The 144,179-nt window shown below is 34.0% G+C and overlaps 1 protein-coding gene and 1 long non-coding RNA gene across 5 annotated transcripts; one reads left to right on the top strand and one right to left on the bottom strand.

Annotated features, from left to right (window-relative positions):
- Positions 1-24,852: 24,852 nt before the first annotated feature.
- Positions 24,853-139,334, top strand: LOC149079955 (WD repeat, SAM and U-box domain-containing protein 1-like). Of its 4 annotated transcripts, XM_089238863.1 has the most exons (11): positions 117,465-117,648; positions 121,679-121,965; positions 122,137-122,291; positions 124,297-124,487; positions 127,525-127,702; positions 130,795-130,828; positions 133,598-133,641; positions 135,325-135,605; positions 136,096-136,251; positions 137,556-137,728; positions 137,872-139,334. In XM_089238863.1, exons 2-10 carry the CDS (start codon positions 121,690-121,692, stop codon positions 137,699-137,701), a joined length of 1,461 nt encoding a protein of 486 aa, XP_089094989.1. In that variant the 5' UTR covers positions 117,465-117,648; positions 121,679-121,689; the 3' UTR covers positions 137,702-137,728; positions 137,872-139,334. The 4 variants fall into 4 exon arrangements, with proteins under 4 accessions (XP_089094990.1, XP_089094989.1, XP_089094986.1 ...); XM_089238864.1 differs by lacking the exon at positions 117,465-117,648 and adding an exon at positions 24,853-24,973 and having other exon boundaries at positions 137,556-139,334; XM_089238860.1 differs by having other exon boundaries at positions 137,556-139,334.
- Positions 97,496-100,924, bottom strand: LOC149079956 (uncharacterized). The gene is made up of 3 exons (XR_016193518.1): positions 100,511-100,924; positions 99,244-99,320; positions 97,496-97,670 (listed from the first exon to the last, which is right to left on the bottom strand). It is a non-coding gene; the product is annotated as an uncharacterized LOC149079956 (long non-coding RNA).
- Positions 139,335-144,179: the final 4,845 nt, after the last annotated feature.

Here is a 144,179-nt window from a genome sequence, read left to right as displayed (position 1 = left end):
TTTCTGTCTTAACGACCAACTTCCCCTACCATGCAAGATAAGACTCCTTCCACTAATTAAACTGATTTCTGAGTAAATTTATAGTGAACAGAAATTTTATGAAAAGGGTCGGTATCCGGACCTCGGGCTAGAATCTTATCAGCTTCCCTTTTGGGATGATTCTGTTCGACTCTAAAAATAGCCGTATTGTTTTTCCCCACCATAATTTCATTATGCTTCATTTCTTCACACTATATTTTTTTTTCACAGCTCTCTACAGGACTCTCTCAATCACCCAGCTCCACTTGATTTTCACTGGTGAGCCCTTTGAATATCTCATGGCTGTAATGAGGCCCCCAGGTTTGACCACTTTCCTGATGGGTTTTTAATTTTTTTTCTGCACAGAAGATGTCAGTTTTTTATTTTTTCATTCTATTCATATGTCTATGACTAGGAATAGCAGACAAGTACAGGGAATAGTGTTAAATTTTTCAATTCAAAAATCTTAAAAATTTGACTCGCATATTACCTTTTTTTCTTTAAATTAATTTATTTTTTTCAAAAGCTCTTATTTGAGTTTTTTGCATGGAATACAAATATAATCTAGTTTTTAGATAGATTATCTAACTGAACTAGATTATGTCTATGTAATTAGATTACAAGATTATATGTATCTATATATTATTATATTTCTGTTGCATGACGCCATAGGGTTTGTGCAGATTTATTTAAATGTTTACGTTTCGTTAACGCCCTCTAGGGGCAAAGATTACTGGGGGCACGGGCAAGTCAGGCAAGTGGTTAAAACAGTGCACCGGCCACGAACCGGTATGGGGAATCAGCATTAGTTTGTTAACTGGATTGCGAATGGATATGTGATTTTAAATTTTCCATTTTATTTTTCATATTTACCTCACAATTTTATAATTCGCGCTTGTATAATTGAAGTAACATTAGGACTATTGTTTTGCGTCACTTTTCATTACTGTGTCATACAATATCTGAATTCTTCGGTGGGTTGTGTTATTAGCTTCATTCATATGAATTTACATTTTTTACAAGTATAGTAAATTTTTGAGACAGAATACTTATGAAAGTAAAGTTTACCTGACCGCGGCCTTCCAATTTCAAAAAACACTGGTACAGCGTATCCTGTGTTTATTTGATGACACACACACACTCTCCTAGACATGTGTAGTCCCACAAAATATTTCTTTACTGTTACTGACTTTAGAAAATTCGTTATAGCCTAATTTGTGTCAAGTGACAAAAATTACCATAACTTCCGGTAAGTAATCTGCTGCAATGTATAAGCCGTACCAAGAAAAATCATGGAATGGAAAAGAAAATTCTCGTAGAAACACCGTGGTTATTTACATACCTCATCTTCGTATAAACCACGTGTAATTTCATCATTCAAGAACAAAAAAAACACACTAACATCGGAACAAAATTTTTTAATTTAAAACCTACCGTTCAAGTTTCTCGGAGAATGTTATAATGTTGCACGGCAGGACATTATTCTTGAGCAAAAATTTAATTTTTCATCTGGACTAAGAAAAATAATAAAAGCATGCTCACATAAAAATTAATTAGAACGCTAGAAAAAAATATGTTGTATTGAATGTGTTAACTGCCCCAAAGCCCGAAGTGTGACCAATTCGCGACGGGCCGGCAACATGGGCGGGGATACGGAGGGGGGGGGGGTTCGTGGGGGCCATTGCCCCTCCAGCGTCATAGGTGGAGTTGACTGATCTAATGTATATATGTGTATATATGAATTGGCATCATCATCATCATCATCTTGCCCCCTAGCAGTAATGACTGTGCCTCCCCAGACTTCCAAGTCTATCTCCGCATATGGCCGGCCACTTCACGAATTGGCCAAGAGTTTTGGTCAAAGTCCGAATTACAATATTGATTCGGATTTGGGCCGGCCATTTCGTGAAGTGAAGTGGCCGGAGATCCCTGGCTAAAGCTCGATGTGCTGATGTAAGACGGACGCTGATGTAAGGTAGGAGATAAATTCACTTTTTTAATCGCCAACGAGGGATACATGTCTATATATAGAAGCTGAATTGGATCCATGTGACAAAAAAGTGAAAAAATTTTAGAGAAAAACTATATAAAAATAAGTTTATAAACATATAGTTTTTTTCTGCCAAATTTTGGAGAAAAAAATTATTTCCGCATCGTGACTGGTTTGATGGGTTGTCATAATTAACGTGGACATAATTATCACGGAAAAAAAACTACGCTAAATTGACGGTTGGTCTGAATCATGTATTTTGTTATCGGACTTAGGCCAAGGATCACCGGCCGACCAATGGCCGACCAATGTCCAAAATTTGGACCTAAGGGTCAATATTTAACTAAATTGGTCAATTCGCGAAATGGCCGGCTCCGTTGCGACTTGGCCAATTTCGGGCTTTGGCAGCAACAGATATACCGCGGCTTTGAATCAACCGCAAGAGCTACAAAAAAGAACTATTAAAGCTGTATATGATGCGGCTTTATTACGGGAAATTGAAAATAAAATGAAATTTCATTGAATTTAAGTATACACACCCCATAAGCAACAAATCTGTAACTTAGATTCAAAAGTTGAATCGAAGAAGAAACATTCAGCAAACACCATTTGTTCTTTGAGATTTGAGCAGGGCGTCCAGGTCGTTTGAGACACTGTTTAAACTGTACATTGTAAGCTAATAAGCAGATGTTGATTCTCATTTGCATTTTTTTGCATCTGCTGTATTTTTCTGCTTTTTTTTCACTGTTAGGGCATTTTTTGGGTTTTGGGGAAGTTTTTGGCATTTTCAGGATATTTTTTCACTTTTTAAATTTTTTGGTAATGGAAAGGATAGGAAAAATTATATGAATTATATGAAAACTGATTGCATTGAGCGCTTACGAAAAAATATGCTTGAATTTTTTGGAAAATATAAAATAAAGGATGATTTTTTTAAGACTTCCTAACCATAGGAATACACAGGATTTCCTCGGGGAATGGGGATTCATTTTTCGCCTATTGCTGCAAAAAACCCTACTCGCAGTACATTAGTCATGACTCCCACATCTAGCAACAGCCCCCCCCCCTCCCGCACCCGGTCAGATACTTCACGGGCCTCTCGATAATGAACTTCTTGGGAAAAAACAAAAACTGATAAGAATTGTTTCAGGTCCCCTTGTCGGAGCCCTGTTCGCCCCACTCTTGTGGGGGCCATAAAGCGAGTGTACCTAACCGACTCATGAATTATAACTCGTTTATTATAAAAATTGTTATTTTTGATGAAATCTAAACGTTAAGAAAAATAATTACATATGATTTTGATGCTGTCAAAACTTTTTCCTTTTGAACATAACACGTTTTTCAAGAGAACTTTGTTGTATTATTTTAAAATAGAATTTTTTTTTCCAATTTTTAGGGCCATTTTTTAAAGTCATTTTTCAATATTTTTTAGGGTAACAACAACCGGGTATTGCTAATAAGCCTTCATTGCAACAATAAGAACCAATACTAAGAAAAAAAGTATTATTGAGAATAGATAATTTTATTTTTTGTTAATCTTTTTTCAACCTTTTGTACAAAATTATAGACTTCTCTTTTTCAGAAAAAACATGTTACACAAATATTAGTTTTAAAAATTCAACCTTGAACACACAGGTAAATGTAATTGGTTTGTATACACAGTTTTGTAGAACATGCTAAATTTTAATTAGAATTTAAATTCATACACATCGGTATGGATCACGAATTTGTGAGTAATCACGGGAAACGTATCTGTGCATTGATACAAACATCCTCTAGCAACTTGAAACAATTTACCTACACATATATACCAAGGTTTAAGCCGTGACATTGCATGTCGGAGAATAGATTGAGACACTAGGTGTTATTAAGCACCCATAAGGGGATGAATACGACGTAACGCTTGCTCTTCACAATCTCAGAAATAGTTATCCATTCATTACTTGAAGTGCACGACATCCCACCACCACTACTACTTGATTAGGCAGCAACGCACTCACTCCATTTCCGTGATTATCACTTCCGTTACGGGTTTACCTATTGAAAAATTGTCTAGCTTTTGACATGTTCTAAATAATAAGAAATAAAAAGATTTTTCTTTCTTAGTTTTCAACTCTATAGAATTAAATGAAAAAAAAAAAAACGTCTTCTTTGATGCTATTCTTATTCCTAATTTTGGTCTTCGTTCGGTGAAGGGTGAAGACAGCTTTAAGGCAAATGTCTTTGACCTCTCTCTCATCTTATATTTAACAACGCAAAACAGAAAACGCCAATTATTGAGAACTAACAAGTTCTACAAATAATTGCAGAGCTCGAAAAAAACCGAGAAACCGCGTAAAAGAAAGGAAAAAAAAAAAGATTACAGAACTCCACCTCTTCTCTTGATCTTATGCTGTTGCTACTCTTCAGTCATATTTATTTATCTGTGGCATTTTTTTTTTCTTATATATATGTGTGTGTGTGTGGTTCTCGCAGCTTTGGGTCCATTTCTAAAGTTCCAGTCTGGCAGACTGATGGCGGAGTTTCTTGACGGGGCCCCCTTTTCATATTTCCCACTCAGCTGAAAACTTTTAATTGCTATAATAAATCCCAGCATTTAATTAACGTTATAACTCCTCTTCCGGCTTAATGGAGGGGAGGTGTCTGACATTATCTACTGAAACCTCACATTTTCTAAGGGGAATAAAACCCATCGATTTATTCTATTTATTTTTTTTTATTACTATTCTATATAACCTCCTTTTTCACATATTCACCTTCATTTAGGATAAGTGTTATTCAGAAAAAAAGGGAGTTTTTCATCTATGAATTTTAGTTATTGAATTAAAAGTCTTTCGTGTGTTTTTTATTATTATTGTTATTATCGGATTTTTGATGCGGATGATATACGAAACATTCATCAAGAGTTCTTTTGTTGCAGTGATTTTGTGTGTGTAGTTTTATTTCTTTTTTTCTCTCTTCACTGAAGTCTTATATTTAACATGGAAGTAAAGAGATCACTGCTCAAGATATGCAGTACTTTTAGATCTTTCTATTTGTTTTGTGTCAGATGTATACTTTTTCTTACAGGCACACTAAGGCCTTTGTGAGCTCAGATAACATCATAATTTCACTATTCTGTTTAAGTACAGATATGGAAGTCTAAAATTGTGTTTTTTTACAGGGTTCATTAATACCTTTCAAAATATCTTAACTCGCATGAATAGAAAAACAAAGACTATGCCATTCGTGATGAAGAAAACGAAAGATATAGTTTATAATTGATAAATTAATTTTGGAGAGTTTAAATTTTTTAACGAACATGTTCATTAACAACATGCTAGAAATGCTCTTACCTCACAAAAGTGCATTTTTCATTATCTAAAATGCCTTTATACGGTGGTACGGTTGATGTTTGAAGTCTTGGCACTTGACCAGACTTCAAACGCTGACCATGACTCATACATAATCATTCTTTGTAGTTCCAAATATACTCAGTATGATCTACGCTGGTGAAGCAATCCACTTAATTTGTTTGAATGATCGAGAAAGTTTTGATTATATTGCTAGAGGATTTTGTTTTAAAATATTATGGTCTAGGAAGAATTACTTCATGCCCGTCACTATACAGTCCATTATAGCTCTCTGGTGGCGTAGTGATATCATCAACAAGCGAAACATGCTGATTCAATTTTTTTTGTTTGATATCGAGTTGGTGAAAAGGGAGCATGGTACATTTTATATATCTCGGTGAGTTGAAGTAATTGCTAAAAGACTGACTCTCTCCACCGTTGCCAATTGAAACATAGAAAAAAAATAATTTCCATTCGCGTCGTTTTAATGGGTGGACCAACGAGACCCGATCTTTTGAGTAAAACATTGGCCAAATCATTGAAGATTTTTATTTCATAAATTTTAATTCCATAAATATTATTTATTTTTGAATTCAGTGTTACATTCTCATTTATTATTGGCGATACGGTTCAGTGTTTCAACTGTATAAGGATTTCTAATAGAAGTTAAAGGTCTGGAGAAAAAAGGTTTGAGCTCAAGCCCTCGAACTTGTCAAAACGGCCCTGTTTCTATCATGATTTTTTTTTATTTTGAATCACGTTTTTTCTTAGTAATGCTAATCCGTCGTCACAACATAAGTCGAAATACAAATCTTGAAAAAAACGGAGTATAAAGTAAAATGCAATACGTAATACGCTTAAATATCACGCAATATGTATCATTATTGACCCGATCAATACATCAATTTATTTTTTCTCTTTTTTTTTTGTGTATCCGAATGATGCCTTGAATAATTTATCTCGCATGAATTAAAATAATATAACTAATCTGTTGATAAGGTGTTTTGTTTTTTAATTTTCTTAGTTTGTTTTACGGCGTTAATTAAAATGGAAGTGTTGAAAGAATTTTTCTCGTAAATTCTTTACTATCTTCCTAGGTAACTTGTTATCTCAAGAATATTAATATTTCAAAAGTAAACCATCGTCTTCCTTTCTTCCGTTAAAAAAATCTTCACTGATAGTTTCAAAATTATATTATGATTCGGTTCATCTAAAATGTAAGTAATACGTATATTTATGTGGTAGAAATAGGAGGAATAAACGCATTACGTAACATAGGATATTTCTTATTCGTTTTTGTAGTTTTTCCCGAAAATAAGATTCGTGTAATTTCTCGAAGAAACGCATCATTTTTACGTTTTTTAGAAAGTTCTATTTGGACGCATGCGACGTTTGCATGAGCACATTTTTCTTGCGCATTTTTTTTTTTCGTTTGACAGTAAAAACTATGTTTTAACCAGCATATCAAAATTCACTAACCCCCCTGTAAAAAATGTCATGCCTTTTTTCATGTTGTAGGATATCTTCAGTTTCAGATGAGAGTAAGTAGGTTTTTGGTGAAGGGTAAGGGGGTAAGAAAATGTGTACCATTGAGAAATGAGTTTTAAATACAAAATAAGCGGAAATACAAGAACTACTGGCCCTGAGAAAAGGACAGTCCGAACTTATCGGCACAGTCGGTCAGCTTAAAAATATATACCTGGGATTGTCATTGCTTAAATGAGAGGTTTTAAAGCAGGCGAGATATCTCGTCAATGCCACTGAAAGGGTTAAGACATCCCTTTACTGTTCACATGCAAGTTAAAGGTAAAATTAAATAGAAAATCGAGAAAAACTTTCGAAAAAACATTCACCATCAAACTGACCAATGTCGGATTGTATCACGAAATCTTTCACAGGTGTGACACTTACGATAATCCAGCAATTCTTCAAAAAATTATGGCACCTAAAATTTTTTTGTTTCTATCTATCTCTTCAAATATTACAGCGGCCCGGTTTAAAAAATCCGCATCTCAGAAAATTGCATTTTTGAGTTATTCCTCTACATATTGCAAAACAGCAACAACTCTGAACTCTACTTATACGATCTTTACTGTAATTAAAATCTGAGTGGATCCCCATTCAGTTCCATACAAAGTGAATCTTTACAATGCAGACATCTGAAATAATAAAATTTTGAGATGTTGTCTTTTTTAACTGGGCCGTTGATATACAGGGTGTCTAAAAAAAACGTCGCCAAAATGAAAGTGCAATTTAGGCATACGATGGCAATCCAAAATCACACAGGAGTGTAAGTATGCAAACGCCATCGGGAGCCACTACAGGGAGTTGTTGCATCACACGATTGTAAATACACCTGGCATTTTTGAGAAGGTGCGGCAGTCCATGCAACGTCGATGTAAAGCGCTTGGCAAAACTTTGAGCATCTACACTGTAGTAGAATTGTTCCTAAATAAATAATTGTAGATGAATTGTTCTTCAATGTCCTTGTATTACGTATTATTTTATATGACGTCTGCTGCTTCCAGATGGAGTTTGCGAACCTATGTTCCTATGTGATTTTGGATTGTTATCGTACACTAGAATTGCTCTTTCATTTTGGCGATGTTTTCTGAAACACTCTGTATAGTAGGCTACCTTAAAAACCATTGGAAACTAATTGATTAAATTCCTGATTAGTTTGATTTATATTGTAATTTTTGTTTGTTCGATGTTATTGGTGTAAAGGGGAGAAATCTCTTGCACGCGAAGTCCACCAAGTCCAATGATCTTTTAGGCCCGAAGAGGAGAGACACCACAAAAAAAAAAAAAAACCAAAAAATAAGTATAAATAAAGACATGGAAAAAACAAGAAAAAGTTACTATATTGTTCTTGGTTTATTTCTTTCCCATATATATAAAATCAGCCACCGAAAGTTCAATTGTTTGGACAGCAGAAATACAAGAACGGCGGGGCCCTGAGAAAAGGGCAGTCCGAACTGATCGAGATAGCCGATAAGAGCGGTCAGCCTAAAAAAAAAACCAGAAAGAAGAAGCTGTCCTTAACAACGATCGGGTAAAGGCTTTCTCAAGATATAAGAAGCTAGACAGCATCCAGAGAGAGAGAGAGAGAGAGAGACGCACGCAAAGATCACTTGTGTTTTTCTTCTCTCGTGTATTTGTGTGTGACTGACCCGAGAACGGATTTCGGCACTGACATTGACTTCTGGTTATTAGTTAACCCGTTAGCGGTTTCTTAGGCCTGAGCACGCAACAGAGCCATTACCACTTTCCATAAGAAGCAGCTTTTTTCGACGAGAATTGACTGGCCCAAAGTCTCGCTGACATTAAAAGAACGAGAAGTTTAAGTTAGGGGTTGATAGTTAAAAAAAAACAACATAATAATAATAAAACGATGGGAAAAAAGAAAGAGTCAAATAATAATAATAATGGAGAGAAAAAAAAAAAAGAATGCACGGGGTGGGGTTAAAATATTGAAGATCGAACTGGTGAAATCATGGAAACCTGTTCTCGGGCTTTCGGAAGCGTTTATTGTTCTCATGATTTTGGATGTTTCTTGGGGTCAGACTTCGAAAGTCGAAGATGTTCATCATTATCAAGCAGGACGGTTCTCAAGATTGTGGAGTTTTGCACGCCCATTTTATAAACAAGATTATGCCTCTGGCTGGACATTGGTTCATGAGAGGGCGACCACATATTAATGGTTCGATAACAGATGGATGCCTTACGGAAATAGGGAATAAGAAATCAAGCAAAGGTTTTTTTTTTCATGAACGGAAGCTGTTTGATGTCTTCGAAAAAGTAAAACAAAAAAACGTGGACTGCCATTTATCAACAAAGAGAGGTGAAGACACTTGAGAAATACACGATTCTTTACAGGAAAACTAGCCTGGCGTTACTTGAAATTGTTCGAAAAGACTCGATCAGATAACTCGTTCGATTTTATAATAAACAAAACTTGCTTTCACCAAAGATCTTTGTTGACATTGGTTTTCTTTATCACAATTGTGATAAACTTGATATTGGAAATGAAAATATGATCAGGCATGGACTTTCATCAAAAAGTATTCCCTCATCAGAAAATCTTGAAAATTATTTTAATAGTAATTTAAAATAGCATATATAAATATCAATATTTTTTATTAAAACTTTGAAACTTCTTTCTGAGTAAAAAATTCACATGATTTACGTAATAAATACTACAGTGAAACCTCACACCACAACGATACCTGATATAACGATAAATCTATCTATAATGATAGTTTTTCAAGTCTTGTTTAGAAATGCTATACTCTAATGTTAAACAGCTGTTTCTCGATAATTCCTCCCCAACGATGTTTTTTATTGGTCTGCAGAGTATCGTTATATCGAGGTTTCAATGTACTGTATATATAAAATGCGTGCAATAAATAAGTAAGCATTTAATCCGAAAATATATGATAGGTCAGGTCGATGCATGCGACTTCAGTTTCAAGCTGCTTTTAGCTGACATATAACATAAAAATACCGATTTATTACTTGATATTTAGATTTTTCTGGTGTTTTTGGTATATTTTCATAATATATACAACCGATCCCGCTTATAACGTTTTCAAAAAAAGCGTCGTGAGAAAACGTTGTAACGGGAAAACACTTGAGATGGAAAATCCCGATGAGTAATAACAAGAGTTCGGAGACAACGAAAATGAGTCGTACCGAGCGGAAAAATGTTCTAAGTGGGTACGTTATAAGAGGGATTCACTGTAAATTAGTTTTAAAACTGAAAGATTTCACTATTGGTTAAATTCGAAGTCATTCATTTATATTATTTATACTTCAGAAAGTCAAATAAACTTTTCAAAAATTATTTAATAAAATAATTGATTATTAATTAATATAAGATTATTAGATATTGAATACATATTAATATTTTAATGTCATCATAAATATTATTTAATTCAATTTATTCTGGCTATACTAAACCAAATACGGAAATAATGGTGTTACTGAAAGTAGTATTTCCATCGTATAGTATTTCGACCAATTTATATTAGAATTTCATTCGAATACGTTTTAACCCTTGCTATAGAAGTTCAGAAATTTCCATAAAATCCCAAAATGAGGCATTTTGAATCTAGTAAATGTTTATAGTTTTTAGACTAAAAACTGCTAATAATATAATAAAATGCTAGTTATAATATAAAATCCCCATTCATTACACACAAATACTGTATAAAAATTAAATTTCTTCTTTCTTCTATTTAAATTTCCATTTGAATAATTATTATTAATATAAATTGCAATCAAAGCAATTGTAAAAGTGCAAAAAAAAACAGTGTGTGGAATAAAAAGGGATTTATGCACACTTCTGAATTTTTTTAATTATTTATTTTTGAATTTATTTCTAAATGACTGCATAGGCGTATACTTGTGCCCGGTCACGATTTTCATAATATATACCTATAGAATTATCGGGTTTGAGCCCCCCCCCCCTCCCGAGCCACCATCAAATATTTTTGAGCCCCGCCAACATTTCCAATAGCTTCACGCCTATGTGCATGAGTCACAAGAAGAAATCAAAATATCAACCGAAATATTGCTAATAAACGATGAAAAGGATTGAAAAATATCATTTTCATGACTTACTCATAAATTTTCTGTTATCGGAAATTTAAAAAAAAAAAGAAAAAAAGGTGTGGAAAGAATATACAAAATTACGAGAATCACAAAAAAATCAACAAGGACGAATACTTAGAATTTTTTAACCGATAAAAAAATTTAAATGCAAAAAACTGTAAAAATTAAGCTAAAATATGAGTTCAAATTTTACCCATCTCGGGATTACCAGTGTTAAGCGAAAAATTTGTATGAAAGTCATACACGAATGGAATAATACAATGTTTCTCAAAGTGTGCGTCGAGGATCTTAAGGGTGTCACTTGCGTGCCTATGTATGGCTTTGATGTGGGTTTTTTACAAGTGAAAATATCTACTAAACTATTTTGGGAGCCGCAGATAAACCACGAATTGGACAAGGGAGCCGCGAATGACAAAAGTTTGAGAACCACTGGTATAATATAAATATTCCCGTAACCTAGCGATGCTAACCCTGCAAACCGATTTTTATTTCGGTAAATTTTCCGGTTTTTATTCATTTTTAAAGTTTCTACGGACTTTTTGCCCACCCTTTATATAGTGTATAATGTGAAACTTACCCCAAAAAATTTTTTTAGATTTTTCTAGAAACGATTTTCTCTCTGTGGACATACTTTGCACAATTTTATTTTCGTTAAATCATAAGAAGAATGTAAAAAGTAATTTTAAAATAGTGAACACAAAAGAATTTATTCATGATGTAAGAAGAGGTTAAACACTCGAAACGTCTAACAAATAATGCAGAGGAAACAAATAAAAGGAAGATACAAAAAGAGATAGAGTTGCCATGGACAAAAAAAAAGGAATTTTCAAACACAAGACTTTGTTATTATGTAATTTGACTTTCACTAATATCTTGCCGAACAAAAAAAAAAAGATCTCATCTATGCTTTTCAGAATAACTAAAACCGAACAATAATACAATCACTCGTTCTTTTTCCTCTCTTAGTTTCTTTCAATAGTCTTTGTAAGAAGAGGAAAGAGGGGAAAAAATAAACAATCGCAATAAATTCACGTTCACGTCATTTGCGTCCACCATTATGATAGTGACGTGAGCCCTAGAAGCTACACTACAATTAGCCCACAAATGAAGCTTGACCTTTTGGCGCGGTTATTAAAAACGGTGCGAACCATCTAACCCTTCCCACGGAGTTTTGATCAAAGGGCAGTGGCGGTCCCAAGATGGAAGACGACTCCAAATGAGCCACGGGTCACCAGTCATTCGCTAGTAGCCGTCTAAACGGACATCCAGTCATGAGAGAAAAGAGGAGGAGTAAGTCATAAACAGGAAGACCAGAATAATACTCATCGTGTGTGACATTAAAATGCGGTATTGACATGTTCTGTGTTGGCCAAATGATGGTTGGTTCATCCATTCTGACAAATACAAATTGACACATATGTAATTTAGATTATAACAGCTAAGCCTGATTAACGCGTTTCTGTCATTTCAATCTTACGGCGCACAAATTCATTGGCCCTATATATGTATAATTTTTTCCACCCCGTGACATTGTGAAGTAGTTTGGTACCATTTTTTTCGAAAATTAATAAGATTAATTTATTAAAATATTCTAACATATAATTTAATAATCCAGTTCATGAACAATTAAAACTGCATTACAAAGTCAAAAATGAAATCAATGGTTTTTATATTTTAAATCAGATTTCCTAGCTCTTCGCTTTTCTCCATAGTACCGTCGACGCTCGTTATAACGACCGCCATCGTTCCACGGAAAACGAACGCAGGGCCTGGTATGAAAACAATAGTGAGGCCCTCACGGGGCTGTGGTGTGCTAACTTATTATTTATTATTTCCCTCATTAATTTTCAGTTTTCATCAATTGAAATTTTATTAGTTCCAGAATGATTTCTCTCATCAATTTTCGTTTATTGCTTTTATCAATTCCGAATTTTCATTATTTCACACACAATGTATGTCTTTCATTAATTTCAAACTTTCATCAGTTCTGGAATTAATTTTACATTTTCATCAGTTCTGGACTTCTTTTTCATTAGTTTAAAATTCTCATCAATTCGGAATTTTTATAAATTTTTGTGTTAATTTAAACTTTTACAAGTTGCATGTAATTGTGAAACCATATTTCTCAGCATTCCAGTGCAATAATGTACTTTTCTTTTTAGATGATGATCCCCCCCTAGATATATATTATAAAATAGGGCTCAAGGGGGAGCCAAAAAATGTTTTGGCCTAACCAGGACATACGTCTCCCAATCAATGAGACGAATAATTTGAGCTGTAATTTTAGCTTTTCATAATCATTTTTATTGCTAAACGGCAGCACCTTCTTGACACTTTTTTGACATTGCTACAAAAAAACTATGATACATATTTTTATTTTCTTCTATTAGTGCGAAGGAGCGAGGCGCGGTACGGCCGCACCTATCGCACACCCTTAAGGGCAGATCTGAACGGATGTTATATTTGGAGGTCGCTGTATCGGAATCAGATTCTGAAGATAATTTAGACGGAATTAAAAGTTATGTTATTAATAATGTGTTAAAATAAAAGCAGCTGCAATGAAAAGTGCGGATGAATGATCTTCTGGGTCGTTATATTGGATAAAAATAGCATGAGATGAATAGAAAAACATTTACACTTGTCTTGCCGGTCGTTACAATATTACGGTCACAATAACGCATTGTAGTTATAACGTGTGTTAACTATATCTTTTTAATTGAATATGAAATTTGAATGTAATTTATAAATCCAACTACATAAACTTTTGGCAGAAATATTACGCACATCTGTTATGAATAATGATGTTTAATTGTTCAATCAAACGAAAAAAGGCATTTTTTTACATTTATGTTGTTAAGGGTTTTGCGTTGAAAAGATCTTTCAATCAAAGGTTCATTGTAGATACTGGTGGAAACTGGTGGATGCAAAAACATTTCACCCACTTAAGAAAAGTCGATCTGGATGTTCAAGCTTCTTCCACTTACAATGCATAATAATATAGGGTGTTCTGATATCGATGAAATATACATTCTTACATATACTATTTCTACTTCATCCTTTGAGAGGAAGCTTCTTATCTTGAACACTTCTCATGAAAAGGACGGATTCTGGGTATTTAATCTGCGTAATGAATAATAAGAAGTGTTGGTACTTTAGTGCGAGTTTCCTTATAAAGAAAGCTTTCGAAATCTTTAAAAAGTGCCAGAATTCGGAAATCGAAATAGAACGGAGAGGTTTCTTTTGTACTTTCAAAAAATGTCAGACAGAAATAACGATTTTTCCTGGAAAAACCATGCGGTAAAATTTCTTTTAAATTTCACAAATCTCTTAGACAAGATCTATTTATTTCTCCCTTGGGTATATTGCCTTAAGTACACGAAGGCTATTTATTTATGGCAACAAATCCCCTGGCTTCGAGAGGAGTAATCTAACAACATGTCACGAAAGCAGAATCGAACGACTCGGAGTGTTAGCACAGCTGTTGAACTTTGCAAATGCTTGGCTGATCTCCGGCCGTCGTGAACTCTGTGAAAGCTTAGATTGATATAGCGAAAATAATAATGATAGAAAATAAAGAGCCTCCTTTTCTTACAAAATCAATCACCGAGGTATTTAATGACGCAGAGAACGCGAAAAAATAACCCTGAACACCCACTCAGAGAACTCCTTACAACGGTATTTTACGAGGCACAATTATTTGGAAAATGGGCTAATCGTGTGTCGACATTCAAATTAACCACCCTTCCCATCTCCGCGAACTAAAACAAAAAATACTCGGAAAATATTAAACGTAAAACATTCCTTAAAGAAAATTTCTCTCTCTCTTTCTCTTATCTTTGAAAAAGACAGCATTGGTTTAGGCTCACGATTCTTATTACGAAGCAAGATGTGGTGAGTAATTGGTCACGATTGCCTCCTATATGGTCCGAACAACCTGCAGCTTTGCGTGCTATCCTCATTCAAAGTTTTTAATACCTCGGCCACTTCTCCGGCTTCACGTCTTCTTCTTATCAAAATAGGGAAAGCATTTTGTTCAATTAATCTCCTGGTATCTTTAGCTATATTTTATTGGTATTATCCATATGAGAAATGGATATAATCGTTTGAATAAATAAACATTCCATTGTTTCAATGACATCTCGGCCGAAATTTTTCTTTATATCACTGAATCTTCGAATAAAATTATTGCAAAATTACAAATATCACGCTACGTTCAACTACATTAATATAAATACAAGACCACAACAAGTAATATGCCCAACGAAGTGGCTGAGAAAAAGATGCCCTAACAAATATGGATGTCATATATTTCTAAAAAATGTCATTATAAAAATTAAAAAATATATATACATGATAAAACACATAAAATGCCCAGAGGCTCATTTATGGTTTTGCCACCCGCGGGCTACACGTATTTTGCAGCCCTCTCTCATTCCAGTTTGATTTTCTTGCCCACTAATTCCTCGAATTCGCTTCCCTGTGGGAAAACCCGGTTGATCCCTCACACCGCTCTTGTTAGTACGCTTGTATCTCTGTCACTCTTTTGATCACTCACATGCTTGCATGCCCCCACATCCCGGAGCAAGGCCCTAGTGGTTAGGATTTTAGTTCCCCTCCCCCAAGCCAGACTTTCCACAAACCCTTCTACAGTGAATTTATAGCATGAAAAAAATGATTGTAATTGTCCCGGGCGTGTAATTACAGCCCCTACATTCTTAGTAACACAAGAGGCATTAGCACGCCAGTGATTGGTTACTGCGAGCAAGAAAGATAACAAAACGTCACGGGGGCGGTGTTTTTCGTGAAACTGAATTTCGAAGTTCATTAACGAAAAATGAAAGCATTTTTTAGTGAATCAGTAAATAGTAGTAGGGTCATTATTGTCATCTGACGCACCTGAACCGCATTTGATTAGATTAGAAAAAAATAAAAGCATTTTTTGGTGAATCAATAAATAACAACAAAGATGGAAGGATGGGGGAAAAATCTCAAATGGGAATGGAACATACATCCTTCGACACGCGTGTCCCGTGCTCTAACCATAGCTGGGGATGTCGGATTCAAATACAATTTAGCATATTTATTGTTAAACGTCACCAGCAAAAATTTCACTGAGTGACGGAATGGTTCATCCCTCATGTCAGCCAATAACGATGCGCTAACCTTCTATAATGCAGCCAGAAATGTAGGGTTTGTTTATAAGAGTCCCGGGCCCTATTAGCCCCATAATTGTGGGGGCCATGTATACTTTATTACTGTTTTGAGCTCTCTCCACAAGAGTGGGGCTCATGAAAGTCTGGCTTGGTGTTCTGGCTGAAAGATCCCAGCCTAGGGGCTAAGTTAAGCCCCCCTCCACTGCCCCAGGATGTGGGGCCACGGGCGCTCATATACTTGCACATACACTGTAGGCCATTATTAACTGACCTGCTCCCTCGCACTCTAGGTCACTCTTTTGGTCACTCACTGACATGGTCCCTTGTCCTTGAGGTCACTTTTTCGGTCATTCACATGCTTGCACACACATACTCAAGGTCGCTCAGCGTCGTGGCCCCTCACTCTCTAGGTAACTATTTTGGTTATTCACATGCTTCGACACGCTCTAGGTGAATCTTTTTGTTATTCACGTACTTGCACACTCTTTTCTTGGTCATTCACATACTTACAGACGCTCTATGTCACTCTTATGCTTCCAAACTCTCTAGTTCACCCGTTTCGTCACTCACTGATCTAGTCCCTCGCTGTTTAGGCAGAAATGGATTTAAGGTTTTACTGCCTGTGGTTTATACAAATTTTGCCGCCCTTCTCCCACCCTACCAATTTTCTTGACCACTCATTCTTTAAATTTGCCGCCCTGGCCACCCTATAAACACGCCACTGACAATGACCATAAAAAAATTATTTACCGTCGTCTTATCTAAGTATGGATAGCTTCTTGATTTACCCCAACATGTTTATCGTATTTCTTTTTAAACGTATCAATTCTGTTAGAATTTACTACAGCCGGAGGTAAGCTATTTCATTTATTAACAGCCAGCCCTATTAGAGAAAAACTCTCTACGACACCACAATCTGGAGTTTTACCTTACCAATTGATACCGGTATCTTCTTGTCGAAGCAGTCAGTCTATTGACGGAGTAATAATAGAAATGAATTACCTTTTGGGTGAGAGATAGGATGAACTATTATTGGAGTAATAATAATTCATCCTATCCACCCCGTTCAAAATTTTGAACACTTCGATCATATCCCCCGGCACCTGCGTTCATTCAATGTTAACATATTCAAAAAATGAAGTCTGTATAACTTAAGCCAACGTAGCTCTTCTCTGCACCCCCTCAACCAAGTCTCTGTCCCTCTGCAGGCATGGTCTCCAAAACCTTACAGCATAGCCTACTCTACTCCAGGACGTTTTTCTTCGGAAAAGCGGAAGAATGACTTTAGGAGAACGCGCAGAGACCATTTTGAAAGTGAAACCCAGCATTTTATTCATATTAAACGCTATATAAAAGAGCTATTAAAAAAGTTCTGACGGATTTGGAAGTGTTTATATCCATGTTGTGAGACTTTTTAAAATACAATATGATCTCAAAATTCCATTTGTAGTGATAGACAGTTGTATTGTACCACACTGATGTTAACGCAAAGTAACATCATTAGGAAATTTCTTTGCCCTGTTCACTCCATTAACTGGACACTATATTTATTTATAGGTTTTGTATTTATGCAACATCTGTGGTGGGGGTTTAGGTATCCGATTACATTTAAAACGACATTTTGGAAGCAAATATCGATTTTAATGTTTTTATTTTCTGTGAAAGCCCTATTTTTTCAATTCCAAAGCAGGCCTTGTTTTGTTTACATGACGCTTAGAACCGAAGTTACGTCAACTTTAGTGTTGCGTTTTTACATACAAGTGATTCGTGAATAAAAACTTCAAACGAGTTTTAAGAAGAATGCTGTTTTTGACATTTTACTTGAGTTTGAAACATGATTTTTCTAAAAATCTATCGACTGAATCATTGCAAAATTCTGATATGATATAATTTTTTCCATGTATTGTTAATTAATTTTTTACTGACGTTGCTTTTGCGAAAAGCTTAATTTTTTTTTTTGCAATTCATTCTCATTCAATTTTCTTTATAAAATTAACATTTTTGGATATTAAAAGTTCTAATGAATGCCATAGTATTTTTTAATGTAAAATTTGATTTTTTATGATTTCAAAAATGAAATTTTTGGAAATTTTATCCTGATTTTCGATCTGGAATTTCTTTTCCCATGAACATGATTAGAAATATTTTTTTTAAAAATAGAAAGAAGTTTTCTCTTTAATCAAATTCTCATTGAAATTTACATTAATTACAAAGCAGAAACATGCCAATGTCCAATTTTATTTAAATTTCTCAGATATGTTGTTGAAGCAATCAGTTATCGTACATAAAAAATTGTACAATTTGGTGTCACGAATTAGAAGAACCGTCAAAAATGGGTTAAAGTTAGTACAAAAATTTAAGGTCTATTCCATATATTCGTCTAATTACAGTGTCTACACATACAGTAGCTACATATACACGATATTTGGAATGAAATTTCAAAAAATTCACACGTACATCAACCGATTTGTAAGTAACTTATGAGCATATCATATAATCCTTTAAATTTTAGTACCGTACCTGCATCATTGCTAGTTCAATCTACTGTGAAAAAAACTACACATTTTATTCATAAAACTCTCTGCAATCTTGCTTCGAATATTACATGAATTTTGCTTAAAACTTGACATAAAAATGACTTTTTCATAGAAAATGACATAGGCAGTTCAAAATTTATTATTGTTTTCACCTTTTGGGACACCTTCTATCAAAAAATGTTATTAAAGTACCGTTTTAAAGTAAAGTGACAAGAAAGGTAGTCGGACACCTTAAGAATAAAACTTTATACCTAAGAGATAAGAATCTATGTGTAATATACGTTTATATCTCTATGCTAAAGATATAGAGTCCATGTCCGAAAGTGAAATTTAACAAGAAGAGCAGTTTAAAGGGTTCTTTTTTGTGTGTCTTTATTGTGACATGATGACTTTCATAAAATATATACAGTAAAACCTATCCTTTGCAGACACCGGTGGGACAAAAAAATTTCATGTGTAACATAGGGGTAACCGTTAATCAGGGGTTCGAAATGCATAATGCAAGGGAAAATTATTATTTTACGATAAAAGGGTGTGTGTGGAAGCATCTTTCTTTCCTTTTCTTTCAAACCGTATTAGTCCTCATCAGAACCTTTACTGACGTAGAAGTGCTACTTAAAGTTATGCGAGAGAGTAACGCCAAGACGATCGTTCTATACCGAGTCGTTAGCACTACAACTTTCCGGTTATAAACTTGAAAAACGATTAAGAGTTGACTATAAACTGCAGGCCCCTGTCTAATTACCCCTCTTACACATAGGACGATCATGGTGCCACAGAAATGATTGTTTCATCAAAAGAATGAAAATGTTCATAACAATGATAAATTTTCAAAATTTCAGAAATGTGTTACTGGATTCTAAGTTTTATGCTTGTTCTGTTTCGATTTATTATGATTTTCATGGCTTGCGCTGAGTGGAATTGGAAGGCGCATTCTGCATTGTGTACGTTTTAATCAATATGCTTCATCGTTTCTAGAATTATATAATATCGCATTATCGTAGAAAATATGAATTTTTTATTTTGAACCCTACAAATGTGATAAAGAAACTGTAACTGCGATAAAAAAGCTGTGTACGGTAGCATCTTTGTAAATGGAAATACAGTAATACAGGTATCCCTAGCTTTACTATATCTCACTTTAAGCATCTTCACGCGTTTTTAGTTTCAGGAATCTGTGAAATTTCGCCTGAAATTTTATTTTCGCTCTTAGTTTTAGGATTAAAATAAAAGATATAACATTGTTAAAATGGGAAAATCTGTTGAATTTGAGGATGTAGATGAAATAAATGTGAACGAAACGCTCAAATCCAACTCACTGGAGCTTACTAATCTTTTGGTAACACATTGACAGTACCAGCCGATTTTTAATCGAAGAAAACCCATCCTAAGGAGACTTGAATTGCCATAATTTTCGTGGAATATTTAGAGTTCTTTGGCTTTGCTAACAAGGTTTGTATGAAGAGACGGAGAAAATGCTGCTTGTCATTAAAAATCGCGAATGTTTCATTCAAAAAGTTCAATCTATAATACCAGGTTCTCTTCAGGAAAGCAAAAATTCCTACTGATTTTATAACCAGTTCTTTCACCACTCGATTGAGAGCAGTAATAAAGAAAAATCCAATTCTTTCCTATAACGAAATTTATCAATGTGAGTTTGAATAATTCATTTATAGATCATTCGATCATTTTTGTCGCACCACGGTCATTTTCTGCACACGAGAGCTAATTATACCGGGACCTACAATTTATTGCCGATTCCGAACGGCAGGCTTTTTTTTATACTCATCGAGAGGTTGGTGCACTAACCCCTCGATGGGGACTCCCTGCGGTAGCAATTTTTTCTGCGGTCATGTCGCCGTTTCTGTTGTACCCCTGTGTCAGGAAAGTTTTCTGACAAGGACTAACCGGGTATCGAACTCGCGACACCTCTAAACATCCTTTGGTACTTTAGGCGAGTATCTTACCAACCCCCCCCCCCCCGGGCTACCGCGCCCAATTCATTTATAGAAATATATTTTGCTGCAAAGAGCCCTCTATGGTCCAGTATATATTTGAATATACATGGAAAAAAAAACATTATACCAATTTCTTTTCTCAATTTTTCTGGAATTTTGCACTGTACGTTTTTCGTAGTGTCATTTCAGCACAAAAAATGGCTAATATAAGTACAATAATTTTTTTCATCTAGAAAAAGTTTATTTCTTGTCGGTGTGATTATGATCTTTTGAGAGTTGCTGGATTTTTTTTTTTTTAGACAGATTTTTAAAATCACATGAACTTGAGGGAATCGGAAATAAAATTCAATGAAACACCTTTTCAACTTTGCTAAGCAAGATTTTATCTGCGTATAGACAACATTAAATAAAGGCAAACTGTATATTTTACCCTTAATCAACCATTTTAGCTAATTAAAAAAAATACACATAATACGATCATACGCTCTAAGTAATTAAATTGTTGTGTTCATGAATTACTTCATTTAAAAATATGCTAACAGCACCATTTACATCCGTTTTTGTGGTTTTTGAAATATTTTTTTATGAATATGAAGTATAGAGGGTTAAGTCTATCCTTCGGAAGAAACTCCCTCTATCCTTATCTTACCCATGTTAGATTCAACTCACTTCACACTATTATTTATATTGCGAAACCGATTAATCGCGAATCTGGCGACACCTTTGAAATGCTCTTTGCTTCATATTACGAAGATGACATCTAAACAATAATTTTAATGGCATCCTAAAACTAGCTGAACTGTTATTGTCAACAGTATAACATTATCGGTGAGTCAAAAACGTATTTATGGACGCGTTTTTGAGAATATCAGAACAATCATTATACATTCACTTACGCAATAATAGATAGTTTGATTAAAAATAATAATGAATAAAACCTGAACAACAGTTTAAGCACTTTAAGGTTAAAATTGGAATGATAATTTTTTTCCCTATTTTGTTATTGACTTGTTGCATTCTGCAAACGTCACTGATGTTCCCTGTTAACATGAAATGAAATATCTCTTCTTGAAAATTAGCGCTTATAGAAACAAGCTGACAGCTTTCGATCGTTTCGACGCTGAAGCCCGATTAGTATAATTATAGTTTTGCTGACGATAGTAACTTGTAGTTACTCACACATGTCAGTAAAGAAAATGAATAATGATGAGTAAATATTCAGCTACTCTTGTTCGTCTTGTTCAACAATATAATTCCGGTGGTTACATTTCAAATGGTTACATTTATCTCATTTATTGATGATCGGAGATTTTGAGCAAAACTAAGAACAATAAAAAGATTTGTGTTTTTCCAATGTTTCCCGATATCTTATAGGTTAAGAAAATATTTATTAACATGATAGAAAAACAAATTATAATGAATATTCCAAATACCAGGCAAAAATTTCTGCAAAACTATTTGTTGAATATGCCCAAATCCTTGACATGGAAATTGAATGCTGTGTCAAGGGTATGTTTTATAATTGACATGAAGGTCAAGCGCGAAGTAATTAATGTCCCAATGGAAATTTCTGATATTTTGAAATAAAAATTGTGCTAAGAAAGTAAACAGAAATTTTTAAAAACATATATGCTAACATATTTAATATTTACATGGTCTCTATCAACTTTGTTATCAGCCTCCCGTGATAACAAAATAATTAAAGATGTTTTCAGACAGGTTTGTCGCAGCAGTAGGTATTGGATCTTTGGGTTACTAGAGATGCATACGTATTATCAAGGTCATTTAGATTATTATGATCCAAGACAACTGGTGTCATCACTCGAGAATAATAAGATAGACATTGTAATGTAATTTTCTCGCGTAAAAATGTTTTTTTATCATTATCAGCTAAATACATACATGTATATACATGCATAATGAAATAGGACTCACATTATTAGAAAAGGTAAGTGAGGTCAGAGAAGGTGATTTCGTTATCATTTATTGCTTTCTGGGTGTGAACTGAACAACGGAATAAGAAAATTGACGAGTATTTGATTAGATAGTAACAATTAGGGAAAAGTGATAATTATCCCATGTTTGAAGCTTTGCAGAATATCAGATTTGAAGGTAATTTTTATTCTTGAAATTCCAATATACTTTATTATTAAAAATAGTTTTTGGAGAAAAAGTGTGGAAGCACATCGGCTATACAAAATGTTCTAAATTTTTTCAGTTTTTTTTGCTACACCATCTATGAGACATCTATGGCACTAGGTACTATGAAATGTCTTCGAAGATCCCGAATATTTATATTCTGTGCGGTAAGATATTGCTGCTTAGTATTTTTGACAATTTCTACTTTTTGTTTAGATAAACCGCGATAGAAAATGCTGACAGCAGGTTTTGTTTTAAGACTCAAAATTCCTGGTAAAAAATCATACCAAAGTCATAGAAAATAAACGCCTCATAGGTATTTTCATCATTTAATTGAATTGGTTAAGGATCTATGGAGGGCTTTCATTTTTATTTTCAATCCGGTATTTCACATTTTGAAACAGAATTTGATTGCAGTTTTCTCTGTCTCTGTTCATATCAATAAAATAACAAGGCGAAAAATCTCAAAATAGTTAACGACAATTTCTCACCACAGAATGCAAATAATATAATGAAAATATCCCGGGGGCTTAGACGACATTTTCTAGTATTTCGTGTCATCGATAGTAAAAATAGATGGCGCATTAGGAAATACCACCAAATATTGTCCAAGCAATTTATTTTTCCATAGGAAAAAATAAAAACGCATAAAAATGTATTAAAATTAAATTGAATTTGTGAAATATTATTAACATCTATATAAATGTAACTATGAGAAAATCTGTAGCCGTATTCATTTAAAAGTGCCATTCATAAATCAAAAAGTGTAAAAACGAATAGAAAAGTGTAAAATTTTTATTAGATTTTTTTCTGTAGATATTAAGTATATAAAAATATTTTTTCTCCTCTGCCATTTTTATTTCTCTATTCATCATCAGCTATTCCAGGTAGAAATAACTCAATCATGTTAATGCCATAAATGCCAATACATACACGTAGGAGGAAAGTTCTCTATAATGATAATAATAATAATAATAATAATATATAAGAAGGCAGAGGAAAAAGGTGTCTTTTTCTCCAGAGTGTGGGAAACTGGATCGCGTAGTAGTAGTAGTAATACAGCCGATGCATAATGACACTGTTCGGAACAAAAACCCATAAAAGAAATGATGGCATTCGAAATTGCTGCAAGATATTATGATGAAAAAAATAATAATAATAAAAAATAAAAATAAAGATCCCTATATACAGTGGGAGCGCCTGCTAAAGATCATGAATCATTTGCCCGAGAGAGAAAAGATAGGCCCCAACACAAAGCTGAAACAAGTTTCCGAACATTTTGTTTTTCCAAAAAAAAAAAAGTAACTTCTACCCCTTTTTTTTATTATTATTTTTTTGACAAACCCATTCCAAATTTTTTGCATATATATACATATACGATTTTTTTTTTGTTTAATATTTATTTATTTTTATTATTATTATTTTTTAGCCTACAGTTTTCCAGAATTTTGCGACTAATTGGAAAAACGTGTCCGTTTCATAAATTTCATCAGACAAGAGCAGCTTGAAACTGATGTCTTGAAAACCGGTTGCTTTGCATTTATTTATTTATTTTTTTTTTTTTTCATATTATTATTTCATTTTTTTTTCTTTTATTATTATTATTTTCATTAAAAAATCTGGTTTGTAGCCCCGAGGAGGATGTTTCTTAATGAATAAAGATACCCCTACTTGACCCTCCCTTCATTTATTTATTTTTCAGCCTTTTTGCCACACATTTATTATTATTATATTTTACTTCTTTTTTTTTTCGGTAAGATGCTATAAATTTCGTTCAAGATTTTGGTAGCTTGAATTTTTTTTCCCCCTTTTTTTTACGGTGGGAAAAAATAATAATAATACATTTTTTTTGTTTTTTGTTCGCGGTATGAGTAATTCGCATGCCCGTCAGAGAGTTCTGAATTGTATCTAATTATTAGGTTACATCACATTAGCATATCAATCCCATTCTTACGCCACAAAATGTAATCTCCTTTCCTCTGCGATAAATATTATTGGCGATATATATATATTTTAACTTCGTAATACGTGCACTTTTTCATTCTTTTGCCGATACAGCACTTTTGTTATTTTTTTTTTTTTTTTTTTTTTATAGATGTATTATTATTATTTTCTTTCTCTGATTGCAGTTGAATCGAAGTGTTGTGTTGTGTGTGTTGGGAATATATTCGTATGTATAATGCAAGGGAGTGTTCGGATCGGTCTTGGTAACAGTTTTCCGATATTCTGTGTAAGGCTTGATATAAGTAATTCTATTAGGATTTTACGATAATCGTTCTTCTATTTTATTTTTTACGTTTCGATTTTTTTTTTTTTGTTCTGTGTTGCGGGATTGTTTTTTTTTCCAATTTTTTTTTAAATTTCTATGTAAGGTTTGTTCCGAGTAATCCTCTAGCAATATAGTTTCATAAAATATTGCCAATACAGCAGTGAAAATTGATTCGATTTTGAGTGGTTTATACAGCTAACACTCGTTATAACGACCATGCGTTATTGGGACCGTCCCATTATAAACAGTGGTATGATATCCTAATTTTTTTCCCCATTTTTCCCATGTCATTTTTAATCCAATATAACGACTTACAAAGACTATTTAATCCAATACAACACCCGAGCTCAGCTCAGGAATGATTCGTGTTTGCAAAGTCATGTACAAAATCCGTATTTTCTATAATTTTGTACGACGTTGACATTGGAAAATTTGGTACATAGGTGCAGGAATGTAACTATTAAAATTTAACTATCATATATTCTAACCTGATGCATTTTAATTGTCTGCTTACGACTTTTTTAAATAAATACGATTTGTTTTATTCTCTCCGAACATGAATTCTCTTGAGAAGAGCTAATTTTTATTTCAAACATTCGATAGAACGACCTCCCAGTATAACGTCCATTTTCAGTGCAACAAATCGGGTCGTTATAACGAACGTTCACTGTACAAGGTTTAAGTGGCACTTAGATAATCTGGAAGTTTGAAGAAATTTTCCGATCTTTTTGAAACGGAAATCATCACCAGTTTTCGTTGAATCCGCTTGTATTTCCTCATGCTGAAAAATTTGATCAAAATATGGATTGAAATATTTGTAAATATGGTCACTTATCTAAAATGTTATGCATAGGAACAAAATTTAAGGAATCTAATCAGTTTCGTCAAATAAATGAAGTTAATTTACAAACTTTTCATAAAAATTTTAATTGGATTGATCGAATCGATTAATTCTACTAAAATGTTTAATTGCTATAAACAACCAATCAATTAATCGGTTCTAATAATCGGATCAGCTCTAATTAAAACGTGGAGTGGAATCTACTCGTAATATTCATACGATATATAGTTCGATAAACTAAAAACTCGGAACATTGAAAAATGTTTGCAATGGCTTTGCGGTAATTAGAACGTGTTTAAATTGATTTAATCAATTTTTTTTGTTAATCTCACTGAATAACATTTTTCGATTGAAAATTTTTAGTTTTTACATTCTCCCTGATTATTATTTTGCAGATATGACCTTATCACAACTGAATCTATTATCTTTACCTTTTTTAGTCTATTTTAAGCATTGTTAGTGCCTTTTTGCCTGCCTATTTTGACCTTTTTTTTTGCCTAAACGTCCGGGCTCTAATTATTACTATTATCCGAGGGCATAAACTGGATTGTGAAATTTCAAGCTCACTCCGAGTGTAATACTTACACATAATATAATAATCAGATTTGGTTTTCTCCTCAAGGCCTCAGAATCATCTATGTGGTCTTTGCCTTACTCGAGAGGCGGCAACTTGAAAAAAATGCGGGGGAGGACTGGAAGTTAACAATCGTCCCGTTTTTGCGGGACTCAAGCCCGTATGTAGGAGGGAGAGAGGTGCGTAGCATTGTGTATTCATTAATTGTTGGGGAGGGGGAAGGACTTGGCCGCCTCGCAAAAATTATTGGGGAGGATGAAATAGCCTCGGCTCCCAGGTTCCGGTGCTAATGCCCTACCTGACACAAGGATGATCATTGGGGGTCTTGCAAACTAAGCGAAAGTTCTTGAACAATCTCGTTGCTGAGGTCTGATTAATTACATCTTCGTCTTTTGAAAACAGAATGGTATGTGAGTTATTTCCACTGCATTATAGCCCAATTCTAGCTCATAGACGATGTTGCATGTCCACCTTTACCCCTGTTGAATCTCATGTAGAACGAATCAAATAAATTAGCAGTGTGCATCAAGAAAAATATAAACCATTGTAGTGCGGTAGTTAATTTTAGTAGTACATTTCTAGTAGTTTACCTCGCAGTGATTCACTCGGTTAGATAACATACATAGAAAATAATGTATGAAATATTACGGAATTCTTGAATTACCTAAGAAATTCGGCTATAAACAATGTCAGCTAACATCGGGCTCAGCTAAACACTGAATAAAGTTAGTGTGTTTTTAATAGTTTTTAGAGCACGTCTGAAATGACGACATGTTTTTAATAGTTTTTAGAGCACGTCTGAAATGACGATCATGATTTTGGCAGATTTTTATTAATGTCACAACCTAATACTTCACACACACATATTTAATTATTATTGAAACATAAATGATTATAATTCGGTGAAAAAATGAGAAACACATAAAAAAAAGTGCTAATTCTTTTATTCAAAAAATGTTGAAACATGAGGCAGCTAAAAATTTTGATTTTCAAAATAGTTCATGGAACTCATTCGGCATTCCCAGATGAGGTTTATCTGTAAAAGTAACTCATAATTAGGTCTTGATAATTATTGGAATGGAAAACTTATCTGCGTGCATGAGAGGGAAAAAAATATTTCTGGCGAAATGAAAAAAAAATGAATTGTGAAGATATTGATAGAATGACAATACAAGCACATCATTAAACGGTGTATCAGATAATAGTTAAATTAAAAAATTTCGAAACGCGAAGGTTACAAAATAATATATTTAAGATAACAAAATTGCGTAAGGTATATATATAGACAAACAAATAAAATCAGCTCATTAAAATATAATATAATATGCATGAACAGATGAGCCACATACGTACACACAAAAAAAAAAAGATTACAAGTACATATTATGAACTTCGTATTTCAATTTTCGGTAATTTTGTTTTTGGATAGTCATTAATTGAACTTCAAAGTCTTCGCTGAAAAAAAAATCAATAATTTTGTCTCGTATATCTTTTCAAATTTTCTGCTTTTTTAATTAGAAAATGCGCGAAGACTCTATTTCACTAATTGGAACTTGAAATTATTATTTTGTGTTTTCGAAATTCTTAATTAAAATTATATATATATTTTTAAAAACATTTTCTTTAAAAAACATTGAAGTTCTTGTCGGAATCGGAAATTGCGTATTTTTCTTAACTTTGCAATCCCGATTTTTTCTCTCTAAACTCTAAGAACAATACTTTCTGTCCTATATTATGTTTTCGGAACAGTCTGCATGTATAATTATCGACACGGTGTCAATATAATATTGGCATCAACGTGTCACTATTCAATATCAAAATTGTTCGATAACTGCTATCATATTGTATTTATTTTTATATACATCAACTTAAGAAACTTTTTGTGATAACATATTTTGCGCATTACTATATATTTAGGATATTTTTTTTTGGATTTTATTGTACTTAAAAAAATGCAACTATATATATACATATTACGTGAATGTTATAACTATTACCGTACTTCGAAACTGTTACTTCTCCGCAAAATGAAATTCATGATCATGCCAGTCATGGAATTGTGATATCATTCGAATTTTTTTTTATTCTTTAAATTGTTAAAGATCGAGACAAATAATTGAAAAACATCATTTTGCTTCGTGTTAATCTGAATATGTATAGAAACAGAAAGAAAAGTAATAGAATGTCAATAAAACATTATTTTCTAATAAGATGTAAAAAGATATTCTGCGAGTTACCTAGTTGCATGTACCATGTACATCCTGTATCATGCATAATATTCCATATAACATCTCGAAATTATACTTGAAATTTACCGATGATTTTACTAAATCAATCAACTGACCCTAACTATACCTAATGGACACATAACAATATTCATGACGAAACCTTTGTAATTGCACAATAATGAGATAACCAGTCAGCAGCGAAGCGACATTATAGTTTCTATTATGTATAAAAATAATAACAAACAAAAAACTCACGCGTATGCATCATTATTAATAATCATAAAAATAATGCGAGTGTCCGAACCTTTTAGCAATCAGAAATTCTCTCGAAAAATATTTGACTATAAATAGTTCATCGGAAAGAGCTTGTTTACCTTTGAACTTAAATAACGTTAATTTTCATAACGAACGATGAAATATGTAGAGAGAAAAAAAAAGAATTTGAAACGAAATTTCAGCATCAGTCATCATTATCTTGAAAGTTAATGAAGGTATATAAGAAACGCTTATTAAGGCCATAGGTCAAGCACAAAATGACCGGGACTAAATCACATTCAAGAGTGCAAGGACCGAAAAAGGGTTATAGGAATCCAAAAGTTTTACTCAAGTGAGGAAACGGATAATTTTTTCTTCATATTTATTCGTTTTTTTATCAGAAACCTAAATTGTTTACATTCAGTGAAAGATGATGAAGTGGTACTGATATGAGTTTGAACCCTTTTTTTTTGTTTCCATACACATTTAATTTGTATCTTGAAGTATCTGATTTTACAAATATGTTTAAGGTCATTCTGATCCAGTTGTTGAAACGTCCAAAAGGATACATTCAAGCACGTCAAAAATAGATAAGGAAAATCAAATAAAATAAGATCCTTAAGGCTAATAATGATAAAAAAAAAAAGAAATGCCGCAAAGTTTTATGTAACTTAACAAAGTTCAAACACTTCTTATTGCAAGATAAGGTATGGTTATAAATTAGAATAGAGAATTAATCTCTTTTTTTTCCCCCTGAAAGTTCGCGTCGTATTTTTGAAACAATATGTATCTTGAAAAATCTAACATTTCATTAAAACCATTTTTCAAGCTCATCATAAACCGTGAATCAGTTCGAGTGGTTCGCAATCTTTTTCTAGACTTTGATAAGACGGGCTTATATCGCTTGAACTGGGCACGGCAGGGCACAGCCGCGCCCTCTTTGTAATTTAATCTAAAATACGTTTACACTACTTGTGATGTACAAAGTCGTACACACGTTGGATATTCATTAAAAATCATCTTTCTCTTCCTTTTTTTTAACCTTGTTTGAGGGATTTTTTTTTATTATGTATGTGTGTGGCGCATTATACCATGGGCCGATGGGAATGAGATGATTATTACCGAGAGTCTATTGTACTCTCCATTTTGAATAAATGTTATGCTTAGGCATTTTCTTGTCTTATAGACCGATTTTATATAACGAGGAGAAATGCTTGGTGTAATGTGAACAATTATGTATTTAATCATGGTGGGGCATCAGTTTCGAATATCATCGTGAATCATACGCAAATGAAAATAAATTTTAGTTTTTAAATGCTGCTGGGGGCAGACTTTACTTGGTGAAAATTAAACTGATATATATTTACTACTTGGCTGGCGTTTTCATGTCAACATCTCAATGAATCCCTATTATTATGATGTTTCCCCTTTTCAGTATTCAAGCATTTTAGTATCATAGTAAGTCTCCAGGGATCGGAATCCCGAGCTTCGTCTAGTGCGGGCATTTATTATCTTATAGGCCTCTATCTCTTGCTTCTTCTGGGAATCTAGAATTCATTCCAAAACCCACATAAGGGTCAAAAATTACTTTTTGTATTTTTATCATCAATGCACATGCAGGGTCACCCTTACCAGACGCGGGACCCGGTGAGAAAATAGTTTCGGGGCACCAAAAATATTTAGGACCACATTTGCACCGATTTTATCTATATGGTGGGGGAGAGGAATCGGTATTGTTCCAGAATATACAGGAATGTTGAGAAATATCCATTAAAAAAAATTTAAACACACAATTCAATGTTAATTAACACTGAAATTAAAGAAAATTCAGTCCTGAAGATAATTTTAAACTTATGAGAGAAACGATTCCCGAAACGAATGAAAATTTTAAAATTGGTGAATTAAAAATAATTGGAAGAAATCTTTCATTAGTTCTGAATTTTCATTAGTGGGTACTATAATTCCAGAAATTAATGAAAATTCAGAACCAATGAAGTTCCAGAATTGATGAAAGAAATAATTGAAGAATTACTGAAAGAAATAATTCCGCAAATGATGGAAATTTAGACTTAATGGTATAAAAAAATTCCAGAATTGATGAAAATTGAGAATCAATGGGAGAAATAATTTAAGAATTGTGTGTTGAAAGTCTCCGAAAATTTACCGTGTGTGCGGGGTCTCACAAAGCGTGAGACAACACCTGTCGCATACCCATAAGGGCGCCTCCGTGCAAATGTCAAATATGTGTTGACAATATGTGTTGACTTCTGAAAATGACGCAAGCTTTTTTTTTACTTCTGCATTATTTATACTAGAGCAGTGTTCTCAATCTTTCATCACCCAATTCATGGTTCATCCGAGTCACCCTAGAATATAGTTTAGTAGATATTTTCATTTATAAAAGAACCACTTCAAAGCATAAATAGGCACCCAAATGAATATCTGCAGTTCGCCACGACGCTCCTGACAAAGATTGGCAAGGCACACTTTGAGAGACACTGTACTATAGAGTGAAATAACTACTTCGTCTGATATCCTCTTATTACAGTATATAAGAGAGGGGTGGGTAAGAGTACTCACTTAGTGGATTCTTGAATTTTAAAAACGAAACTTATAAAGTCTTGAAAATTTAAAATAAAGCTAAAAATAAAAATGTGAAGCCTTTTTGTGTGTGTGTGTGTGTGAAAATTTTATAAAAGTGCTTCTTTAATCAGAAATAATTGTACCAAAAATTAAAGCGGTAGCCCTATAAAAACAAATGAGTTAACTGTTAAATACTAATGTCATCATATTGTTCTGCAGAGAATTTTCTTCATAATAACTTGAAAATTCAAAGCTTTGATGACAAACATGAAAAAATCACGTTTTACCAAATGAATAAGTATAAACCATAGATGTTATCAATAATGTCGGTTTTTAGGCACAGTTCAAATACACGTTAACTTGGCCATATTGGCCATAGTAATTTTTACTAACACTGTTGCCAAACAGCAAAATAAATGCATGCGTACTCTTATCACCTTTTCCCTACTTCATACCAGTATTTTAAAAACCTCAACCTCAGTTATAACAACACTATTTTGCAGTCCCTGAAATGTCATTCTGTGTTCATCTAGTTTTTGGAGAGAGTTTAAAATTTGAATCATTTGACGTTAGACTAGAAATTTCTAATGCCAGCAGAAACTATATTAAGAACAAGAAACACACAGGTCATCTACTTAGTTTAAAGAAAAAATGATAGGCAGTAAAATATCTGAACATGTATTTCCTGGTATATTATTTATTTCCTATTTCTAAGGACATTTATTGCTTGATAGCCTCGGTAGAACATAAATCTTATCATATGGAGACGCATCATAGAAAGACGGGTTTTGTTTTCCTTACCCCCACAAAGGTTTCTTTTAGTGATCACTTTCTAAAGCTTGATTCTTTCGTGGTGCCTTCAAACAGTAATGATTTCATTTCATAAAAATACAAATTAGCACCAGCTGAAAAAGCTATAATTAGTCTCAATTTCTTCAAGGAGGTAAATTTTTTGGTAAATTAATACTGTACTTTTTTTCAGATTATTATTATTAAGGAAAAAATTTTGATTTTCTGCACAGAATATTTCCTCATACTGTCAAGTTTATTTAAAGTAAAAATTGTGATTTTGAAATCGAGATGACTATTGTTTTTACCTGAAATTTCCGTAATTTTGGACACGATTTTTTTGGATAAGTTAACAATTTATTACTATGAAAAATAGGAATTTCTCAACCAATTGAAAACTTCCTCCATCTATTAAAACTTCAACTTGGTATAGATTTGAACAACACAAAGTGAAGAATGATTCGAATTAAGTACCGGTTTAAAAATTGTCTAAAATAAAAACTACTGGTCAGATTTTTTAAAAATTTTATGTGAATACTCGTGATGCAATAAAATTTTGTTAAGTGAAGAAAAAAAATGATATATAAATCACAATTTTTTCCCGCCTAGAAGAACATCTAGTAGATGGAAGTAATAAGCATTTGGGAAAGATACAACAAATGTTCATTCTGTCCTCCTCATTCTAGCAAAAGCTGAAATCTCCAAATAAATATATAATATTTAACAACGGGTCTGAATGTTTTTATAGAGTGCTTTCTGATATGGTGCCGTAACTTTCAGTTCCACTAAATTTGCAACTGGTTTGTTAAGCACAACATTTTTTGGATGACCAAAAAATGGATACCAGCATCCATCATCACTTGGATACCTGCGTAGTGAACGTTCTCGCTAGTTTCAGGAAAATGGACGCTGATTATTCGGTCAAATTCTATAGTAGAGGTCTTCAACCTTTTTCTAGTCACTGCCTGTATCCACCGTCAAAAGAAGTGCACCCTTATAGCAAGTTTGACATACCAATGCATGAAATGAGGATGATTTTAATCCTCCAATATAATTTGTACAAGGTGTTTACTTGTGGCGTTGATCAAGTGCTCGCGAGCACGAAATCGGGCACGAGCATCAAGCACTATAGGTGCTCGCGAGAAACGGGTTAAAGATGCCTGTTCTATAGTGACTGAGAAATACGTAGCTACTTTACTGCTTTGGTAAACATGCTGTAAAGCATTTTGTGTGACATCAGTGACTTTTTGGGAATTCAGAGTCAACGGCGAAGTGCAGGAGGGATTTTAGTCGTCAAGATTCTGCAATTTTGAGCATTAACAATACGGACACACTCAGATCTATCGTGGTACATGTTCTTTTGAGATTTCAGCTTGTATTAGAACGTGAAGAACATTTATTCTATAACAAGGATGTGCTTATTATTTTTTTATTACTCTCAACATTAATGTAGTATTAATTGTCCCCCTAGCGGCAAGTTTATTAGTTATATTTTCATTCTTCACTAAATAAAATTTCATTGCTTCCACGATTGATTACTCAAAATTTGAAAAAAAAAATTCTGACCAGTGAATCTCATTTCGCGGACCATTTTTAAATTGAAACTTCAAAGTATAATTAATAATCTGAAAGTATAATAATAATTAAGTGTTTTAGACCTGTGGGGGGCTCAGCTTGAGCTTTATATAGGAGATTCTGATTTCTGAACTAATCCTTAGTATGCTCAGCTCCTTGCTAATGAATACTGTGGGCTCGAACAACCAATGAATACCGTAATATTAGGAAATACCATATCCTAAAAAAATGTTGGTTTTTTTTTGAATTCGAAAAGAAAAAGTATAAGAGAAATTATCCACACACACAATTCTGATTTAATTTAAATTCTCACAGATCCCATTTATTTATTCATTTATATTTTTGGAGTTAGAACTTCTTCTTTATGCAGCTAAAAAAAGGAATAATAAATTTCATGGAATGAATGAAAAGCATTGATAATATTTCAAAGTCCACATCTGAATCCACAAAAATGCATGCGTACTTAAAGATTTTCTAAACGAAATGAACGTATAAAGAAAGAAATTCCTGCTTGTTAAATGCCGCATGTATGTTGAGTTTACTGAATCGTGAAAAAGGACCTCTTACCTGAAGGTTCGTTCCTTTTTTTACTTTAAAAATGACAAACTGTCACGACAACTATTGTTTTCCGAAGGAACACAGCTAGAGGTACAGCAACGCATTACAAGTCATGTTATCAGTGACTGTTAGAGAGTTGAGCAACCAATTTCTCAAACGCAACTCCTCATTGTTTCCAAAGCTTTAACAAACCTGCAGTTAGCAGTACGACTTGTTATTCAACACTGCGTTCCCGAGCAGATTGTTAGTGGAAAATACTATTTGTAATTTATACAGTAAAAACACAAAAAAATATATAAAAGAATCTAAAGCCGGATTCGACAAAAGTCTTAAACGATTTGGAAACTTCCATAGAAAAAGGCTTTTTTCTGCATGAGAACGTCGTGATTTTCAATATGCAGAAAGGTCATATACCTGGACACGGCTAGACATCTCAAGTGCACCTCGTGCTTTGTTCACAATAAGATCCGGATTTTCTATAAGATTATAAGGCTTCAAATTGGTGAGTTTCATGCTTTCGAAGTAAAACAATAAAGGAACGGAAAATATTCATATTATATTGGTTTGCACGATGACCACACACAGGAAACGCCCAATTTTGCCCGGAAATCATTTCTTTTTTTATTAATATTATTTCAAGCACAAAGAAAAGGGTTTCCCCCCTTAAATATGGAGAGTAATGTATAGTCATTTAAGGAACATGAGAAATACTCTAAAAAAAGCGGAAAACTGATATGGTTAACTTATGTAGACTATATTTGAACTCATCTATAATGTCAACTCGTTTCTAAGGTTTAGAGTCCGTTTGGTAATCACAAATGTGCCAATCAATGATCGTGGTTACAGATATTAATTCACCCACGAATTTTTCAATTCTGACCAAATAAATGTACTTATATAACCAAGTATAAAGCCAATATATAACACCATACTTTACGAGTACCGGAAGCTGGCAATTGACAAATTCAGGGCCGGATTTGTAATTTTGTGGCCTTGTACACACCGTAAGCGAAGGCTGACCTATAGTTTATAGCTGAGGATGAAAATTAAATATTTTATAATTTTTTGCTCTGTTTATTTATTAGAAAATCAATATGGGAAGGGGCTGCTAAAAGCCGTTATATATATATATATATATATATATATAGTCAAAAAATCAGTCAATCCCATTTTGCAGACCAGTTTGGCTACACCTTTCGCAACTACCCATGAGTCCAACCTTGGACAGATCTGCGAGCTTTTTTATATATATATAAAAGCATCAATGTCATTAGTGAATTATCTAAATAAATAGCAGATATAGATGTGAGATTTTCACGCATGGCACTAGAATTAAACGAAGTGACTTGAAAAAATCGCACAAGACAAACACGATCTCATAATCATAGTTTCAGCCTAGCTTCTCATAATAGAAGTCCATGCATTATGTGGTAGTTACACCCCAAGAGAGAGAGAGAGAGAGAGATCGCAGGCCATAATCTGGAAAAAAAACAGAAAAACAATGTGATAATGCTAATACAAAGTATATCCCATTGTCTGTTCGTATATATAATATTATGTGTGTGTTTTTACCTAAACTCTACGGTAACCTTTGAACATCCACACATTATCAACTTGTTGTTCAAGGGCAAAAATCATGCCTCGTAATCGAAGAATAAAAGGAGAGGAGCATTTATAAGACTCTCCCTAACAACGTGAAAACTTGAAGTTGCACTTAACGCTTGTGTGCTCCGGGTGAGAGGTGGAGGGTAACTTTATGCAGTTTTTTTTTCGATCCCTCCACCATTTTTTTCTATGCCCACGAGACGACGAATAACACGATTCCCGTGTTTGAGGAATAACCGAAACTACATCTGGCAGTAAAAATCGATCCGGGTTCGAACTCGGGTGTGGGAAAGCGATTCGTTGCACCACGGCGCGAGGAATTAAGATATAAATAATCGGCGTGGTTCTTATGATAGAGGGCAGAGAAAAAGAGGCAAAAATGACGAATTAAAAAAAAAAAAAAAAGAATTACATCAAGTATTAAATAAAAAAAAAACAAAAACCAACGGATGGTCAAAACCTGGAACCACGAGTGCAAAGGCCATTGTTTTCAAATCACTGGAATTACGATTGCAAAAGGAAAGTGGCAATTCCGAATAATAGCATTTTCCCCCTTTTTCCACGCCGATATTTTATATACATTTATTTATTTTGTTTTTTCGTGTAAGGAAAAAAAAATGGAAATAACTTAAGGTACAATTGCTAGTATCACGAAAATTGTTCGTCTCTCAAATCGAGGTCTTAATGACTTCAACAATATATGAAAAAAAAGGGATCTCCACCAATAAGAAAAAAAAAGGTAAGAAATAAGAATAATAATAAGAAGAAGAGCAAGCAGAAAATGCCAAAAGTAATATGCAAGACCTCTTTTACTCGCACAACGAGAGATAGAAGCAAGGGTAATTTCAGTTTACTCACGGCAGCGCGTGTTGAATTTTTATGAGTCCCTCGAAGAACACTTGCGGCCTATAACTGATGAACGAAAAAAAAAATTCTAACATTAGACACAGACTCAAGTAAAGGTTTAATAATAATAATAATACTAAAAAAGAATGTATCTTGAACAAGATATTCGAACCAACTCAAGGAAAAAAAAAACCAAAAAAATAGAGAAAGCGATCAAACACAAATAACACCCGATTCTACTATAATTGAGATAGTAATTTTTAACGTTTTTCCTCAAAGAGTAAAAGAAAAAAAAAAATATGGATGGAAAACTTGCGCAATATGAACGAAATAGGTGCAGCTCTTATACAGTACAACATACATACTAAATCGTGTTGGAAAATCCTGTAGAAACTTGATGGTTTTTCTCTATCTCTCACGTTTCTTTTCTCATTTATATATAATGTCACGCTATTATGACTATATTACTAATGTCAAATGTGAAGGGGTTTCTTTTCTTGAGAATGCGTTCGATTGGGTGTCCTCACCTGGATGAGTTGATACCTAATAAGTAGAGCCCGGATTACATGCACTAAAAATGGTGAAATATGCTCTAAAAATATGCAAATATGCATCAAAAATGCCAAATATTCATCAAAAAATACCAAATATGCACTAAAAACCACAAAATATGCAAACAAAAATCCTCAAGAAGTCGTTAAAAAGTTCCTAAATTTCTACTAAAACTGAGAAAACATGTGTTAGAAATTAAATATCACTCAAAAGAGTGAACATGTTTTTACAATGCATATATTTAACTTTTGACTGCATATTCATTTACAAAAAATTTTCTAATGCAAATGTCTTTTACATGTTTTTATATAAAAATTTCTAGTTACTAGTAGCTGCTCACTAATAGGAAGAAAATTTTGCTGTGAAGAGAAATTAAGTATGTATACGTGCACACAGTCAAGAACAGGAATAGCTTCAAAAGAGGTCTCTCTTTCACCTGATATTCAGCATTTGATTTTAAAAAAATTGCGGCAAAACTAGTAAAGCACACAGCCTTCAACTATGGCCCATCGTTGCAAAACGTTGCTTGAATTGACTTCATACTTCAGCTCACCACAATCCATCGAACTGTTATTTAAAATACCAAACTAGGTATACTAGTCATGCTTATATATGCTTACATAAATAATTCAACTTTATAAATATAATATTTTAACTTTGATAGCATCATATTTATGCTATCAATTTATTACTGCGCTTAAATTTGCATCGTTGGTAATTTTAATAAGTATTAAAAAAATTATTACTTTTATTGGTGATTATGCACAGTACCCAAGAGCGTCGTGGCCCGACTATATTCATCACACATACTAGACTCATTTGAAATTTTTTTCATATTTATCGAATTCACCAATTACACTAGAGTGATATGCATAATTACAGATAAAGGCAATAAATTTCAATTATTTATCAAATTTACCATCTACGCTTGGGTATTATGCATATTAGCCGGTAAAAATGATAAATTGCGATAGTAAAACAAGGTGGCTGAGTCTCAACTATGAAAATATTTGTGAAAATTATTTGCCTCAGAAATGTGGGTTCCGCTGCTAAATTATAACTGGCCAAATTCACCGTGAGTTCATTCTAAAAAACGGAAGGGGGTGACCAAAATGGTTGTTTGTCCTGGGTATCAGAGTCAGGGCAGCCCTTTCCTGAGGCGGGGATCGGTGCAAATAATTTCGGGGCTACTTGGATTTTATATATTTTGATAGAGAGGGGAATCGTCATCCACAGATCCATATTATCACTGAATATATAGAATGCTGAAAAAAAATACTCACCAAAGAAAATTCAGAATCAATTAAAGATAAACAAAAAAAAACAAAAAAAACTCAGAATTAACGGAAATTCAGAATTAATGAGAGAATCAATTCCTGAATTTATGGAAATTCAGAATTAATGTGAGAAATAATTCCAAAAATGATGAAAGAAATAATTCCAAAAATGATGAAAGAAATAATTCCAAAAATGATGAAAGAAATAATTCCAAAATGATGAAAGAAATAATTCCAAAAATGATGAAAGAAATAATTCCAAAAAGGATGAAAGAAATAATTCCAGAATTTATGGAAAATAATTCAGGAATTTATGAAATAAGTAATTCAGGAATTTAGGAAATAAATAATTTCGGAATTTATGAAGGAAATAGTTCCAGAATTCATAAACGAAATAATTCCAGATTTTATGAAAGAAATTTTTTTTATCCCAGATTTGATGAAAATACCACAGAATTAAATCAGTTGAAGCCCAGACCCATCGTTTACTTCAAAAAAAAAAAAAATTTTTTTTTTTTGATATATTTTTTTTCACCTCCATTTGCGGGGCCTGATGCATCCGCACCTGTCGCACACCCCTAAGGGCAGTTCTGTGTGATCAGAATACACAGTGAGCGGTAAAGGCGTCCCCTTTGAAGATTTTCAAGCAATACTTATCTGCATCAGGAGTGGGTCCATGGTAAACCAATTTACCAACTCTTGAAGGATGGGGATTTAGGCATGCAGCACATGAGCACATGCATTCTAACGGTGTAGTTGATTCAATTTGTTAGGTGCAATACGGTCCATTCTGAATTTTCATTAATTATTATTCAGGAATTATTTCATTACTCTTTATTTCAGGAGTCATAAGTTTTCACGGAATAGAATTAAAGATTAATGCTGTTCTTTGGTGATGTAATGGTTCTAAAGTGATACTTGGAGGAGTCTATGTGGAGGGTTAGTGTATATAATGGTGTATGACACCGTATTCAACAGTTTAACCCAGGGTTGCTGGATAAAGATTTTTCCAAGGCACCCTATGCAATTTTACCTCGAACAAGTATTGTTTTTAAAATTAGTTAATTGTGATACATTTAAATCATAATTATAACTTCAATAATTTTTGTATAAGTTAAGGTGAAACAAATTTTAGGTCACGCAAAATGTATTGAACAAATTTTAATAAACATAATATCAGTGAGCCTGTTGATTATTACATAAATGCTCAAATCGGGGAATTAAACAAGACACAGCTACCCTAATTTCTTTTTTCCACATTGATTTTCACGCGATATACTGATTTTATAACAGCGAGTACCAAAAATCTAGCTTCACACAAATACGAAGAAGAGCATTGAATTAAAACTCTCTGAGCTTTAGCACTTAGGAGTCAGAATTCATCTTTTACTGACAAACAAACCTCAGTTAATTCCACATTACTAAATTTAGTTTTTAATGAATTGTCGCAAGACAACTAAATTAGATTCTCTTCTTCTGCAGCAGTAAATCCAAATGGAGCAGTGACATTAAATGTATCTTGAATCCATGCAAACTTATTGATATCTTCATTTTGAAAGTATTTTTCAAGCCAGGAGATAAGCTGTAATAAGTGTTCTTTAAAAATGGATTTCATGCCACGAGAGAAGTCAGTGCCTTGTTGCAACAAGGTGAAACATTCCTTGCCTCCGTCTTCACTCACGCACACACATTTTTCTTTTCCATAGCTTTAGTTTCTTTATAAAAGCTACAATTTTTTCAATTGACTTCAAAAGATACATGTTGTTTCCCTGCAGGGAGGAGTTCAAAGTATTCAGATTTTCAAAAATGTCACATAAGTATGCTAGTTTTACGAAAAAATCTTCCTTTACAAAATTTTCGGTGTACTTGTGTTCTTCCCGTTTAAGAAAAATGTAAACTTCTTGTCGCAGTTCAAACAAACGTGGCAATACATTACCTCAAGAAAGCCATCGTGAACTGCTGTAGTACAGCAAAAAGATGTGCACGTGTTCAGATCCCATATCTTCACATAGATTTTTGAAAAATCTTGTCTTCAACGGCCAAGTTTTTATGTAGTTTACTACAGTCACTATATATTCTGAGACGCGATTCAATGCAGAACCCATATATTTTTACGCGAGTGCTTTTCTGTGAATAACACAATGGGTCCACAATACTTCAGGGCTTTTGCTTAGAATAAGAGCCTGCATCCCTTCATGACAGCCGGATATAGAACGAGCACCATCGGTACAGACGCCTACGCACTTAGATTTAATTTTTGTGAGGCTCTTTTTCTCTTGAGGCCCACGGGCCGTGCCCGGGTGGGCCCATGCGTTAAGACAGCACTGCCCTAGACCACTAATCTTCGTATGGATAGCGGAGAGTGACATAATCCTTGGATAAGTCGCCATCTGGTGACAGTGTCAGCGATTATGAGCTTTGGCCTGAGTTAGGTCCGACAGTCCATTTACGGTCCCCTTTAGCGCACACGGACAGAAAAGATTGATATACGTTGCCTTTGTAGTCTAGGGCACTCACCCTACAAATGAGAGGACGTTAAGTTTCTTTCTTTCCTGAATTTATCTTCGCATTAGCCAGCTGTTCAAAACCTTCTTATCGACCATGATGCCGGTCAAGTTTGACACGACGATATAAATACTAAGTACAGTACTTTGAAAATGAAACATAGTCTGTGGTCGTAAAAAAATCAACTTTCCAATATCCAGTGCCCTGGAGAGAAATTCCGCTCGATGGAATCGAAAAAATAATAAAGTTTATTTATTTAATAAAATATTTTGATTGCATGATAATTGTCTGATAATATTTATTCTTCAATCAAAGACCAACCCTTGAACATACGCGGTCATTTTCTAGGACCATCACATCAGAAAAACAAAAATTGGAAGAAACATCACCAAAAAATTTTTTTTAGATATTGGTAGCTCTTCTAGCAGACGCACGTCAAAAATTTTAGGAGCAGTTTGGCTACTTCAGTAAGGATTTTTTTCTTTGATATAGTGCAACTTGCAACGTTAATTGACAGACAAAATTTCATCTTGAATCTCCATCTTGATGCAGGGCGATGATAACGCATCGGTCATTATGCATTCCCTCGCCCTTCCTTTTTTAGCATCTTATAACGACCACATATGCTATCTTGTGTCTGAGAAAAGATTTTTCTCTCCCTCTCGAAAAAAGATAACATTTATTCCTTCAAAGGGATCATTATCAAATTGACACTCACATAATATCGGAATTTTTATATTTATACATCGCAGATATTAATTGAACTTGAATATACACATTTTCTAAAAAATCGGTTTCACTATATCAAATCATGAACGAGATAGTGAGAAATGATCGCATAAAAATTAGATCATGTGATTCCTAGTCGAAAAACATTCCTAATACTGTTTTAATCCTTTCAGACTCGAGCATTCATTTCTTGGAAATTTCAAGATATTTCTGCATTTTTAATACTCAAAAACTACATTAAAAACATAAATGTCAGCAAATCTTTATTTTTTTCAAATTTTCAATTTTGTTCTTTTTTGTGAAAAAAATTCACTTCGTTCAAATTTTTTCAGCTAAGATGTGTATGATGCAGGGTATATTAATCTTCACATAAAATTTGTTCCAAAAAATTATCGTTAAATTTATGTGATAAATCACACTTTTTCCGGAGGCATTTTCTCCTGGAAGCCATCTTTAAAACCCCCAGAAAGTTCAACTTCAAGAGATGCCCTCTGATGAAAGCCCCCAAAGTTCATGTTCACCATATTTCTGACTCAAAACACTCATGTAATCCTATAAGTCAGGGCTTATCTTCTGAGGTAAAAAAAAAATGCAAGATAACCATGGCATGATTGTCATAGAAGAAAGTTTCGTCCCGTTTTTGACAGAATTGAAGTCGAACCATTAAAACTGCATCAAGACTGTCAGAAATAATAGAGATATCGAAAATTTTTTGTACAAATCGAATTTCGTGCGAACCGACGAAACAGTGATTTGATTATGTTCAACGTGAAAAATATTTAATTTGTATCAAGAGAGTTCGTCTTAACGAGGTTCGACTGTATTTATTTATACAGGAATTTAAAACTTCATTATCAGTGATTCAAATTTCGGCTCTATATTAAATGCACAAAATATTATTTTCTGATTGCCGAGAAAGCGCTTAGATAAGATTATCTAATTGCTATTTAAAGGATCGACACAAGGAATCTCGTGATATGATCACCGAGCAATCGATCTTGACTAACTTTCATTGATTTTTCTCTCTCTCTCTCTCAGCGGTTATATAACTTTTTCTTCTCAAGACAAAATTAGCACTTATTTCTAAAATTCTGTGGCAAACCAAAATACAAATAAAATTTTAATTTTTTTAAAGTATAAAGACACAGGTGAATTACCAAGGATGTAGCTGAAAACAAATTGAATATAATGCCTGTAACAAAGGTGGGTGTCAGTACCAAAATATAGTAACCCAAGATTAAGGAAATATGATAGAAAAGCTAAACTATATCTCTGAGAAACAGGTAATACAATCACAAAGATCACAACAGGCAAAATGATCGACGAAGTGGCTGAAAAAAGATCGGGAGTAAACGCGGTTTTTTACATCTAAGAATTGATGGCCTCTCGATTTTGTCAAATAGGACTGTATTTATTTTTATACATATCATATACAGTAATCTCTCACTTATGAGTCGATGCAACGGAACAAGAAAAAAAGACATTAATTTAAAAAAAAAGTACACTTATAAAAAAGTATAACATGAAAAGTGATACATGCAAGTTTTAAAGTAAAATATAAGTATTTGCTTTATTCTCTTGAAACGTAAGAAAATAATATTTCTTCATCGAAAACTATATGCCCTGTGGTTAAAACATTACCTTGTTTCTTTTGCAATTTTTTTAAAGTAACTTGAAATTGAAGGCTGTTTTTATTGATATTTTTCCAAGAAAACCACTTTTACAAGTTCGTACGACTGGAAGAATTTGCATCAGTTTTCTGACATTTTTCACGAAGAGTTTCTAGCACATCTAAAAGTTTGGTGCAGCATAAATTCGTCAGCTCTAGCCCCTACCCAGTGTCGTCTTAACGCATGGGCCCACCCGGGCACGGCCCGGGGGCCTCACGAGGAGAGGGGCCTCAGAAAGATGAGAATTAGTTAAATTTTTCGAGAATTTCCAAGTTGGGGCCTCAAAACAATCACTTGGCCCGGGGCCCATGATGCTCTTAAGACGGCCCTGCTCCTACCTCCTAATGCATGTTGGCATGTTCGGATCAGAGACGTACGCAAGGGGGGGGGGGGGAAGGGCACGAGCCACTCAAGCTCCACACAGACGATCAAAAAATTATTTGTGATGCAAAAAATATTTAAAAAAATTTAAATATCGGAAGAAAATAATTTTATATGTTATTATAATCAATTTTTGTTAATTTCAATTCTATTTGAAAGCTAAGAACTCAAAATTTTTCTTTAAGAAATTCATTGAGACCCACCACCTAACACTTTTTGTGCCCCCTCCAAAGGTCGATCCTGCGTACGCCTCTGCTCTGGTTTTTGAGATAAAGTGAAAATTAAATTTTAGTGGCAATACATAAGCAGCAAACTGAGTAATTCTGAAGAATCAAATGCCATTATGCCTGAAAAGAAAAGTGTTTAACCAGTGTGTGCTACCAGCACTGGCTTATGGAGATGAAACATGGACACTCACAAGCAAGACGATACAAAGGCTACAGATAGCATAAAGGAGCATGGAAAGATGTATGCTAGGCATCGCAAGGAGAGACAGAAAACGAATCACTTGGATAAGAATCCACACAAAGGTATATGATATCATGGAAAGAATTAAACGTCTAAAATAGAAATGGGCTGGACATATTGCAAGAAGACAGGACAACAGATGGACCATAAATATTCTGGGTTGGTACCCCGTGGTGTTAAACGTCCGAGAAGGCATCCCCACGCAAGATGGATCGAAGATATCAGAAAAGTGGCTGGTGTCAACTGGATGGCTAAAGCATCAGACAGCGTAAAGTGGAAATATTTAGAGGAGACCTTCACACATCCAGCAGTGGATTGAAAATGGTTGATGATGACGTATAAGCCGCATACAAATCGCATTGAAACTGCCTTATAAATAAATACAATAAATCATTGGCAAAAATGTTTCAGTGATTTTAGGATCATTTTCGGGTGCTAATTTCGGATCTGTCATTGGTTTTTCCAAATTGACTCTACTTTTTGAGATAATTAATATCTCAACAATCTGATTTTTACGCTTATGTATTACTATTGAAATATGATTTTCACTTTATCTGAAAAAAAAAAAGCGCGGGGCGTGGTAGCCCGGTCGATAAGATGCTCGCCTAAAGTACCAAAGGATGTTTAGAGGTGTCGCGAGTTCGATACCCAGTTCGTCCTTGTCAGAAAACTTTCCTGACACAGGGGTAAAACAAAAAACGGCGACTTGACCGCAGCAAAAATTGCTACCGCAGGGAGTCCCCCATCGAGGGGTTAGCGCACCAACCCCTCGACGAGTATAAAAAACAAGCCTGCCGTTCGGAATCGGCAATAAATTGTAGGTCCCGGTCTAATTAGCCCTCGTGTGCAGAAAATGACCGTGGTGCGACAAAAATGATCAAATGATCAAAAAAAAAAAAGCCAGATTCGAAATCAGCGCCTCAAAATCACTGAAATATCTTTCAGAAAATGAATTTTTTTTTGTTAAGTAGTATTACTATCCGCATCGTTCATTATTGTCATCGTGCATTTTTTTCGTGATATTCTGCAGTTCTCGTAACTCAGTGATCATCAAACGTCCATGCTTTAATTTACCCATTCTGAAACGTAGCGAAGCTTAACAAGCTGGAATGACTGTACGTGAACTTGACATGTAGTCTCCAGCAAATACGAAAATGTGCCACCTTTCTGAAATATTTGCTATTGGTTGCAAATTCGTATCCTTATCATCATTCTCTCATCACATCAATTCAACTAGCTCCTTCAGTTGAAATTCCCAACACCCATGGAGCGGAATGGTTCATTGATACTGATCTGATAAGCCTCACTGGACAGAGTAGTGATGGATGTCAGAATCCCACCTTAAGGTGTACGGAGTGAAAAGGAATCTCCGAAAAAATTTTTTTTCAAAGAGAATCCACTCTCTCTCTGATTGATCTCAGTCGAAAACAGCGACATATTCCGACAAAGGAAGAGAATACCCTCTTTAGCACAAATATAAGAAATATAATCAGCTATAATGGATTTTCTACTAAAAATGATTTTAGATTCTTTGAAAGAAGCCTTTTTGGAGGAAAAAAACAAAAGAATCAAAATTTTCTGCGACTCATATAACTGAGGGGTACATTGCAAAATGAATCGCATAAAAAAGTAAAAAAAAATATCGTGTAAATGAATGAGAAATAACATTACTTTCCCATATAAAAGTATGGAAAAAAGTATAGACTATTAAAAATTGAATGGAAATCAGCAAAAGCAATTAATGTAAATTTCGAGCTGAAGAAAATTTCAAATGGATGAAAGAAATACTTCCAAAACTAATTAAAATTAGATCCTAATTGAGAGTGAGAAAAATAATTGACAGAGATTATTTCGGCACCCACATATAAATGTAAATCCAGAATAAATGAAATAAATATTTTAAGAATTGGTGAAAATTCAGAAATTTATGAAAATGCAGAATTCTAGAATTATTTCTTTTTAGATCATAATGCAGAATTAGAGTTACTTCTTTCCAGATAAAAATTCAGATTTCCGAAATTGATGAAAATTAAGAATTTACGAAAGAAATTATTATCGTAAGTGCGGGGACCCCCCCAAAAAACGCGAGGCCCAGTGCAACAGCACCTGTCGCATACCCTTAAGGGCGGCTCTTGTCCAACGGATGTACTGTGTTTGTCTTGAAATTAAAACTACTATGTGACTATACCATACGTCCTTTCGGATTGATTTCATACATGAGTATTGATGGTGTGAGATGCGGTAAAAATTTAAGGGACCTCTATTTTATTTTAAATGAAAAAGTTTGCACAGAGATACGAGTAACTATCGGGAACGAATTGAACTCGTATAACTAATGTACCACTATAGTATGACCATATTATTTTTCTTTTTGAAACACACTTCCTCGACTCTCGCAGTACATCAAAGAGTTACGATTTACCGTCAGCAAAATCGCTAGTACAGCAAAAGCCCGTTATAACGAGTACGGCTTATAACGGAAACCTCGATATAACGAGTGATTTGCAGGTAATTGTCTAAGAGCGAATGTTACAAAAAAATTGGGGTAGGTTGTGTCATAGACACTGCCGTAAGTTCTGACGTGAATACATTTTTGTGACTTGAAACGCATGTTAGGTACTGACATGATTTCATTATGTCATTATCATAGGCTTTGTCTTTGGAATAGCTATCAAACAATACCAATTTCGTATATTTTCGTTGTGAACTGCTCGAAATATAGCGGGAAAAACTTTGCTACGAATCAGGACAGTGGGTCTGATGCCCAGACGGGAAAAGACATTGAAACCAAAGTAATATCATTGGATGCACTTTTGCCATGTGAATCTGACAGTACCATTGCTTTTGACGTGCGTTGCGTACTTTTTGAGGTATAGCGGAACACAATTTGTTACGAATCAGGGCAGCGGACCTGGTGCCCAGACGAGAAAAGACATTGAAACCGGAGCAATATCATTAGATACACCTTTGCAATGTGCATGTTATGATATCATTGCTTTTGAATTGCGTTGCGTACTTCCTGAGATTTTAAAGAATCATTCTCCCATCATCTCTTGAGCATTTAAAGAATTTCTTCACGCAACTTTTTGCGAATGCGCCCAGTATCGTCAGGCAATTTAAAGACGTATTCATGTAAAACAAATTCGTTTATCACGAGAAGTCCGTCATAACGACAACTTTTCCCGTGATTGTGAGCTGTCGTTATAACGGACTTTACTGTATTATAGAGATAACCTAGTGCACTTGTATGTAACATCTTGACTACAATCATTTAACTTCGTATTCAAGATGAAAAACTGCCATAAATTTCCCAAAGTGGGGATCAAATGATTCCAGTAGATTTTGTTACAACTAATAAGATGCTTGTACAAATTGCATTTTATTGGACAAATAAAAATCAAATTTCTTGAATATTTATGATTACTTAAAATTACAATTAGAATATTTATGCAATTCTACTAAAAACACAAAAAAATTATGAAAATGATGCAATAATATCATTTTGATTTGTTTCACGTGAATATATAATTTACCATTTTCGGAAAATTGAAAAAAAAGTGGTAGAAATTGTAAAAAAAAGAACAAAATTAAGAAGAAAAATATATACCCACCTAAGAACCCCCTATTTCACTGAAGAAATTCAAATACAGAATAGAAAATAATCTATCTGCGGGGTCCATCTCAGGAATGTAAGGATACACAAAAAAAAAGTTTATTTAAATTTTTGGATAATCAGGGCCCGAATGTTGATGAAATTTACATTTTTTTGGCATTTTTTGCATTTTTCTGCTTTTTCACTGTTAGGCATTTTTTGGCATTTTCACGATATCTTTTCACTTCTTAAATTTTTTGACTATGGAAAAGATAAATAATTATATGAATACTGAGATTGCATCGAGCACTTATGAAAAAATATGCTTGAATTTCTCGGAAAATAAAATAAGATTCTTTTTTAGCTTCCTATCCACAGGCATACACAGGATATATGAAATTCTATGTACGTACATGTAATTGTGTTTAATAAAGTTTTTTCCGACACGGTCCGCCCCTTGACAGTGGCAATAGCTAAAATTGGCCGATAGAGCCTGGGCCTTGTTTGGTTTGAAATAAAGAAAGTCATGGCCCCCACAGCTAGCAATAGGGCCCTCCGGTCAGATTCTTCATGGGCCGCTCAGTTGAATTGCTTGTGAAAAAACGAAAAAACAGAAAAACAGAAATGAAATCTCTTTCAAGAATTGTTATTTTTGATGAAATCTGAATTGGCCAGGTAAAATAAAACGTTGAGAAATTTACGTATGATTTTGATGCAGTCAAAACTTTTTCTTTCGACATTCGAACATAATCGGTTTTTCAAGAGAACTTGGTTTTATTATTTTGATTTTTTTCAATTTTTAAGGCACTGTTTCCAACTTTTAGGACATTTTTAAAGTTATTTTTAAAGATTTTTAGGGTAATAAAATCCGGTCTTATACATAATAAATCTCGCTTTTAGGAATTATCAAATTTTTCCGAAAAAATTCACCCTGGGCTAATATCAATATTACACATATATGTTATGGTAAATGTGATACCAGGCCTTGGTGATAATCAAGGCCAGGATGTTGGTGACTTGAAAACCCTGAAAAATGACCATAAAAAACTCGAAAAAATTCCCTAAAAATTCGAAAAATGCCTTAAAAAGTAAAAGAAATATTCTCCAAAAATAACACAAAATGTTATTAAAATAAAAAAAACAAAATTCTTTACATACTGAACCGGTCATTATATTGACTGGAGGTCAAAGAAAAAAAATTCTCATACTATATTGAAAATCACATTCATTGTCAACATTAGATTTCATCAAAAATTGCCAATGAAATTTTTCAAAAATAAACAATTCATAATTCATGAGTGGGTTAGGATCTCTACAAGATCAAATAGAAATTTCTGAAAACGCAAAATAGACTTCTCTTAACATCAACAGATGTTACTGGTGATATTTGGGGGGAGGGGGGGGGGGAGAGATACGATGTACACACAGTGTTATATAATTTCTCTTCAATTTCAAAACTTTTGGACGTTTCCAAACTTCATGTTAGCAAATTGGCCTACCTCACTTTTCACACAGTGACTTTATCGATAGCATCAATAAGCTCCATACTTTTCTGCGAGGACTGAATGGTAGAAACCAGATGCTGAAGATTGATCTTATATACGTCATCAATTCTCCAATATCCCCAAGGCAAAACAAAGCTTACAAAATATCACTGCATACAGCAATAGAATCAGTATTTCTTAAATTCTCTCTCATTTCCATTCATTGTTTGGTTAAGTATGGCCAGCTCTTGGAATTTTTACTAAATACTAAATTTACATGGAATCGATTCTAAACTTTGCTTGCCATCTATATTGAAGGATACAAGTTTAAATGATGAAAGTAATACATCTCTTTTTTTTCTTTTTTAAACAATTTTTTAGCCTACTTTTTATTTTGAAAAAGTTTCAAAAGTGGAGAAATATCCTAAAAATGCCCTGAAACCTAAAAAATGCTTTAAAACTGAAAAAATATTGAAAAATGCAAATGTCATCAACATCCGGGCCCTGGTCATAATGAAGAATTAAGGAAATGGGGAAAACAAGGAAGCAAACTCGAATTGCGCATCAACATTTTTTTTAATCAAAGGATGTTCTATAGACTGAAAAAGATAAAAAATGATGAAACAATGGTGTTTTAATTCATTCCGACGTGGTTTTCATTCACTTCTCGTAAATATAAATTATCAGTGATACTCAGTGGAAGCAGGTACCCAAACGAAATATTCTCATAGTCATCGTGTCTCCTCAGACAAAACAATTAATGTAACACAATCCTGCGATTTTTTTCTACTGTGTTGGGTCTCCATGTTTGGGATGACTTCCGGTCTTTCATTTGTGTATATCTCTCACAATATTATGCTCTTTAAATTTCAGTAACTTTTTTATACGTCGAACAAAACATGCCATACAAAAGCAAAATACGGGGTGAACGTGACATATTCTGCCAAACGAAAGAGGGTGATAGATGGAGCCTAAGTGAAACAGGAAACACCCTACCAACCCAGAGGCGCGCCTTCTCCTTTTCTAGCCTAATTTTCTTGACTACTCTTTCTTTGATATATTTCACCACCCTGTGCTATATTCTCGCTTGACCTCTCCCCACTCTTGCAAATACACCTGTGTCTCTAAAGTCAATCTTTTAGTCACTCACATGCTTGCTCGCTGTTTTGGTCCCTCACGTGATTACACACTATTTTGTTCACTCACATGCTTGCTCACCATTTCCGTCAGCATCTTGCTTACCCACAATTTTGGTCAGCAACATGCTTGCACGCTGTTTTGGTCATTCACATGCTTGCAAACTATTTTGGTCACGCACATGCTTGCTCATTGTTTTGGTTATATAAATTTCGTCGCGCTTCTCTCATTCTGCTAATTTTCTTGGTCACTCATATGCTTGCATATTGTTTTGGTTACTCACACGCTTGCATACTGTTTTGGTTACTCACACGCTTGCATACTTTTTTTGGTCACTTACATGCTTGCACACTGTTTTGGTCATTCACATGCTTGCATACTTTTTTGGTCACTCACATACTTGCACATGCTTTAGGTCACTCACATACTTGCACATGCTTTAGGTCACTCACATACTTGCACATGCTTTAGGTCACTCACTTACCTGGACCCTCGCTCTGTAGGCCACTCGGTCATTCACATGCTTGCTCGCACTCTAAGCCATTATTTTTCTCACTCACGTGCTTGCAAACTCTCTAGGTCACTCTTTTAGTGGGCAGAGAAGGATTTATTGAGGGTTATAGAAATTTCGTCACCTTTCTCCCATTCCACTAGTTTTCTTGGCCACTCATTCCTCAAATTTGCCGCTATGAGCTTATGAGCAAAGTAAATATGACACTGTACCAACCCTGTCCTATCTCGAACCATTTACGAGTTATGGTGGATTATGGAAATAAAATGTGTCAAGTCTGAAAAAACTTAAATATGTGAAGTTTGTGAAAGACTTACACGCAAACTAAGCACATATTTGAATAAAACAGAAAAAATCGTACATTGTACCAGATTTCATTAGAATATCCGTATTTAATGGTGAGCTATAAGCGTTAAAACATCGGTGAAGTTCAAAATGAAATTGCCGCCAAAATTTTTAATCACCAATTCCGCAAACATTCTTTTAGCTACAACCAATTGAAATTTACCAAAAACTTCTCCATTTTACCAGCTTTCGAAAGAGCATGCAACAAACCATATTAGTGTTCTAGTTCAGGAGAAATTTAGCCTTTTGTTCGCAATACATCCCTAAAATCTCGACGAAAATTCGGAATTGGCGGTAACAGATTTTGACGCCAATTTGATTTTACAGATAAAATTATATTAGGTGACACCCCCTCTATCAGGATATCTGGATTAAATGACGAGATACAAGCGCTGAGAGATTGGATGTAGAATCGTCGCCAAAATCTACTAAAATGTCTACTTTGAGAAACACTAATTTCAGTGATGTATTGCGACTAAAAGACTAAATTTCTCCTAAACTACATCATTGATAAAGGATATAGTTTATTGTAGGGTTTTTTTCGGAAGCTGTTGCAATATGGACAAGTTTTTGGTGAATTTGATCGATTGTAGCTAGAAGGATGTTTGCGCAATTGGCGATGAAAAATTTTTCGACGATTCAATTTTAAACTCTACACTAATTATTCAACGCTTGTAGCTCGCCATTAAATCCAGATATTAACACTATTATTAACGCACCAGCTATTATTGTCACTTCATAGGAATTTTCCTGTTCTTTCCAAATATGTGCTTAGTTTGTGTGTAAACCAAAAACATAAAATACATCCGAAATATATAAAATAGGGTTCAAGAAGCCACCAAAAATGTTCCCGCTCAGGACGGCATAAATAGTTAATAAGTCGCAGTTAGTGCGACGAATAACTTCAGCTACAAATTTAGCTTTTCAGAAGAATTTTCTTTGTCAACCAACTTAACGCTTTTTGATATTGTTACAAAAAAAAGCGTGTAGCCTAATCAATATTTTTTTTTTATTTGTATTACTCCGGGGTCCTCTTGAGCGCGGTGCCCAGTGCGGTCACACCTGTCGCACACACTTAAAGGCGGTCCTGTGTTCCAAAATGACCATGGCAAAATGCCTCGAGTTGTGAAAAATTGATTTAAAAAAATTTTACATAAAATTGATATATATTGTTAATGGAGTTTTTTTATAATGTTGATAATCCAAGTGGCTATCATTAAAGAACAACTTAGATTTTCAACGACTAATTCCTGACCTAAATCCAATCGAGAGCTTATAAAACTTTATAGACAGGAGTCTGAGAAGTCATTGTGTCATTGTACTCTTCCAGTATCCACCAAGGATCTTGGTGAAACATTCATCAAAATAAGGCAAAAAATAAGTGTTGAGATATTGCATGACTACATAAAATTAATGTCATGACCAGGAACCGGATGTTGATGACATTTTCATTTTTTTTTCAATAATTTTTCACTTTTATGGCATTTTTTCAGGTCTTAGGGAATTTTTTTGGCATTTTTAGGATATTTTTTCACTTTAAAATTTTTTTTTAAAATAAAAAGTAGACTAAAATTTTTTTAAACAAAAAAAATGCAATATTTTTTCACCGCTTAATTTATATCTTCCTTTATATATGACAAGCAAAGTTTATAGAATCAATTGCAGGTTAGTTTAGTATTCAGCAAAAATTCTAGAAGGAATTAACCAAACAATAACTGAAAGTGAATTCAAGAAATTTTCGTATCCTATATGGGATGTTGAGAGAGAGGAATTTTCATCATATAAAAGGGAACATGGTATAGTACCTGCATGTAATTTTGAAATCCGCAAATTTGTGTTGAATGATTTTGATCCGTAAGAATGCCGCATACAATAAGATTTCGTAAGCTTTGAACTTACGTAAGATCATCGAACTGATGACGCACATAAGATCAATCTTCAGCATTCTGGTTTCAATCATTCAGTCCTTGCAGAAAAGTGTGCAGCTTATTGATGCTATCAATTAAGTCAGTGAGATAAAATGGGGGTAGGAAAATTCGCTATCATGAAATTTGAAAAAATAATGGGGAAAAAAGCGGACTTATTTCCTGTGGAAAAATTTTTGAGGTCTTAAAGTCATCTAAAAGTTTTGAAATTGAAAGAGAAATTAACTCACTGTAAAGTGATAAGATTCCCCATCTCAAAAATCCCCAATAACATGTGTTGATGTTGAGAGAAAGTTTATCCTGTCTTTTCAGAAATTTTTATTTTGTCTTGTAGATTTCCTAACCCACTCATAACTTACGAATTGTTTATTTGAAAAATTCCTTTGGCAATTTTCGATGAAGTCTAATGCTGAGAACGAATGTGATTTTCAATAGATACTATAAGACTTTTTTTTATCTCTAGTTTATATAATGACTGGTTCCAGTTTCTAAAGAAATTTGTTCTATTATTTTAATAGCATTTTTTGTCATTTTGAGGAATTTTTCTTTTAGTTTTTAAGGTATTTTTTTTGAATTTTTATGGCATTTATTCGAGTTTTTTATGGCAATTTTTCAGGACTTTCAAGGTCAACAACATCCGGGCCTTGGTCATGACAAATATCTGTCATGTTATAGGAGATCCAAAGTGTTGAAGTGTGTGACTTCTTTTTTCGACCGGCAATTCAGAAGCCTATCATTACCACCATCTGAAAATGCCTCATCAATTATTTGTTCAGTCAAACATCAAAAGTACTGCATTGTGAATGTCTTAATATGTTTTCGACTCCAAAAACGTATTACTTGTTTCTATATTGAGAATTGAGTCGCGTTCTCTGCTTCAATATCACACATAAAACAGCAGTTTCGAAGATTAGCCCTGCTACTAATGTTGTAAACATATAACTATCTGTCTGTGATCTATGTTGTCAATAAGAATATATCAAATTATTGATGTGACAGGGAGTCGTATAGTAAACATATTTCGGTTCACAAGGATTCGTTAGAACATACAGTCGTGGTGGTGGAAAAAAACATTCCTCGAGGGTAAAGAGGTCTATCAGTAATGGCAATAAATGCCGTCTGGTCCTTTATTAGGTGTTTAATATCTCTTTAAACCTTCATAACTTAACTCTCATGTTTCTGTGTGGCAAGCAAACGAAATAAATATCAAAGAAATTTTTGTTTCCGGAAATGTGGAATGGTATGGAGAGACAAAAGAGGGGTGTCTCGCAAGCCTTCTTGCTGATAGATGCAATTTATGTGTAACCCCCTATGTATAAATTACGCGGAATATGAAAAACGTGCACTTGACACTGTCGTTCTGGCAATTTTTTTATGTTCAAAAACAAATGTCATGAAACAGAGTTGTTTCTAATATTTTCTAAGATTAACAAAATTTTAAATTGATTTCTTCTGTTTGCTTATTCATGCCCAATAAAGTCCTGGATTTTTCATGAACATGGAATTCGAAGTATTAGTTTGTGAGGATTATGTATACTTTTTTTTTACAAGAAATGTTTCAAGAACTGTATTTGTGTGTGTGTGTGTGTGTGAATCATCCGGGGCAATTGGTCATTAAATTTTGCATAAAGTTCGGACTAAACTGGTGAAAATATTGAAACAAAGTGTTTGAAATTTAAAACTTTTGGAACCCTGTGCTCAACAGTGGATTCCATAACACAAACTAGAAGACAAGTTGACTTATAAATCTGGTATAAATTTCAAAAATTTCATAAATACAAATATGCCACAACAGGCAAACTGCTCAACTAGAAGCTGAAAATAAAAATGCACATGAAACACAACTGCACATAAATTCAGCTAAGAATTTTCAATAATTATAATTTTGTAATCACCTCGCGAAGCCATCAAGAAGCATCAGAAAGAAAAAAAGCTGCCTCTTTTCAATAACTATAATTTCCGGTTACTTGACAATAACATTAAAGAATCATTAAGAGATTTATGTGGATGATTATTATATACTCAATAGAGAAGTATTATATCCCTTGTATGAGTTTGAAGGACGCATAAATATTAGAGAGAAAGAAGAAAAACGTATATCCTTATATTTTTTTTCCTTCAACTCTTTATCTTAAGTTGAATGGGTTTAAGATGAGAGATAATCATTTTTACGAAATAATCAGATCAGCAAAAATGAACTAAATTTCCAGATAAACGTGCCCTGATACCCTTCCGAATATAATTTGTGCACGAGTTACACGCACCCTGCAACACCCGTCTGAAGACGATATAAAGGAATTAGCACGTGGTGGTTGTAGTGGTGGTGGCCCAAGAAAAGAAATAAAAAACAAATTACAGGGGGGCAACGAAAGAGAGAGAGAGAGCTTGTGAAAATGAAAAGACAGAGAAAAGAACTTATAGTAAAAGGTTAGCGAACTTTTATGAACTGGTCTGCAATAAGACCCAGGGCACCAAAGAATGAAAGAAAAGGGGTTAGAAACAGCCTTGCCTTGGGCCCCCACCCTTCGTCGTGCTCCGGGTCCCCTCCCTAAATTGATGATCGAAAGCGTGAGAGTTTTGACGGCTTTTAAAAGAAATACTCAAACTAACATATATCTGACCAGTTTTAGAGAGAAAAAAATTAACTCACTAAATACTTTTGTCTCATACTTTAGACACAAAACTGCAATTTTTGAGGGTTACAAGATGCACGATCTGGGATTTTTACGCTTTTACCATCGCGTGTAAATCTTAGCTGGAAGAACAAACATTTTGGCTACACTTGATTATATACGTAGATAATTACACTCATTTCACAGCATATGCCGTTTTTACGTAGAACGTTTTATTAGCTTCAGAAAATTTTAAAATTAAATATATTAACCTTCTATACCCCTATAAAAACGCATTAATTTTTTTTTTACAAAAACTATATTTTTAATTAAAACAATACACCAACAAAACGGTTTAATTAATTATAGTGGATTTTTAATTAGCTCTAATTACCCTTAATCCGCATTTAACGCCGTTTTTTCCCAAATTTCCTCCGTTTTACGAATTCGAATATCTCTGTGAATATTGCACTTAGAAACATGGATTTTTTTTTGTTGGCATCAGGAGAGACGGGGGAAACAACTTTTTAATTGGTAATTAGAGTACGGGGGGCCGTATAGAAATTTACATTTTTTATTTTGTTGCACAGTGTATAACATTTTTATTTAACATTTTTTTATTTTCACTCTCAAAACTGGTACAGGGTGATTTTTGAACGCCTGCTGAGCATTTTTTAAACTGGAATCATACCTCTACGACGGACGATTGATGAGATAAAGGCCGTGCTAGCATTTACAGGACACCCTGTATATGTGGGGACCAAAACATGCAGCTATAAAATTTTTTCTACAAATTATTGAAATTTTCAGTTCACTATTGATCAGTTTTTTGAAATAAATAGTAGTTTAAAAATAGCCTTGAAAATGAAAATAATCTACACAAGGTTTATTTACAAAATGGACGATGTCAATTTCTGTTTACTTAACGTAGTATCACGTTTGTAAGTAAATTTTAATCACGTTTATCTTTCTCACGCCATAAAACCCGAAAATCAATTAAGCTTTTTTTGTCATCGAAGTGTGGAAAAAAAAACGTTTCATGTGTTCAATTGCTTACACTTTCACTTTAATTAGGACAAATTAAAAAAAAAAAACCAGCAAAACGTGATTTTTCATCTACTAATGAATGTGTGAGTTGCATATTAAACAGCCCGAATGTGACAATATGACTTATCAAACTTGTATTTAAATTTTGTGATGCTGTCATTAGAACTACTCCATATCACGTCCTTTGCCAAAATATATCAAGGCCAGTTTAGTGAGGTCTTACACCGTTTGTGCGTGTGTTATTCATAGCTGGAAAAGTTTGTGAAAAATATTGTCTATTTATAGCAAAAACTCCGATCGGGTAAACAAAAAACATCTATTTTCTGTCAATATGTAGGGTATTCTTCAAACTAATTTAAAGCCGAATCTTACAATATTGACTTGCTATTTTGGATTGTTTTAAGGAATTTTACGTTTTAATTAAATTGTCTAGTTGTAAGAAAATTTATGGAATTCATTGGATGTCTGGAACGGCAACAGAACTGGCATGAAAATTAAAAAGCTATGTCGTGCTTTCTTGAGATTATTAGGCGTATCACAAGTCATAGAATTGAAGCATTGGCTTAGAGGTGAAAGTGCACAGCATTTGTATTGTTCTTTCAGACAGTTTCTAAATGTATCTTTCATTATTATCAACTATCCTGCATAGAATGATTGTGGTAAGACAAAATGTACGACCCAAATCTACTTATGCGGTTTGATTGGTTGAATAGACTTATAGCATATTTGTGAAGAAAGCTTTAGCGCACACAAATATTGTCAATATTGAATACGCAGATCATTTGTTGATCCGTGATTCGGATCAACAAACTATGTTGGGTACAATATTATAATTATCACAACATTAATGATAAAAAAAATTTATATTTCTAGGAATAAATAATTGTGTCAGCTGATACATTTTTCTCGCCGTAATGCATACCAAAATAGCAAAGCAGACACGTGAAACATAGTATGTAATACAATTCTCGTGGCAACTGGAATGGCAGTAATATACACGCTAAGGAATTTGAATATCATTCCACTGAAAGTTAATGCATTATAAGTGAACAAAACATGAATAATGGTTATATTGAATATTGAAAAAATCTACTTCCGTGATCGAATATTTGATTGCTTCTTATAAGGGAGGGAAAAAAAGAAATCCAAAATGGATGGAGAATCATGTAGACGAAAAATGAAACAGAAGTCGATGTCATAATACATCCGACATGCACGAAATACATTAGTCCGAACCCACGTATTTCTCTTAATTCAAAGTCGGGATTTCCTTTTTCTTTTATATCTAAAAACAGAGAACACAACGTATGCAAAGAAACTATAACTTTTCGATGATAAATGTATTCGGCTTACAGAAATCGCTAAAAAATTTGCTCTATATGACTAATAATTGTGCCTTTTTCGTAGTTCATCGTACTTTAATATATGATCTGAAAAGTGGAGAATTTTCACGTGAATCACGATACTCTAACGCGCAAGTATCGTGATTTTCATTGCTGCAGTTCGGATAACCTCTGATTTTTTTTTCAATGTCACCGACCCGATCAAAATATAATTCTTATAGTAAGAGAGAGAGAGCAAACTGACCATCGTGAGAAGAAACTTGAATAACACGGGAAGCCCTTCGGCAATGTTCGTGATGAAGAGAAAAGAAAATAGATAAATAAAAATAAAAACAGCCAAAGCACCACAAAATTTGACAATCATAGCGTAATCACATGTTTCGTTATTCTCCCCAATGTTCTTTGGAAAGTAATTTTCATTCTAAAATATCAGTGGTAATGCCATGAAAACATGATTAACGGCTCTAAAAACATATAGATAATGTGTCAACGCTTTTGATATATTTATTTTAAGTACTTATACTCGCAACTCTAATGCATTAACAAGTCGATTTTGCAACGCGCTGTCTCTGTAAATACAACTCTTTGAGTAAGTACTATGGAGAAAAGAGTATAAGTGATGAATGTTATATAAACGGAAAAAGATGAATAAGACGAAATTTACTTTTCATTTTTTCGGTGTCTTGGGAACACTGTCGATGCGATACAGCATTACTAGTTCGAGAACTTTGAAATGAATTAGTTAAACTAATGGTCAATACATAGAGCTACATAAGTTAATAGAGCATTATAAATTAGTTAATTAATAGAGCTGTATGATAGCTGAATGTCAATTCACCATTTAAATTCTCATCAATGACAATTTAGACGAGTACCAACTTAAGATTGCTCCTTAGAAAATCCTCTTACTGGCTAAAAAAACATTTATATTTAAGTTTTGAATGATCATTCATTAAATAGTAAACGATAAGATATAGTACATTTGGTAAGCACACATTAAGATAAAAACATTGACATAGGATAAGAGTTATAATGATATGAGATGGGTAACTTATGACATAGTTGAATTAGTAACATTTATCAACGTTTTTATAAAACTTATTAAAAAGTTATTAAAAATCAATTAGCACGGTGCAATGCTTTCATTTTTTATGGTAAATGTGATAAATCTGGTGATTAAATCTTGGCCACCGACAACATTTGTAAGGCCGGGATTATACTATAAAAGTCTGATAAAAGTTCTTTCATTAAACTTTAAAAATGCAGCCAATAAGAGTATCGGTTGCTTTGCGCGAATATAACCGGTACAATTGTTGGTAACATTTTTAAAGTTTCATAAAATAACTTTTATCAAACTTTTACAGTGTAATCCCGATCTTAGCTTGATAAATATTAAGAATTCATCGCATTTACAGGTGATAATATATAATCCCCGCTCGTATATTGGTAAATATGATAAATCGTCAATGAATTTCTGAAATTTACTGGACATTTATAAATAAACGTCGGTCTAGCATGATGAATTCGTTCAGTAATGTTGGTTGTGTTTGCACATGTTGATAAATACGAAGAAGGCCAACATTAATAAGACTGATGAAAAATTTTATTTTTCTTCTGCACACTTTTTATAATTTAATCTAATTTTTATAGCAAAATACATTATTTATTGCACGGATCACGGAGCAAAACTGATAAACAAGACTCGGATTATGTTGACCTACAGAATCCTGAAAAATGACCATAAAAAATATCTCAAAGACTAAAAAATACCATAAAAATTCGAAAAAATGTCTTAAAAGCTAAAAGTTCCCGAAAAATGACAAAAAATGCTATTAAAATACAAAACAAATTTCTTTAGAAATTGCACCAGCCATTATATTCACTGGAGGTAAAAGAAAAAAAAATTCTTCTAGTACCTATTGAAAATCACATTCATTGTCAACATTAGACTATTGTGATTATTGTCAACACAATTTCATCAAAAATTGCCAATGAAATTTTTCAAATAAACAATTCATTATTTATGAGTGGGTTAGGAAATCTACAAGACAAAATAGAAATTTCTGAAAAGACAAGATAAACTTCTTTCAACATCAACAGATGCTATTGGGGATATTTGGATCTGATCTACTCATAGTGTTCGTTTCTCTTCAATTTGAAAACATTCAGTCGTTTTCGTACAGACAACGGAAATTTTTCTGTATGCAATACGTCCACTTTTCTTCCCATTATTTTTTTAAATTTCATGATAGCAAATTGGCATACCCCACTTTTAGCACATTGACTTTATTGATAGCATCAATTGAGCTTCATACTTTTCTTCAAGGACTGAATGGTAGAAACCAGATGCTAAAGATTGATCTTATATGCGTCATCAGTTCTTCAATATTTCCAAGGCAAGTCAAAGCTTACGAAAACATACTGCATGCAACATACTTGCCGATCAAAAAATCATTCAACAAGAATTTACAGATTTCAAAATTCCCCCTGTAGTAGTACATACAAGTTCTCTATACCATGTTCCTTTTTATATGATGAAAATTCCTCTCTCATCATCCCATATAGGATCAAATTTTTTGAATTCACTTTCATTTATTGTTTGATTAAGCTCTTGGAATTTTTACTAAATACTAAAGCAGTTCTAAATTGCCAGGAATTTATTCTAAACTTTGTTTTTCACCGGAAGATACAAGTTAAGTGATGAAAGTAATGCATTTTTTTTCGTTTAAAAAAAGTTTACCCTACTTTTTATTTTGAAAAAAATTCAAAAGTGTTTATGCATCAAGTGTTATTCAAAGTTTTAATGCATCAACATCTGGGCCCGTATGTTGATGCTGCTGATAAATAAGGTTAAATTATTTTGATATGATTTCTTCCATATTTTTAAACTTATCAACTTCATTTGAGAATTAGGCATAATCCTCAGGAAAAGTAATAAAGTGATAAAAACTTATCAAACACTTACCGAGACGATTGATTATTATGCATAATTAACTAGCAACTATGCATAATAACTGCCGATTATGCATAATTACCGATTTGTACCAGGTTTGCTTCAACATATTCCTAAGTAGGATGAAAGTTTTTTGCAAATAAAAAATATAACTATACACAAGTATGCAGTGCAGACCGACAAAACAGTCAGTCTCGATTTTTTAGAAACACCAAACCTTTTGCGCGCGTATCTAATAAGAAACATTAAAAAAATATTTTCTCTCGTAACTTGAATTAATCGTAAGTCAAGACATTAGTAACTCCAGGTACCACTTTACATGTAAAAAATAAGCTCCAAATTCTAACAATAACGCTCTATGGTTTACCCCCATAAAAACGCAGTGAATGTTTTTTGTTTTTTTTTACAAAAGCATGTGTAAATTAGTGCTATTAGCATATTTTCAATTGAAACAATATATCATCACGGTGATTTAGTTAGAGAGAATTTTTAATTGGTTAAAATTGACAGTTAAGCGTAAAGTATAAAGTTTGCCTTTATTTTACTGTTGTCTGTAAACAAATAAAAATCTTGGAAACACAGACACAGATATTTTCCGGATTTTATGCCGAGGTGAACTCGGAAAGAAAACTCATCTGGTCTCCACCTGGACACTAACCCAAACCCTCCTGTATACTGGGCAAGCATGTTACTATCTACACCACTGGAGACACGACGCACAGCCACTGCTCAGTTTGATGAGGGAATTGAAATGACAGTAAGAGATGTACTCTCTAAAGTACCAAAAAATTGAGAAAGAAATGGGTAAAGGGGGGTGTGTTTGTGACCATGCATTTGCCATGTATATTCAAATATACACCGGACCTAGAGGGTTAAATACAATATTATGTTGATGATGCAAAAATTATTCAGTTATAATAATGTTAAAAAACATACAATTGTTTTTTGCACCAGCACTATTAAAAGTGAAAACGAAGATAGTTACAAAATTATCACTTCAAAGAAATTACTCAATTTTACAGGTTTGAAATTGGAAGTATTAGCTGCAATATCATGAAGAAAAAAAATTTATCTGCTGAAATAGTTGTTTTTACAGCAGGAGTGAGAGTGCTTTTAAAACATTCTTATGTGAAATTTCAAAAATTTCATCATATCTTTTCAAAGAAAGAGCATATTTTATTATTCACATGCAGAATAAATATCGATTTATAGAAGACACGTTCAGAAGATCCATCATTACATTTGAAAATATATATCGTTGAATAATTATACCAAGAAATAAATTTTTTTTATAGTCGCAAATAAAAATTCTTGCATATTGTATAAAAATGTTAGTGGTCTTTCAAGTTTCTTTAGGTATTTAAATACTTTGTTTGGTCACACATATGCACATTAAATTTTCGGTTTAAGTACTGGAATTTTTTTTTTTGAAATTTTATCACATATTTGATGAATAGACTACATTTTTAAACTCCGACTTACATTCGTGAAGTAAAATTTTCTCAGTCTTGTTTCAAATAACCTTATACGCAAAAGTTATTTTAGCGAACATTTCAGAAACAAGATTTATGCTAAAATAAAATACGTATGTAGACGCGCTTGACAAATTAAACTCAACGTTAAAAATACTGGTTATGGGATTTGCATAATGGATAATTTTTATACTGCTTTTTTTAACACCCTCTTTCTCCAACTATAACCCGTTATTACACAATACGCATCTCATGTTTATATTTTCATATACTAGATGCAACGTACTATTTGTCTTCTGAGGGTAAAAAAAAATAAAAAAACAGTCGATTTAACTACATTTGCCCGTATTCTAGCTATCTGGAAGAGCAATCAATCAGTTCAGTCCACGAGCTACAGAAAACGCACCGACAAGTTACGAGTACATGTATAAAAAAAAATATTCTGCTTAAATGCATTACAAATGTTGGCAAAGACACGCCTTTTTTAATGCACTTATATTTTACGTTGTCACCTCAGGGTACGAAACGAATAATTTTAAGGTTGTTTTTTTCTATATATTATTTATTTACGTCACCTGTATTTCAAATTTAAGGGCTTTCGGACTTTGGAGATATTTGAAATAGTGGAATAAATTAGCTGTTCGCAAGATGAGAGATACACGTGATGTCCTTATGAAATGAAGAACACACCCTGAAATATTTTTCTTTTGGCGATTGTAAATTTTTCCATGTTTTATTCCTTTTTTTCGATATAATACATACACCTGTCAGTTTTATCGTGGCTTGTTTTATGAACTGTGATCATTTAAATGTGAAATATACGTAATGACAAGAACTACTGAATTTAATAAGACTGTTAAATATAAAATGGTAAATCTAAATATTCAAAGAATTAAAATGCCAACAAATTACTTTCTGCTTTTATTTGTGTTTTTTTCATAATTTTCTATCTCGTTTTACGTTAAATTCGACTCATCCTCATCTCCACGTTTTGAATCAGATATTTCCTCAACTACGTTTTAAATTTGGTATATAATTTCATGGAAAAATTTCACGTTCTTTTATTTTTCGAAGACAGGAAAAATATATTTAAAGAAAATTAAAATATCCGTTAGAAAGAGTGAAAAATCCCTCCGCAGAGTGAAATTATTTGTAATCGATATACGGCTGAAACATATGCGGAAAAAACTGGTGAATTATTGGAAAACGGGATTCGAAATCGGAATGAAAATTTTAAAAACAATTTTTTTGTTGTTTTTTTAGAGCTGCATACTTCGATATTAAAATGATTTGCGATCACAAACAACAGTTAAACGTGCTCGTGCATGCACGAATTGTTTCATCTATAGATATGTATAAATGAGCCTTTCTTTCCCCTCCTTTAAAATATCATTCATAAATATTGTATAAATGATGGAATAAATACAATTTACATTTTAAAAACAGCAAGTGCGAAATTTTAAGTAAACGAACTAATTTGATTAATAATTGATAAGAAAATCGATCTAATGATATGATTGATTTTGAGCAAATTATAGAGATTTACTTTTATGTATAAAACTTCATTTAAATGAGTTTTTTTTTAAATATCAAATTGTATCAATACGTGATTGTTTGGGAAGAGATGTCATTTGTTTCATGATGCGAAATAACACATGTTGACCTTAATTGAGGATATCCCGTTTTTCATAAAGGGATATTCTATGAGCTCATCAGTTTTTTGCTCTTGTTGCTCTTCCTGTTAACACTAGAATGTATTACATACAAATTTTTAGAATCATTTTTTTGTGTCACTTGAGAATGTTTTTCAGAATTTTAAATTCATTTCCAATAAATCATTAATCGATGTACCATAATTAGAACAGAGAAATACGTATCAAATGCATAATTTTCTGTCGATATATATGATTATGGTTACACACACATGACCTAGTAAGTCGCTGATTAAACCTTAAAAAATATAGCATTCCTTATGTTAACTGATATATAAATTAGCAGCAAGATAATTTGGTCTGTTTTCTTCTCTTTTAAGGTTTTTAACATGACCATCCACTTCTCTTGTTAGGCTTTCTCTGTGTGATCAGGTTATTAATCTCATCATTATGATGAACATGACGCTGCTAATTAAAGTAATTATTAGTGCAAAGGTCTACGTGTTTTTGATAAAGTGTTGCTAATATCTATGAAATTAGTACACAATTAATAAAGCGGTGGAAGTATGTGCTTTCTTTTTTATCATTTCTTTTGTACTTTTGCCGCAAAACCAGTCAGTCAGTCATCAAGACGAGTTCTTGTTTGGTGTTAGGAGAGCAAATGAACTGTTTTCTACACAAATCCAAAGAATGGATTGAAAGCCAATTCTTAGGTCTTAGTGGAAAAATAGAATGGTTGCAGTTCTTTTGATCTGTTCAAAAACGATTTATTTCCTTTCAAGAACCTCAATTGTGTATTTGATTGGGGGAAGAAACTCATACAAATTCTTAATTGAATCAATACAAGAGTAGAATGTGTGAAAAGTTTCAAATTATTCTAATAACAACATTGTGGTTTCAATATTTTGAAAAGTTATTGTTCGATTCTTTTCGAGTTTACTCAACAATGAGCTAGTAAAATCAAACTCAATTGCAATAACATCCAAGGAACCGTAAAAATGTGCCGCTATTTAAATATATCGAGGTCATATTAAAACTGACTAAGGTCTTTCAGATACGCATATGAAGTGGTTAATTTCACCGTGATACATACAGTAAAAACCTCTCTAAGAAAACCACCCGGCCGGTATACAAGCCATATCTAGAGAATGACCGAAAAAACAATTTCGTAGAATAAAGCTCATTATTCACTTCAGCTTCGAATAAGCCACACCAATTCATTCAAAAACTAGAAAACCCAGAAAATTGAATAAAACTAAATTTTGCAGTTCTCTCTACCTCACCTTTTGTCCTCCCTTTGACAATTTTATATTATTACTGATTAAACATCAGACATTAACCTGAAGTAAAAATGTCCACAAAAATTAGGACTGGGAATCAATTAAAATTCTTAACTGGTTAATAAAAATTTTTTATTCGATTAATCGACTGACTAATGGAATGTTTTTATAAAAAATTCTAATCATTCAAACATTCATAAAAAAAAAAAAAAAACATGTAGTATTCGTAACTAAATAGTATTAATTGATTCGAGTATATTTAGTTCATTTCCTGCACCTACTTCGTATTTAATAGATTTAAACAAATATAGGAATAGATTTGGAATTTTAGGCTACCCACTTGAAAGCAATGTAATATGCTGAACACATTTCTCAAATATGGAATTTTTTCAGTTGGAATTTCTTCACATGGATCAGTTATATTAAGTCAGTGACTCATTTCGAAACTATTTTCGATCTTCATATGTATATACTATTTTTTCCCCGAAATTAGGAAATATATAGAGTGGAATTCACTCCCAACTAGCAGTGACATCCGAACAGATAATTTTGAAGAGTAATTTCAATCCTCTCCAAAATTTTAAGTGGTAGTTTTGTAAAAATAGATGTGTATGTGTATTTTTGTTTCTATGAAAAACAGAGAGATAACTTTATTAAAAAGAAAAGAAAAAATTGAAGCGCAGTATTATTGTACTGAAATTTGGAGAACTAAAATTGAGCTCTGATGAGTGAATCACGCGCATCCAGGTGCGTATTGGCAGACACTGCAAAGTGATACTGGAGTTAGGGCGGGGGAACTGATACTTCTCAAATAACAAAACTATTGTTTATAGTGGAAGTAGTAAATTTTTGTCTGGTCTTCTCAAACTAAATTTTTAAATTAAAATGATCACAAATTCTTGATTGAATCTATTTGGTTGAATGCCAAAAGATTTGATCAAAATATCAATTCAAATATTTTGAAATATGGTCACTTATCTAAAATGTTAAAATGTTATGAAAATGAACATAATTTAAGACATCTAATCGATTTTGTCAAATAAATAAAATTAACTAACAAATTTTTAATCAAAATTTGAATCGAACTTTAACCGGATTAATCGAGTCGATCAACTCAACTAAAATTTTTAGCTGTGATCAACAATTGATCGATTAGTCAACCCGATTAATCGGACCCCAGTCCTAATAAAAATTCATTGGAAATTAAAATTCTATGAAAAGTTATCGAGTAGGCTTCGGCTTTGAATTAGTCGCACACAAGAGCTAAAAATTCACTTTTAAAGTTATATAAGCCGAGGCGCGCTTTATTACGAGAAATTATGACGATTTTTTTTTAGTTTGAAAAAAATATGTCATTATATGCGAAGCCTTTGCATGCCATTGATGTTAAAAGTGAGATTCGTTAACATTATAATCTATAGGAATCGACCGGGAACAACGCTTAATGATATTTTATCCAAGTTTTCGTAGCAACCGAATGTGAATGTGTATTAAATGTCCATAATCAAGAACAAAATTGTGGAAATACATCTGTTATGGTAAGATGTAAGAATATTCTTAGAAATTCTTTACGGATATACAATGCTGAAAAAGAAAATAAAAGTCATTCGGGCAAAGTGTGTGATGAAATTGAAGGGTAAAAAACAAGAAGAAGAAGGATTGTGCATTCAGCTGACTTTTAATCAAAAGCTGATATTGGAAACCAAGGATATAAAATTTCCGTTGCTCAAGAAATAAATGACTAGGAGAATTCCTGTCAAAACCGTGGTTATCGAGAGGATTTTGGCCCGAGTTCTCTCCGTTCTCCAACCCTTTCCTTTTCTTATGATGTGACCTCCGACCTACAATATATGAACACTTACATCTGCTGCTGCCTCCCAGAAAGAAACACGTGCATTTTTGTGCTGGCCAAAAAATTACGGGACCGTTCATAAAACAAAAACTAAACATTTTTCAGATCTTATAATATTAATACACACCAAAATAAGTTTTTTCAGTTACCGTAAACTGGGGTTATGTGGGCCCTGGGTGTTTACTAGAATCAAAGACAAGAAATGTTTTAAATCATAAGTCCTAAGTTTGCTGTTATGAAAATATCGATATGACTCCACATCTCATCAACAGGTAACATCACTCGCTAGTACCCGAGGCGCTAAACTTCGTTCCCGCTCTTCCCGCCTTTTCTGAGTTCAGGTTATGTTGCTTTGTGATAAAAACACGAATTTTTGTGACCTGATAACTTACAACTTCACTTTTTTACACACTGCAGTCATTCGCATGGTAAAGAGAAAAAATTATATTTCATATATAGTCCTTCAGAAAATAACAATAGCTTTAGCTAGATAGAGAACCATTTATTACAGTAAAATTTATAAATTATGAACAGTGCGCTGATAAATTAAAAATGGGGTTACTTGGGCCCAGCCAGGAAATGGTTCCAAGTAAACCCAAGCTACATGTTCAATTATGCATTTTCCAATTTCACCGTAAAAATATAATTGATATATCATCACTTTTCGTCAATTTCCTTTCATTAACTGGTTTAGCTACGCGCAAACGTTTCATTTATTTGCAGATCTGAAACCAAAAATGCACTGGTAGCAGAAAGTATGCGGATTTTACAGCTGAAAAAAGAATTATCAAATGCTGTAAGATCAGGAGAAATGTCTCAGAAAGACGCATCAGCTAACTTTAAAATCAGTAGGTCTGCTATAAAAAGTAGATTGAAGAATGAAAGAAATTATAAACACAGACCTGAACATTCAATAATTTTTATTAGTGAAGAAGTGCGATGTAAAAAAAGAAAATTAATCCACCAAAACTAATGAAAAGGAAGTTGTTTTCAGTTACAATGTAAAGTAGTATTTTCCTCATACATTTATTATTCTTATTAAGACTAGTTAGAAAGATATAATGGGATGCAATATATAAAATATTTCATTCAATATCACAGAATTTATGATGTGTTTTAAAATTTGATATTAAATTACATAAATATTCTTACAACTAAAAGGACTCTACTGGTTTTATTTAAAGAAGATCCGAGGTCCTATATTATCCCATTACCTATTTAAATTGATTATTTCATGGGAAATGTAGCTTGGGTCCAAGTAACCCACACCTGGGGTTACTTGAACCATAATTTCAATAATTTATTATACATATATAAAATTAAAATTTTGGTTTGAAGAAAAACCTAGAATCTTATAAAAAATATCACAAACTTAGTAAAAATTGTGTTATGAGCATAATTAATGTTTTTAATGCTATCCTTTGTAAGAAATGTACAAAAATGTTGAATTTTTGAGTCCAAGTAACCCGAAGTTAGGGTAATTCAAGTCATTAAAAAATAAAATCAACATCCAATCAAACTTATAAACCAATAAATCAAACACCAAGTCACAAACTCACGCAATAAAGGACCGATAAACCGGATATACAGGGTGTCCAGGCTAAAGGTATACAAAAGAGTACCGGCTCATATTGAAAGCATAGACATGCTTAGATATGTAAGTGTATCACCGTCGGTGAAGAGATTGCTCCAAGTTTTATATCCAGGTTATTTATCAAGCTCACTCATGTGCACCGTCAACAGCTGCTTTGCTTTGAGACGCTTTTCGCAGCATTTGCACTGACCGCCAGCATGAGGACGCCCCTTAGTCGGCTGAAGTTGGTTTTTTGTGGTTTTCTAACATCAAGGTGCAAATGCGGGCCAATCTCCCATTAAAAACATTCTTTTCTCAGAGAGTCAGACTTGGAACATTTAAAATTTACGCGTAGTAGGTGATACAGAGAAAATAAACTACCGAATCGTTGGTTTCCGAATTCATAAGACAGGCGGTAGCACTTCAGAAAGAAACTTGCGATGGTACGCAACACATACACGGAATATTCCGACAAGCACTAATTCGTTGGAAGTTTTTACAAAGGAATGCTTACAAGGTGCGGTTCAGTAGTAGTAGTTGCAAGGTTCTTACTATACCCAGGGGCCCGTTGCAAAAATAATAGAGGCCCTTAGCCCCGATTTCGTTCTTCTTTGAAACAGGGGAATCTACACTGCTGGCCACCGTAAATGCAACACCCTGAAGGAAGCATGCAAATAATATGAAATTTACAACATGCATTAGCGGAGGTGAGATATGCAAATGATTAGAATTTCAGCGCAGACGCACATCACGCGCGCCTGTGGCGCCACTTCAAAGCGCTATTTAAGGCTTGGAGATTTCGACGATTTGAAGTACGGCAATTGTGTTTTTCTTGTGGTTTTTTCAAAAAAACGATCAATTATGCCTCGTAGAAAACAGCGATCATCTTTTGATCAAGTATCCGAGTTCGACAGAGGAAGGATAGTGGCCTACCGAGATTGTGGATTATCTTTCAGGGAAATCGGTAGTCGTGTTGGACGAAACCAAACAACTGTAATGCGGATATGTGATCGTTGGATGCAGGAGGGTACGACGGACCGACGTGTTCGATCGCATCCACCTCAGTGCACCACTTCACGTGATGACAGGCGTATTGTGCGTATGGCAGTGACGGATCGCTCAGCCACATCACGAACCATAGCACAGCACATTCAGTCTGTACCGCATCATCCAGTGTCTGCGCGTACCATTCGACGCCGTTTACAGCAGAGTGGTCTGTCCGCAAGACGTCCATTGCTTCGTCTACCCTTGACGCAGAACCACAGACGTCTCCGCCGCCAATGGTGCGATGAAAGAAGGATGTGGACGGCACAATGGAATGAAATTGTCTTTACTGACGAGTCACGCTTCTGTCTGCAACACCACGATGGTCGGATTCGAGTCTGGAGACACCGTGGAGAGAGGATGCTGAACAGCTGCGTTATGCACCGCCACACTGGTCCTGCACCGGGTATTATGGTATGGGGCGGTATTGGATATCACTCTCGCACTCCTCTAGTACGCATTGCCGGTACTTTAAAAAGCCAGCGCTACATCTCCGAGGTGTTGGAGCCAGTTGTCCTTCCTTACCTTCAGGGCTTGCCCACAGCCATATTTCAACAGGATAATGCGCGACCACACGTGGCACGCATTGTCCAAAGGTTCTTCGTCAATCGCCAGATTGAATTGCTTCCCTGGCCAGCTCGCTCTCCGGATCTTTCGCCGATAGAAAACATGTGGTCCATGGTTGCTCAACGATTGACCCAGATTACATCCCCAGCTGCCACACCAGATCAACTTTGGCAACGCGTGGAAGCTGCTTGGTCTGCTGTACCCCAAGAACACATCCAAAGTATCTTTGAATCAATGCCGAGGCGTGTGGCAGCGGTGATCTCCAACAATGGCGGCTACTCTGGCTACTGATTTTGGCAGGAACCACACTTCACAGAAGTCTAAAAATTTAATCATTTGATGCTTGGTCAACATGTTATCTACAAAATAAATATTGTTGCGATATCTCTTGTCTTTCTTGGTGTTGCAATTTGGGTGGCCAGGAGTGTATATACTAAGAAAATGAAAATCATGAAAATTCAGAATAAATACAAGAAATAGTTTCAGAATAAATGCGAGAAATAGTTTCAGAATAAATGCGAGAAATAGTTTCAGAATAAATGCGAGAAATAGTTTCAGAATAAATGCGAGAAATAGTTTCAGAATAAATGCGAGAAATAGTTTCAGAATAAATGCAAAAAATAATTTTAGAATAAATGCAAGAAATAGTTTCAGAATAATTGCAAGAAATAGTTTCAGAATTGATGAAAATTTTCAGAATTCCAAAGTTGATGAAAATTCAGAATTCCAGAATTCAGAATTGCTAAAATTCCAGAATTGATGAAAATTTAGAATTAATTTTAAAATAAATTCCAGACAAATGGCACAAATTTCCGACTATATAGAACTTTCTAGATGTAAATGCAGATTTACAGAATTGATGAAAATTCAGAATTTATGAAAGAAATTATTGTTACCGTGAATTCGCCCAACAAAATCACAAAACGCTGAGCCTGAGCTGTTGCATACCCTTAAAGGCTCTCTTCAATTTAATTTATGTAAATCATGCGTGGTTCTCTCACTATAAACCATATTCAATAATATTCAATAACATTCAATAATATTCGCCATATTCAATAATATTCTCAGCAGATGTGGGCCATAATTTAGGTACTGAAACTGAAGAAAGAAAAAAGTCTATAATAATGATTAATTTTATATCAACAGGTATTGACATCATTTAAGTTTTTAACGTATAATTACTTTTGTATTATAAATTTAAACAAGCGCTTATTCGCTTCAAGGCCGTGGCTCGTAGATCGGCAGTTTGCGATCTTTTCTCTAAATATAGGTTGGCAGCATACAAGACCATCATTCATAAGAAGAGGATTGTTTAAAAGGTTGGAGACAATTTCTTTGATTGAAAAAAGGAATAGAATTTCTTTAATATTTGAAAAGCGTTCACGTGACACTCCTGATACCATGGCGTGCCACCCCTGCTCTACACCAATAATATGGGAGGCTTCTGCCTGTCTCTTCAGGGTACTTAAAAAAAAACGTTAATTTTGGATAACGCATGCGGTTTTGAATTGGATATGGCACACTACACACAATACAGACAAATGTTATTTCATGAATATTTTGGCAAAAAAAAAAATTATATTGCCAATTTTGTATATATTTTCAGTACTTCTGCTAGATCAGGGGTGCACAACCTTTTCAGTCCGCGAGCCAGATATGCAGTATTCCTCCTGCTCGTAGGTTAGAAACTTGTATATATCAGGGGGACCATATGACCTGTATTTTACCGAACATTGCCGTATAATTTTGGCTGTCCAAACTATTTCATAAAATGTCCCGTTTTTTGTATTATTTTGAAGAGGGCTCCCTTGAATTTTTGAGATCATGAATTACGATTATTTTCATTGCCTATAAATTTACATTATGATAATTATGACTTCATCATGATTAATTATAGTCATAAAAATATATTCATCTCACATATTTGTCAAACATATACTTTTTTTAGTGAATTTCATTTTCTCATTTTAGCGATAGATGGCCAATTTACGTGTCTCTGACAATTTTTTTGGCTGCTGTAATTGGTAACTTTATTACCCTTTGACAATTTTTCGGCTATAATTGACAACTTTACTTGCATTTCACAATTTTGGCAGTAATTCACAACTTCACTTAACTTTGACAATTGTTTTTGGCTGTAACTGACAACTTTACTTGCCTTTGACAATTTTTTTGGCTATAATAACAACTTTACTAGCAATTTTTTGCGATGATTGACGATACCCCGTATGGATCCCAATTTCTTCCGTATTTTTATGAAGGAAATATGGTGAGCCTTGACATTTATCCTTTGGTATTGATGCTTTTCTCCCGGAGAATCTTTCGGATGCAACTCCTTGGCCAACATTTGTCTCGCTGGTAGGAGGTTGTGCACCCCTGTGCTAGACATTGTGCACCAAAAATTACTGTTGCATCAACGTTATTCGCTCAGATTATTGCTATGACATTGTTCTGTAAAATGAATTAAAAATTTTAGTGTAGTATGAAATCTTTTTGAGATATGATTGTGTACGTGAAAATATACACATTTTCTGTTGCATACTTGATATTTTCAATTCAAATTCTTGTAAATCTAAAAGTTTTAAAGACATTGCTCAGTTTTTAGTTCATTGCACAGCCAAATTTGTTAAAGGCCAGGATTGCACTATAAACTTTATTGAAGTTCTTTTATGAAACTTCTATAGTATAATTCTGGCCTAGGAGATAGTTTCAAAAATGCTTGAGAAATCAAGTTTTTCGTGAAGTAAAAAGAAAAGAACAGAAATCTTCAGAAAACGTCCTTTCAAATATTTCTCATTATCAAAGATCATCATATTCGTTTTCCTTAATTTGGAATAACTTCGCTTCTAGTTATCTTATCAAAGAGTTTTGGATTTTAGAATAACTACACTTTCAAATGAACAATTAGAAAAAATTCGAAAATTTAGACGAAAAATCCGTTATTTTAAGGTAGGCGATCGCTTTAAGATTTCCTCTAAAAAATACTATTGCTTTTTTAATGTAAACGTCAGACTCACTGATAGAAAAAAAAAAATTCAAGATGTCATGTATCGGTAATAAACATGTCACAAGATATTTTAATTCGTTTCAAAAGTAGGAAAACAATATGGGTTAAAGATATTGAAACGGATGTGTTTCGCATGTTGCCCGAGAGAACAAGAAACACGTTCTCTGCTTTTTAAATATTCATTTTTTCGATATGTTTGAATGCCGTCTCCGGTTCGTGTGATTTTCAACTTTTGTGGTCGGTGCAAAACAATATGATGCAAATTTAAAATAAATAATAATAAAAAAAAATTTCCCATAAATTCGATTACGCTGTGTATTGACTTGCGCTAAAATATTTTTTTACGAGCGTGAGAATAAAACAAGGAATAACGGATGAATATAAATAAAATTCACAAAATAATGCGCGAATGTGGGAATCTGTGCAAATAGGGCAGTAATACAAATTGCGCACGCCATCACTACCACACATCTCTCTCTTCTCTCTCTTATCCCTATCTTTTCTCATAAATCCATACCAAAAATCGTGAATGAAGCACGCGGGCATACGGATCGGTTACGTTAGCGCCATCTAGTGATGGTCATTCACACTAGTATTTGAAATACCTAACTGAAAATGTGATTTTACATTAACAGCAATCGAAAATGTACAAGCAAGGGCCGCCCGTGGCCAGTGCCGTCTTAACGCATGTCCCGGGGGCTTTAAGACAAGAGGGGCCTCAGAAAAACGATAAGTAGTTAAATTTTTCGAGAATTTTCCAGGTAGGGCCTCAGGAAAATAACTTGGCCCGGGGCCCATGGTTCTCTTAAGACGGCCCTGCCCGTGGACCCACATCTTGGAGCAGGGCACCTAGGCTGGAATTTTTTGCGAGCCCCCAGGCCAGACTATTAACGGGCGCCTCTAGCGTGGAAAACAAAATTTAACAGAATCCTAGTGAGGCCCCACCCTTGTGGAGGCCATGGGACCATCCTCACCAGACGTGGGGCCCTGTGCTAAAATAATAGCGAGGCCAGAGGCGTAAATAATATTTCGGCATCCAAAAATTCATACATTATTATAAAATATACCATGAATTGAAAATAAGAAAAATAATTCACGGAGATAATTCCAGCACCTATGGAAATTCAAGTAAATGGAAAGAAATAATTCTCCCACACACAGCACCACATTAAAATTCAGAATATATAAAAGAAATACTTCCAGAACCTATGAAAATCAATGATAACGGAAAAGAAAAATTCCAGAATTTTGATGAAAGTTCCGAGTTCCGAATTCTTGATGAAAATGGAGAATATATTAAAGAAGCAATTCCAGAATTAATGAAAATTCAGAGATTATGAAAGAAATAAAATTCTAGAAGTAATACGTACTTTCTAGATAAAAGTGCAGAAATCCGGAATTATTTCTTTCTAGATGAAAGTGCAGAATTAGAAAACTGTTGAAAATTCAGAATTAATCAAAGAAATAAATATTACCGAAAGTATGGGGTCCCGCAAAACAAGGGGCCCGGTACAACCACACCTGTCACACACCCCTAAGGGCAGCTCTGTATACAAGTACTTTCAATGAAATCAGAAGCGAAAATGAAAATGTAAATTTATTAACTCCTCTATGGTCCGTACATATTTGAATATACATGAGTAGAGTCCGGAAGTTTAGGCACTAAAAAAAAGTTATAATTGATGAAAGAAAGGGAAAATAACTAAAAGCTAAGATATTAAGGCGATGATTCTCAAACTTTTATCCGGCTCCCTTGCTCTTGATCCGCGGCTCCCCAGGATATTCTAACAAGGGACCCCCTCCAAAGCACAGAACAGGTACACATACATATCGCATGCTCACCACAACACCCCTGACAAAGGTTGGCAACACCCCCCCCCCCAGCAGCCGCGACGCACACTTTGAGAACCACTGTATTGAGGGCCGGAAATCCGAATAAAAAATTGGTTGCATTCACTCTGTCTACTGTTTTACTTACAATTTAACTTGGATGCAGTTATTGTAAATTGATTTCATGCCAAAAAAACGTGTGTTTGTGGTCCCTCAAGATTAGGTCGATTAGGACGATGTGTCCGCACCTGTCGCACATCTCGGAGGACCACGATGCAGGGCCGTCCGTGGTTGTTGCAGTGTGTTTATTGTGTGAAAAAAATATCAAAACAACATGAGATTCAGGGCCAGAGCTGTATCAGTTCCACACCACCCTGTGTGAGTCATATCAACTGATGACATTTTGGAACAGTCATCGTCAGCTATATACAGTATATACAATGCAGTCCAATACCTGGGAGAAACAAACTCCTAATTTTTTTCCTCATCTTCTCTCATACATGGCCTACATTCGTCTGAAACAAAAACATTCATGTCTAACACCATTCGGTCAAAGCAAAGTTAATGCATGACAACACCAAGTTTTCTATCTCTCAGACACTTATATACAGGGTGGGCGAAAAGTCCACAGAAACTTTGAAAATTCATAAAAACCGGAAAAATAACCGAAATAAAAAATGGTTTGCAAAGTTAGCATCGCTAGGTCACTGGAATTTTTTTAAGACGGGGAAAAAAATAACTAAAAAAAACTGCGTTTCAAAGAAGAAGGGTCCTATGATGAACGAACCTGTGAACCCACACCATACTGTCACTTTTCGGGAATGAAATGGTTTCTGCGTGTTCTCACATGGACGTCGCCCAGATGCGACAGCTATGGGTATCAACGTCGCCATGAAGCGGAAAATGAGCTTCATGTTAAAGACCCATGTGGAATTCTGTTCGATTTTGGAGAAAGCCCACCTCGCAAATGTTTCCCTCTGTACGGTATCCGCTGGTAAAAGTTCATGGCACGACTGCAATCTGTATGGGTACAGATCAAGTATTCCATGAAGAATATTACGTACCGAGGATGGTGGTAAGCCCAAGCGTCTGGCAGCTTCACGAGCACTGCTGGTCCCTGCAGCTGATTCGGACGCTAACGCTTCCATTTCGGCCGCAACATGCGGCGAACGTGCGTTCCTTAAACATGGTCGTCCGGCTGTCACACGATCCTCCAACGTTCCAGTTTCCTCAAACCGCTAAACAATCTTTATGAGGCCTGTCGCTGTTAAAGGCCCTTTTCCTGTCCTCACATCTTCTGAACTCTGAATTTACGCTAGGCAATGGTCACTGATTCCTGGTTCACTTAAAACGACTTCACTAACAAAGCTTTATCCTTCGCACTCAGCATCCTTGTTCACGTACACGGTTTACAACGGTGAACTGATTGTGGATTAGGAGCGCAAGTTCTTATAACAGTCTCATTTGCATATTTCCACCGAAGTCGCTCGTACCAACGCCATCTATCGGCTGTTTTGTTATTTTTTCATCTGTCTTAAAAAAAACTCCCGTGAATTAGCGATGCTAACCCTGCAAATCGTTTTTTATTTCGGTTATTTTTCCGATTTTTAAAGTTTCTACGGACTTTTTGCCCACCCTGTACATCTATTTGCATTCAAATGAGACTAGAAGGAGGGGGGCACTTTTCCTGATAATAATTGGTACTAAGTGTTGGAGATTTTAAAAGAGCAATTCTTTTGAAGTCTCAATGCTCAAAATACCCAAGTTCTACAGAATATTACCCCTAAAATTCACGAACAAATTTAAAACAATGTTAAAATTGGCATTTATGGCAGGAAAAATTCAAAGAAGGTGTTTTACAAAAAATTTGAAAATAAGCAAAAAGGAAAAGACATATTTGGCATTTTGCCTGAACTTCCGATCTCTATACATGACAAATACATGGCCAAAAAGACTCCATTATACCAATTGCTTTTCTCATTTTTTTGGCATCTTAGACAAATACAGCTATATAAGTACAATATTTCTTATCTACAAAAAGTGTTGAATTTTTGTCGGTGTCATACGTCGAGAGTTGCTGAAATTTTACACGTGTTCAGAGATTTATAAAACCAACCAAATTGAGGAGATTGGCAATACTATTCAAGTTAAAAACCATTCACTTTGCTAAGCAAGATTTTATCTGTTTATAGATTAACAGTAAAAAATAAAAGTAAACCGTATATTTTACCTTTAATTAACCATTTTAGCTAAATATACGCTCTAATCAATTAAGCTGGTGTGTTGATGCATTGTTTTAATTAGAAATATTCTAACAACACCAATTTCCATCCGTTTTTGTAATTTCTTTGTTTTTTTTTCAATACGATTTGACAGGGGTGAACAATAGAGGATTAAACTTTTTCAATTAATTCAACTATATGAATCAAAGCGGAAATTATATATTTCATTGCATTGAAAACCGTTAATTATGTACTTTTTATTTAACATGATCGTGGGATAAGCCTGAAATCATCATGTAATTGATACAAAAAACTATATTATTATATTGTAATGATAAAATTTGTAATATAATTCAATTAAATATGCGAGATTTTTTTTATTTTATTTTACATGAAATAATTAATTATGTACTTGATGTTTAATACGGTGACAAAATAAGCCTGGAATCGTCGTAAATTGGTTTTCCATCTGTTATGCTGGGCATTGTTATCGACTACTAAACCAGACATGCACCTCGTCCATATTCCTCTGCTGAACTTCTAACGAATTGGTACATATTCTAATGTGCGTGTCCGTGTTGTGTACCTAACGGGAAGCTTGTTTCTGTGTAATGCTTGTTATATGTGTAGTGCTGCCATCTGCAATCAATTTTTTAAACTATGAATTTTTGATTGTTTTCGACTGATCACTGAATCGAAATCGTGAAAATATTTTTTTCAAGTACAGCGAAATTAAAATTTCTTAAATCTATAGTTGCCATTGTTCTTAAATCGATAGATGCAACCGTTAGTTGTACAGTTGTATAGAAAAGATCTCTTTTCATGCTAGTAATCGGGATTCGTAGTCACAGCTCCCCTTAAGGGTGAAGCTGAGGAAGTTCCAACCCGGGTGCCCGGTACGATTCTTTTCATTTTTTATTTGATTTTTACATTATAAATTCACCATAATGTTCCATAAAAGTTTGGTCAAAGACCCCAACCTAGGGGCTCTGCTGCAGATATGGAGGCCTACTGCCATGTTCATAGTCATAAAAATTAGAAGCTCGTCAATGAAACTGATAATCACAATACTGATATTTCCCAATCTACGATTTTTCGTGGGACCTCCTTCTTTATAAGGAGTCATTCAAGTATTACGTCATCATCGATGGGGGAGGGGGTTTCCGATTTGCTAACTTTTGATGACAAGGGGGGAGGGGGGTTTGGATAATGCTTACGTCATCAACCACCCTTTATGAAAATATGAGTTAGGATTCAGAGGGGCAGAGCTGATGACGAAATTTTGCTGACAAGGGAGGGAGGGGGTCAGCGTTTTGCTGACTTTTGCTGACAAGGGGGGAGGGGGTCAAAAATGGCTAAAAATTTGCTTACGTAATACTTGAACGGCCCCTAAATTGATTTTGTATTAAATTTCGAGGGGAAATATTGAACTTCCGATCTTTGGGCAACCGAACTGAAGATCTGTCAGACTTGTACGAACCATTCAGATAGTCATCGGACATAGAACTCTGTAGGGTGGGGGAGCGCTTCTCAATCTTTGGAGAGTACGGGCCACTCATATGATTTGATAACCAATCACAGATCATTGGCTACCAAGGCTACAAAGAGATGAGTTGGTTCATAATTTTGAAATTTCTAATGTAAATACTGTAATGAAATTGTAAAAAACAATCATGATAATCATTTTCAATAGAATTGATATCCGTTTTATACGGATTTAGACCTCTCATCATGAACTGAAATTACTTCTATCAACGGATTTTGATCGTTGTGGCCTATCTTGTAGCCCAGAGTCTAGTATATGCTGAAGCTACTCAGTGATGTTTAAGTCAGGGGTCGGAGCAGATTAGTCCAATTCTTTATCTTACGGCCGACAAAAACCCGAACTCAGTCTAATTCCTGAATAAGAATACCCGTTTCAAGGAACCGGCTTCGTACAGCATGAGTAGTATGGCTGACGCTCGATCATGTTGAAACAGAAATGAGCTCTAGCTGACTTGTCGCTATAGAATCAGTAAAACAACAGAGTTGTCCATATTATCATAATATGACGCTGTGGCCAATGTGTGATGCACAAAAACCAAAAAGTCGAGTCCATGCTATGAAAAACAGCCGTATAGTCATCAATTAGATGTACTGATATCTGGATATTCATTATTAGATAATACGGCATACCGACGACCCAGTTCAAAAAGCAGCGACAATTCTATGTTTCGAGATGGCCTACATTTTAAAGATTCACTTTGTATGGAACTGAATGGGAATCTGAACTCAGATTTAATTACACTAAGGGGCATATGAGCAGATGCAGAATTTGCTGCTGTTTTTTATATATAGAGACATTTTCCACAGTTTTCATGGCGTATATAAATCAAAAATGCTATATTTTCTGAGTTGTTGCTTTTTTGAACTGGGCCGTCGATATAATTAAAGACCAATATAACGAGAGCTCACAAATAGCTTGGAAAATTGTCACTATAATGGGATTCCTCATTACACGTATAATCAATAAGTATCTTCAACATTAACTCGTACATTTTTCATTCAAAATCGCTCGTAAAAACAAAAGCCATACTCTTTATATTGAACTTCTATTGTATTAAAATCTGTATGCTGGAGGCAAAGGCACCATGTCACAAAAGAGAAATTTTACAGGAGAGCCGTTTAAAGATTTTTTTAGTGTGTATTTCTATGAAGCTCGCTTGTTTTATAAAGTGAATATCTGTTATTTAGTGCGATGGGCCATAGTATACTATACCTATGTGTGGTATAACGAAAGTACTGCAAATTAATAGCGTTAACTCAATATTGACGAAAACGGACAAAGTGCCCTTCACCTCGGCATACAGAAATGTTTCTAAAACATAAACAGAAAGTGTTCATCTTTCTTTTCCTTGTAAAAAATTAACAAATTTCGAGCAGAACTCTAAAAATGCCATCGCGATTTAGCGAATTTGCGCCTTACATTTGTTATCATTACTCGGACCTCAACCACTAGGCACCCACGCAGTCTTAGTGCAATTCGTTGATTCCAGTGTTTGACTTCTCACAACGTACAAGAGGTCATATAAAAACGGATAACCCTGATGACTTTCTGTGAGACATAAGGTGATCGAAAAGATGAAATTTCATTCTACAACCATACAAAAACAACAGCAATACTACTTCTCTCTCTGAATCTTTTATTTATTTAATCTATTTTCCCCTCGTTCTTTTTATAAACGGTCCATTCACTACACATACACTTTCTGCTCTTGCAACGTTTTCAACAGAAAAAACTCAACTATGTCATGACTTGATATGGAAGTCGTAAAAAAATGGAGAGGAAAGGGTTTAAACGAGAAAAAAGACGAGGTGCGATGGCGTTAAACTGAAGCATTTAAGCAAAGAGTTAAAAATCTTTATGTTGCTTTTTTTTTTTTCAAGTTGGATATTTTGTTCCTACTCTTTTTCCTCCATCTTGGCCTATATGTGGTTTCATGTCTCTCTTCAGATGTTCGGCGTATTCTTGCTGATGGCTTTCTGAATTAGAGTCGTAAAGAAATACCAAGACTAAGATCTCAACTTGCTAAGATGTCAAAAAAAAATCGTGTTCGTTGCATTTAGAAAACTCAAAATAATGCTTCAATTGCGAATTCATGGTTGCAGCTGGTGTTGATCATAATCGAAAAAGGGTTGAAAGGCAACGACCTAAACGTGGAATGACTGTTTTTTAGTATGATGCCGAAATAGGATCTGATGTCTCAGCTGAAACTTGTCATTTCGTGAATTTGACACTCGTAAAAACTCTGAAATATCTTCTTTTTTTTAGGTTTATTCATATACGTTTTTATGGGTGTGTGTGTGTATATATAAAAAGAGTGGCGCGTCTTTTAATATTTTTGATGTCGAGTTTCATCTTATCGTAAGTAATTTGCATGTGTGACGCCACCGCTTTTGATCGGGTAACAACTAATTTGCTTGGTGACTTTGAATGAGTTGTCGTGGTAGTTGACAATTCAGAAGCTAGCTCATCAACGTCAATTAAACAGTTTCTGACTTTAAATTTTCCTCTATGATCATTTGAAACCATTCATTCCGGACAAAAAAAAAACTACAATGTTTCATTTGCCGTGAAATATATACAAAAATATGCGGCTATCTAATTTCTAAGAGACTGCATAGAGTTCGAGGTAGCTTTTCGATGTTTCTTAACTTTGAGGAACAAATGAGAGCCATTGTTAGAAATGAAAATAAAAGTTCTACGTTGTAATTTCTGTATAAACAGAATTTAGAATGAATTATTTTAAGTTAAAAAGATATATAGAGTAAACAATAAATACCAAGAGAAAAGAAATAACAAAAATTTCTTTGAAAAAAAAAATGTAAAGAACCTCGCTGTCACATTCAGACTAAATTCCGCACTTACGGCATTTTTAAAACTATGTAAAAATCTAAATTAGTCGTGTAAGTATACAGATGTAATTGAAAATTTATTTAAAAATTTCTCTTCCTTTCTTTATTGAGTGCAGTGATCAGCAAGCTCCTTAAATAAAAGTTAATATAGTGGTGAATCATGAAAGTCAGATGTCAAGGCTAACTCTAAGAAATAAAAGTTGCGTGACAATGAAAACTTTAGGGTAATTAAGAGAGTAGATAGCACGGGGCAGAACGTAAACGCTTATGTTGACTCTACTTTTATTCATCAGGAGGATGAATAGGTAAAAAAATATCATTGGCAAAGTCCAGTTTTCGATATCTTAAAGAAATTAAGAACATCATTAACTTAATTATATATAAATTTAGTCAATAATAACAAAGGAACTCGCCTAATATCGAGAGACCTATCTATGTTGATAGATGTGATATAAAAATTCTAATTATGTGCATAGTACAGTACTTTGTAAGAAATTATATTAATAGTAAAGTGTTTGTGATGGTAATATGGCTATATTAGTAATAAATAGCCAATTTTCTATATTTTTTTTTATTTCGAAAGGAATTTGAAATTTGGTGTTTTTATGATGTGCAATGTGGTTTCGTGCCAGTTCACCGTATTGTGCCAAAAGTGTCACACACACACATTCGGAAATCCACGTTGTTATTTTCTTACGATACTTTTGTATTTCTTCTCAGGTTCAATTATTCCCCAACTTTAGTTCGTTCGTCATGATATGTGCAGTTTTTAATGCTTTGTTTTCGCTGCAGTCATTTTAATTTCAATCTCTATAAAATTCTTTCTGTCTTGAAGGTTTCTTTAGAATATTTGACAGGTTGGTTTCATGACCAGGTATGCTGTATTAACTGTGCGAGTATAAATTTTTATTTTTTGTTGTCAGAAATTTCATGTGGCCAGTTCTCTATAAAGCCCCTTCCCCCAATTTCTATCCACTAGGAAGGAACAAAAAAGATTTATCTGTCCGAAATGTGTCTCTTAATTAACTTAAAAAGTTTTCAATTTTTGATTCCTTATTTTAATTTAGTTAAAGCTTACAAAATATATTTTCTAACGAAGTGTATTTCTGTATTTTTTGTGTATTTTTGTATTCAATTTCTCCAATTGAAAGTTTGCTTACTTAGTTGAATAACTTTTTAAATATATATATATAATAAAGTTGTGAAAATACCTGTTAATTTGTTGAGATAAGTACGTTGAGGACTTCATTGGCCAAATTACCTTCATCTGTTGAGAATATGATCAGGAAATAGACTCTTTGAAAAAAATGATTTTTTTCATATTTTCCATTGAGATATATACCGTGAATCATTATTTTTTTCTTTCAAAATAGCTCTTTAAAGTATTTTTAACATTATCTGCTTTTCAGAATTTAGAGAACACAGGTTTCAGGAAAAATCACTGAAGCTTAGCATGGTCATATTACCCTTGCTTACCTTATTTATAATTTTTTTTTTTGGGGAGGTGGGAGTTATTTAAAATCCGTAGGTATTGTAAGATTTGCACGGAAAATTTTATAAATTCTTTTTCCAGGAAAAAAGCCCCATACCTCCACTATCCTTGAAGTCTCGATTTACTCTATATACATATATATCCGTTATTATTGATAGATATATGCACATAAAGTTCGCTATCATTTTTTTCAATGCATTTACACATAATTTTTTTCTGTCTGGAAGACATATTCAGGCATGAGAATGGCAGCTGGGCTTAATAATGTTACCACACCCGCATGTCACTATAGATCGCTTTTGATATTTTAGGTTCTCTTCATAACCGTACAGGGGGTTGAATTTTCTAAACTAGCTGTCAAAATCCCGTACAAGTCATTGTCAGCAATGGGCGGTTAACTGAATGACTAAATAACTCGAAGGTTCAGTCTAGTTTTATTAGTATTACTTACAGGTAGAGATTACCTTACTGTCAAACGTCTAAAATAACGTCTTCGATAAAGCCCACCCTGATTTTATGCTAATGTCAGAATATACGTCAGTATTTTTGTACTACATCGAAAGTTATTATTATTCATGATGCAAGAAACTTTGAAAGTTGTTTTTTTTTTGTTTTGTTTTATGATACAGTTGGTTTTTAAAAAAAGCAGCAAAACCTTTACGCGTATATTGTTTTCTTTTTTTTTTCTTATATTTCGAACTAAAGTAACGTTTTTTATAGCTTCAATATTTCACCTAATCTGAAGGGAACAAATGACGCAAAACTACAAAAACTAAAAGTAAATAGGTATACCTCATAAATTACTGTACATCGAAATTAAAAAAGTTCAAAGAGATTTTTGAAATCTCTTTTCTAGTAACTTTTGTTTATCCCAGGAATGCTATCATGCTATATTGTGTTAATTTTTACTATCATGGGTCCACCACTATCATATCACACCCCTTCAACTTTCTTTTTCTGCATTCCTACTTTGAAAGAAATTTAACTGATTTCGTATATTCATTCAGTTGATATTTAAACATGTTCAGAAAGTATATAAAATGAAGGGAATGAATATAATGAATCCAATAGCTAAAATATATTAACCATGTATGAAAATAAAAATTGTGCAATTGTTAAAACGGGCAAACTAAAGACAAAAGATGTTTTGCACTAAAGATGTATCTGGTTACAATTGGAGCACGTGACTTTTCCATGATCACCACACACAAGTTCTTCATACCTCATACATTTGACACTATATTTTTCGTCATTTTTTTGATTCAAAAGACACCTTCCGTGACTTGTTTTGGGTTATCTTGCTGCTGATACAATTACTTGAAGCAGTTGCATCGAGGCTTCTACGATACCGAAAATCTTCATTCGTAAGGTATAGCTGGCAAGTTTTTCACATCTAAACAACAATCTTCGAAAAGTTCATCACTATCACCACTTCTTATAGCTATTTTATTTATTGATACTTATAGAGGGTGATACTAAATCCATGGGGCAAACTTTAAGAGGTGACATAAGACACCTAAACAAGCTTTTTTAGTCATAGAATGTGTGGTCAAATCGCAATAGCAAAGGCGGTAAAGGGTGTTTTCAGAGAATGCACAACAGCACTTCACCTAAAGCAAATATCATATTTTTCTGACGTATTTGCTGCGATATGTGCTATCAACCATTCGAGGGTATTGTAATGTGGTAGGCCTCCCCATGGTGCAACCTGGGTAACCCAAAAATACACTACCACAGGTCATTGCACCGCATGTCGTTGTTTGACACAGAATGACATTGATTATCCTCACACCAATAAAAACCGAATGCCAATCCAATCCGAAAGTGCATATGCACCCGCGAGTGGTTGATAGAAGATATCGCAACAAATACGTTAGCAAAATATGATATTTGCTTCAGGTGAGAAGTCCTGTCGTGCATTCTCAAGAAACACCCTCTACCGCGTTTACTATATTGCAATTCAACCACACATTCTATGACCAAAAATGCTTGTTTGAGTGTGAAATGCTGCGATCCACACAGTTTCACTACAAGAGCCGTTTTTTTAATAGAAAATTCATTTTGTCAGTAAGGCCGGGATTATACTATAAAAGTTTTGTAAAAGCTCTTTGATAAAACTTAAAAATGCAATCAATAAGTGTATCGGTTACGCTCGAGCAAATGTAACCAGTAGGCTTATTGGTTGTTTTTATTCAAGTTTTGTAAAAGATCTTTTATCAAACTTTTAATGTGTAATCCCGGCCTTACATTTAAAAAAGTTTCACTCAAAATGAATAGCTACTCGCGCATAAAATAGGGATCAGCAACTTCGCTATTGGAAATAACTACGGTATAGATAAATTCCATGTTTCCACGAAAGGTGGAACATGTTTAATGCATACCGAGAGAAATTTCAATCTTTTTGGGAAGTATCAGCAGTATAATAAACTTGAATTTAGAATATAAGAGTATTAAGATAGTGTTTTTGAAGATCGGATCATTGTAACTATGCAAGGGAGAGATTATGATTCTGTCTGTAAAAATCTGAAAGAAACTAGAAAAACCGAAGTCCACACACACATGCACATATAACAGCAAAAATATCTTAGAGGAATAAGTGAAGTGATTTATATACACTGCTCAAAACAATTAGGGGAGCAAGCAAAAAAGTGAAGAAAACCGTGCGAGACAGCCACGTATTGGCATACAATGGATAGTATACGCGTATCAATGCGCAATACAGAAAAAAGACGTAAAAAAATTTGTAATAAAGCTTTAATTCTTTGAAAATATGGAAAAAACATGAAAAGATGATTTAGGGCAACAATTTGGTTACATGTAAACGATAAAAAAAAGTACTGTTTAGACATGATGATGCATGAGTTTTAATAGGGCGTGTGGTCTCCTCGAACAGCTAAGACTGCTGCACACCTGTTTGCCATGGATGCGATGAGGTTATCGATCAGACTTTGGGGAATACTGTTCCACTCCTCAAGAAGTGCAATCTGCAAGTCTCGGACAGTAACAGGCGGCCTTGGTCGCGCAGCAATGCGTCGTCCAAGCAATGGACGTGCAATGCGTCTTTTTTCAGTATATCGGATTCGGGTCAGGAGAGCACGCTGGCCATTCCATACACTGTATTGTTTCAGCTTTAAGCATGTTCTCCACCAGACGAGCTCTATGCGGTCGGGCATTATCATCCTGGAAAACAAAGGAATCTCCAATGGCTCCAGCGTAAGGGATGACATGAGGTCGCAGTATATCGTCTGCATACCTTCGGGCCGTCAAAGTGTCATTCCGAATGATATGCAGGTCCGTACGCCCGCCTATGCTGATTCCACCCCATACCATCCAACCAGCTCGTCTGTATTGTGACCTTTCACGAACGAATGCGGGGTTATTTCGAGTGCCCCTGTCCCTCCATACCAGAACACGTCGGGTGTCACACTCCAGACTGAATCGGGATTCGTCTGTAAACAGCACTTGGCTCCAATCATGTTGCTCCCAATCTCGATGTTCAGCAGCCCATCTTCTTCGGGCCGCACGGTGGCGTGGGGTCAACGGAATGCAGACCATTGGCCTACGTGCATAGAGCCCTCCCTCATGAAGCCGATTACGTACTGTTTGGCTGGACACCCTCCGTCCTGTTGCCAAGAGCAACCGTCTTTGCAGCTGCGTAGCATTCTCTGTTCTGTTTCGACGGGCTGTTAACCGTATATACCGGTCATCAGTTGCTGTAGTGGCCGTGGCCGACCTTGCCCTGGTCGACGTCTAACATTTCCTGTTTCTTGGAATCGATTCCACAGCCTTGCAACAACACTTCTGGCGACAGCGTCCGCGACACTACGTTGTGTTTGCCCGGATTCCAGTCTGCCTATAACACGCAATGCCATGGATTCCGGTAAATCACGTTGTTGAGACATCCTCAAGTCACCTTGTCTCAAAAAAAAATACTGCGCAATCGAATTTCACAGTTACGGCAGTAAAACAGACGTTTCTGCAACATCCCGATTTCCGCCCTTATCTCCTTTTTCTGGTTTTTGACGTCATGAACTTTGATTTGCATATGAAGTTTTCTTCTTCCGTTTCCTGCTAGGCTTTAAATTATGGATGATTCATTTTACGTTACATATCAGTATACATCTTTGCGTAATTTTGTTAAAACCATGTGCTCCCCTAATTGTTTTGAGCAGTGTATATTAAGATGCAAAAGCATGCAAAAATTATGAACGGTAAATTTTTAGAATTTTTCACGTTGTTTATTCATACAGGGTGATCAGCGAATAAGCCCTTATTTCAAAATTAAATATCTCTACAACAAATTTAGTTTTTTTTAAATTTTAAAAAATTAAAAAAAAACCTAAATTTTCGAAATTTCTGTACAACATTCTTACAGTTTTGCTAATAAACGTAAAGTTTACCGCATAATTCTATTGATCTTTGTTGTAGAGATATTTAATTTTGAAATATGGGCTTATTCGCTGATCACCCTGTATATAACGTTATGATAAATGTATAAATCGGTGATAATGCATAATCACCGGATTTTTATCGGTGATTATGCATAATATCCAACCAAAACAGAGATTTACGACACTATATACTATATGCATTCCTTAAGTAAAACCCCTCTTTTGCGGGCACCGGCGAAACAAAAAATGCGTCCGTAAAAAAGTATGACCGTTAGACAAAGGTTCATTATACAAGGAAATAATTATTTGGCAGTAAAAGAGGGTTGACAGTTAAGAGCGAGTTACCAGACGTAGGGCCCTATGCGTCTCAACAATTTCGGGGCACCAAAAATGTTTAGGAGCCCCTTTGCCACGATTTTATATATTTTATGGGAGAGGGGAATCGGCATCCACTATTCCAGAATACAGAAATGCTGATAAATATCCATGGAAAAAGTGTTAAACGCACAATTAAATGCAAATTGACACAAAATTTTATGAAAATTCAGCACTGAAGGTAATTTTATACTAACGAGGAAAGCAAACAAATGAAAATTTTAGAATTGATGAATTAAAAATAATTTAAAGAAATGTGTGTTTCCAGCACCAATGAAAATTCAGAATTAATGAAAGAGATAATTAAAGGTGAATGAAAATTTAGAACTAATGAAAAATTATTCAAGAATTGATGAAACAAATGATTCAAGAATTGATGAAACAATAGATTCAAGAATTGATGAAACAAATGATTCAAGAATTTATGAAACAAATGATTCAAGAATTGATGAAACAAATGATTCAAGAGAATAGATGAAACAAATGATTCAAGAGAATAGATGAAACAAATGATTCAAGAGAATAGATGAAACAAATGATTCAAGAGAATAGATGAAAGAAATAATTTCAGAACTGTTAAAAATTCAGAATTAACGGGAACCCCCCAGAATTTAAGAATCTTTAAGAATCAATGAAAGCTTCCAAAATTTACCGCGAGTGCTGGCTTAACAAAATGCGGGGCCCGGTGCGACCGCACCTGTAGCCCACCCCTAATGGTGGCTCTTATTAGAAAGAGGGATTTTACTGTATCACAAAGAGGCATTGAATAATATATTTCAGGTGACTTTAATGAGGTAACTCATGAATATATCTATTTATCACGGATAACAAGAACCTTGACAATTACCCTATGATATTTTTCTGAACACAGTTTCGAACAAGTTCAATTTTTTTATTCATCTGCAACTGTGATGGAGACGCTTCATATCAACCTATGAGATAATGACATAATCTCAACACATACAGTTTCAAATACTTAGCCACAAGGTTCTTCTAACTGGAATTGTCATGATTTGTGGCTGCTGAGAAAGAATATTTGAATTAACATGTTTATCAGATCACCACCTGATCTAAAAAAGCGTCTTATAAACATAATCACTGCACGATACTGCGGAAATGATTCGTGCGTGTATCGATCACGCGTATGTTATGAAATTGAATATAAAATAAGTTCTTCGATCATTACACTTGGAACCATCAAGCCTTATTATTGCAATGTTGCATTTTTCCGACCTCACTTACGGTCAAGCGGAATGTTTTAGCCTAATGGTGAAAATCCAATTTATTTTCTATTCGTAAAAATCATTGTAAGATAACCATATTCATGCTTATACTCTGCATGTATATAATTATTATAAACACACACATGCTTTGAAAAGTTGAAAATATCATGATAAATCGATCATGATAAAATATCATGAAAATGTATCGTGATAATGATCATTATTATGTTAAATGTTTTCGATTTAAAAAATTCCAATTTGAAATTCATTAAAAATTTCAGAATAAATCAATAAATTTTAGAAGGGCATCTTCAAACGATTAGGCCGGTATTACACTATAAACGTTTTGTAAAAGTTCTTTGACGAACATCTTTTATAAAACTTTTATTCAAACTTATTTTTACTAAAATAAAGTGTGACTCTTACTATGCACTTCGTTAACAAAGTTAACTTCATCTTCGTATCAAAGTTGACCATTACAGTATCATATTTCTTTGTCAAAGTTATTCTATATGAAAACTTTTGTAAAACGTCTATTGTGTAATACCGGCCTAGGCCGGTTATTACACAATAGACGTTTACCGACGATACCGACCTAAAGGCCGGTTATTACACTATAAAAGTTTTGTAAAAGTGCTTTTATAAAACTTGAAAAATAAGCTGATTGACTACATTCGAGCAAATGCAACTGATCTGTTTATTGGTTGTATTTTTCAAGTTTTGTAAAAGCACGTTTACAAAACTTTTATAGTGTAATCCTGGCCTAAGACAGGGATTACACTATAAACGTTTGATAAAAGGTCTTTTACAAAGCATGGAAAAAGACAACCAATAAGTCCTATTGCATTCGCTCGGATGTAACCTATACGCTTCTTGGTTGAACTTTTTAAGTGTTATCCAAGAGCTTTTAAAAAACTTTGTATAGTGTTATCACGTACACTATAAAATTATGATAAAAGATCTTTTACAAAACTTTAAAAAAAAACAGCCAACAAGCTTATTGGTTACATTCGATCTGCTTAGTGGTTGCATTTTTCAAGTTTTATGAACGAACTTTATAGTGAAAAAAATTTTATGGTGCAATCCTGACCTTAGGCCGGGATTACACTATAAAAGTTTCATAAAAGTTCATTTTTCAACTTTTATGAAAAAACTTTTATAGTTTAATCCCGGCTTCATTGAAGATATGACGATTGAGTTGATATTACAAGAAACGAGTATCTCTCAATTGTTTTGGCTTTTTCTCGCTGTCACAAGAGAATAGTGGTTGTCTTATAATCAGTAAGATGGTGTCAAATAGGCAAGAAAGCGTTTGATGTTTTTAAACTGCCAATGATTTGTATTTAGACATATTGAAAAACCGACTCCTGTTTATAGAACATCAATATATATATAATTGATTTTCTGTCTGTCTGTCTCTGTGTATGTTCTCTATACAAATCTACAATTTTAGATCTAAATTGCAGTTATTTATTTATTTATTTTTAATAATAACGCGATCCTCACGTATTCCCAAGGGATCAGCATGATCCGTCCAGGGAATTTGTTAGTGTTAGTAAACATCCATGCTCAAACCGGGATTCGAACCCAGACCTGCACAGTGAGAAGCTAGTTCCCTAACCACTCGACTGCCAGGCGGCAAAGAGTGGCCAAATTAATAGCCAAATTTTGCATATATATATATATACACACACACACACACACACAGTATATATACCAAACGGTACCCGATTTGCCGATAGGCTACTTTAAAAGTTCGTCAGAGCTGGGCAAATGAGCGAAAAACTGTCGGGAAATAATGGTTCTCGTGCCTCAACAATCACTGTAGGAATGTTTACTTTGTTTCGGACGTGTATATGCCTTTACAATGGTTTGTCACTTTGATGCTGCCAGTATTATTTATAATAATTTATGCCTTTATGTTACTTTTTCGATCCTCCCAGTAATGAGGCTTTTTGAATAGACGTCTTAATCATCATCAGCATCACTTTAAGGGTCAGATAAAGGGTGATCCCCATAGAAATGAGTGTTAAAATTGCCGATTTTACTGTAGAAATGCGGAAATTTAGTGGGGTTTTCCGTCCCATCAATAATTTTAAAAATTGAATTCTCGATTTTTGAAATATCGAATTCGCTTATTAAGATGTTTTAAAATTAATTATGGGCCCGTAAAGTACATCGTAGAAATTCCACAGCTTTAATTAAGCATTTTTTGAAGTAGAAACAGGCAGAAAGATAACTTGAAGTTCAAGGGAAAAAAATCGAAATATCTAGAGCCCATTAAAAAAAGAAAAACACCATTCATTTCTACGTTTCTTTAATCTAGATTTGTTTCTTTCATGAGTCGTGCGGCAAGCCGCCATATTGGTTAACTTGAACACGGTTTGTATGTCCCTCAAAAAAAGTATGTCCTCATCCAAAAAACCTCATTGAAGAAAACCCGGGCAGCGCCGGGTATTATAGCTAGTCATCTACAACGTTGTATAAACAGGATAGTGTCGGTCCAACTCCCATCGTAATATTCGTGGAGTTTTGAACGCAAAATTGTGAAAACGATGAAGCAGATGCGGTGGGAAAGATGATCACCAATAATTATCATGGTTTTAAAGATTCTTTGATTCAACTCAAAATATGCCAAAAAAAACCTTTTCTGTATACAATAGAACCTCTCATCCGGATTCCTTCCTTTAACTCGATCTTTCCCTTAACCCTCTCAACTGCGTTAACGAAATATCTCGTCTTCTTAAAAGCCATTGATTATAGCCCAGATATTTTGTGTGTGTGTGTAAAGCTAATTCCTCAATGGAATGCATTTTCATATTCCTTTAACTTTCTACCTGCTAAAAATCGGGAGAAAGTCCACTTCTTATAAAAAATGTGGCATTTTACAGGGACTTTAGTAATTTCTGCTATGCTGGTTAATCGGTTGAGAAAACCGTTCCTTACTTGAGTAAATGATTTCATTATGTTGCTACACTATGCAGAGCCGCCCTTAGGAATGTGCGACAGATGCAGTCGCATCGGGGCCCCGCACTTACGGTAATTACATTTACAATTCCTTTAACAATTTACAATTCCTTTAACAATTTACAATTCCTTTAACAATTTACAATTCCTTTAACAATTTACAATTCCTTTCACAATTTACAATTCCTTTCACAATTTACAATTCCTTTCGCAAATTCAGAATTTTCATCAATTCTGAAAGCACTTCTTTCACAAATTCTGAATTTTCATCAATTCTGAAAGCATTTCTTTCACAAATTCTGAATTTTCATCAATTCTGAAAGCATTTCTTTCACAAATTCTGAATTTTCATCAATTCTGAAAGCATTTCTTTCACAAATTCTGAATTTTCATCAATTCTGAAAGCATTTCTTTCATAAATTCTAAATTTTTTTATCATTTTTTGTAATTTTTAATTTTCATCAATTATTCTTGAATTATTTCTTTCATTTATTCTCAATTTTCACGGGTGCTGGAATTATCTGCCAATTATTTTTCATATTTTTTTCATTCATCGATTCTGAATTTTCATTAGTTCTCAAACAATTTCTTTCATTACGTCTTAATATTAATTGGTTTTGGAATCATTTCTTTCATTAATTTAAATTTTTCTTCAGTTCAAAAATTTCATTTTTTTTTTGTTAATTTAAATTTAATTGTGTCTATATTTTCTTGTATGGATATTTTCAGCGCCTGTATATTTTGTAATAATTTATGAATTTTTGGATGCTGATTCCCTCTCCCCGGTTTCACAAAATATGTAAATCGGGGCTAAGAGCCCCCAAAATTATTAAGACTCCTCTGGCCCCAATATTTTTTTTTTATGCCGGGCCCCGCTGCTGATAAAGGCAGCCCTGACACTATATAGCACATGTATAGTAATTCGTAGTATCATTTTTAAATAGTCGTCACAATTTCGGAATGATTTCCCATCTTCTTCGTTTAACCGAGAATTCCATTAAAACCGGATCATCCTTGTCCCAGTTGGTCCGGATAACAGAGGCGCTCACCTGTAAACGTAAAATTTCCAGATCATACATCAAAATAAACAAACTGAAATAAAATCTTGAAACCGATCCAATCATTTGTAGACACAATGTATAATTTCCTACTATAATCGTAGACTTCATCATTACTTCTAATCAACGATTCACGAATTGAATGAAATATATTTGAACGATATTTAATGACATAATGGTTAATTACGGGATGCGTTTTCTAGGTTTATGATAAAACGAGCATGTGCTAATTTCTTTATTGTTATTATTATTTTTTGATCGGCAACCCTTTCGCGGATTTGTAGTAACCTACTAGTACGACGCGTCATAAAATAAAATAATAATAAATGGGCAAAAAAAAAAAAAAAAAAAATGGGAAGAAAAAAGATCGGGTAGCTCAGGTCACGTTCTCACGCTTTTTCAACGCTTCTAGCGCATTAGCTTATTAAACGCGCTAGAGCAACAGCATCAATAGAAAAGAACTTCTGGAGATGAAGAGGACATACAGAGATCATACATACCCCTGACTCAAAATCTCATTTCCTGTTATCAGTAAGCATTACTCTTTTTCGTTTGTTTTCTTTTGTTTCATCTTTTATATTTTATTTCATAATTTTTTTATTTTTTTATTCATCTTCTTCACATCCATATTGACTTTTTTTCTCTCTCTCTCTCTCTCCTTTTTTTCGAGTAATTTTTTATTCTTTTAAAAGAGACAGACATGGAGAATTGTGGCTCAGATATCAACTGAGCTCATGCCGCGCTAACTATGCCAAATTGCGAATTTCCTCTTTCGTTCAACCCTCCCTTCCACGTATTCCCATTTTTCCATACTTTACTGTATGTACAGAACTATGTATACATACATGAGTTGCAACACTCTCTAAAAAAAAAAAAAAAAATTACTCTTTTTCTCACTGTTATTTATTTATTTTATTTTTTAGCCTGTCATCTTACCCTGACACTGTTTGAATAAAATTTCTTGGGTTTTTTACCCATTTGCCAATTACTTACTCACTTACTTACTTAGTCTTCAGTGTTAAGGATATATTGCTACTGACACTTCTCTCTCTCTCTCATTTCTTAATTTTTTATTTTATTTTTTTTGTTCATCCCTGAACAGCATCAGGCTTTTTTAATGAGATGGACGATTTCGTCTTTTTATCTCTTTTTTGTGTGTGTGTGTGTGTGTGAGTGTGCTTTCAAAAGTCCAACTATTCTGATGCGGAAGTCAAGCTTCATTTTGGATGATTCAGTTTTTTATTTAAGTAGAACTACCGTTTTTTTATGATTTATGATAACTACCTTTTAACTAGAATAATTCGTTACAGTTGTACTTTCATATAGCTGTCATCGCCGAATTTTCGGGACGTTTACAGGGGTCCGATGCGGAACAACGGCTGCAGAAACACCAACACTTGAATTATTCACGGTTTGAAAAAAGGGGGTTCATCAACTACATAGAACATTTACCCCCGATTATTCAAGGAAAGACTGTGCCAAACTGATTGCTGATCCTTATATTGTTCTTGAACAACAATTAATAATAAATGATTAATAATAATGAATGTCATAAATACACATTAGAGCCTTTCTTATAACCAGCCTGAGACTGATTCAGGGAAAATTCCGATTGAACGAGAGAGATTGAAACTAGTGTAAAATTAATTACATATGTGCATTGAATGAGTTCGATACTTCATGGAGAAATATTGCATCACATGTATACCGATTATTATTTGAATATTCAGTGAATAAATAAAATTAAAAATTTGGAGATTACATTTTATAGTTGTAAAAGGGAACTTACGTATACTAGGAATTGAACATGCCCCCCCCCATAGTTGTAACATATTAAGTTCAATTACAGCATCAAGTACGACTAGAGTTCCGGTTAAAGCTATGCCGGTTAACACTCTCAGTAGCAATAACGAGATATCTCGCCTAACTTGATGCTTTGTATTTCGGTAATTATGAGATATCTCACCTCCTCAAAACCCTCTTATTCTGGAAATGACAGAGATCTCTGTAAAGCAGAATTTTTTCACGAACGTGTTTTTCATCCCTCCTGTCAACCTGACGATCAACTGTAAGTGATCGTCAGGTTGAGGGAGGGAATCAGCTTTTGTTCAAATAGTTTTGATTTCGAAAGGAAAGAGATGGTATTTGAAATATATCCTTCCCCCCCTTCGGGAGGGTACTATAGAAATATGTGTACAGTATAAATAATAGGAAAAGATAGAGTCTTTTTCTTCCTCGGTTTAATGTTCTCGGAGTTTGGATGAAGGGAAGCACTATCACTTGCTCAAAATCGGAGAAAATTTTTCTTATTGAAAAAATATGTAGCTTTTTATAGAGGGTTTAGTTATTCCCACTGCTTGCACAGTGAAAATAACTAAATAACTAGATTCCGGATCAGTGAAATTTATAAAACCGCAGAAAGGGTTAAAAGTGGTAAGTTGTTTTATTGTGTTACAAAATTTTAACAACCCAGGGGGTGAACTATCTCTGCAGTCCTTAGTAACTACTAGTCCTAATGAACTACCGGTCGGAGGACTGCAGCTAAGGACCGCTTCAACTACTAGTAGTTAAGAGGTACTATGAACTACCAGTCCTTAAGGTCACGTGACGTGAAACAGTAGTTAGAGGGAGAGAAAATTTTTGGTTTCGAGAGTAACAGATCGCTAACCAATCGGGATGCCGTTTGAAGCCTACAACTACTACTAATTATTTAACAATCGTTTTTCCGCAGTGGGTGGTGGCAGCGATTTCATGTTTACAACTGATTGTAAACAAACTTTTTCTTCCGAGGGACTCGCCACACATTTTTGTCACCCGTGCTTTGCAATTTTTTTTACTCTAACATCGCCAGCTAGTTTAATTATTTTGTAAACGTATGAGACGTTGCATTTTTCATCTTGCGACTTTTTTTAGAATAAGATTCGGTATTTTTCTTGTCCGAGCTCATGGATCCAACTTTTGGATACTTGAAAAAGCGAGTATCTGGGACCCCAGCTGCATATAAGCGGGTCGCATACTGATGAAATCAAAATTTGAAAAAAATAAAATTCTTACAACAAAATGCAAAATTTTAAATTAAGGTTACCGGCACTAGTTGAGCCTATGGTCGTAGTGTGCCGTTCCGGGGCAGACTTTTCCTTTTTTTTGGGGGGGGGGGGCTCTTCTTGAAAGGGTTATTATGCAAAATAATTGTAGACTTTTGGGCCCCCTATTCGCCTTGGGGGCCCCAGCTGAATATTTTTAATATTGAGTGCCACTTTTTTTTAAGACCAATTTGTTAAAAATGATTTTTTATTATCCATTTTTATTCCTTTTAAATTCATTGAAACAATGAATTGCAAATTATTTTTGGAGCAACTAAAATATTAAATTATTGATAATTTATAATTAAAAGAATTAGCTGCCTTACTGCGTATTGCAGTTCTATATTTCAAACTATGGGTTTCTCCTCAGTATTAAAAAATATCAGAACACGATTTTCTATGAATGAGCACTTACCTGTTAATGGAAGTGAATACTTCAATATTTAAAATATATATACGTCTATATTAAAGATCTTTCATCAATTTATCTGTTTCATATTTAGCTTCCAACAAATAATTTCACCTGATAACTTTCATTTTGACAATATATTTCATTTGAGTTGATTAGAAGATGAATGATTGATTGAAATTGATTAATAGAAACATGAATTAAATAACAACTTGCACATATGATTTGTCATACAAAAACATTTTATTTCAAACATATGTTCATAGAGAGTTATCATAATCACAATTTATTGGTTGTACTTTTCTTAGAAATCGCATCTTTCAAGAATATAATTTTTTAAGATTCATAAATTTTCATCTGCATCTTCAAATGTTGATTTACCTGAAATTAAAAAGAGGAAGAAAAAAAAACACTTTTATTATGCTTATCAATATTTAAATGTACTGTATATTTTATTTCAAATTATAACGCAGTCTTTAGTTGTATAAGTAGAGATAATTCGTGCACAATAGCACTTAGTCGACATTGAGTCGTCTCGCCACCATTTTATCACAGTAGGATCCAAAATGTATAAACTGTGTTTTGCAAGGGAGGCCTGGCGTTCCACATAGATGCACATGTTCATGTCTAGATGTATTTACCTAGGGCTTGGAGCAACTAAATCTTAAGAGCCAACATTGCAAAAAAAAAAATTCATACTGACACCTAAAATTTTCTATGCAGATCATAAAATATTTGGAGTTTATGTCTGAATCTTCCAACATGTCAAGATCATCACTAAGTGCTGAAAAAGTTGAATATAATTTTTTTTTACTTCGGATTATTTCTTCTAAAAATATGCTTGGCTTCCAAAAAATTTGGCCCGCGCCTTTTTCGAGCCATGTTTCTACCCTAAAATTTTGGTCAGACAGATGAAGTGCAAAAACCTATTGGCACGCAGCTTACTATATATTTTCACTCTACTCTTTCAGCTTTGCTCTAAAACACATCCTTAGAAACCTCTTGTGGATCGGGGAACCCCTATTTAAATTAACATAGAAATTTTGCAGTGTTGTATGGTCTCACTAGTTAAAAAGTATGATATTATTTGTCATCAAGTATATTGTTTTAATATTTCCATTCACAAAATTTGCTCATCAGTAAATATAACACGTTTTTCAAAGAATTAATATTGCTTTTCAGTTAGTAAAGCTTCTCAGTTTTTTTTTAATGTCCTCCCTCTCATTTATATAGCCAAGACAAGTTTTTCAACAGTACATGTTTTTACTTGCACTGGTCAAATTTTGAGTGGTATAGGTAGCCATTAAGAAATCGTCTATCTTAATTTCCTCAATTCAATTATATCAAAAACAGTTGTTCTTTCAATAGTATATGAAAAAATTATTATAAAGATAATTACTCATAGCAAGATATTTCTCGAGAGAAACCAATATGGTATGGACTAAAAACAATGCCACCATTCCCCCTTGCTTATTTTGTTTTTGCACATATAAAATGTGTCGCTGAAATTACAATAATTTCAGAGAGAAGTATGTTTCTGTTGAGTTTTATATTGAGAAATATTCAAGTGATTGTACAGTTTACAATTTTTATGAATTTTCTCAACTTAAAATTGAATGTGTATAAAATAGGTTATTTTAATCATGGTGCAACATAAATAAGACACTGAAATACAACATTTCTTAATAAACATGTGAATTTATGTAATACAGCCTCTCCGAAACGCTATTATGATTATGATCTGATACAACGTCAAAATTCTGTGGGTGGGATGGTGGTGTTAAATCGGGTTCGACTGTATTTGTTCCACTAGGGTTGTTGATACAAATGAAATCAGTGAAAATGATGATTGTTAAAATTTATGTCATTAAATCATGCATGGAAATATTTCATTTTACATGAAAATAATAATGGAAACTGTTGCTCAAAGTCAAATACAAAGAATTAAAATTACCTTTGTTTGCTCTGGGGGGATTGTTTCGTAACCTTAAAAACCTTCACATTACTTCGTAGCTACCTACAGCCAAGTTCCTGGGAAACAAAATTTTTCAGAGTTAGAAAAGTCTCACAAATGTATATACACTAATATATATATAATCTCTCAGCTGTTTACTAACAACATTGTTAAAAAATAAATGCTCGTTAAAAGTTTCACTTCCATAACATCTCAAAATGTTATATTTTAAAGTTCTTAAATATTCGACATGGAAATTTGTTTTCTGTGTTTACCCATACACACAAAATCAAAAACAATTTTTGGCAAAAAATTAAATTTGAACACACACAGCAAGGCCATAACCCAAATACTGAAGTAGTAATACGTTTCAAACACTAATCTGCTTCCTCTAGTTATAATGTATATACCTCAATAAAAACTGTGCCTGAAATTCCAACTTTGTTTTTTAGTTCCATTGTACGAATTTCATTTTTCTTATCAACAAAACAATATAATGATTCCTTATTAAATATTCCTCATCTCATAGCGAGTTACAGAGTGCAATTTTTCAGGAAGTGGCACATGATTTTTTTCTCAAAATTTAACTTCCACTAAGTATTACAATATTGTTCATTTGAACAGTTCAAAATATCAAATCTATATTTTAATCCTTTAGTGCACGAGTTTTACAAAATTTAATATTTAACATTACTGCCAATTTTTACCATGCTTTATTTCAATTTCACCATTACTCATCACAAAAAAATTATTAAATTTTTTGTCATTTAGGTGCTATAATTTATTATCAATGAATTGTAGCTTATTAGTTACTTTGTGCATTGAAGGGAGGTTGATCTAAAACACAAATTTTCAATTTCCTTATTTATAGGCGATTATTCATAGCATAGTCATCCAAACACAATTTTTATTGTGCCAACAATATTCAAATTATTTATTTACACACATGCTCAATTTATTTAGACATAATTTTTCATTGAAAAAAATTAATACGGCAAAAAACATAGAATGTAAAATTTCAATCTGATATTATCGTAATTGTAGATTTATGTTTCATTTGCCATGTAAATATTTTCAATACAATCCAAAGTATACATGGGCTATTTGATATTTTTCAGCATTACCAAGTGGGATCCACTGCCCTATTGATTGCGTGACATTATGTCCATTTATATTTTTAAATAACGCATTTACCGAGCAAAAAAATATTAAGAAAATTTCTAAATACTCTTCTTATATAGTTCGATAGCAATAAAATAATTCTTACCTCAGTAATGAACATGCTAGCACTTCGTCGTGGCTTCGATCGCCGATGTCAACATCTAGTTTTGCAGGATATAATGATGAATCACTTCAACTTTGATGACATCGAAGACATAATCTAAGTTTTATCTGTCATTATTATCGTAAAAAATTGTTTAATTCGAAAAAAAAACAGCATATTTCATCACTAAATATCACAGCGAGAACTCGCGGCCAGAGACGAAATTTCCTCTTTTCCAAGATGGCCGCCGTGAACTACTTTTCTTGCTGCTTTAGGACTGGTGCTAGGCAGTCCTTAGCAGCGGTCCTAAGTAACTACTAAAAAAAAGTCCTTAGCTTAGAGATAGTATCGAAAAGTCGAACTACTGGCCAGCTAAGGACTTTTCGGCGCTCAACTACTTTTTTTCCGCTAAGGACCGCAGAGATAGTTCACCCCCTGAATCAGCCTGACTCAGGGCCAGCGATAGGCATGAGGCAACGAGGCAGCCGCCTAGGGCAGCATTTCTTTTTTTTGGAAAATTTGTTATGGCGGTGTTTTTACTCTCGCAGATTTTGACACATCGAAATCATTTTGAAAGGTGAGCACGAGTTGGTAAATAAGCACAAGTAAATACAATACTTCCTATTCAAACTATTCAATGCTCAATCATCTCAATACACTTCCTCTCCTGCACTTCCAAAAAGTGCCACCGGTCTCTACAGATAGGCCGGACATAGCCGGACTATATCTTTTCTAGTTGCACCCATCCTTCATTGCTTTGAAGTGGTTCTTTCTTAGACTATTTTGGGGAGCCGCGAATAAACGTTATCACTGCAAAAAAGAGCCACGTGTGACAAAAGTTCGAGAACTACTTCTCTAAATCATCAGTGTCATCCGCCCCTTCCCAAAGAGTCACCCACACTTCGAGAACCACTGTATTAGGGTAACAGACAAAGAAAGAAAATTTTTTCCAGATAGTAGTATCCAAGGGGCGCCGCTGTGGTGGTCGAGTGGTCACAGTGACGGACTCGCATCGCGAGGTCCCGGGTTCGAACCCCACCGTCGCCGCAGTGGTGGTTGGCTGAAGTTGGTATTCTGTGGTTCCCAACTTCGAGGTGCGAATGCAAACCGATCTCCCCATTTAAAAGTCTCGCCGCAGAAAGCAACAGGCCTACAACGGTAAAATCATCAAACACATAACACTTTACTCATAGTTCGAAAAATATGTGATAGATGGCAGCACTATAACAAACATTACACAGAAACAAGCTTCACGGTAGGTTCACAACACGGACACGCACATTCCAGCCTGTACCAATTCGTTAGAAGTTCCGCAGTGGAATATGGACGAGGTACATGTGTGGTTTAGTAGTATCCAAGGGCGAATTCAAGCCGATCTTCCCATTGATAAGTCTCCCCACAGAGAGTAACAGACCTACAACAGTAAAATCTTCAATCATTACACTTCACTCATAGGTCAAAAAATAGGAGGCAGATGGCAACACTACAACAAGCATTACGCAGAAACAAGCCTCACATTAGGTTCACAACACGAACCCGCACATTCCAACATATACCAATTCCTTAGAAGTTCCGCAGAGGAATATGGACGAGGGGCATGTGTGGTTTAGTAGTAGTATCCAAGGGAAGGCAAAAAATTATTCGCCTCAGGCGGCAAAATTTCTAGGACCTGCCCTGGTCTGACTAACATTTATATTTTTGATTGTTATTCTGCGTTTTTGTTGTTACAAATCTATAATTTTCGGCCAATCTTCACGGAGTTTTACATGCATGCTGCACATGACACGAGCCAAACTACTTTGATTTTTTTTTTAATTTCAAAATTTAAGAATGTATTGAAAACGGCCAAACTATTGTCTTCCTCCCTACACTATTGTTTCCTTATTCGTGACGGAACGTACGAATACTCATTTTATTCTCGCTTGCAGAAAGAACAGAACTTCACCCAAAAACCCAGGAGTACGTGACCCTAGGGAAGTGATTTTCGAGGTCGGGTCCTTCATTAGCCTAGATCCAATGAAACATAGATATAAAATATAATGTCATTCATAATTCCCATATTTTTTTTATTATACGTATACTGTAATTAATTAATTTATTAATTTAATAATTTCAAACTCGCTGCGACACCCTACTCTGGAATTGCACCAAACCGACTGTCCCTTTGTTGAAGAACGACGTGGTTGGCGGCGTAACAATGATTCATGATTCATTCCTTTCATGAAAAATCGTAAATAATTTTGTCATATTCCCCAACACCTACGCTTTTTCAATAAAAAAATATCAACAAGCAATCAAAACTTCATAACTTCTTGATTAAATTATTATTAAATTATCACTTAATTATTATTAAATTATCACTTAATTATTATTGAATTACCACTTAATTATTATTAAATTATCACTTAATTATTATTGAATTACCACTTAATTATTATTAAATTATCACTTAATTATTATTGAATTACCACTTAATTATTATTAAATTATCACTTAATTATTATTAAATTATCACTTCTTAAATTCTTCAGGACTTCTTCGTAACTCAATCCCTTCATACCTAATACACTAACCCTACTAGCTCTTTTCTGCACCCCCTTAATCCAAGTCTGGTATCCAAAGCTAAGCGGCATGCTCTAACCTTTTCACACCTGAACTGAAACTGATTATTAAAACAAATTGTTTTTAATTAATTTGTGTTTATTTCATGTCAAATTGTCCTTTAAAAATAAAAAAAATTAATTAATTTCGGTCGATATGTTTACTAGGACCATTTAAGTTAGGTACATATGTGTACCTCAGATATTAACTTGAAAAGACAATCATATAAAACCATTTAAAAGAGGCCATCAAAGCAAGAGGCTAAGCACCGAGACGAACTATGCCGCAGAAAAGCGGAAAGACGACTTCAGGAGAACATGAAGACGTCCTCTTAAGTATGAAATCCCCCCCCCCAGTATTCTATTTGCTATTTGACCCCTGCAGAACAATAGTTAGGATGCACACATACTCGGGAGGAGAGCGAAGAGTGCGACTACAAAAGAGGAAATGCATCGGGCTAGAGGTAGAGGTGCCCTCACATACTGACGAGAATTGATGATGACTTAGAAAACCTAAGTCGCTCATCAATACGAATTCCAAAATCAGTAAGCTTAGTCCCATCCCGAATTGTTTTACCACTGACCTCGTAAGTAAAACGTGGGTTGTTAGAACTAAAATTAGCAATCACATGCTAAAAGCCAACATGTCAACGCTAAAAGTCATGCTCCATCAGTCATACCAAATAAACAACGTTCAGGCTTTTGTCCTCACCCGATTCCTTAGTAATAATGATCGTAGAAGTGAAGGTCATTTTAAAAAATATTTAAAAGTTTGTTAAATTTTTATATACATATGCATGTACCGTGTACCATATAAAACACCCAAAAGCGCTCAAGACTTCGGTTAAAGTAAAGCATGACCATTTTTATAAAGGACAGAATTGCCTACCCTGAAGTATAGGCAGAAATAATTCGATTTTGTGCTTTATACAGTACAAGCTGCTGTTGCCCTACTGTGCTAAATATTTGACGAGCCTTAATCGTAGGATGGGATTCGGGCACTATAAAAGTTTTATAAAAGATTTTTTACAAAACTTCAAAAAACAACCAATAAACCATAAACCACGAATGCAACCATATTGGTTGCATTCGCTCGAATGTAGCCGATACATATAATTGGTTGCATTTTTCACGTTCTATAAAAGAAATTTCATAAAACTTTTATAGTGCAATCCCGGCTCTAGTAGTAAACTGAATGCATAATTACAGAACAAATGCATAATAAATGCATAATAACAAAATGGTATAACTTTTTCCTAAGAAATGTCATTGTGAGGCAAAACCTGGTACCAATGGGTGGTGTAAAACCTGGTACCAATGGGTGGTGTAAAACCATGTACTATCAGGTGCAGTTTAAATTAGAATATTCTCAAAATCAATACTGAAGGGTAAAGTCAAGAAATCGCAAGGAATTTCTAGCTCCAGAAAAGCACCGACAAAGTAATCAGACTGTAAGGCCAGCATTACACTATAAGCGTTTTGTAAACTCTTTGATAAAACTGAAAAAAAAACCACCGATAAACGTATCGGTTATATTCGAGCAAATGTAATCAATAGACTCATTGGTTGTTTTGTGAAAGATCTTTTATCAAACTATTATAGTGCAATCCCCGCCTTATAACATTTTTCTCGATGAAGAACCAACATCTCAGAAAATTCAAAACGAAAAACGGTGAAACGGCAATGCTCCTTTCTCCGGAAAAAATGGGAGCAGCGACAGAATGTCGATAAAGTTAATAGAAAGGATAAAAATCAAAAAAGAAGAAAGCTGTTATTACAAGACCATCGTAAGCAGAAGGGAACCAGTGGTGTATTTACAGGGGGCTTGGTGGACTATAGCCCAGGGCGGCGAGTTCATAGTGGCGGCAAATTTGAGGGATGTGTGGCCAAGATAAATAAGTCGAATGGGAGAAGGGCGGAAAAATTTGTATAACCCTAAGTAAATCCATCTCTGCGAGCCAGTAAGGGACCAGATCAGTGAGTGACCTAGAGTGTGTGCGAGCATGTGAATAGACGGAAGAGTGACCTACAAAGCGAGGGACCAGGTCAGTGAGTAACCTAGAGCGTGAGCAAGCATGTGAATGATCATAAGAGTGACGTAGAGCATGTGTAAACGTGTAAACGATCAAAAACGTGACCTAGAGCGCGTATAAGCATGTGAATGATCAAAAGAATGACGTAGAGCATGAGTAAATGTAAAAACGATCAAAAGAGTGACCTTTAAAGCAAGAAACTATGTCGATGAGCGACCAAATGAGTGACCTAAAGTGTGTACAAGCATGTGAGCGATCGCAACAGTGTGCAAGCATATGAATGACTGAAGAGTGATTTAAAGAGTGTATGGGCATGGGAGTAACCAAAATAGTGACTTAAAGACATAGTTGAATATGCAGGAGTGGGGGGGGGGGGGCAAGCGGGTCATAAGTAGCACGGGGGGTGAATTCGAGGAAAGAGTAGTCAAGAAAATTGAACTAGAATGCTATAAATGCGCCTCTGAATGGAACAATTCTGAAACTTCTAAGTTTTGCAATGAAGATTACCAGAGACGTACGCAGGAGGGTGCTCAGGGAACCGTGCCCCCCCCCTAAAAATAGAAGAAAAATGTGATATTTCAGAAAAAAATTAAAATATCGAAAGAAAATACCCTTTATATGCTATATTAATCAATGCTTTTTGAAGGGTGCTAACTCAAAATTTCTCGGGAAGAAAATTTTTGTGCCCGCTCCAAAGATCGATCCTGCGTACGCCCCTGAACATTATGCACAATGCAAATGAAAAGTAGAATGATCCCTCTACAAATCCAGAGCGACATTTGTAGATACTGGCTCATGCCCAAGTACAAAGGAAGATTGCACTTTTAAATAAGGTTTTTGCAATTTACATGAGAAAAATAAATATTTCAATTAGAAGTTATATGGTCATATAAGAATACGATCTAATTTTCTAAAATTAAATGTATAACTTGAATGACAAATTTAAATTTTTCCTTTTTTTAAATAAACTTCTTAATGAATAATTTTTTTCGCAGGAATTTAAATGGATACCTGGTACCTGGATTTATCCAACCCGTGGGACAAAACCAAGTATTTACAACACTTTGGGAAAAAAAATCATAAAACTGAAGAAAACATTTCTAACAAAAAAAATGCTTATATTCAGGTGGTTGAATAGCCATTAATGCCGTATATATATAACAAAAATTTTTTTAAATATAATTTTCCTTTCAGTGTTTCAGAAGAATGTGGATTCAAACATTTGGTATCCGATTTTGTCCCACTTTATCCTACGGATTTCAAAGACGTACGCAGGAGAAAGGGGTACGTGTGCATAGGCGGAGATACAGAGGGGTATAAGGACGCAATGCCCCCCCCCCCCCCAGCATCCAAGGTAGAGACGACTAATCTAATGTATATGCCTGTATATATGAACTGACATCATTATCATCATCATCATGCCCCTCCAGCAATCATCATCGTGCCCTCCCCCAGACTTTCAAGTCTATCTGTGCCTATGGACGTGTGTTGCATAAATTGCATATTCATAAATTGTTGGGGGGGGGGGAGGGTACTTGGCCTCCTTACAAAGTTTATTTGCGGAGTTGCCTGAGCATCCATATTCCGGCACCTATATCAGTGGTGGCTCTTGGATTTGCGAAGCCCGATATGCGGTCGTGTGGTTCAGACATTTTTTATGAAGGGTCCCAAAATAATTTTGATTCAGCGGTCGTGTGGTTCAGACATTTTTTATGAAGGGTCCCAAAATGATTTTGATTCAAGAAAAAATAATTTTACTCCTGTACGCATCCACTCGAACTCTTTCCGTCAACTGCTCACTCGCTGAGATTTTTGCAGACCATTATTTACATATTTTGTCACCAGCTGAGTTCAGCTTCGCAAAGTTATTTAAAAAAAAAACAACCTTTTTTGGATAAATGACAATGCCAAAAGAAAAAAAATTAAGGGGAAAAAAATTCCCTACCAATCAAAAGGAGTGAAGAAACTATGGAGGGGTGGTTAAACATGATTTTACCGGCCCTACCATTGAGAAGTAAGTTTACAGCAGTGTTTTTATTCCCTTCTAGCATTTGCAGCCCCCAAAAGTTTTCCGCCCGGGGCAGTTGTGTCCCCTTTGCCTCCCCTTCCCTAATTTCAGCGTTGCTTTCGCGTGACTTAAAATTTGAATTTTTTTTTCTCTTAAAAATGACCCAGGATGTCTGCGAGGCCCAAGCTTATACATTATTCTTTATGTAGGGCCGTTATTGTCATGATCACTATTATCTATTGATCCAAGCATAGGCGTCGGAAGTGTTTCAGACCTGTGGGTGCTTAGAGTGAGCTTTAAGCAAGAAATTGTCATTTGTGATTTAATTCTGTGGCATAGGCGGAGATAGACTTGGAGGTCTGGGGGGGGGGGGCAAGGTCATTATTGCTGGGGGGGGGCACGATGATGATGATGCCAATTCATATATACACATATACATTATATCTGCCCACTCCACTTTTGGCCTGAGGGGGCGATGTCCCCCCCACGCCCCCGTATCTCCGCCCATGTTCTGTGGGTGCTCAAACCTGTCCTGCAAAATTTGTGGCTGCTTTAGCGGTTAGTAGGGTAATTTTAGCGGCTCTGGTGCACAATAGGGCTGCGCACGAGAACAATGGGGTCTGCGGATCTGCTCCGTGCCTGCTCCCATCGAGTTAAGTCTCGCTAGATAGTGCTGCGCATGTTTATTATGATGACGTTTCTTTCCTACGACATTATCCCGTGAAGAGGGATCTAGAACCCCTTAATACGTATATGAAGGCGTCTTAGAGGAATCTAAACTGTTTGTAATTTTTTTAGCACCCCTGGCACCAAAGCTGCATTAAGAGCTGCTTAACTTACAAGCGGCTTTGCCTGGCACCGACGCTGCTGAATTCAAGGTCGTAGCGAGAAAATTGGGGACCCTTTGGTTCCTCCCCGAAATGTTAGAAAATGACCAATTTTTGTGGAATAACAATGGTAAAATCTATTTTTCTCCATTTTGGTTCTCTCCCCCCCCCCCCTAAATAGTAGTCGTCTCCCTCCGAAATAAATTTCTGCTGACGGACCTGTATCAATCACAAAAGTAAGAAAAATCAGTCCATTTTCAACTCAATACAATCAATTTTATAACTTGTGCTGCCATCTATTAGAAACAATCTTAAGTAAATAAACTGACGTAAAATCTGGTGTAGATATTGATAAAGCAAATATTTCTCTTGGCCGCCCTTACTAGAAGCGGGACCCGGTGCGTCTGAACAATTGCAGGGCACCAAAAAAGTTTAGAACCCCTTTCGCCCTGCTATATATTTCGTGGGGGAAGGAAATGGGCATCCATCATTTCAGAACATACAGAAATGATGAAAAATTATCCATACAAAAAATTTTAAACACACAATAAATGTAAATTAAAAAAATGAAAATTCAGCACCGAAGGCAATTTGAAACTAATGAGTGGAAATTCTCGAAACTAATGAAAATTTTAGACTTGGTGACTTCAAAAAATAATTGAAAGAAATACTTCTACGCCAATGAAAATTCATAGTTTATGGAAGTGATAATTCCAGAATTGATGGAAGTGATTAATTCCAGAATTGATGGAAGTGATTAATTCCAGAATTGATGGAAGTGATTAATTCCAGAATTGATGGAAATCATAGGCGCAGATAGACATGAAAAAGACTGGAGAGGGGGTATGATAATGAAATCTGGGGAAGAGAGGGCATGATGATGATGAAGATGCCAATATATATGTATATGCATTAGGGGCCGTTCAAGTATTACGTAATCAAATTTTTAGCCATTTTTGACCCCCTTCCCCCCCCCTATCAGCAAAATTTCGTCATCAGCTCTGCCCCTTTGAATCATAACTCATATTTTCATAAAGGGTGGTTGATGACGTAAGCATTATCCAAACCCCCCTTCCCATCAAAAGTCAGCAAATCGGAAACCCCCTCCCCCCCCCATCGATGATGACGTAATACTTGAACGGCCCCTTAGATCAGTCGTCTCGGTCATTGATGCTGGGGACAGAAGCATTGCCCCTCACGCCCCCCCCCCCGTATCTCTGCCCCTGATGAAAATTCAGAACTGATGAAAAATACTGTAATTCCAGAATGGGTGAAAATTCAGTCAACCTGTCACACGCACCCCCTAAACATAGCTCTGTGTCAAAAAATTAGGGGCATTAAAATAATATAACAACGTGATCATCACGCATTCCCAAGAGATCATTACAATCTGTCCAGGGAATTTGCTAGTGTTAGCAGACATCCATGCTCGAACCCAGACCTGCGCAGTCAGAGGATGGCTCCCTAACCACTCGACTGCCATGGGGCATTCGAACTTTTGATTGCTATGGAGAAAACAATTCACAAGAAAAATTCACCATAAAATTTTATCTTCAACCACACACAGATATTTTATATGATAATATTTCTATCTTTACTCTGTGGTTTCATCAAAATTGTGCTAAATTTAGTTAATGCGTATGGTATACATATACTCCTGTAAATTGGTCACCTACCTATAGTAGTCAATACAGCAGAGTTTTTTGGTTGGTCAGTTCACACAGATTCTACTGTAATTATAATTAATCTGAAATCTGATTCCAAGAACAAAAATTTAAAAATATTCCAAACTTCGAAAAAAGGTTCATCTTCCCATAAAAAATATCAAACCCGATAAAACTTCAGAGTTAAAAATCAAAACAATGAAAATATATGATTCGAAATTTAATACAAATAACCAAATTTTATTTTCAATCATTTACATGGGCTATAGCGACGCAACGCATCATTATGCTCAATAATTAGATGTAGTTATCAAAAACATTTACAAAAAAAATATATCTCACTCACTCTCTAAATGTCCTTTCATATCGACGAATATTTCTATGTTTAAAAATATCTAGTTACATAAAAATTTCAGTGTTATCGATCAAAAATACGTTTAATACTTTGATAATACTGTAAAATCTCTGTTGCATACAGAATGTCATATGCTATGATATTTCACAACAAAATCATTAAATCTGCAACACTGAACTCTATTTCTATATTCAACTCGAAAATGCATATTACAGTTGAAAATATGGTAACTTATATCACTTTGCAATGCTATCGGAACACTAATCTTAAGAAATATGCAACGAGAAACTATCGCAAACATGTCTCATGGTCTAAGAATAAATTAATTCCATTCTGATTCTGAATATTCTCAGATCATTGCAAAGAAAAATGTCAATCCAAAAAAGAGAAAAAAAAAGAATGATGTTTTATAATCACTTCATTTATAGTGTTTGCCCTGCCGGAATCTACAATATCAAGCTAATACAAGGATTTTCTACATACAGTATGATTACCTCTGGTGATTCAAAGGGGGCTGTATAAGAGACACGGGAAAAGTAATCAGGAATGACGGGAAAACAAGCCAATTATTCACGAATGAAAAATGTTAGTTATGGCACAAGATAAACCCCCTGAGACGCAGGGCAGAAGGAGGGAGGAAAAGGGTGAAATTAAAGGGAATAATTTCGTTACGCACAAATTGCATACGCATTTAAAGAGGGTACCGTAAACTGAAGTTACATGAGCCCTGGGGGGGGGGGGGGTGCAGCGTTCGCCAATGCTCGTCTATATGCGTATTTCACGCATCAAAATTCATTTTTACTCCTCCAAATTGTTTTAAGGATTGAAATTATACTCAAATTTTGGATTAAAAAAATTACTTTTTACTGCGCAAAAAGGGAAAATAAACGTGCCTTTAAAAAGACATCGATGTTGCTGGTGTTAACGATCTAAAGTTCCCTAATTGATTATTCAGTACTTTCAAAAACATTGATAACCCCTGTACAAAGGCTCCATTAACTTTTGGCCTTCCCTTTGTTTTTAATGATACCATGTTGGCTGTTATAAAAGTGGCCTTTCTATTTTGTAAGTAGTCATCTTCGTAGTATGGCCATATTTTATCAAGAAAAATGCAAAAACTTAGATTTCAAGTACGGGACATTTCCAAATATCGCCAAAAAGTCAGCAATTGTCAAAAAATCACCAATCATTTCTTAAAAACTGTCTTTAGGTAGGAAAAAAAATACTGCAGCAAATCTACAGTGAATTAAAATTTATTACACTGATAAAAAAAAATGTTCAACGTGACAGACACTTACCACGAGTATTTATATTTACTTGTTGACAGTTAAGAATAATGATAGTTTTGTTTTACATACGATTGAGATAATCATGAAAGACGGAGCACCAAGAAAGAATGCACACACAGCTACAACTATAACATTTTTGGCATATGCAAATCAAACGGAGCAGAACAAACGATTACCAATTTCAGCGAACATGCCTTGTTCGTCTAGGCATGTTGCCACAGCCTGTGGGTGAAGCAACCAATTTGGTCGTGATTAGTTGTTGTACTCACCGTGGCATTGAATGTGACAGTTTTGATGGTGTCCCGTGGAATTTCGGAATGCCAAATATAATTTATATGCCAAACATTTATAGAGACTTGATGCGGTGGCTGGTCGTAATACAGTACTTGTTACAATTATTGTTTCATCATATTCTTCACACTTTTTTGAATGGAAAATCAGAGAATTTAAACAATCATGTAGGAAGTGGATCAGTGTTTTCGCTCATGTAAAGGTTTATATTGTTGCTATAGTACCGGCTTGTTTATGAATAGTCTCTGAGACACAATGTAAGGACAGAAATTTCAATTGCCGTGGGATGCCGCTGATGAATTGTGGATTCTTTCCTGTGTTTAGAACGCTCACAAGAGGTCATATACTCTCGTATATGATAAAAACAATGAAAATGCATGTCTCATTGGTGTTATGCCTCGTATAGCAAAAGACTTCCTGGTGGCTTTGGAATTATATACGGTCATCATTCCCACCTAACCAGAATAACGCGGTGTCATATTACTCATTTCATCACACACGATGCTCAATCGGTTCTATACTCAATTATATGTTTAGGATTGCTTAAGAAACGTATATTCATTTTTAGATTCTACATCACTGGTTAGTTCATTTTGCAACTAACATAATTCTGCACTGAAAAAGTCATTTGGCCTACGTATGATGCAACAATGGGTTATGATACAATACTAGGTTTAGGAAGCATCGGCCTTTCACATGGTTGTTGGTTTATCTGCAGCATGCTTCTTCTCCATGTGTTTAATTAGTCTTATTTTATGAGTGAAACCAAGTTTACAAATGCTGCATTGGAAAGGAAATGTTTTCAGATGTAACAGCATGTGTTCGGACAAAACGTATGCCTCCGAGAATTTTCCATTGCAAAAGTAGCATATACTGGAGCCACATTCTGTTTCAAAGTTTTGTGCTGGTTCTTTTTTTGAGATTCGTGACACAATGCACTCCGCAGTACTGGTGTGACATTTATCACCCTCGCACGGTTCTGGAAGGGGGCATTTTCTCGAACAGGTTGAAGAGGGTATCTCACTACTATCGGGGTCATTCTCTTTAAAGTGACAAATATGTTTCAACATTTCTGGGTCTTATGACATTCGAAATGACATTCCAAATTTTAATGCTATTTACCAGTTTGTCTCCAGTTTTTGCAATTTTCGAATAACTGAAAAAGATTTAGTAATTGGCTCAACCTACTCAGATTAAACGTTGTGTTTAGAATCTCATGATTTCAATGAAGTCCGAATGTTCGTCATTTATACGTCCAAGAACGAATCAAAAATTACATCTAACGTGGACCGAAAATCTCGAGCCTTGTCAATAGGCAGGCTTTATCACAAACAAAAATATCATTACCTGCTGAGCCGTGGCAAGTACGTCCGATGTGTTTGGGTGTTCGTTGATGAAACAGCAGAGCATCGAGCAGCAGAAGCGTTAAAGAAGTAAATACATAAACGTGTGTATGTGCGTGCGTGTGTGTACACGTGCGCATGTGTCTGGACTGTGTGTTATACTTGAATATTCTACTGCAATCTTCTTTTGTATGTGTGTGAAAATTTTTTTTTTCTTTCTCTCTCTCAAAAGTGAGAAAAAAAGGATTTTTCGCTGACTGATCATTTGTACTGACTAATCTGTGATGCTCATTCTTATTAAGAATTGACATGCATTCAAAATCACATTAATCTTCCCTGACCAATATTTGTGGGGTCGACCATTTCTGATTAATAATTTTTCGTAAATTCTTCGTACATTTTTTTAACACATATAAAAGTATGAATAATTTCCGTCTATTATTTCAATTATTTCTCTAATATAAAAATTTCCATCATAACACCTGCCTAACTCTACCATAGTAGCCTAATCATAAACGAGAAAACACCCGGCACATATTATTTTTGCACCTGACGAGCCGTGGATGACCAGGCCGATAAGATACTCGCCTAAAATACCAAAGGATGTTTATATGTGTCGCGAGTTCGATACCAGGTTCGTCCTTGTCAGAAACTTTCCTGACACAGGGGTACAACAGAAACGGCGACATGACCACAGAAAAAAATTATACAAATAACAAATGCAACGCCACAACAGACAAATTGCCCAACGAGGTGACTGAGAAGAAGATGCCCATAACAGATATGGATGTCATATATTTCAAAAATACAGCAACCCAAATAAAAATGCAATTAAAAACAATATATATATACATGATAAAATATTATACAATGTGCCCATAAAACTATACTACTGCAGGGAGTCCCATATCAAGGGGTTAGCGCACCTATCTCTCAGTGAGTATAAAAACAAGCCTGCCGTTTGGAGTCGGCAATAAATTTTGAGTCCCGATCAAGGCCCGGATTCAAGATCCGGCCCTGATCGGGATCCGTGATAGTCTCTCTGTCCAGGACTTTACGTTAGACGTTCTTACGAATATTAACGTGGGAGTACGTCTGGCTTTCTGTCCAGGACTTTTCACGTGGTTCCTGCTATAAGTAAATTTATAGTATAAAAAGACAGAAGACGGTTGGAGCCATGTTAGCTTCCACTAATAAAAAATTTAAAATTTAAAAATCATCAATGTCGATAACATTATACAACCTTTTTGAATCTTCTGCAGGATGTAAGTCTTCTTCGTCGGGGAGGTGGAGGGGGGGGGGGATCAATTGTGTATCCACACCTGATTGCCCCACCTTCCAATGACAGGGGCGTCTCTAGAGACTTGTGACTCGTAGGAGGTGAAGAATCTAGGGTAAGCAAAGAAAAGAATTGATAGAAAAATTATTAAAAATAGTTTGCCTACAAAAATCAAACTATGACTGCAAATATCAAACCATATTAAATGGAAACATTTAAATTTCTTGCGCAGTCCAAACTCTATCTCATAAAGAAGTAGTGGTGTCTGTATTCATTATTCGTTCTTGAGATGTAATGAAGTAATGAAACCGTTTGTTGAAGTGAAATACTTTCTCTTTAAAGCTGAGCACATTTGAAGTCTATCTCCACGAGCAATTTACTACCGAGTGAATTGCACCGGAAGTTTGAGTATACCGAACAATCTGGGTGCATATCTAGTGTTGTCTGTGAATTTTAAGTGCTGCCATGTATATTTAAAATTGTGAGTGAAGTGCAACCATTGAATATTTGTATCATTGTAGGCCTGTTGCTCTCTACGGCAAGACTTTTTAACGAGGAGATCAGTTCGCATGCGCACTTTGAAGTTCGGAACCACAGAAACCAACTTCATCCGACCACCACTGTATTACCGGTAGGGTGGCATGGTGGTGGCCCGGTGGCCGGTTGAAGTTGATTTCTCTGAAGGCAGAAAAATATTGTAATTTTTCAGCAACTGGATGAAAACAACACAATGTGTCAGCTTATATTCAAACCTAGATCTGTAGCCGAAGGCTGTTATGCTAGACACTCAGCTTCAAGCGGCTGCATGTGCGTACGCTTAAACTTGTATTTTTCCAATTGGCCCTGATTCCCCCCCCCCCCTAATATTGCCACCGGCGAAATAATGCATAATTCCCAAATAAAGTTGAAAAGTACAAATACAAATACAACGCCACAACAGGCAAAATGCCCAACGAGGTGGCTGAGAAAAAGATGCCCATAAAAATATGGATGTCATATATTTCAAAAATATAGCAACCCAATTAAAAATGCAATTAACAAAAATTGTAAAGCGGCCAAAATTGTAAGTCTGACATATATGGAAAAATTTATAACTTTACATTAAACCAATTAATTACTTTTATCTGTAAATGATACGTGCACTACACATATACAGGGTGCGTAGCGAACAGGGGATACGGCATTTTACTAGCGAACCCTTGTTCCTAGCGGTATAAACTCCCAATTAGAAAAAGTTTACAAATAACGTGTAGTACTCACATATGTGATTCATGTTTCAAGGTTTTTGTGTGTGTGTGTATAGTTATTAAAATTAAAAAAGAACTTTTTATATAGTCCCCGTTTGTCCGCCAGTAAAATGCTGTACCCCCTGTTTGCTATGCACTCTGTATATTTTGTAATAAAAATTAAATAAAAATACGTGTGAAGACGATAAAAACATTCATAACGGCAATATATCAGTCTTGTAATGTTGGCTTTTTTTTTTCTTCGCACTTACCAACAAACAAAACCATACCTCCCCGACCATAGTTATGTTCAGTTAATTAAACAATTAGTTGACGATTAATCATATTTCTCAACACGAGCTTGAGATTAAACATAATCTAAGTTGAATAGGACTAATTATCAGTATTTGACCAAAAATTAACAAATTAGACTTCGCAAAAAAAATTAGTTTGCCTGATTTTACTGTCCGCTATCGAGAGTGTCCACAAATGAGGGAGTGAAATACATTAAAGGCCTATTCCACGGGACAGAAAAGCGTCCGTTAGGGAGGTTCCATCTACTGCGATTTACAATAAATTGACCTTCATTTCCCGTCATCAGTGATTTTTTAAATTTTAGCAATAATTGACTATTTTACTTACCTGGATTACCTTGAGATTTCCCACATTTGAGATCCCAATTAGACGTATTTTTTTCTAGGAAAATATGGTCCGCTTAATTTTTACCACCACAATGTCCCGTTTCGAGTGCACTTGTCATTTCTTGTGACTATGACATAGGCTGACCATAATTCTTCGAGAAAAATAAGGGAGTTCTGTACATATTTCAAATACGGGAAAATGCAGGATATCGCTAACTATTCCCAAAAATGGTGCCCAAATATGTAAAGTTGTCAATTATAATTGCAGCAGTTTACTGTGCTACTGAAATCACTGAAAAAACATTAATGGTTGGAAGTGAAGCTCTACTGCAAATTGTAATGGATGAAAATGAATTCTACAGAATAATAGGTTTAAGGGGCAGTTCAAGTATTACATCAGCAAATTTTTAGCCATTTTTGAGATTTTTGGAGATGTTGATATTCGATATTTTGAATGTCTCATTTTTCACTTGAAAAAATACGATTAGTTTCTAAAAAATGAACGTGACTATTAAAAATATATTCAATCACTACATCCTCGATGGGAATTGAGTCGGCATTTGACATTTGTAAGCTGACCATATTTCCTCGAGAAAAATTAGGATTACAAATATTGGAAAATACTGGACATAGCCAATTATCGCCAAAAGTGTAAAAAGTTACCAAATAATGCTGAAATTACGAAAAAATCCCAATAGCGGGAAATGAAGCATTACTACTAATTGCAGTGGATTAAAATTAATTCCACGAAGTAAAACGTTCACCAAGACAAATGTGGAAACGTCATTCAGACTACCTAGCAAGTTTGCCACATTTTGAACTACAGCATCCTATTTCGTTTCTTCTTATTTTGTCGTAGAATCTTCCCGATTGGCTCACAAATACCGCATAGTGATTGGATGTGGGTCATAGAAATCGCCAATTCTGAGCCCGATCATTTCTTTTCCTCACAAAGATGATACTGGCACAAGCAGGGAATTTTTTCCCTGAATATTCTGAGGGAAAATGGACTACTTACTCACGTCACAAGTAGAGTGTGGAGCCCTTCTATCTCTAGGAGGTGCTGGATTAATGTTCTTATTTATAGACGTAATTATCATAATAATTTATATAAATAATAATTATAATAATTTATCATAGTAATTTATGAGTCGAAAAATAATTTCAATCTTTGACTTCAATGAAGAATAAAAATTCAAGTACGCGTCGTGTAAAAAACGGGAATAGCCGGGGCACTTTTGCCTGAAAAACATAGCACGACCAGAAAAACAAAAGAAACCCGGGACTGCCCAAGAAATACGGGACGTATAGATCTTTTGATATTTGACAATTGAGTCGGCCTTGATTCAACGATCTTAAAAATTGATTTTTCCATCCTCATATTGTTGTTGGCAACAGAACTTCATTTTGTTTACATTTAGTTCAAATCGAAACCTCGATCTAGAACTTATCTTTGGATGATTGATTCGTATATTGAATACCCGTGTCCCCCAACATATTTTTTTTCTCTATATTTTTGATGTGAATAAATCACTCTGCTTCTGTTAGAGATTCAGAAGGAAAGAAGGAATGGCCTTGCTGCAAAGTAATGATATTTAGAATGAGTAATGTCTTTGAATAAAATGCTTTTCTGTTACTGACATGTCATGCCTTTCCCATAATGAGGATGATTGTAAGTTTAATTGTGAATTCTTATAATCAAATTTTTGAATCAGTTAGCTTTAGTTTAACTGATGCATATTACAGGTGTCGGCTCAGGGTACTTGAGTCTCTCCAATAAATTTTGTGAAGAACCCCACCCCAATCATCCATGAATAGGAAATGCACCCTTCCAATGTTTTTTTTTCATGCTGGTACCTCTGGTGTGCATTGTAATGATTTTACATTTGCTGAATTGGTTTTCTGTGGTTCCCAACTTCTAGGTGTGAATGCGGGCCGACCTCCCTATTAAAGAGTCTCCCCACAGAGAGCATCGGACCTATAATGTTACAAATATTCAATCGCTGCACTTCACTCATCGTTTGGAAAATAGATGGCATCGCTAAAAATTCATGCGCAATACTAGATACACACTCAAACTGTTGAGTACACATTCACACTTTCTGTACAACTCATTCAGTAGTTAATTGCCTATGGCAATAGACCAGAGTTGTGATCAGGTTGAAAGGAAGTATTTGTTGGAGATATATCTGAATGTGCATTCTTGAGTACCAAAAAAGCAAATAAAACAGATATTGGTAAGAACGGTGCTGCAACTTAGGAAGAGCAGGCGGGTTTGGTGCCCCTGGGCTGACCCAGGGGGAACACAAATTTTACCCTTTAACCTCTCCTTCAACATTATGGAGGGGGGTGCCAAACTTTTTGCTTCCTCTGGCTGACCAAGAATCTAGTTGCGGCCCTGGGTGAGAAAGTTAAAAATAAGCCCTTAGTTTATTTATTATTTTCTTCATTTGTTGAATTAAAAAGAATCTAGTTGTGGTCCTGGGGGAGAAAGTTAAAGATAAGTTGTTAGTTTATTTATTATTTTCTTCATTTGTTGAATTAAAATATCTCAGCAAATATTGCACTTAGACATGTGTAATTTTTTTTTGTTGGCATCAGGAGTGACAGGGCAATAACTTTCTAATAGAGTTTTTGAGCATATGGTGTTCGTATAAAAAGTTGTCAAAATAATTTTTTTAAAATTTTGATAACTACACAACCCCCAATATGAATAATGTATCTGAGAGTAATGTATCTAAGTATGCTTCTAGCATCAACGGTTTGCCAGTAATTTGCGGTTTGAGGAGTCAGCTATGCACCCTGTATATAGGAAGTGCAGGAAATATGTAATATCACATTTTTATTTTTTCAATTACTCTAATTTGAAATATGATAGAAATCTGAAACCTGTATTTTTAGAAAATTTGGAACCTTGTTTTTGCATTGACAAGTGTTTGTTTTAAAGCCATACCTGCCACACCTACTACTGAGGGCATAGACTTTGTCATTCATAGAGCTATGTCTACTCTTGTTGGCTCACAAGGCTTGAGCCATGATGAAAGACTTATATTGGAAGAATGCAGGTGTCAGGGGAATATGATCAAAGTGTTCAAAATTTTCAACAGGATGGATAAAAGGGACCATGAGTTATTACACCATCAATAAACTGCTCCGACAAGGAGACAGCGGTATCGTTTAGTAGGTCGATTAAAAAATGAGCAAGAAGGGAGAAATATGCAAAACCTTGCAAAACTTCTGTAACTAAAAAACAAAAAAGTTTTTCAAAGATCTTAAGCCAGCCGTAGATGTTCAAACTCCGCAAAAGATATGTGTAGGATGTTGGGTGCTTGTTGTGAGTATGAAGGGAAAAAAATGAATGAAGAAATTTATTGGGCAAGTAATTGATCACGATGGGGATCTTAACTGTGAAATATCTCAAAAAATCAAAAATAGGGGATTTTTTCACCTTCGTGGAAAAAGATGACATGGACGAAATAGAGAAGTCTGCTGTGGTGAAAGTCTTATATGAGCCAGCTTTTGACCAAAGAGGACATTATAAGTTCAAAATTTAGTCAAAGCAAAAGGATGTTGAATAAATATTTTAAAATAAAATATCAATGTCTACTCCATTTTTTAAAATTTGATTATTATTTGGTATAGCCACTTTATACCCCATCCCATGGGGTAGTAGTCATAAAAGTAGGGCCTAAAAAATTACTGAAAAAAAAGTGTTGCACTTAAAAAATATTTTTGAAATATTAGCCTATATACTGTCTAAGAATGTAATGTAAAATATCAGCTAAAAATAGCCAATTTTGGAAAAATTCACGTGTTATACCTCTTTAAAGATAAAAATATCTTTTTTTTATGACCATTTTACCCCACTTGACCCTAAGGGACAATTTCAGGTTGTGATGTTGCAGGGAGTTTTTCTCTAATTGGGTTGTCATTAAATGTAATATCTTACCTCCTGGGGTCGTGAATTCTAATGCGATTGACACATTTAAAAAAACGTATGATAGACATAGTGGGATAAATTGAGAAGCTATCCATACTTATCAAGGAAACAGTTATTTTCCGGATATTATGCTGAGGTGAGCTCGGAAAGAAAAGTCATCACGTCTCCGCCGGGACCCAGACCCTTTGACTTTTCTTTCCGAGCTCACCTCAGCATAATATCCGGAAAATAACTGTTTCCTTGATATCTCTGGCTGAAAAAAAAAAAAAAAAAAGCCATCTATATCTCTCTATCCATACTTAGTTAACACAACCATAATCTTTTTTATGGGTAGTGTATTATTTATGTTATTAAATTATTTTTTTTTGTTTTACATGCTTTTATATTGGGTATTTTGGTTATTTTTGGCATCGATATGTTTTATGGGCAAATTTTTTCAGCCACCATGTTGGGAAATTTGCCGGTTGTGCCCTTTGTATTTGTAAAAATAAATGTGTCTGTCAGGAAAAAGAGGCATTTAAAAAATCATTTTTTGATGGTAATATGAAATAGTTCTTAGTAATATGGAATAGGGAGCTCAAAATGAAGAAAACTAATTCAAATTGATCAAAAACAATATTTAATGAGTCTATGACAATGAAAAATGAAAATTTCATTGTTTGTGTTGTAGTTGATGATGTAGTGATGTCATAGTCTGTTTACACGAGTCACAGATGCAATCTTCTTTTTGTGCCTTATAAATGTCAAAATGGGCCCACAGAGAACAGGATACACATTATTACTAGACCTTACCTCTTCTGTCTTCTTAAACATTTCATCTTGAAGCAATATTCTTGCCCAAGATGATGCTTATTATATTCCATATTACACGCCACACCATCTTTGACAAAAATAGCATCCCTTGTAACTAGAAGAATCGCTGACTAAAAAATGAGCACAATAAAATAAAATGCAACACTTGTGATGTACATTGTGCTTAGTTTCAAATTATTGGGCACATTTCCAACATGGGTGGAGATGCGGGGGCGGGGGGCGCATTGTTCCCAGCATCAAAAGTGGCGTGGGCAGATTTAATGTATATGTATTTATATGAATTGACATCATCATCATCATCATGCACCCTCAGCAATAATGACCTTGCCCCCCAGACTTCCAAGTCTATCTCCGCCTATGATTTCCAATAATTAATAAACATCTTTGAAAACTTTCCTGAATAAATTTCAGGAAGTAGAAAAACAATTGTTCTCCTATGGCAGCCATGATGATGGTGATAACCAAACATCACTGATATGCATCATGGGAGCATTTTGAAGTAGTCTATTACTGTTCTATTCTTCGGCCATCCCTGAAGGTGGGAAAGACATGGTATTTTATATTACCCAATTATCCCATAATCCGTGCACTTCCTATATATTTCTTTTCATTATATGAAATATTTAAACCTTGATTTATAGTAACAAATTCAGAAGGAAAAAAAAACTCAAATTTATTTATAGTTGTACAGTAGAAAAAAATCTTTTGAGATTATTATTAGAAAAACCTGTTGAAAATACTGCCATTGTGAAATGATTCAGTATGAGCTTGTAGTTATTACTTCTTCCCGCCAGTTTAAAATGGCGTATTGTAAAAATATTCTCTTCCTTTCTTGTAAGTTTGATTCTGAATATATTTTCAGATTCTTGAGAGATGGCTGTAATTGAAAAAGCATTAGTGATTGAAGGTCATGGAAATGATGTCAATGCTTTAGATGTTTGTGCTAATCAGCTGGCTTCTGGATCTAGTGACAAATCTGTTAGAGTTTTCAAAATAAAATGTGAAGGAGAATCACTTCATATATCTGAAATAACAGGTTCTCCTTTATTAGGGCATGATCTTAGTGTTACTTCTGTTCGTTTCCATAGTCCACACGTTCTTCTGTCCTGCTCAATCGATGGTTGTGTAATTTTATGGAATACTCAAGAAGTAAGTAGAGAGAGAGAGAAGATTGGAACATTTTTTTAAATTTATCATTTATTTATTTTTCTGCAAAATGGAAAATTTATGTTACAAGACAAATATTATTATGCCTGTTTTAATATTTTACTTTTCAAATTTTCTTTTTATTTTCATCATGTTTATTTTTTTTCTATTCAGAAGCCTGGGATTGTAGGAAGACTATCACAGAAATATGATGCTCCTTTGAGGGCTTTATCTGCTTGCTTATTTAATGATCTTATTGCTGCTGCTGGAGACAGTGGCATCATCAGCCTATGGAAAGGAATATCTTACGAAAATATACAATATTGCAAGTATGAATCATAATAAAGAATTTTAAGGAATATGCCAGATAGTTCACTAAATAGGTGTCATATGGTTAGGTAGTTCAATTTATCAAATTTATACATTTTTCTGTTTTCAAAACCTTTAAATGATTTAATTTTGAAAAACCCTAAGCGTGTCAGGTCACTACTGTGACTAAAAAAATGGTATTGGTGCCTGAAATTTTCCATGTCAGAATACTAAGTTATTTAGTCCTCTGAATACAGACTTATTCTAAATTTATAGCAAGGAAAAAAATTAATATTAATTTAAATTTATAGCACATGTCAGATTTTTAAGTTGTAGGATGTTCTACTTCGTTGTAGAACATTATCTTTGTAGAACACATCTACTTTGTTGTTAAAATGAAATGCTGACCGACCATAAAAAAATGAAAGCTATGATATTTATCAACAGGTTGAAATTCATTTTTATGTAAAGTATTTACAATCAGTTTGTGGCACAAAAAAAAGCTTTTCAAATTCTTTGTGAATTTATTTGCAAAAATAATTCAAATATGCGCATATAAATACTATACACTATAAACGATTTTAAACATTAACATATATTTCATCACAAGAATCTTAGTTGAAGACAGATAGCACCTTGGATTACTAAAAACCTGAATTATTCAAAAAACAATAGAAAAATTATTACTTGAAAAAGAAAAACCACATATTGGAAAAAATATTTATATATTGATAACTTAGGGGACAAATTTCCAAGGATTTTTTTCAAATGAAGCATGTGCAGTCATTCATAATAATATATGTACTCAATGTTTCATGATGAGTGTTCTAAAGTAATAAAATTTTGAACGCCTTTTTAGGGTTGAAGTAAAATATGAAAAAAATGTCGACAAAAAATGAAGTATATATATTCAACTGCGATAGCTTCACACCCATAAGATGATAATTTCTCTAAACATTTGAATTTTTATATGTTCATATGCAGCAATCAAAAAAAAAGTGAATATGTAAACTTTGTGCCTTTATTTATTATGACAAAATAAATTTTCCTTATCATTCGGATAAAAATTGTTTGAGATATTCATAATTGAAATTATATATTTTTGCCCAGTCTGAAAAGGAATAAGAGAAGCATTATAAAAATATTCAAATTAAGGAATTTGACATCTCCACTAATTTTATTCAAATGTTGTAGGGTGAACTTCCTTTGGTATAATAGAAAAGGTAAACATTTTAATAATCCTTATTTTTCTGATTGAGAGCTGTATAAAAATATTAATTTTTTTTATTCAGTAAAATGCCTATATACACTTGAACTCCGTTATAGCACCCCTCCCCCAATGTTGCGCCAAACCCACTTAGCCCCAGAAATTTTCAGTGAACAAATCTTCCATTTCCAGGCTTTACACGTGCTAAACCATGATTCGATATAATGCCAAATTCATTATACGTAGTTCCAGAATTCAGCAAAATAAATGGTGGCATTAAACCAGGGTTTGACTGTGTATCTAACAATACTCATGGGACCAAAGAAACGTGTTGTTATAGATGGAATATATCAACACTATGAAAAGTGCACTGGGACCAGAGCATAATATTGTTATAAAGGATATTGTTAATAGGACTTTTAATTATCATTTCAGGGGAGTGAAACTATTTTGAGTATAAATTCTTTTTTTTTAAGTTTTCATATTTTGCATCAACTCTTGGCTGAACCATAAAATTTTAATTCCTTTTAGACACTCTTCATGAAGCATCAGCAAGGCTGTAAGTGGAAATGAAAATTTAGTCCGTCGCCTGGGTATCTTTATAGAGTACCAGTATCCATTTTGGTGCCCCCCCCCCTGTAATTTTTAACAGAAGAAGAGTAAGCTCTGTGCCCTTTCTGGTCCAGCTCCTGGGGCACCAGACTCCTCTTCCTTAGTTACAGGGCTGAGCACCAGCTATATATAGACATATGTGTTTGTGATAGTGATGAAAACTGTGATATGGTGTTTTCGTCAGTTTTTTTTTTTTTCTGTTTCAGGAGTTTAGTTGCTGGTGATGATGCTGTGAATACGATTAGTTTCACAAGTGATGGAAAGAGAATTGTATCAGGCAGCTCAGATGGAACTATTCGTTTATGGGATGCTGAGTTTGCACATTCTGAACCTTTGGCTGCAGAATACTGGGCTCATGAACTGGGTGTTACTGCATCCGATATTCAAGAAGTGCATGGCAAGCTAATTTATACGCATATATTACAGCTAATCATACTTAATATCATTTTTGCAGTTTTATTAGTTGTAAATTGCTTCCACTTTTTCTAGAAAAAAACATAAATAAATAAATATATATAGTACATAATGCACAGTCTTGATATAAAACTTCTGTTAAACAAATGTTTTTATGCACTGAAATCTTTATATTCAGTCAAACCTCATTAAAGTGAAGTAGAAAAAACACAGAAGGGTTATATCTTCTTCAACGTCATGGATCTTCACAGCATTATGGACTCCTGAATAAAGAGATGTTACAGAATGTTTTAAGTGATTGGAAATACCAGTCTAAAAAATAACTAATATAAATACTAATATATAAAGAACTAATACAAATCTCCAATTTAAATATATACTCTCAAATATAGTAGCACTAGGGGGGTCTATTATGCTGACGTCGTTATGCCCGTGTTTCAAATGTGTTTGGGGTTTGCAGTGCATTGTGTGATAGATTTACGTCACCATCGCTAACGGTTGATTTTTCACACATCGTTACTAGCGATATTCGTTATATTGCTATGTTAAACATTAGCTAACGAGGATTGTAACCCACTCATCTAGTTTGTGTTACGGAAATAAGCATGGCTGCTAGCACGTACATTTTTCGATGGAGACGAGAGCAACAGAGACAAATTAGTAGAATTGAAAATTATTCATCATTATTAATTTATCAAGTTGTTAATTATAATAAATAATAATTCTCTGAATTATGTCAATTAAGTAACATGATTCAGAGACAGCATTATCGTTTAGAATGTTATCTAATTACTGATTGAAAAAATGATTCACAGTGATACCTCGTTATAAAGATACTTGATGCTATGATAAATTTCTCTACAAAGATATTGTTTTGAAAATCTTGCTCGGAAGTGCCTTTATTCTAATGTTAAACTCATCTGAATATAAGGACATTATTTTACTGGTGATATATATATTTCAAGACATTTCGCGATATATTTTCAAGACATTTTGAAATCGCTACAATCTTTATATCTCATTCAAAATCAATGTCAGCATATTTTTAGACTTGTCTCTCCAGATTTTTTTCTTCTTAATTCATTTAATAACATTGATATTACAGACCCTCCCACAAAGTTTGGTTCTGCATACTTGTGGGAGGGGGGCTTTGGTGTTGCTGTACCGTAGAAACAAGTTTTTTTTCCTGATGTGGAAAATATACTATACTATATCCTTTCAAAAAAACAACCAGAGACCTCTGAGGACAGGCATTCACTCATTGTATGCTTATCAGCTGCTCTCTTTTCACTGAGTGAAAAAGTCTTACAGATTCAATTATTTTTAATTGCATGTGTGTTCAGGGGAAACAGCCTCCAAAACCATCTTACCATGGTGCCAGTGGGCTTTGGATTGGATACAGCTGTTTTTCTTTTCTTACAATTTCAACAACAGGATACAAATCACAGGGAAAGCGATGAATGCAAGAAATGGCAGGAAGTAGATTACAATGGCATTCAGTTAGGTATGTCTTTTTAGTCAAATCCTGTTTTCTCATCTCCAGGACTAATGAGCTAGCGCCATACGTTTTTGGATGTGCAAGCTTTTTCTCAATTGATAGGTTTTCCAGGGAGAGAATGGTAGCTTTTACCATTGATAGTGTGTAAAAGAAGTGAAAAATCACGTAAATTAATAGCGATTTAAAATTCTTTTTTTTCATACAAACTTAAAAAAAGTGCGTTCAATGCAATATATGAGCTATTTTAAATGGTGATTGGTGTTGCTGAGCAATGCCATGAAAATGATTGATATTGCTTCGGCAACATGAGCACATATGTTCTGGCGTCCCTGTAAAAGGCTACTTGTGCTTGATATTGTCTTAGTACCAAGGCGGCAGATAAGTATATAAAAATATCAGAATTTGATGATGAAATTTGTGCCAGTCATTTTGAAAATTAATTTATCATTATTGTTTAAACTTAATAATTTAGAAAATTTCCCTGTGCCAGTTCCATGTGTGTGCATAGCCTACCTTTTTCTCAGCCATTTGACAAAAATAAAAAAAACGGATGAATTTAGAAATTATATAGCTTACAAAAATTAGGGATAACACGCACAAACGCACACAATATAAACACAAAAATATAATAACAATACCAACACATGTACTTCAGCACTCATTGGTAGTGATGATGATTATCAGCAGTGGAGAAAATTATCTGATTGGTCATCCTTTCCGAACCTAACGCTAGCCTCAGACCAGACAGTTTTTCTAAAAATTGATAATGACAAGCCGACAGTTGGTGAGAAAAATCAAGTTTTTAACAATGGTCATTGAGATTTGTGTTGGATGGGTGATTGAGAATTTGCATTAAGTGTATGATATCAGTAACGACTTCGTTGTATAACTACTGCAGCATAATAGATCCCCAGATCTAAGCTTTCCATGTACCCAAGGACTAGAGCATTAATGCAAGTTTACAATGAGTAATTAATGCCTGTGGGCATTGACTATACATATTTCCTCATGAGAAATATGTAATTTTGAAAGAAAGGAAGAAATGTAATCTGTGTGGGCATTAACATAATTTCCTGCCTATAACCTGTGGTGATATATAATCTACACATGAAAATTTCACTACTTTGAGAAAAAAGTCATAGTATAATTCAGAGTACCCTATAAATCCACATAATGCAAATTTCTTGTTGTCATCTTTATTACCAATAATGAAATAATAAAAAATTGAAGGGATTATTGGTATTGTGTTTATATAAAAAAAATTGAGTCTCTTTTACTTGTATCTGTACACCATATTTGTTACCTTCAGATAGATTATTTTTTTATGAATTATTTTTTAAAAATGATTATTTTAATTTCAGTCTCTCAGAAAAAATTCCTAAAAAAAACATGATAATATTTTATTTATAATCCACACCAAGAAATTCAAAAATTTTTTAAACGTATAATCCATAGATTATAGGCAGAAAATCGTGGTATATATGCTATAAGGGATCTCTCAAGTTCCTGGTTTTCTTTGCAGATGGAGAAGAAATTATGAATTATACATTAGCAACCGGAGGTCGAGATGATCAAGTCAAACTGTGGGGAATCAGTGTTGCTGGTTCTTATACCATTTCTTTAAAATTTGTTTGTCAAGGCCATATAAGATCAGTGAATGGAATAAAGTTTAGTCAACAGTACCCTTTCTTATTCTCAGTGTAAGTTTACCTTGCCACCAGGGCCGTAACTAGAGGGGGGCAGGGGAGAGGGGCAACTGCTTCGGGCGGCAAAATTTATGAGACGGTAGCTTTAGGTGGGAGCAAAGAACACCATTACAAAAGTATTACATTTTGGGGGCAGCAAAATAAAGTTTGTCTCTGATACAAAAATCCTAGTTACGGTCCTGCTTGCCACTCTATATTATTCTTAATAATTTACTTGATTAAAGCATATTTTTAAAATTCACATGTTACACACATTAAACTGTAACTCCTTGGTACACTGTCCTCAAGCAGAGTTTATCACAACTTGTACTACCTCAACTTGCTCAATTTCAGTTACATGATTTTTGGTGAAAAATTCACATTTCAAAATTCAAGCACAACTACCTATGTGATTATTACTGAGACAGTAGAAATTATTAAATGATAATCAAGTAAGAATTGTTCGCAGTCAGAATACCATGTGCATGGCCCCCCCCCCCCAACATCTTGATACAGGGCCCCTGGGCTGGGATCTTTGGCGGGCCTCTGAATCAGATTTCTCATGGGCACTTCTATATTAAATTTGTAGCATGAAAAATAAAAAAAATATGATAATTGTCCCAGGGCTGGAGCCCTGTCAGCCCTGCCAGTGGGGGCGCCATGACCATATGTGATGAACCTACACTGGTTTCTGATATGCCAGATGAAACATCACCATTTAATTTAGAAATGAAATTTCAAAACTTGTATGGTAGCCCAAGTAGCACAAAGATATAGATTGATATTGTAAATTTCAGTTTTCAACATTGATCTATATCGAGCCACAATATCATTCTGGCTAAAAAAGGCATAGTCAGAGATAAATAGATCTATATCGTGAATGTGTGTGATATATGCAAATACTTAAACTTTTGGACAATAGATGGCACCCTTTCAGAAAAAAAAAAGGTCTGTAGTTTTCCTGTGGGTGGGTTTGGATACATGCAGCCTGCTGAACTCTTCTCATTTCTGACTTCATGACTCACCAACCCACCATGATAGCACTGGCTACAGGATGCTATTATAACATTAATTTACAAGTAATAGTTTTTTACTTGTATTTCAAATCAGGTCAAATTTATTCATTTTCATGTATACACAAAAATTACAAAATCAAAAATGTGAGACATTTATCAGTGTGAGACATATTTATTTAATGTGATATCACTGCCAGAAGATTGAAGAAATTATATTATAATCTATGAAATTATATATATAATAAAAAAATACAAAATAAAGAAAGACATTAATGCATTAAAATTTATGAATTGTGTAATATATTAATTATTTATTTAAAATTATTAATTTATACTAGTAGAACAAAAAATAAAAAATATGCAACATAAAAAGTTAAAATTCTCAAAATATGGTAAAAATGAACAAAACATTATAAAGAAATAATAATGATAAATAAAATTTTAAGAAAAACACACATAAAACACAAACAAGAGCAAATTTTTTTTAATTAAAAATTATGTTCAATTATATAATGTGGCAATTAAAGTTAACGGTGCATAAGTTCTTGCTCCTCCTAAAATACCAACATCTATGATGTAAATCATACACAGTAAGGATTTAATTATAATTGATGAAATGATTTTGATTTATCAACATAATTTATCCTAATAAAATCAAAATTTCATATGAACAATGTTCTTTCAAACGTTTTTAATTTCCATTCAAACAAAAAATTGTACACTCAATTTTAAATTTTCTCCAAATTTTTATTTGGAGGCACACAATATGTTGATATATCAGCACATTGCGTATCTGATATGTATCTTTGTCAGGTTCATGATATAGATCTATGTGTCATGTTGAGGATACAGTTCTATGTCTTCTATGATAGCTCTATATATCAGGTCTATATCGTGAACCTGACAAAGATATATATATCAGATTCAAGATATTGTAAATCTATGTCAGATCCAGGATATAGATCTATGTCTCCTAAGATATCCCTATATCAGGTCTGTCTATATCATGAATCTGATATAGATCTTTGTCAGGGTCTCACAATATAGATCTATGTATTTCAAACTATATTAAAATAACTTATTGTCCCAAGTTGTCCTTCAAAGCAAAGACTATTCACATGGAATCAAATATATATTCGACTGAAAAATTAGACGTGATCAATTAATATCATAAATAATTTGCACCATATAGGATGAGATTGTTCTATATCATAGTTATGATATCCGATATTCCTCTGACATTTTTATGTATAACGATATGGTCCAGATATTGTACTATGTTGTTGTTCTATTGGGGTACTTGCCATTTTTGCATAGACAGTCACAATTTCATACCTGAAGTTCAAGGTCATTGCCATAAAAGAATTTGTTTGATGTAGTGCTCATTGGTGACAATGCACCTACTGAACCACACATGCACCTCGTCCATATGCTTCTGAAGAACTTCTAATGAATTGGTGATGACAGTGCATCTGGTATAAGCAACTTTCAATTAATTTCAATGCCCAAATAAAAGTTGTTTTCTTGCCTCAAACATAAGTAGCTTATTTCTTTTGATGGGCCAAGATGTTATCAAAACATTCAAAGTGTGCATAATTTTCATTCACATTGACTTTGTCGGATAAAGCCTTTTTTATGGACCAGATTGCAGTCACAATGAAGTCATAGTGAAGTACCGTAGTAAGAAGGAAAAAAAATGTGTTTTTCCTAACATCTGGTCCCAATAAACCAATATTTATATGCATTTGTTTGCAAAATTGTAGCCTAACTTATGCGATCATTATCGTATAACTTAATTAATTAGGGGGAATTACTATAAATCACAAAATATGCATATCCATAGAAAAATGCAGCATTTCCCTTAAAAAATTTCTTCTACAGTCATGTGCCTTATTTTCTGGTTTATAGTATTTTGAATGCTTATGTTGTTAATTATTTCATGTTGAATATAATTTTTTATGTATGATATACCACAGTTCTAATGTTAAGTAAACTTCATTTTTATTCTTGATATGCATGAATAAGGCATTTTTGTTTTGTTTTGATAAAAATTATTTTGTTGTACAAAAATTGAGCAAATTTTATTTTCAGGGGAGATGATCAGATGATGTTTATATGGGACCCTGTGAGTAATTTCTTTTTCATCATGCAATTAATTTGTTTCCTTTTCGAACAATTTTTCTTGCATTTGATTGTTGGTTCTACTGTTATTTTCAGAGTTCTTATTGGTGTGATTGTGGTGACGTGATTGATTGATTTTCTCAATATTGAGAAGTTTTTCAGGTTTTTATACTACTGAAAGTGAATTGAAAAGATTATGATTTTACATAACATATGATTTTATTTCACAAATGATTCATTGGAACTAGAACTTATACATTTATGGTATACATCTTCTGTGTAATTGGGCGCAGAATGAACTTAATCTTCTCAGATGTTCAGAGATGGCTGTGCTATTCTATGAACATGTGTACTGCAGATGTGACAAAATGTTTGGAAATCATAATTCCATTGAATCATGGCTCTTTAGGCTAGAATCTTCTTGCAGTGAAATTTAAATTTAATTTTTGCCATTGGTCAAAGTACTCTAGAAGTATTTAAAAAATTGATGATGGACCAATTTTGGCATCACTTGTTCTGGTTGTGCAGTTATAAAAGAAGTTTAAAAGTAAAATGAAATCAATATGGTATAATTTGCACATTTTGTTACTGAACTAAAAGCTATTTGAAAAACTTATACAGTCAGGTGAACATAATTGGGACGATTTTAGAACTTTGCAGTGAAAAATCAACCCCTCAATGAATGTTAAAATTAAAAAATATATATCCACATTCTGAAGGGTGTCTAGGCTCTTTGTACGATAATTTGAAAATTTTAGGTGTACATTTAGTATCTAAAAAAAATAAAATGGTGTTTGTCCCAAGTTAGGTGCGGGTACCCTAACTGGGCATTTTTTGTGAGTTGTCTCATTTTCAAGTACCTTCATTTAAACTTGGGACAGGTTGAATTTTTTTAAAAAATGTCCTAAGGCAATACCAGACTAAAAACAGTTCAGAAATCATTTTATCTACCAAAAATAAAGTCACAACCTTCATGATAAAATCACAGAGTAAGTTCTCTAGTAAAAAAATATGACACATCACAGCCTACATTCAAAAAAGGATCAAATGAACTTAGGAAGTAGAAAACTTAAAAAAACAAGATAAACTTGAAAAATGTTAATATATGTAGTGATTTTGGCTGCCACAAATGAACAAAGAACAAAATATTGAAATGCTTGAGGACAAAAGTGTAGCTATCTTTTCATACACTAAGAATTTTCATAATTATTTTCACCACACTTTTTGAAACTTCATTAATGTAATTAACATTGGAAAATACGACATTTGTTTTACCCATGTAAGTTCTCATAAAACGATTCGTGAACAGCTGCCCATCTACTCTAGCAAAAAAAGTTACATATATGAATTAAAAATGTTTTACCGCATGCGGAAATTTGAAAATATACTAATGAAAATGCATTTTTTAATTTGAGACAATTGTGCCTAACATAGGACAGTGTCCTAAGTTTAGACAAATTTGATTTGTTTATTACTCAAACTGGTCTGTACTTAACAATAATGGTAATAAAAAAAGATTGAACTGGCATTCTATACGGGGACACCCTACCAAACATTGCCCCAAGTCAGAGAAAACCCCCATGTCTAAACGTAACTGTGGTGCAAATTCTAGTAGTTTAGAAAAAAAACTTAGATTTTCAAGGAAACACATGAAAAACTTTTTCTCAACCAAAACACATTCTACACTGCTGAAACTATCATGAAATGTTAACAGAATAACAAACAAATGTGATGACCTGCTTTGAACATAACTGCAATAACCGTCAGGGCTACCAACTTATTAAAACAAAAAGTCTCAAATCATCCCAAGTAAGGTTACTGTCCTAAGCATGGACATGTGACTATACTGTAATCTAATTTTTATTGAAAATTAGATAAAATTTAGGAAGTTATAGAATGTAACCAATTGATTAACAAGGGTTCAAATTTAAAATATAACTCAAATGCGCTGAAATGATTTTTTTTTTTTTTTGAAAATGCTGAAGGCTTTGATTTGTTTTTAAGTTTGTCATTAGGGTTGTACTATATTTCTTGGAATGAGTATTACATTTAGCTTAAGTGCCATAGCTAAAGGAAAAGCATCAGAAAAAAGGCAATAAAATCGCTGTATTATAGTACCCTTTGAAAGGATGGTGAAGTGTTAGTTGTTAACGCCCTGCAATTTAAATGTATCACACATTATTCACTTTCTTGCTGCAATTGATTATGTTGTTGCTGCTAGGTATCTCTGGAAGTTATGGTCTATATACTACCCTTTTTAAAAAAATATTTCTCGGAGCATATAGGAAATACACAGTGCTATTGGGGGATTCAGATTTTTTTGCTGAAGAGGTTGCTTATATTATATAAATACTAGCTAAAAGACTATTTTACAAACTTTTTTTAATTTTTTTATCACCTCAGCTGAAACATAAAATATCAGTCTATTTAATGTTTTCCCACATGTATCTGTCTGTTGTTAACTGTGTAAAAGTCACTAAATTTGCAAGCTGGTTATATTGCATGTAAATCAGCAAAAGCAACAACGTTTGGATTTTTGTCAGCGGTATCTGTCCAGGAGAAAAAGTGAAATGAATGCAAATGGTGCATCATAGTGAGCACTCAAAACTCTTCAGTTATATCTTTAAAAATGTTGATGTTGCATTATATGTTCCAAGAAATATGGTACTGATTATTGTTTATAAATTGGTGTGAATAAAAGTATATTTTAGTATTGCATTTCATTGTTTTTTAATATAAAACTTTTATACTTTATGCATCATTTTCATTTCAGAGGAATGGGTCATGTCTATTTTCATTTGAGACTTCCCATAAAAGGTATTCTTTCATGTAAATCACTAATTTTTATGATTTCAGAAATTTTATGAAACATTTCTTCAAACATTGCTCATGTCATTTCTACAGAATTTGATTCAGATTTTTTTTAAATTTATTATTTATCTGAATGAACAATTAAGCTAATAAATTAAAAAGTTGGATGGAATATTAAAACTCATTTTATTATAATTCATGGGAATTCAAACATTTATTCTGTTTGATCTCAAAATAATAATCAAATATACATAGTCATAATTCATGTCTATTCAAATTATCATAGTAATTAATTATGTAAAATCACGCATAGAACCAAGTCAACTAACGCTGTAGCCCAAGTCAATAAAACATTCATCTACTGTACCAAAGAATGTTTACCAGTCATATGGTTATGATGGCATAGGATGTCATACCAATTTTTGCTCATGTATTGTCAAAACATTTCCTAAAACCGAAGTACTACTCTCTCCTGTTGAAGAGAAATGGCATCAAAACTTCAAAAATTTCTTACACCAGTGGTTAATGCACCAATTTCTCAGTAAGAGACATGAAAAAAACTCATTCAGAATAGGTTATATACTGTAGGTCTCAGCTAGCCCTTGTGTGTATAAAATGGTCATGATGGAGCAATAATCCTAATTGCAAATGATCATGTTCCTTATTTTAAAAATCGACCTTCATTATATTTTATTGAAGATAAGTGAAACATTGCAAAGTTTCAAATTATATTATTTTAAACATTTTGTATGCTTCCTTTTTTCAAAGCGCCAAATATTTCCGACTTTTCTGTTCTGGTAACTTTGAATTTTTGGCAAATTTGAAAGTTTGGGGACAACAGTAAGCTTTCAATTTTCATTGTTTAACTGTTGGCTAGTTTTCTCCCCAGTGATATGCTAGGTGCAAAATATGACTTTATTCTGTCATTTGTGTATCGACATGGTGACAATTTATCAAAGATTTCTTTTTCATCACATTACGATTCTATATTCCCTCTAATTTTTTTTACTTGTGTGAATCAATTTTTTTCTGCGCCCATTATGGCAACCTGCTATTATCACTTACATCAATTGTGTATGTAGTTATTTTGCATGCACAGAATTATTTTAACCATGCGTGGCCAAGCACCTGTACATCCCAGAAGGAACATCGGGTATTATTGGAATGTTTCTTAGAAACATAGCAGCAAAGATAGTTAGGAAGGAATAACTGCTGTTGAGTTTTCAAACGTTTTTTTGGATATTTTATAAATAGTCGACTTTATAAATTTTTAATGCACATTTCATTTTTTTTTTTTTTTTTTTTTTGAGGGCTCTTCAAGGTTTTATGTTTTACTTCCCACACATGGTGTTGAGGGAATATTGTTAAGGGATATGATAACTCTGATGAACACCTAAACTCAGAACAGCATAATTCTAATCTTTGAATGGAACTTGAATGTGAGATGATTATGAGGTATCTGTCAATGACTACTTTGTGATCATGGAATTTCATACAAGCAAAATTGAAACTAAAAACAACTAGAACATCTTTTTATGCAACTGATCAAAACAGGTTAATTGCATAAATAAAATTTATATAACTAACTTCAAGTAATTTAGTGTCTGTGTATAAGCATATTGGTTTTATTGGTGAATAATGAGCTTAAATATTATGATTTGTAAAATCACTTGTTTTTTTGGTTTGTAGGCCAGGGGTTTTGTGCTGTGCTGTAGATGAAAATTTTGTTTTCACGGGGTCCTCTGATAAAACTATTTATGCATTCAAGTTTACATCCAGTGTATCACCGGTTACAGCAGATCCTCAAGTTCAACCTAAGGCATTCCTTCAATGGTCTACTGTGGATGTTAATGCATGGATAAAAGAAATTGGCATGGAACAATATATCCAAGTATTTGCTGATCATAGAGTAAATGGATTTCAATTGTATCATATGAACAAGAATTTTCTGCAGAATGTTTTAAATATTAGTAAGTGAACATAAATCATCCTTTCTGTAAAATGTTTTTTAACACTATTTTGATAAGCATTTTATTTTTATAAGAGTTTTTTCTTAGAAATATTTTTAATTTATTTTTAAATGCTAAATGCATTAATGGAATCAAATACTTCTTTTTTCTTTGCATTCTATTGTCAATCCATGGCCTGTCGTCTTATTTTCAGAAAGTTCTGGTCTGTGGTAGAATTTATTTCTGGGTTATAGTATTTTTGAGTTTTTATGAAATAAGAATTATCTGTATGAATTGAACCAAAGTGTGTTATGAAATTCTTCTCAGTTAATTTTCAAAGTTATTTGTCCACCCCTTCCCAGAATTTTTTTTTATTTGCTTTGAAAATGAAACTAAAATGTAACATGTATAAATAAATGTTCAAAAATATTTTTAATAAAATATTTTTATTCATATTTCATCCATGAAAATATAATCATTGTGATTTATATTGTAATACATTTTTTTACAGACATACCCGAACACAGAATAAAAATTTTAAGAGCAATCCAATCATTGAAGTCCCCCAGAGAAAGGCCACATGATGTGGATGAAAATGATGATTGTCCAGCGGAGTTCATCTGTCCTATTACAAGGGAAGTAATGAGAGAACCAGTTGTTGCTTCAGGTTAGTCCTGAATAGTCCAATTAAATAACTATAAGAATCAACTTTGTCATGACTTATATCATCCCAAAATTTTTGTTAATGGTTTTCATTTGTTCTTGCTACAGTGTTAATTTGAATGTAAAACTATGACTTTCATGAGTATATCTGATATTTTAACTTTATCTGTTAACTCTAGGGTATTTTTTGCTTTTAAATCTTGAAATATGTTTGTATGGTTCAAAATATAATGTATGCTTCATTTTAGCCTATCACTCATTTCAAATTGCATGCCTTTCTATGCATTGAACTTGTAATCCAGATTGTTTGAATTTCATGAAAATAGATCCTGCTGATAGTACCATCATTTGTCTCATTCTTTAAAAAATCCTAGTTAAGACAAAGAACAAGGGTTATGCCTATATCCTCTTTACAATCACGGGCGTAATATTACATCCAACCACCAGTGGAATAAATTCAAACAAGTTGACAGTGTTTTCTTTCCTCTCTCTTCACCACCGCGAAGCTTTATAGTAACCCTATTATCTACAGAAGGTGCTTTTTCTTCTTTCTTTCTATAGTCCTGTTCATGATTTTTCCATACATATAATGTATCTTTTTACTATATACAGTAAGAGCAAAAAAAGTTAAAACTCTCTTATCTACATTTTCTATTATGCTTTTTCCTATATATATATATATATATATATATATATTGGAATTGAACCAGTTTCACAGGTGCCAGTATTTATACTATGAGATGTAAAGTATTCACTTTAATCCAAAGTTTATTGTTACTTGATCTAAGTTGTTATATTGTTGGAGTATAGTGCAAAATGAATGGATTCTCAGTTCCAGCACAGTTCTGGTGTATATGTACCCATTTAAAGCAATATAAATATTTAATGGTATGAAATCACTTCTGTAATATTTTCATAAATATTTAATGGAGTGAAATGGGAAAAAGACCAACTAAATAAAAGTGTATTTTGCCTACAAAAGATATGACTTATTGCCTTGCTTGTTCATATGTGAAAAGAATGGTACCAATTCAAGTTTACTGTTTTTTGTGCTTGAGAAATGAAAAATTCCAATTTACATCTCCCCTTTACACTGTTTGATAAATGAAAAACATAGATTCACCACTCTTATTGACAATGTGTTAGTAAATGCAGAAAATGTGAATTGTGTGTACTTCTAAATGAATGCAGCTGGCTTGATGAAAGTTTAAATTTTAGCTTAAATGCATCAGAGCTCAAATAAAAATATTTTACAATTTAGAATGTTCTTTTGAATACTTGTTTTATTTATGAATATTTCTCTTTTAGATGGATTTTCTTATGAAAAATCAGCATTAAAGCAGTGGTTTGACCAAGGTAATCACAGAAGTCCAGTAACAAATGCTGAACTGCAGAACTTGGAAATTTTTCCTAACTATACTTTGATGTCTCTGATAGAGAAATTCAATAATTAAGTTAACACATTTTTATGGTATGTTGAGGTAAGTGATTAAAATTGAAATTCTAAAGAATTTCAGTTCCTGTTGTTTATCTCCATGAAAGCCTCCGTGTTACAATTTACAAGTTTATTGTATGCATTACCATTGTTTTTTATGACAGAAATCTCTTTGGCATTTACTTTCAGTGAATGTCAAAGACTGATCTTTTATTCCATCTTCATCTTTATTTTTAAACTCATATGTGTGTAATGGTATTGAAAAATATTTTATTTATTACTACAGTCAATTCCACTTAATAGAATCATATTTGGTTGTCAAAATTTAAGTCTATAAAACAATTCATTCAATTGAATAAAAAATTTATAAAACCGAAATCTTTTATTGAAATATACAGAATTGCACTTTCACCATTTAAAGTGCTAAAAATGTATACCACACCTAAAAAGTCACGATTCTGATCAAACCAATAAATTTACAGCCACATACCTTATAATGGCATACTTGCTGGGCCTGATTTCTGTATGGGTGAATGACACATTGTCCCAGGACCTCTATAGTTTTGGTGCTCAGTACATAAAAAATTAGTTATTTTCTGAATACTCACACATAATTCTTCACTCAGGGGAGCAACTAAAAAAAAGAGGATCTGATTAAAACATTTTTCCCAATATCGCCATGATTTATCTAGGATTTGCTAAAAGTACCAAATATTTTGGTTCGTAATCCAAAGTCAGTTAATCAAGCATATGAAAGTTGGAGTGTGGTTGTACTAAGTTACTTTAATGCCATATTAAAATACAGTCGAAGCTTGTTTTTATGAACTTGAATGGGGTAGAAAAATTACTTCATAAATGGGAAAGACTTTCAAATTAATTACATATATTGTTCGGGACCAGAGGATTAGTTCATAAAAATGTGCCAGTTTGTGAAGTTGGTTGGAGTTTCGTAAAATCAAGCGGTGGCTGTAGTAGCCTTCACTCAAGGGGACCAAAATATTTAACAAAGCAGAAATTCTCAAAAATTAAATCAGCTTTTTTAAAAATTAAAAAACTTCAAACTCTTATGTTGGAAAGAAGGAAAATAAACATTTTTTTCTTACTTCGAAAATATGACCATTAAATGGTGTTATTCTTTTTCATAAATTTCATCTTTTTGATTTAATATTTCTACTTTCAAATACTTCTTTTATTTATATTCATTCTATTGTTACAAAAAACAATATCATTCCAAGTCTAGTCATTCTGAGAGTTCAAAGTAAGACAGTAATTGATAATCATGTAATCAATTCTAGTGTATGCTCATATCAGTGATACAATGACATGGGATGGCTAATACCTGGCCCGCAAGGCAATTTTATGCGACCCGCAACAAGATGAAAAAACTATTATATTTTTTATATTAGTTTTGATTGACTAAATTGTGGTTCATGTAGAAAAAAAATTATTTAAGATTTTTTACAAAAACAATTTGTATTTTCAACACGCAAACACAAAACCTCTTTAAACACGTCACATAATTAATTTCAAAAATCTACTGTGGGAGTTATGAAAGTAACAGTAGCAGATTTTGTTGCGTAATCATCGGAGGTCAGTGATGGTAATCTCAACAAGCAAAATTTCTCTCAAAAATTTTCCTTTTGTTTTTCCATTGGTAAAAATATTCAGTCAAGTATTTATTTGGCAGGGAAAAAAAAGCAAACTAGAAAAGTATCGCACTAAATTCAAAATGACAAATTTCAAAATATCAAATTATTTTTTCATTTGATAAACTTTAAACATTTTATGAAGTAACATTCTCCACTTTGGTTAGGGCATTAACATTCATAATTAGCTGAAAGAAAAGAAATATTAAATTTTTTTTAATAACTTAGATATTTATCTCTCTGGTAAAAAATTGTAGTCCCCGCTGCTGTTATTTGCGCAGTTTTCTTCTGCGCAGATTTCACTGTTTATTAGAGAGTATATAATTACTCTTTTCCAAAAGATGAAGAGTTCAGTTAATAATTATTTCTAATTAGTAATTAATTAAATGAAGTTTAGTTAATTAGTTAAATCCCATCAAAATGTTTGGGGCTCATGATGCCATAGCAAGCAATCATACTGGGTGCGGCTAATGTGCCAGAATTTTCCCTCCAAGTGCATGTGGCTTATATACCAGAGTTTTGTCTTTTTTCCCTGATGTGGCCTGCAATACTGCATCTAATTATTATGTTGGCCCTTAAACAGGGAGAAGTTGCCACCCCTGACATATATTTTAGTTCAGCTTCACCTTTTTCTATCCTATATATTTTATGTTTAAGCTTCAGCTATATATTTTGACAAATGTTCCCTATAATTTCCCATAAGTTTTATTTTATATCTTGGGTGATAACTACATAGGAGTCTTTTGACTTTTGCTATGGCTCCAAGCACCTTCTAGGCTTCCCAAATAAGCTTGGTAGACTTAGAAAGATTAACATCAGGGCACTGGATGTTAATCTAGCTGATGGCTCCTGCAACCCATGATATGGCCCTACTTTACTCTTAAGTTACAGGAAATGTAATCAAGAGTATCTAGATTTCTAGATTATTTGAATTCAAAAAATATATTATATTTTATATTATATTGTACTGTTTGAAGTTTTTGTAGCTGTGGATCTGTGTGAAATGAATGGTAGCTCTTGATTCGATAAATATTTGTATATGTATGTTTACCAATGCCTGCCAAAAAAATTGAAGAAAGCTTGCTTAATATTGGTTGACTTGCCATTGCTATTCACAACAATGTGATGATATTTGGAAATGATGCTGTTTGCTTCACAAACTAAAACGATCAGTTTTGTAAAATAATGCACACACATTCTTGTATGTGCTGATGATTTTAAAAATTTTGATTCCATCATGGATTACCAAAAGCAAGCCTTAGCCCTGTTCCTTTTAAATGATCTTTCATTATAACTTTACAGAAAATTCTTGTTTATTAAGTTAAAGTGTTGTGAAACAGTATCTTGAACTAGTTAGCAGTACTGAAACAGGGAACTCTTCAAATTGGAGATAAGATACTAATATGCTTTTCACTAGAATATTTGTATTGTGGGTATTGTGAGCATTTCATGTCAAAACTGGAAATCAGTGTAATATGTCATCCCTATTCCACCTGAAATGTTGTATGTGATGATTGATGACATAATCTTACAATTTCAATGTATGTATGATCAACAGAGAAGAATTCCACATTGAGCGAATAAATTGTAAAAATTATTTTCATGTTTTTAATTTGATGATTTGCCTTATAATAATCATCCTTGCAGTGCCACGTTTTTCCCTAGTGGTAGCATGCGTGGATCCAGGGTGATGTGTTGGGAGGGGTGATTAATTGTGTAGGTTCCTCGGATCATTCTGTATTTCATGGGATCGACCAAACTAATTTTCCCCTTATTTGCCAGTTCTTGGAAGGGACAATGCCCTCCCCACTCCCATCACCTTCCTGTACATCCATGCCTGACTGGTGGAAATTTTGACTATTTCTCTTTTTTGTAAACGTTTATGACTACTTGTAAGGCACAACAGCATACCAAGGTTTATTTGAATTGGTATATTGGAATAGGCACAACAATTGTGTTTAAATCATAGGTTTCCAACTGGTGTTTCCTGGAACCCTGGACTGCTGCAAGAGCTTTTTAGGGGTTTTAGTATCAAAAGCTATAAAGCTTTTTATTTATATTACAGTAAAATCATCCATGTTGGAGAAATATAGATATTTTTTCGGTTACCATAGAACAGTCTTGTAACTATCAAGGGTTTCATGCGAACTAAAATGGGAAACCTCTGGTCTAAGTAACCATCTTGTATTTTAAATATTTTTTATTGTATGTTCTGTCATGTATGAATGCATAAATGCTCATTTTTACTTCTCATAATTCCTATTCAATTTTTATGTCTGTTCAAAAGTTTCTACTGGTGGAAAAAGTCAATTTGTCATATTTTATGACATTCATGTTTGTTTTGGCTCTCAGTGTTTTAAATTCAGTTTTTTTTTTCTCAATTTCCATTTTTGAATTTGGAAGATGTTGGAAAAAAATAAAAGTATTTTTGTTGATCTTATTTTATTTCTTCTTTTCTTATCAATTAATTTGTGAAGTTATTAAAAGACTTATTAGACATGTATACAGGAAAGCATGTAAACAAAAATTCAACTGATGTGAAAGAAAATGATGTTAGAAGACGCAGAAATTTCCAGAGGGAGAGTCATGATCATTGCCTAATATTTATTAAACTACTCTGTAAAATGAATTTTTAAGTACTGTGAGAAAAATTTTATAGGAATATAAAATGTGGAGGCAGTGCAGGTTTTAGTAGTCCAGAAGAAATACTACGGTGTTACTTTTCGGAGTGCAAAAATAATTTGCACTGGGAAAATATTCTTGAGCAGATGCATCTATTTTCGACCTTAGCCCAGTGCCCTTCACCCCATTGTCTGTATAAGTTTTGGCTTTCTCTATCATATATGCGTTCCCATTAGATTTGTGTCAATAACATCTATCTGCAGATACATGCATTGTCCATATCCTGCTCTCAATCATCGAAGAAATGCTCCAAACTTTTAAATTTTTGATTTCAACACAGTGCTGTTTATTCCTCCATCTATAGATTCTGGACTTCATTACTATAATGAATGAGATCTCATTTTGAATTTGTCTCAGAAATATCTATTCCCTCCCCCATTTTTTCCATATCCGTTTACAATTGTTGAAGAAAGGCCCTGAAATTATGATGGTTTTTTTGGCCTCAACTGGGTGCTTTTAGGTTCTTTGTTTGTAGACTCTAGAGTTGTCTACCATAATGAATGAGTTATCATTGGATTTGTTTTAACCAGATCGCTCTGTAGGAATTCTGGATTATGGTCCACTATTGCTATGGGAAAAAAATGTATTACTTTTAAAATTGAATTTTTCTTCATTTCAGAATATAGACACAATTAGAATAATGTTCTTATTCAAGAGCGACACGTTGTGATAGTATTTTTTTTTTTGTCATTACAATCAAGACGTGAAGTGCAAACTTTTTAAATTACTGGTTACACAAAAATCCAACTTTTTATTTGAAAATTAATATCACATAAATATTTTAAATAATTACCTTTTATTCCTCCACATTAGTTGGCATGCCGTAAAACTTGGAGATGCCAGCGGCTTGAATATTGGAATCTACTACTTCACCAAACACCAACTCTGGCCATATCGCCATATTGCAATTTACTGCCATTAATGAGATGGGCTGGAAATGAAGGCGCTGTCTATCGATGGCCTCAAGTTCGTTAGGGGAAAATATCTTTATCTATATCCTCCCTTGGATTCAAACCCGGTGCCGTGACAGAAACCTTTACGGTGGTAGACGAGCATCTTACCACTATGCCACTCAGGCAATATATTGGAGTCTTGTACATTCAGAGTTGCAACTAGGGGTGGCGGGAGTAGGCGGGTCTAGTGCGCGGGACCGGAAGGGGTGCAAAGTCCCTTTAACCTCTCCTTCGACATTACAAGGGATGCCAAAACGTGTGCTTGCCTCACCTGGTCAAGCATGTAGTTGCGGCCTTGGGTCCATTCTCAGCATGCTGGGAAAAGCAAAGCTCGATAAGGGTTGCAGACAGAGGTGCTGACATGACATGAGGAAAACATTGGGGGGAGGGGGGAGAGCTGAAAGTTGCCAGTCATCTAGCATATATACAGGACTCAAGCCCGTATGCAGGAGGGCAAAGGAAGGTGTGTTGTATTGTATAAGGGTGGGTCAAATGAAACAGAACAGGAGACAGAATGAAATGACATAGTTTATTTCAAACGTAATCTTCAAAGCTTCACAAGCACTTGTCCCATTGTTTCATCAATATATGAATACCCTGATATAATATATAATTAACAAACCTCAATATATGAATTAACCATTTCATGAATACCCTGCTTGTAAAAGTCCTTTGGCTGAGATCGGAACCAGTTTCAAACATTGTCCATGACCAGGGCTGGTCCTAGAAATGCTGCGCCGCCTGAGGTGAACAATATTTTGCCGCTCTTTAGATATCACCATATGAAAAGAGTTTCCTTCCTTCACCTCTATTACCTTGATGCAGTGGTTCCCAAAGTATTGGTCACAACCCCTTTGGGGGCGACGTGTGTAACGTTGATGATTTAAGATGCCATGAGAGAATTTCCTAAATAAAAATGTTCTGATGAAGTAAGTATATGAAATAAATATTCTTCTTTGAAGGAGGAGGGTGGTTCCATAGTGGGCGCACTTGTTTAAATTTTTTGCTATGGGTTTTGGAAAAATGTCTGTCCTTCAAAGGATTAGTTGAGCTATTTAGCAGATATATCACTTCATATAACATTAAAATTCTATGTAAAATTTACAAAAAATAATTTGAAGAAAAATTTTATTCAATCAAGTATCACAAATGTGCTTTAGCACACTTTTATGAGAAAACCCAAAAATTAATAAATTAATATTTATTCTGAATCCAA

Source organism: Pholcus phalangioides, unplaced genomic scaffold (genome assembly GCF_987345545.1).
Source record: "Pholcus phalangioides strain wild (caught in Gottingen) unplaced genomic scaffold, Ppha-v1.0 ptg000011l_1, whole genome shotgun sequence".
Taxonomy (NCBI): Eukaryota; Metazoa; Arthropoda; class Arachnida; order Araneae; family Pholcidae; genus Pholcus; species Pholcus phalangioides.
Note: the sequence above shows the minus strand (reverse complement) of the source record. Positions and strands in the feature narration are given on the sequence as shown.

What these genes read in the sequence shown, in the direction of transcription:
- LOC149079955 (XM_089238864.1), top strand. Translation starts at nt 121,690, where the DNA reads ATGGCTGTAATTGAAAAAGCATTAGTGATTGAAGGTCATGGAAATGAT. An exon ending in TTTGAGACTTCCCATAAAAG is followed by an intron (nt 133,642 to 135,324) that starts GTATTCTTTCAT and finishes TTTGGTTTGTAG; the next exon opens with GCCAGGGGTTTTGTGCTGTG. An exon ending in GCAGAATGTTTTAAATATTA is followed by an intron (nt 135,606 to 136,095) that starts GTAAGTGAACAT and finishes ATTTTTTTACAG; the next exon opens with ACATACCCGAACACAGAATA.